Source organism: Miniopterus natalensis, chromosome 19 (assembly GCF_054644295.1).
Source record: "Miniopterus natalensis isolate mMinNat1 chromosome 19, mMinNat1.hap1, whole genome shotgun sequence".
NCBI classification, from domain to species: Eukaryota; Metazoa; Chordata; class Mammalia; order Chiroptera; family Miniopteridae; genus Miniopterus; species Miniopterus natalensis.
This window is the reverse complement of record NC_142099.1, coordinates 16,642,734-16,764,629: the sequence shown is the minus strand read 5'-3', so window position 1 is coordinate 16,764,629 and position 121,896 is coordinate 16,642,734. Positions and strand designations below refer to the sequence as shown.

The 121,896-nt window shown below is 42.8% G+C and overlaps 4 protein-coding genes across 4 annotated transcripts; 2 read left to right on the top strand and 2 right to left on the bottom strand.

The window, feature by feature from the left end:
* The first annotated feature begins 424 nt into the window (after nucleotides 1-424).
* Nucleotides 425-15,738, top strand: ANKRD45 (ankyrin repeat domain 45). The gene is made up of 5 exons (XM_016221546.2): nucleotides 425-2,299; nucleotides 2,701-2,868; nucleotides 11,138-11,232; nucleotides 12,394-12,532; nucleotides 15,618-15,738. The coding sequence occupies exons 1-5, from the start codon at nucleotides 1,906-1,908 to the stop codon at nucleotides 15,647-15,649; spliced, it is 828 nt and encodes a 275-aa protein (XP_016077032.2). The 5' UTR covers nucleotides 425-1,905; the 3' UTR covers nucleotides 15,650-15,738.
* TEX50 (testis expressed 50) lies at nucleotides 5,022-6,731 on the bottom strand. Its single transcript, XM_016221548.2, has 2 exons — nucleotides 6,408-6,731; nucleotides 5,022-5,285 (listed from the first exon to the last, which is right to left on the bottom strand). Exons 1-2 carry the CDS (start codon nucleotides 6,729-6,731, stop codon nucleotides 5,022-5,024), a joined length of 588 nt encoding a protein of 195 aa, XP_016077034.2.
* Nucleotides 15,739-15,805: 67 nt separating the features above from the next.
* On the top strand, nucleotides 15,806-67,539 carry SLC9C2 (solute carrier family 9 member C2 (putative)). The gene is made up of 29 exons (XM_016221547.2): nucleotides 15,806-17,952; nucleotides 20,619-20,766; nucleotides 21,658-21,867; nucleotides 23,491-23,591; nucleotides 25,220-25,348; nucleotides 28,003-28,168; nucleotides 29,975-30,091; nucleotides 30,650-30,811; nucleotides 33,828-33,927; nucleotides 36,519-36,662; nucleotides 38,968-39,136; nucleotides 40,290-40,371; nucleotides 42,504-42,670; nucleotides 43,291-43,401; nucleotides 44,376-44,473; nucleotides 45,447-45,566; nucleotides 47,090-47,288; nucleotides 48,120-48,308; nucleotides 50,722-50,871; nucleotides 51,967-52,018; nucleotides 53,408-53,556; nucleotides 55,597-55,722; nucleotides 56,939-57,037; nucleotides 58,230-58,397; nucleotides 59,757-59,888; nucleotides 61,534-61,719; nucleotides 63,269-63,353; nucleotides 65,269-65,330; nucleotides 66,956-67,539. The coding sequence occupies exons 3-29, from the start codon at nucleotides 21,738-21,740 to the stop codon at nucleotides 66,989-66,991; spliced, it is 3,429 nt and encodes a 1,142-aa protein (XP_016077033.2). The 5' UTR covers nucleotides 15,806-17,952; nucleotides 20,619-20,766; nucleotides 21,658-21,737; the 3' UTR covers nucleotides 66,992-67,539.
* A 2,225-nt stretch (nucleotides 67,540-69,764) lies between these two features.
* Nucleotides 69,765-78,900, bottom strand: PRDX6 (peroxiredoxin 6). Its single transcript, XM_087827637.1, has 5 exons — nucleotides 78,756-78,900; nucleotides 74,716-74,872; nucleotides 72,882-73,028; nucleotides 71,905-72,051; nucleotides 69,765-70,980 (listed from the first exon to the last, which is right to left on the bottom strand). The coding sequence occupies exons 1-5, from the start codon at nucleotides 78,848-78,850 to the stop codon at nucleotides 70,852-70,854; spliced, it is 675 nt and encodes a 224-aa protein (XP_087683763.1). The 5' UTR covers nucleotides 78,851-78,900; the 3' UTR covers nucleotides 69,765-70,851.
* Nucleotides 78,901-121,896: the final 42,996 nt, after the last annotated feature.

The window sequence follows — 121,896 nt, the reverse complement described above, 5'->3', positions numbered from 1 at the left end:
ATTTCTGGAAAATGCCTCCATTTAAAGGCCAAAGACAAGCTACCAATGTGCATACCTTATTTTTAAACTGTAAAATAAATATACACTTTATTACAGAAAACTTACAAAATAAAAAACCCGCACACCACCTTCCGACCCACAGAGACGGTAATCACGAAGATTTTAATCACTCCTCTCCGCCTTCCCGCTCATCCTTGCACCCAGCGATTTGGAGCTGCGCGCGCAAAGCTCAGCGCGGCTCTCGGGGCGGGGCTCGCGCGCTCCGAGTGCGTCGTCGCCATGGTAACGGCGGAAGCGCCGGGTCCCGGGAGCTGTGAGTGCGGGGCCCCGACCCGGGGGCCCCGGCGGGCGGGAGGGGGAAGGGGAACCTCCCAGCCGCGCCGCTCGGGCGGGGGGTTGACTGGGAGGGGGTTCGTCTCTTCCCGGAGTTCCGCGTAGCAAGTCTCGCCTCGGCAGCAGCCTCGGGGAGCCCGGGAGGTCCCTGCGGGGTTCAGGGCGAGAGGCGAACTCTGGTGCCCCCTCCTCGGGACCTTTTGGGTCATGCGGCCGGGCTGCCACACTCTGTGCCCTCTTCTCAGGTCTTCCCTTTAACTCTGGGGACCCAGAGCCGCCCTTGGGGACCTTCTCCCAGAGCTGAGACTTAAGATCCTCCAGGGACTACATTTTTAAAAATGCAATTGGCTTCAAAGGCCGTGAAGATCCGTTCCTCGCCTGCAACCTCGTGCTGCCGCGACTGCCTTCTTGCCCTTTGTTTAGGCTTCTCCCGGCGCCGGGTTGTCCTTTCCGCCTCCTTTTAAGACTCCTCTTCAACACCGAAGTGTCTCCTCTCCTGGAGAGTCTTCCCCAGACCCCCCAACTCGGAGCCTGCTTTAGACGTCCATTCTCCTCCCTCCGAGCGCCCTTTGCGTTTCTCCATCACATCCCGTAGCTCTCCTCTTTGCGGACTTACTGTGTCCTTCCCACTAGCCTCTAAAGGCCAAGGGGCAGGGACCATGACCTATGTGATTTTCTATTGTTAGTGCCTTAGCAGCCTCAAAAGAATTCACACTTTGAAAGTAGGTTTACAGTTGTCCGTATGGAAATACAATACTAAATAATAATACAAGACTAAAAAAAAGAATTCACACTTTATAGTTCAAAGGAAAAGTTGATAGGCTGTTTTCCCACACTAGCTCAGTAAGGCAGAGCAGGTGCTAGTCTCATTTCGCAAGTGAGGAGAGTGAATTCAGCAAAGTCGCCCGATTAATAAATATCAGAATCAGAACTAAAGCATGGGCCCTCTGACTCACGTAGGCCCGGCTGCCTTCATAGCCCAGTCCTCCCGTGCCCCTCACTCATATTCTCTGTGAACTTTTGGTGGTGGCTTTGTAATTCTGATTGATGTTACAGTTATGGACAAAGAAAATGTCATTTATTTTTGTCTATGACAGATCTCATTTCTTCCACGAGCACTTGATTATTGATTGTTAGGAAAAAATAATGGAAATGTTCAATCAGCTTTAAAGTTTATCCAATGCTTAGTTTCTCTTATACACAAATATTTAGGTTCTCAGGTAACTTCTCCTCTGATTCTCTTCTTGAGATGGTGTCCTGTAGCTCTCCAAGTGTGGTCTGAGGGAGTCCCTGGGGATCCCTAACACATTTTCATGGACTCTACCAGTCAAACTTTCTTCATACTCTTAGACGAAGAGTGCCTTTGCCCTAACTGTCTCGCATGTTACAGTGGTTTCCCAGAGGCCACCTGATGTGATATCACAACGTCACGTGTCATCACAGTGAACGCAGAAGCAGATAGGAGAACCCATCTGCCTGCTAATAGGCCAGACCTACTACATAAATAAATACCGATTCGTTTGAGTAGATTCCTATTATTCTCTTTTTTTGTCTCAGGTATTTTTGGAGTTCATGGAGCCAGAAGGACCCCCGGACTCAGAGGGTTCAGAAAAATCAGAACTTTTCTCACATCAAGAAGAAGAAGTTGAAGAGGAGGAGGAGGAGGAGGGAGAGGAAGAGGAGGAGGAGGAAGAGGAGGAGGAGGAAGAGGAGGAAGAGGAGCAGAAGGGGGCAACAGGCCCTCTTAACCCCCTCCTGCAGCCTGCCCTCACGGGGGACGTCGAAGGCTTACAGGCGATGTTCGAGGACCCGGACAACCCTCATTACAACCAGGCCATGCGGCTCCTGTTGGAAGAAGACATCGTGGGGAGAAATTTGCTGTACGCGGCTTGCATGGCTGGGCAGAGTGATGTCATTAGAGCTTTGGCAAAATACGGCGTGAATCTGAACGACAACACTGCCAGAGGTATTTTGTCTTTTCTCTCTCGGTGTTACTTATGACTACCTAAAGGTGCATAAACAGGATGCGCCTGCTTTGTATTTTGCATATATAATGTACGTACACGTGTATAAGAACGTACGTGTGTATATATGTTTATATGGTATAGCATAGTAGTTAAGAAAACAGGCTCCGCTATTTGCTGTCTGGCTTGGGCAAGTTACCTTTTGGGCCTTCATCTGCAAAATGGGGCTAATAATTGTATTTTCCTCATAAGGTGTAACAATCCAGTAAGATAATTAGAAATCTCTCATCGTCCTTGGCACATAGTAAGTTGGTAAACAGTAAATGCTCAATAGTATCATTGCAGTGACGAACCTTGAAGAGTGCAGTCCGGGGGACCTGACCGTCTTCATGCCGTTTGCCAGGTTATACGCTCTTACACTGTGCTGCAGCCTGGGGTCGGCTGGAAACTTTGAAAGTGCTGGTGGAACTGGATGTTGATATAGAAGCTCTGAACTTCCGGCAAGAGAGAGCTCGCGATGTGGCCGCTCGGTATGCCCAGACCGAGTGCATTGAATTCCTGGACTGGGCAGGTAAGGGCGCCCACAATGGGTCAGCAAGCTGACTGACTCACCTGTGGGCTTTTCTGTCTGTATGTTATGCTTCCATCAGAGGTAAAAAACCCCACGTGCTGCTTTGAGTTTTACTAGTATTTTGCATATGTCATTTCCACAGTCTTGGAAAATACTGCTTAGAGATTTGCATGTGTACAAACAGTGGCTGAAAAATTAGTCAATGTGAAGTTCATGGCATTCGTTTTATGTAGTAATTTGCATTCGTGCTTTTAGCAAGCATTTATTAAATGCTCACTGAGCATTGTTGTAGGTACAATTGGTTGTTCCTGCCCTCTGGACATTTATTAGGTGGGGGATGGTAAACTATAGGCATGTCCTACCGTTAAGTAACAATATCAGAAAGACTATGATGAAGGGTTAAAATCAGCAGAGCAGGTCATACATGCTATGAAATGGATGGAGGCCATGAAGTCAGAGCATGTTGGAGTTGAGCTGGGCCTTGAAGAATGGGTGGGATCTGAAAATAAATTGAAGGAAAAGGGTGTGAGCTAACTCTTAGAGCTGGGAGTGAAAGTGGCATGTTGAGGGACAGTGACAAGATTGCCTTACTGGAACGGCAAGTCCTAGTTTGCATAGGTAAGCTGCAGAATAATAAAAGCGTTAAGTACATGGGCTCTTGCCTCAGATTGCTTGAGTATACATACAGGTTTCTCTACTTGAAACCTATGTCACCTTGGACAAAAAACAACAACAACCCAACCCACTTTTGAAGAATGACCCATAGTACTTAAGAAACACAATCCAGGGACAAATTTTCCTGTTACTTTGCTGAAAAGAAACAGTTTGGGGCTTATGGGTATGGAGTTTTATTGTTTTCCTTTCCCTAATAGCTATCTGTTCTAGTTTGGGTCCTTACATTCTTGGGGAAATTATATCCAATATTTCCTAGTGATGAAGATAAAAGAAGATGCTAGTGCTATATACTGGTATTCTATTTCCAAATCAGTGATGGAATTGTAAGGATTGGAGCTTCAAGTGAATGTAGCTCTGGAGTATCAGAAACAAACTACTCAACATAAAATTGCACATTTGTTTAATTCAGACTTCCAAGCGTACAAACCACTTTCCTTCCTTGTTCCAGTGGTTAGAGTAGGAGGCATCTGGCGAGTTTTAAGGGGTTGAGGACTCCCTACCCCAAAGAGTTCTCCATTCTGATGAAAATTCCACTGTTAGAGATAAATTTCTTTGAGTTTTTGAGATTTGGACACTTTTTAAGTGTTCAAGAGTGCTCCATTAAAAGAAAAATATATCAGCATTCTCTGAGCGGGAATTAGTTGACAGTTCAGAACTCCGGAGGGATGGAGCAAACATCTGTAGAAATGTGGGTAGGGTTGTGCTAAGGAAGCATGGAAGGGAGGAGGAGAATCTGGAATATGGAACCGTAAATAAACTTTTAATAATCCACAATAACCTAAGACGGGTGCTATTGTTTTCTATTACTTGTAAACACTGTAGAGCTTTCTATTTTTGTTTCAAGGAGTTTTTTAAAAATTGTTGACGGTATTACAGATGTCTCCTAATTTTTCTTTAGCCTCTCCTCCTCCCAGCCTTAGATCTGGCATGTATTTCTGGGATTTTTCATATTTTTAATCAAACTTTCTTCCTAGTCTCAGATCAGTCTCCTAGTATTTGTTGGAAGATATGGTAGCCATTTAAAAATTGAGGTGGCTGAGCAACAAAACTCAGAAATTAAAAAAAATTGATATTCAATTCATCATTTATTATACTAAAAATGGGAAAAGTTATATTTGAAAAATTAATCTATTCCTTAATACTTCCATACTATTCTAGCAAAGGGCATCTGAGAAGGGAAATTAAGTCTTCTTGATTTGCTCAGGAAAGTAAGAAAAGTCACAAATAAATCAGAGATTTATTAAAACACTAAAAATTCTCCTCTACGGATAGGTTAATGATCAGTAATGTAATACATTAAAAAGAACGAAATACTTACATCTGAAGTAGTGACAGTGAACAGCCTTTCCCCCAGTACTTTAGCAAGTGCAGATGTCTTTTTAGCTGAATAGAAATAACTTTTCAACCTGGACTTCAGTAAAGAATGTGGCAAAGAAATTAGAAAGGCTCACAGAGAACAATTTTGAACCTTATATGAGTTATCTCAATAGACTTCTTGTGTGGTCTCCATATTGGACTGAACTACACTCGTGTTTATGATGTCCTCGGGCTCCTCCTCTGCTCTTGCTCCTTACTTTTCCGTGCTTGTGTTTCTTAGATGTAGGACGGTGGGTCCTCTGGTTCAGGTACTCAGTCATCATTGATGTCGTGGCCAACAGTTTGTAGAGTAGTTGGTCTATGTCATTGATGGACTGGCTTTCTAGTTCATTATCAACTGTATCTAAAGAGGCTTGTTTCTTCAGCTAGAAGGGGAAAAGCAAATGAAATTATAGGTGTTTTTTTCTTACTGTAGTTCAAATTAAATTTTCTGGATAGCTATACTTAAACACCACACATTACTTATTTATACAGAAGAATGCTCTTTTGCATATGCCCCCGTGAAAGATGATAGTAATCATTATCGCCATCAACAAATATTTAAAAAGTGCTTTTTATGGTCGGAGCATTCTGCTGGGAGAAATTATTTGAACATTAGCAAAATAATTCCCTTTACTAAACAGCCTCAAGGAATAATGCAATAAAATCATAGTCATTTTAAAACAATCTGATTACTGTAAAAGTCAATGAGCTTTTAAGATTTCCTCAAAATATGGTGTCATTGGCAAAGTGGGAAATTTTCTCTTTAATTTCCCAGAAAATTATCAAAACATTAGACATTAGTTTACAGTCCATTTAAAAAATACATGTCAACTTCTATATACTTAACCCTCTTAGATAGATCTGGAAGGAATCTACCAGATATCTTGTTCCATATCCTTCATTTTATGGGTGAGACAGCTGGAAAAGATCTAATGACTTACCTCTCGGCCCAGACGGATAACTTCATTTCCTGTACATTCTACTCATTGTAGCTCACTACTTACTTTTTTTTTTTTTTGCAATCCTCACCCGAGGTTATTTTTTCCATTGCTTTTTCAGAGAGAGTGGAAGAGAGAGAAATATCGATGTGAGAGAGACACATCAATTGGTTGCCTCTTGCACGAGCCCCGACCAGGACTGAGGATCGAGCTTGCAGCGGAGGTACATGCCCCCAGCCAGAACTGAACCTGGGACCCTGCAGCCCGAGGGCCAGCGCTCTAACCACTGAGCCAGACCAGCTAGGGCACTCACTACTTTCTTGATGCATTTTGTAACTTGAAAGGGAGGGATTGGACTAGGTTATTTTAAGGACATTTTAATTTAATACTCATTTGTTGAGCACATACTACGTGCCAGAACTGTGCTAGATGTTGAGGGTGAATGGTGCGGACTAGGGGAGTTTGCAAAGGGGAAAAAGACATGGTACTTTCCTGCAAAGAAGCTGGTAATCTTGTGTTTTAAACTCTGATATCCTATAACTATTACTATTTGCATCACTGACTTACTCTTTTCTTGTGTTTCTTCCACTTCACCCACAGGTAATGCACAGATAAAGCAAGCAGAATTAAAAAGACAGCTTGTCCTAAAATATACACGAGAAGTAAAAAACTCGAAAATATATCCATATTAACAAAATGGCAGCATAGTTTGTTCATAGGGTAAGGTAGACATTGAGGTGGAGAAGGCTTGACTTTCAGATAAGGAATTTCTTCAGGAAATATCTCCCATCCAACCTTGGTCCAGGTAGTTCCATCACAAATGCAGGAACTTTCCTTTAATAAGCAGATGAACAACAGAAGAAAAATTGGGGGTAGTGCTTGAGTGGACATCTTTCTCAATCAGGACAAAAACCCCCAAAACAAAACTATAGCCAAAACTCTAGTCAGAGACAGAGCAGGAATGTCCTGAGTACTAGGTGATATGTGTTCCAGTAAACCCACTGAAGATAGTCTTCCCACTAGGCAAAATATACACTGCTGATCATTGTGACATCATCAGTCATAGTGATTCATGGACAGAGTCAGTGACATCACATTGTAGCTGAAAGGTGTCACTGAGCCAGTCACCTTGGGATACTTTTTCTTGCTTTTTTACCAGAATTATTTGAGCTACTTCAATTTTATGAAAAATGAAGGCTTTGCTAATATCTTGCTAGCTAGTAAATTCAAGCTATAATCATCTTAATGGAATTTCATGGAAACAACTTACCTAGGTCCCTTCCAACCCTTCTCAAGTGTGGCTGTTTTACATCCACTTTAAAAATAATCTGTAGCTATGCCATTTCACTCAACCTACAATCTGCTTCTGCTTTTTCAGTCTGAAATATCCTTCCTTTCAAACAGTTAAGCAAAAAAAGTGCCTTCCCCTTTTAACCTATGCCCCTTTGGTGGCCCTGTGGTGCTATTAGGTAGTGGGTAAGTGGTGGGGAATTTGGCACAGCTTGTGAAGAGATGAGGTGGTGAGGGGGCATGTTGTATTGTAAGAAGATGAGACAGAGACCCTGCCTTTAAGGAGCTCACAACCTAGAGTTAGAAGCAGAACACAAGATAATAAAAATTCCAAGGTACCGTGGACTAAAATGTGAGCTAAATCAAATAATAATCCCATAACAGTTGCTAGAGCATGAGTTTCACTTGGGGGATTAGGAGGTGCACTTACATTGGCTTTGAAGAGGAGCTGGGTTTTGGTGGCTGAACAGGGCATCTTAGGTTGAGGGGACATAAAGAACAGAAGCAAAGAACTTCTGTGTAAACACTCACACAACAAATATTTATTATCTCCCATGTGCTAAATGCTGTTCTAGGAACTCAGAAATCATACACAAGTAGGCACACAACAAAATCCTATTTTCACAAAGTTCCCTTTCTAGCGGGGAGACGTAGAAAACGTATTTAAATCTATATATCTTTGGAGTGTTACGGAGAAAAAGAAAGTGGAGTGGCAAAGGGGTTATGGAGTGACCAGCAAGTGAAGGAGTGTGTGTGTGTGTGAGTGTGAGTGTGTGTGTGTGTGTGTGTGTGTGTGTGTATGACTTTATAGAGGGCAATCAGAAAAGGCCTCTCTGATAAGGTGATGCTTGAGCAGGGACCTGAGGAACTGAAGGAGCGAGTCGTGTTGCCATCTGGGGACAGAGGGAACAGGAAGTAAATAATGGATAGACTCTCTGGATGAATATTAGAAGGAATAAAGCTGGAAAGATAGCTTGTGGCTAGATAGACCCTGGAGGGCCCTGTATTTTCTTCAGCAGCCAATAGGGAGTCGTTTATAGAGTTTTGAGGAGAGGCATGGCGTGGTAAACTTACTGAGTGCTTTACTGTGTCCCAGGCACTGTGCCAGGGCATTCGCAGGCAGTATACTGCATTTTGTTTAATCCTTTCGACGACCCCACGGGGACTGAACTATATTTACATCTTATGGTTGAGGAAACCGAGGTTAGAGGGGTTAAGGAATTGCTGTGGTCTGAATGTTTGAGTCCCTGGAATTTTGCATGTTGAAATCCTAATGCCCGAATGGTGGTATCAGGAGGTGGAATCTTTGGGAGGTAATTAGGGCATGTGGGTGGACCCTTCATGAATGGGGTTAGCATTCTTTTAAGAGAGTCCTCACAGAGCTCCCTAGCCCCTTTCACCTTGTGAGGACACAGTAAGAAGGCCCTGGCTCTGATGGAAGAGGGCTCTCACCAGACTGCAACCATTTTGCTGCCTTGATCTTGGGCTATCCACCTGCCAGAACTGTGAACAGTAAAGTTCTGTTGCTTATAAGCTACCAATCTGTGGTGTTTTGCTGTGGCAGCCTGAATGGACTAAGGTGGGCATGGTGGCATCAGAAGGATGCTTGCAATAAGCTGCCTTCTCTACCAATCCACCCGAAATAAATGTGCTCTCGATAAAATCAGCCCGCTTATTATACAAATTCAGGTTCATGATAAGTTTCTTAGTTCCCTCTTTCAACTAATCCCTTCCCTAAACTCCATCCTATATTGAAATTGCGGGAGCACCACTGACTCCAGGTCTCCCAACTAGTGGAGTCAAAACCTAAACCTTGGATTCCAGTTTAGGTAATTAATTCTACTTGCAACATAAATGATGGGGTTGAAGCTATGAAGGGCTGGAAGCAAGAGAGCCAGTTAGCCGGTCCATATACATTAATACTATTCCACAGGTAGGTCTGAATTGACTCTGGAAGGTACTTTTAAGTACATTTACTTTACAGATAGGCATACAAAGCTTAGAGAGATCGTTAGGTGCTATAGATGACCCAATTGAGCTTTAGAGTGACATTAAGTCTCTCAAAAATTCCTACTTGGAATTATACAAGATTGTGTGTACTGATTGTGGTAGGCTGGATAACAGCCCCCAAAGATACCCAGGCCCTAATGTTACAGGTGAAAAGGAATTTTGCAGAAGGAACTTTGCAGATATGATAAGTTAAGGATCTTAACATTGGGAGAGTATCCAGTTGGGCCCTAAATATAATCACAAGTGTCCTTATAAGAGAGAAGAAGAGGGGTATTTGATACAGAAGAGAAGGGGGTGTGGAGCTGCAAGCAGAAATTGGGATGATACACTTTGAAGGTATGGGAGGGGCCACTGCTGAGGAATACAGACAGTCACTGGAAGGTGAAAAGGAACTGATTTTTCCCTTAGAGCCCCTGGAAGGAATCAGCCTTGTCTTCAGTCCAGGGAAACTGATTCTGGCCTCCAGAACTGTGAAAGAATAAATTAGAGTTGTATGAAGCCATCAAGTTGGTGGAAATTTGTTACAGTTGCCATAGGAAACTAATACAGATTTTGGTACCTGGAAGTGAGGTGCAGCTGTAACAGATGCCTAAAAAAGTGGAAGAGTAGTTTTGACATTGGATAGTGGGTAGATGGAAGAATTCTGAAGGGCATGGTGGAAAAAGCCTTGAGTAGACTGTTGGTAGAAATATGCACATTAAAGATGCTACCAGCGAGGGCTCAGAAGGAAATGAGGAGACTGGAGGAAAGGCGATCTTGTTCCGTAGTGGCAGAAAGCTTAGCTGAATTAGGAGTGACGAACTTGGACATTTAGCTGAAGAGATTTCCAAGCCAAATGTTGAAGACATGACTTGACTTCTTTCTGTTGCTTCTAGGAAATTGTGAGAGGAGTAAGATAAATTGTTATGCAAAAGGGGAACAGGAGTTGATGTTTTGGGAACGTCTCAGCCTATCTGGAGGGCAAAACTGCAAAAACAAGATTCCCTGTGAGGAAAATGTGCTGCTGAGAGAACACCAAGGGCATGGCTCTGCAGTGTTGGCTGGTGCTGAAGAGACTGGCATGCTGCTCATGGGTCCCCCAGCCGCCTCTGCAGAAGTCAGGATGGAAATGAGACTGTCCAAGAGCACGCAGGGGGGAGCCTCTTGTCTACTGGAATGAGTCTCAGCGGCAGCTGGGGAGACTCAAGGTCTTTGAGGGTGTTATACTGGGAGAAACGCTGCCGGTTTGGACAAAGGGACGGAGAGAGAACAAAATGAAAAAAGCCTGGCCAGGCTTCCCAAACTCTACAGGCAGGAAATGACCCGTGAAACTGTTCAGCTGCAAAAACTTGGCACGTTTCTTGAAGAGGGAAAGGTGACTCACTGGAGCGGCAGCCCCAGAGGAGGGAGCCTTGCCCCGCAGAGGCTTAGCCCCAGGCCTTGACACCTACTAGTTTGCTGCACACGATTTTGAAATTGCTTGGGATGGGTGACTCCTTTTTTCCTTCCATTTTCGCCCTTCTTGAATGGAGGTGTCTACAACTGTTACTCTGTGCCTGTCCCACCACTGTATTTTGGGAGTGAGAGTTTAGTTTCCAGTTTCACAGGTCTACAGATGGAGAGGAATTCTACCCCAGGGTGGAAGGTTCAGACTGAAGTCTCACCCAGACCTTGTCTCGATGATTTAGATGATGAGATCTGAGACTTCTGAGCTGATGATATCTTCCATGAACATCAGGACGTGACCGGGTGGTGTAATGGGTTGAGACTTTTGGATGCTGAGATGGGGTAAATGTATTTTGCATATGGGATAGCTGTGAATTTTTGGAAGGCCAGAGGGCCCAAGGTGCTGTGCTGGTTGAGCTGTATTTCTTGAAATTCAGTGAAAGCAAACACAGAAAAAATCGCTTCCACACAGTGTCTTTAAAGCTCTGGATATGTAATGGTACCTTACAGACAGTTGAGCATGTTTTTTGGTCTTTGCCTTATTTATTGTACACCTTGCTGTCATCTTTCAGCTGCAAGACTGGCTCTGAAAAAATATATTATGAAGGTCTCGGCAACCGTTACAGACTCAGAAAAGGGACCAGGGAGACTCTCAAAAGAAGATAAGGTACTACATTGTGATCATTGCTTGTTCTGAAGTCTTTTAAAATTTTTTTCTTACACCTTTAATTTCTACACTAATGCTCTAAAGGTAGATGGTGGTCCTTACTGCTTTCTTCTCGCATTTTCCTTCCCTCCTCTCCCTCTTTCCTTTCTTAATAAACTACTGATAAGAGATAGATTAATAAAAATTTATGAAGTAATATTAAGGAGTGACATAGATGTACTAAGTATCTCACCCAGCAACATGAATGAATCTCAGGAATGTAGTGTTGAGTGAAAAAAATTCGCCAAAGACTACATAGATTTTTATAAAGCTCAAAAGCAAGCAAAATCAAACTATATTGTTTAGGTTTGCCTACATATGGGATAAAACTATTTTTAAAAGGGAAGTAAAAGTATAAACACAGAGTGTCATTACTTCTTGGAAGTGGGCAAGGGGATGGAATTGGGGAGGGGCACAGAAGTAGGGTCAGTAGTACTGGAGGCCTTCTGTCTGGGTCTTCTCTTGATTAGAGAGGTCCACTAATCATTATTTTGCTTTAAAACTTAGATACACATCATATATTTTAGTGTGTGTGTGTATATACATTACATATTTTTAATCTATCCTATATCACATAATGGTAAAAAGATGCACAGGTATAAAGATAGCTCATTTAAAGCCAGCTTGCCATATTTACTATATACTGAGTACTGCATGCAGACAGTGTATTGCTTTGGATGTACACACACACAAAAGATATATGCAAGGTATCAGGAATATGTTTTAGTTTTAAATTATTTCCTGCATTTCTCTGCAGGATGTTCTGTGAAGTTTCTTGTGACTTTCTGATGAAAAGAATTAGGTTTTGCTAAAGCCTAGAGGTCACCAAGTCTGGGAACATGAGAAGTTATACATTTCACTTGTGGTTTGTAAAGCACTTTACAAGATCTCTTCTGAGACCAGCAAAACATAGGTAAAATTAAACTCACAGTCTAGAGTTATGAAGCAGTCCACTTTTTTAGTACTCAGTGGCCATATATGTAGTCTAATGGTGGCTGTATCAGGTGATGCAGATACAGATTATTGCAGAAAGTTCTGTTGGACAGTGCTGGCTTAAGGATACTACAGAGTTTTGTTTTTCAGTAAATAAATGGAAGGTAAATTTTCTGTGTCCGTCTCTAGAATAACATCCTCATTGCATGCCGTATGAAAAATGAGTGGTTGGAAACCCATTTGGAAGCTTCTATTAAAGAGCTTTTTGAGCAGAAACAACAATTGGAAGATATGGTGACTCCCATCCTCATAAAAATGGCTACACCACGTAAGTTTTGGATAAAAAGTGGTTCGAATGTCAGAAAAGATGAATATCAGGTTCAATGTTGTTATTTCTGAGATACTCTGGTTTTCAGTCTTCATTAAGTAGTTACAAGGACTGACCTGTGATATAACTCCCTAGTTTTATTAATAGTTTTAATATTAAGAGCTTAAAATAATAACTGAATTATTTCTCTAGAGAATGTCTAATAGTAATCTTAATGTTATTACCTTCATTAATCATTTAACGTTATATAATTTACTATGCCTTTGATTTTGACCACTGATTTTTAACTAGGAACACATGTCCTCCTAGGAGATAGAGTGGCAGGATTTGAAAAAGCACTTTCAGCATTGCAACTCTATATTTTGAAAAACCTATTGTGCTAATATGGTCTTGTGAATGGGGGAGGTACACTGTCAGATCTTGGTGGCAGGTGTGCCTACGATTTTTAAAAATATCAGTTTTATTGAGATATAATTCTCATACCATAAAATTCACCATTTAAAGATGTACAATATAGTGGTTTTCAATACACTTACAGTTGTATAATCACCACTATCTAATTTTAGAACATTTTACCACCCTAAAAAGAACCCATATCCATTAGCAGTCACTTCTCATTCCTCCCTCCAAGCCCCTGGCAACCACTAGTCAGTCTACTTTCTATCTCTGTGGACTTGCCTGTTCTGGACATTTCATAAATAGAATCATCACCCTTGTGCCTGGCTTCTTCTAATTACCATAATGTTTACAAGTTTCATCCACATGTTGTAACATGTGTCAGTATTGTTTTTATGGATGAATAATATTCCATTGTATGGATTCAAATTTATTGATTCATGAGTAGATGGACATTTGAGTTTCCACTCTTTTGACTATTATAAGTAATGCTACTATGAACTTTTGTGAACAAATTTTTGTGTGACCACGTTTTTATTTCTCATGGGTATATACTTGGGAGTGGAATTGCTGAATCATATTGTACTTCCGAGTCTAGCCTTTTGAGGAATTGCCAAACTGTTTCCAATTTTCCATTCCCGCAAGCTGTAAAAATTGAGGGTTCTCCAAATCATTATCAACATTTGTTATTGTCTTTAAAAAGTTTTTTAGCCATCCTACTGGGTGTGAAGTGGTATCTTAATATGGTTTTGATTTGCATTTCCTTATTTACTAATGGTGTTAAGCATCTTTTCATGTGCTTACTGGCCATTTGTATATTTTCTTTGGAGAAATGTCTATTTGAATCCCTTGCCCATTTTTAAATTGGATGTCTTTTTATTGTTGAGCTGTAAGAGTTCTTTATGTATTCTGGATACAAGTCCCTATCAGTTATATAATTTGCAAATATTTTCTCTGATTCTGTGGATTATCTTTTCATTTTCTTAATTGTGTCCTTTAAAGCAGAAAAGGCCCTAAGTTTCGTGAAGTCCTATTTATCTATTTTTCCTTTTGTTGCTGGTGCTTTGAGTGTCATTTCTAAGAAATATTGCCCAGTCCAGGGTAACCAAGATTTACTTTTATGTGTTATTTTTAAGAGTTTTGTATTTTAAGCTCTTACATTTAGTTCTATCATCCACTGTGAGTTATTGTTTATATATGATGTGAGGTAGGGGTTCATCTTTATTCCTTTGAATGTGGATATGCGATGCCTAAGATTTTTAAGATTATGAAAAGGGGTGCTGTGGTTTTTTTTAAGATTAAGACACTTAATCTAGTCTAGGTAGCATGGTAGATTATCCCTTGCCATCCATACCTAACATCTGTTGAGTAAACACATAGCACTCTCCTAGGTCTCCTGAAAGGAGATAGACACTTTATATCATCCTTGGCTTTGAGGAGCCCACCACCAGTTTGTCATTAAGCATGCATTCTTGAAAAGATAGACTAAGGGCTGTGTATGTTCAGAGAAGTTCAAATGTGGAACTGAGGAAGTGTTCAGTATCCATCTGGCTGATTGTAGTCGAGTCTGTGTTAAGGAACAGCAGAAAATAAGGTTAGAAAGTTAACATGATCATTTCATTAAAAGTACTGAGTTTAAGCTTAGAAAGTCTGGGTTTATTTTCAGGGCAGTGGGTTGCCATTAAAGGCCTTGGGGTAGGAGAGAGGAAGGAATAAGTAGGGGAGAATAATCTGGCTTTCTTTGTAACATGGATTGGAGCTAGAGGAGACCAGGGGGAGGGAGATGATTAAGACTTGAATTATTGGTTACACAGCCTGATTCTCACCTTCTCCTCCTGCTCCACCACTACTGTTAGCCTGGCTCAACAACCTTTCCTCCTTCCTTCCTCACAACCGAAGAAGAATTGCCTTTCTCCAAGTCCCCTATATCCCCTCCATGCACCCCAGTATCTTGCACCTTCTTATTGTGGAAGTGTTAGCTCCTGATGGATCCTCTGAAATGTCCCCTTCATTTTTCAATGAGGAAAGTGAAGATAGGAGAGATTAAGCAGTTTATTAAAAAGACACTCTATTCAGAGGCGGAGTTAGGAACAACAGTACTGATTGTATGGGAGGTGTGACCTCTCAGCTTTAAATATTTTTTAAAAGTGTGTGCGGAGGGGAGAAAACATGAATTGACATGCCAACACCAAGGTTTAATTTGTGACTGGTTCTGGCTGGAACATACTGATTTTATTTCGTGCCCATTGTTTTAAAAGCCGGCTTCAATTTACAACGACATGGATGGATCTTGAGAATATCATGCTAAATGAAATAAGTCAGATGGAAAAAGTCAAGAACCATATCATTTCACTCATATGTGGGATAGAAAACTGAAAGCAACCGATGAGCAAACGAGACAGACAAACAAACAAAAACTCAAAGACACAGACAACAGGATGGCGGCTACGGGGGTGGGGTGGGGAGGATGAGGTGAAGGGATTAACTATATGGTGACAGGAGACTAGACTTTGGGTGGTGAACACAATGAATGTACAGATGATGTGTTATAGAATTGTACACTTGAAACATACAATTTATTAACCAGTGTTACTGCCAATAAATTTAATAACATTTTTAACACTGTCTTCATTTTTGTTTTATAGTGCAAGCTAATGAAATGTAATTTTAAAAATCTGCTTCCTTTCAGGTCAAGTGAGAAGTGCCAAATCTGTAGTCTAAGCCATGGCCAGAAAAGAAGTCACGACCATACCTTCACTGAACATAGATTTTATAAACAGCCACATTCCCTTCTAGTATTTGTAAAGGCAAACCTATCTGTGACGATCAAAGCTGAGAAAACAGATGTGGGGTTTTATAAAAATGCTTAAGTATGACATTGAATCACCCGTTTTGCTTTACCCTGATCAGCGTGCTCAGGTCCAGGCTGACCTTGACCCTGCTCCCCCAAGTGCAGTCCCGTGTGAGTTCCACCTGCTCCTTTCAGAAAGCAGTTGGGTGTGAATCACTCACAAAAGCCACATGGAAGCTTTAAGAGCTAGTTAGAGAATCTAATAATTTTCTGTGTAATCGAGGTGGGAAATGTCCACTCAGTCGAATAATTCTATAAAAAAAGACATCGTGGCTGTTTCTAGAGGCAAAATTTGTTCTCCCTCCCTCAAAAGGAAAGCTATGGGGTGGCATTCTGGAGCAAGGAAGTATTAAGAATAGTTTGGATCAGGGTCCTCAGCTCATACAGCTATTACTTTTTATGTCCAAATAAAAATTTACCTGTAAGGTGGGATATAGTTTCTTAGTAAACCTTCTTATTTGTCTTTAACCTCTTTCTGTCTAAATTAATAAACACAGATCTGTTTAGTTTTATATTTAGTTTTCCTTTGTTCTGTAGATTTGGTAATACAGATATGATAACTGGACTCTATGTCGTTTCCCTTCTGTTTTGTTTCATATTTTCTAGGTTTTAAATATCGTTGTTGGTTTCATATTAGTGATTTTTTTCCCCCTCCTAGTTTATCTAAAAGCCTCTGATCTACGACTCTGTGACTGTTTGGAAAAGTTTCACAGAAAGAAAATATTTTTTAAAATCCATATTTATTTGATTTTTTAAATGACTTTCTCTTGTTTGTCCCACCCTGGAAGCTAGTTTTCGTTCTAGAGGGGAAGAAAAAGCAGTGAACAATACAGCAATGCCATCTTGGCCTGGTTTTGAGGTAGCACTGTTTTAAAATTTATCTCACAAATTTTAAAGATTTGAGATCTTTTTTATGTATTAGCAATTCAGTTGCCTTTAAGCAAAAAACAAGGCAGTAACTGTCACTCCTATCTTCAGGAGATCCAGTGGATGTTTTTGGAGTAGCACAGAGAAGGAGCTCTGTGTCTGCTCCATTCTCCTACCTCTAGGCACTGCAATTATTTGGGAAAATAATTGATGCCATGTTTGTTGTTTCTACTCTAATTCTGCATTTTCTGAGCCTTGATCTTGAATATGATATTACTTTCCAGGCATGTGGTCTTCTTGGTTAGGAAGGACTCCTGTATCTCACTTCAGAGAATCCTAGGTAAGACGGAGGCACTTCTGGAGACCCCGGTATAAAATCAACCTCAGACTGGGAATTGAACTGCTGAGCCACACCGGCTGGCAAGTAATTACTGTTTCAAAGTGTGTAGTAGTAAATGAAATTGCATTATTTGAGAGGTGGGCAAGCAAAGGTTAAATTCAGTGTTATAACTTTTAGACAGTGGTTTCTTAGACTTCTGTATTTCATTGATTGGAAAGATGTAAAAAGAAAACAACTACTATCTGTACCACTATATCATTTAATAAAAGAAATTTTAACACCAGAAAAGAAGGGACGACATAGCCCAGTAAGGGTAAGACTCTACCCTTTAAGTTGAATGAATTAAATATTATTATAGACTTTTATATTTTTTCATTTTGCTATGTATGATGGAAATTTTGTCATGAATCACAATTGCCCTATGGTCCAGCCTTAGAGAACTACTGCTCTAGGCTAAGCTACAGCAGACAGACCGCTATTCAAGTTAGCACGATGCCCCAAATTGTAAAGGGCTGACAGTCCACCCAATGTTTGATCTCCTCTGTAACAGATTGTATTTTCCACGATGGGCACATCTCACATCCCACCTGTTCCTTACAGTGTGATCAGGATATTCCTCACACAGAGAGGTGGGTCTCTGTTCTCTCCTCCTGAATCTGGGCAGGCCTGGACTATAGCGGAAGTAATACTATGTGGTTTCCATAGTTTGTAAAAGATCCTAAAAGGCGATGTAGTTTCTGCTTAGCTCTCTTAAGATGCTTGCTCCTGGAAACCAGCCTGTGGGTAGACCATATGGACAGGAACGGAGGCCTCCGCCCACAGCCCTGGCTGAGCTCCAGCCAGCAGCCAGCCCCAACTTGCCAGCGTGTGAATGAGCCCTCTTGGAAGTGGATCCTCCAGCCAAGCCACTGAAGCTGATGCTGTATGGAGCAGAGACAAGCCTTCCCTGCTGAGCCCTGCAAAACTGTAGGTTTCAGCTAAAAATATGATTGTTGTTGTTTTAAGCTACTAAGTTTTGTCTGTGTTTGTTACATGCAAATATGTAACATGCAACGTATAACATGCACATTTGGGAACCTGGAAGTGAGAAATTGACAACAAACCCTAAAGTATGTGGTATTGACTTTTTAAGACTGGGTGATAGGCCTGCAGGGCTGTGAGTAGATTATTAGCAGTATCTTTTTTTTTTTTCCCCCAAAGATTTTAAAAATAGGTTTTTAGAGAGAGAGGAAAGGAGAGGGAGAGAGAAACAACATCGATTGGCTGCCTCCTGCATACTCCCTGTCAAGGATCGAGCCCGAAACCTGGGCATGTACCCTGATCAGGAATCAGACTGACAACCTTTCAGTGCACAGGATGTTGCCCAACCAACTGATTCACACTGGCCAGGCTAGCAGAATCTTTTAAGGGCTTCTAGGAGGCTGTTAGTGGGAATTTATAGGAAAGAAAGGAAAATGTTATTAGAAGCTGGAGAAAATGGGCCCGCGTTATATGATGATGGTAAGTTTGGCCACTCTGTTGTCTAAGTAATGAACTCAGTGATCCTGATAAGGATTTTCCCAGACAGTGTTTAGGTGCCACCTGGCTTCTTCTAAAATGTGAGAAGAGAGAGATGAGCTGCAAAGAATAGTTCCATTTTCATATAAAATTTCAAAGAAATATCAAGCCAGTACTTGGTGCGTTTGGAAATAAAATTGTTTCTCATTCCTAGACTTTCTAGATGGCAAAAATTCTCAAACTAAGAAGTAGCTTCTGAGAAAAGATAAAATCTCAGGTGGAATTGTGAGGTCATTTGTGGAGACCTCAGAGATATCTAAGGTGCGGCCTCGTGGAGCCTTTCAGACTGGAGGTGTGCTTTCTCAGTGCAGCTGGAAGATGGCCTCTAGCTGCTCTAGGCAGCCATAATCACAGCTACACCTAACAGAAAGAGAACAGCTCTCTTCCAATAGTGGTATATACATATCAAGCTAAGGAACTACCTGATTGATCCTGAGGCTCATGCCCATCCCTGAATCAGTCATAGTGTTAGAGGGAGAGAAACTATGATTAACCAACCCGTGTTCTGTACCTGTCTCATAGGATAGTCTATTATCAGGAGATGGGGTTGGGGCCAATACACTGGGCACCTTCTCAGCCCTCAACTCCCAAAGCTACCGAAATCTACTTGGTTCTACCCAAAATGGTGAAATATAAATTGATTATTGCTTTTTTGAAACTCTGTGGAAAATATTATCATGTAGAGAAATTTGATCATCTCTGTGTTATTTATGTGCTATCTGTAGCTCTCAGAACTATATATAATCTAGAGCCAACTCTGAATTTTGTCCAAGTTTTCTTGAGATATGAGAATTTTTCTGCATGCCATGGAGAATCTGGATTTTGAAATGTAAAACTGCATGAGTCTTACCTGTAGGGTCTAGGTGAGTCCAGTGAGCCCAAGGAGATGGTAATAGGAGAGGAATTAGAGCCTAAAAGGATATTATTCAAAATGATCTGAGGCCGTGCAATATAGATAAGGTGAAGGCAAAAATGGGGAAAAGAATAGTGAACTTGATAACTAGGAGGGTTAAGTGATGGCATGTTGGGGAAGAGTAAGGAATGGGTCTCTCAGGAGACAGCCTGTGAATAAGACTCTTTTTAAAATACATGGACCTTGGGATTTGTGGTAAGGATGGGTCGATTGGCTTAAAAGAACCATACTAGACAACAAAATGTAAAGCAAATACTTGGAGGAATGGTGTTGTGGGTACCAATGGTGGTGATTACAATCAGGGGCAGACACAAGTGGGAATCGGAACTTCCATTTGCCAGGGTTTCCTTGATATGTAGTGATGGAGAAGGTTGATGATAGATTTAGTAATCTCACCATTGTGGTGTTACCCTTGGTGTCCCAGGAAAGAGGGTTTGATTAGTGTGGCGTAGGAATGAGAGAGTAGAATTTCATTGTCACAAAGTAACTTCCTTGAAAGTAAACTACACATTGATTAATAATGTTCATTTGCTTAAATTTATACTGTATTTGATTTTCGTGATTAGAGTTGAGGCAAAAATATGTAAGTTAGGCACCACAGAATCTGGTATGCATTTGTTCTTCTATGAGGAGCAGGTGAGATTGTTTCTTCAAACTAAGGGACAAAAGCCAATGAAAAATAGGAGCCAAGGAGGAAAATATGTGTGAGAAACTCCCACTGAAATAGAAGGAGTGGTAGAAAAAGAGAAAATGGAAAAGGGGTGAATGAAAAAGTCAGAGGGGAGACAAGGCAGTGCTGAAGAGGGGTAGGGATGAGTAAAGAAAAACTATATATTTCTAAAAATTTAGAAGGAGGTTCTGTCCACAAGGTCAATGACCATTTCAGCTATCATGTCGGGCAAAAAAATCAGTTAAGACAGTTGTTGGTGTGGACACAGCTTGAATAGTGAGAAGTGAGAGCTTCCGTGGAACTGGATCCCTTAGCTGCTTCTGGATTGGGGGTGGGGGTGATGTTTGCAGCCAATCAGAATGAAAGGGAGTTGGCAAGAAACCAATAGGAACGAGGCGTGGAGATGCCTTTCAGAGGGTATCAGTTGGCAGCACCGCCCCTGGCAAACGGACGCAGGACTGAGCGAGCCTCGTTCTTTGCGATTTCCCACAGCCTTCCCCGGGGTTTCAATTGGGAACCGCTGGGCCTTGGAAGAAGCCACCACCCGTCTTGGTAGTTTGGAGAACTTGACTTGAGAGTGATGCTCTAGTGACACGAGTGACGAGAGCAGGATGCAAAGATGACAAGGACCTGAAGACAGGTGAAGTGATTTGAAGACGTAGCGCTTTGAATCTCATTTCTGGCCCGCCCTCTGCTTCCCGCCAGAATCACTGTGGTTCGTAGACCAAACCAGTGCAAAACAAAGAACCAAGCGTGAGCTCGAAATAAAGCAGGACGAGTCCTCCTCAGGACCACTACAGAGGCCACGCGTCACACCAGGGCACCAGCATGAGGGGCGTGGAGGCTGAAACCCCGCCTGTTGTTCACGTGCCAAGCCTTGTGCCCTGTGGTCAGGAAAGGGGGCTTTTTCTGATTCAAGGATTTTGCATGGTCCAAACTCAATTTTAGTTTTTTCCTTTCTTTTCAGATTATTCACTGACCTTACCACCCCCACCCAGCTGGTGCGGCTCAACTTTGACCTTGTTTCCCATTTGCCATTTTGGTTTTGGGGGGGGTCCTAGAGAGGAAAAGGGGACATGGGATTGCAGTAGTAGAAGGGAATTCCAGAATGATTTGTATCCATGGAGGAAGAGTGCCCCTTCAAAGAGTTCAGTTCATCGCATATTTAGGGAGAGCCTGTTATGTGCCATGTAGTGTGTGCGCAGCCTTAAGAAAAATTAATATTCGGCCCTAGCCATTGAGAAACTCACTGTCCAGGGGGGAGACAGACACATTGCCATATCAAACAGTGGGAAGTGCAGAAATCCAAACAAGCCCTCCCCGATGTACATGTAGGTCTAAGAAGCACTAACTCTGCCCTTTGTTTCCTGAATAATGTTCCTGGAGCACAAGCTGCAACAGGAGGTGTGAACGAGTGCCCTGTGGCAACAAGTGTGCTCAGCTCTGAGTGTGGTACAATCTCCAGTGGAAAGAATGTGTGCACGTGGGTACTTGGCAAGTCTCATTTTCTCCTTTTTGCATATTATTATAGGTTGGTCTGTAGTTGTGAAAGTATCAGTAATAACTCACCTATGAATTCCTCAAGAAAGGACTGAAAAAGCACTCACAAAAATGAACTCTTCCCTCTTGGGGAGAATGCAAGGTAATAGCAAACCTGATTTCCTCTGTGGAAGGTCTGCTGACTACGTTTTAACTCATGGATATTTTCCAATGTTCATATGTTTCATCATTGTGTTTGGAGGTAGGTAGTGGCTTTTAAATCTCATCTTTCCTCTGCCCTCTCAGTCTTTGTCAGTGCAGAAAGTGATCACAACTACATCAGAAGAAGGGTCCCAGGAAATCGTAAGATGTGAGTGGAATGTTCTCAGTCCAGCTTCATTTAAGTATAAGTAGCATCTACACTACGTTCCTTTACTCAGTGACACTGGCCAACAGCCCTTAACTTCAAGGAGTCCTCTCATGGGGACAGTGGGCAAACAGATCATTACAATGCAGTGTGGTTAGTGTAACTAAAATGCATGGTCGACCATCTCTATGGAGGAGGGAGAGCCATACACTGCCTATCTGCCAGCCAGGCCTCACCTGACCAAAATTGTTGGGACGTGGGGAGGGCAACTGGGGCAAATAGAACCTAGACGTACAATTCACAGTTCGCATGGCCGGAGTCATCAGTTTTGTCTGTTCTGTTATGGGAAGATGAACCACTCAGCCCAACCCCTATTGAGGAATTAGGAAAGGCTTCACAAGTCAGGGCCTCTTAAACAGTGGTTAAGAATTCAGCAGGTATGGTGAACAATATTCATGCAGATAAAATAACATTCAGAAACGCAGGTGCTTGGTTCCACAACTCAATGCTAGTGATTAGAGAAGTTTGTAGTCCCCTTTAAACATTTTTATTTGAGAAAAAATGTCAGCTGCTTTAAAATCCTTTCTGGAACTAGGAAGACTATAAACAAACAAACAAGGAAGCAAACATGTATAAAAATCTTCAGTTTTACTTACTGTATCAGGAAGTGAAATTGCTTTCTCAGGGCCCTTTCAAATAGTCGCTAATGATCTTGGTCCCTGTGGGTACTACGAAGTGCTGGTGACCATGAACTTCACTGGTTCTAGGTCTTTGGTGGTTCCATAGAGACAAATGCTCCAGCAGTAAAGGGCATTGCAGACATCGTTTGAGGAACATTTCTTTGTCTGGCCTTACAAATAAAAAGTTTTCAATAAATATTTACTGATTTGGCTTGACTTATAGCTGAATGTCAGTAAATGCAGAATCTGGGATGCCAGTGAGTCTTGCCAGAGGCATACATTAATTTGATTATAGTCTATGTATTACTTCTGGAGGGAATGAATCTTAGAGCAGAGAGTTTCAAGGCAGAATACACATAGAGAGAATTAACAAGTATTTTTTGTTACTTGTCTGGTGAAGGTAGTTTGCACTGTGGTTAGAACTCAGTTAAAAGTATTTCTGGCTTTTAGGAAGACTATAGAATCTATGTTGCTGTAGTTCAGGATGAGTAATTATTAATATAAAATGTACTGTGTAGATATGGAGTTTGGCTTTTTATAATTTCTCATCAGATCCATAGGTAAGTGACTCTGGGTGGGCAAATGGGAGGTTTTTGGCACTTCAGTATTTTCCAAATTCACCTGTAACAGATACCTCATTATGTGTGTCTTATACTTAAGAAGCAGCGTTTGTGATGAAATGATACTCAGAGGACGTTTTTTGCCCTGTTAATTATTTATTCATAATTATATAACACTGAGAGTAACTTTAAAATTAACTAACTAGAGAGAGTGGGGATATGAAACTGTTTTGAAACTACACATGATGTTTAAATAACACATACATTTATTTCTTTAGGAATTCTGAAGTCCTTTATAAAGAATTCTGAAGTCACTATCTTGACAGTTCTTTCTGTAACAGGATTTTTGGTAGGATATCTGGCCTACAATTTTATTCAGGTAATGTTTGTACCATCCGTTAGAGAATGAATGAAAGAACAAAGACCTAAAACAAGGTCCACTCCCACCCATCCCTGAATGGATTTTTATTTTATGTGAACAGTTCCTGAAAAATAGTCATCTGGTAGTAAAGTTTTGAAAGTAAAAAACGATACAGTAAAGGAGACATAAATTAGAGATGCTTAAGGAAAAGCACCAATTTGGAAGTGTGGACAATTTGATTGCATTCTTGGGTTCTTCATTGTCTTCCTTTGAAACCTTGTCCCAGCTTCTTTCCCTGGACATAAACTGGCTTCATCTGTGCTATTGTCTTCAACTCCTATGGAGACTCTGGTTATAAAAAGCAGCACTTAGCCTGGCCAGTGTGGTTCAGTGGTCAAGCGTCCAGTAGGTGACAGTTTGATTCCTGGTCAGGGGACATGCCCGGGTTTCAGCTCATTCCCCAGCATGGGGCATGCAGGAGGCAGCCGATCAATGATTCTCTTATCATTGACATTTCTATCTCTCTTTCCCTCTCCCTTCCTCTCTCTGAAATAAATTTTTAAAAAAGCAGCAGTTATTGTCATGAGGAAGCATGGTTACTCTTTTCCAACTGCCAACTTCATATATAATATAGTATAATAGAAATATATATGATACATACCATATATACTATACATACAAGAAAAATTCCATTAATTTATGAATTTATTAACTCTTGATTTCAGATGCATAGCAGTATGATTAGTAACAGTTTGTCTCCACTCATTCTTTTATGTTTTAAACATGGAGACAATACCTGTACCCGTCTAGGATTGTGGAAGCCTTGAGTTTGTTCTCTGAAACACCACCACTATTGCTAGATGACATCAGCTAGGTGTTTACTATGTGCCAGGCTCCCTTTTAAGTGCTTTGTATTTATTAAATTTATTAACTTGTTATTAATTCTTGAGTTAATTCATTCATCCTCACAGCAACCCAATGGAAGTAGTTACTCTGTTCCCATTTTACAGATGAGACTGAGTCACATGGAGGTTAAGTAGTGAAGATTAACTATTAATTGGGCCAAGAGCCTTTTAGGAGGGAATATTTATGGCACGTTAATCATTACTGTGTTTTCCATTCTTCCATGTACAGCTTTCATGATTTGTTTCCTGTATACACAATTTGTACTGTTATCTATATATTGTTTTCTCTGCCCGATTCGCTGAAAGATTTTAAAATCCTAAGTAAATGTCTATAAAGTCACAAGTACCTGTGCAAGGTTTTTCCCCCTCTTAATGCAAATTAGCATAAATATCTAAGAGTCAAATAAAAATACTTATCTGTGAACCACCTAAAATCATCTCAGATCACCAATGGTAGGGCTTCCACTTTTGAAAACACTGATTGCTTACATAAGCAATGTTCATGAAGCCCAAGGCCCGCACAATCCTCTGCCGAACAGGCGAATGAATACATGTGACTCATCTGGACCTCCCCAAGACCAAGAAACCTCCCCAAGACCCCCAGGACTGTCCTTGTAGATAATCCCTCATAAATTGCAAATGGGATTATTCTAAAATTTATATTGATTGATGTACCAGCAACCGAATTTCCAATACTTCAAAAATGGCAGCAAACGAATTTGTTTACTTTTGTTGTTTTAGATGCACCAGGTTGTCTACCCTCTTCTAAGAACATCAAGTTTCTCACTTTTTTGTTACGTTTCACCTTTAATTGTATTTATGGGTGCCTTGGACGTGGACTTTCATATCCTCAGGAATGTGCTTTGGCAGGTAGGAACACATTTTAAAACAAATTATGGTGACAGAGAATATCACTGTCTATAACGAAGGTTAATAATTCACAAATAGCGCACTTTTAGTTGTTTTACCTGCCTCATTCTGCAGACCAGCAATCAGAGCGGAGGGGAGGGAAAAGGGATGAGTATTTGCTGAGTGACCACTGTGAGTCAGCACTGAGTAAAAATCATCTCTGTTTTATATGTAAACAGACTGCCGTTCAGAGGTTACAAACCAGGCTGACAAATGGCAGGACCTGGATTCTAATTTCATAGCAGACTTCATCTCACCTATAGATATAGCTTTTGTTGCTGAGATTGTTTTATCTGTGCCTTCTCTCTTTTTCTTAACCATGCTTGCCAGACTATTTTATTTTCCTTTCAAAGAACATTTTACTTTCTTTGGTTTTATTTTGTGTTTTTTTCCCCCTAACATCTTGAGTTAGATAGTAGTTGTTTTTTAGCTTACTTAATTTTTGTATTTTGTACATTTAAGGTTTTAAATTTTCCTGTAACTACTCTTCGAGTGTAATTCCACGTGTTTTTATTGTTAGTGCTTTCATTATCATCCCAGTCCTACCTAAGTTTTATTATACTGTTTTCTTTGACCCGTTAATCATTTAGAAATCGTTTAAAAATTTCCAAATATGACTTTTTATTATTTTTCTCATCACAGAGAGAATGTGCTTTGTATATCAACTCTTGTGATTTCTGGGGATTTGGTTTGCGGCCTAGTATGTGACCAATTTTCCAAAATGTCCTGTGTTTGCTTTACAAAAATGTATATTATATAACTGTCGAGTGTAGGGGTCTAAATTTGTTCAGTATATTATTTTGTTAATTATGAAGTTTGGTACGGCAATGGAATATTACTCAGCAATAAAAAAGGAACGGAGTACTGATAGGAACAACATGGAAGACCTTCAAATATATTACACTAAGAGAAAGAAACACAGGCTCAAAGGCTGCATGTTGTAGAATTCCATTCATTTGCCTTCAAGCAAAGGCAAAACTACAGATCATTGGTTGCCAGGGACTGGGGATGAGGGCAGAAATTGACTACAAAGGGGTAGCATGCGGCATTTTTGGGAGTGATTGATCTGCTTTCCCCCCCCCCCAAAAGATTTTTATTTTATTTTTTAAATCCTCACCTGAGGATATTTTTTTCCATTGCTTTTTCAGAGAGAGTGGAAGGGAGGGAGCAAGAGAGAGAGAGAGAGAGAAACATTGGTGTGAGAGACACACATCGATTGGTTGCCTCCTGCTTGTGCATTGACCGGGGCCAGGGACTGAACCTGCAACCGAGGTATGTGCCATTGGCTGGCATTGAACTTGGGACCCTTCAGTCTGCTGGCCAATGATCTAAGCACTGACTCAAATGGCTAGGGTTCAAAGATTTTTTTTAAAAATATATTTTTATTGATTTCAGAGAGAGGAAGGTAGAGGGAGAGAGAGATAGAAGCATCAATGATGAGAGAGAATCATCGATTGGCTGCCTCCTGCACTCAAGCCCCAAACCTGGGGCATGTGCCCTGACTGGGAATCGAACCATGACCTCCTGGTTCATGGGTCGATGCTCAGCCACTGAGCAACACTGGCCAGACACAAAGATTTGTTAAAAATTGATTTTAGAGAGCGGGGGGGGGGGGGGGAGAGAAAGAGAGAGAGAAACATTGATGTGAACCCATCCCATTTTGGTGTATGGGACAATGCTCCAACCAGCTGAGCTATACCAACCGGGGCTCTGCTCTGTTTTTAACAGTGGTCATGGCTAAATGACTGTATGCACTTGTCAAGACTCATATAACTGTACCCCAAAAGAATGAAATTTACTGTTTGTGAATTAAAGATAAACTTTTAAAAATCAAAGGAAATAGATTTGGCTTTATTTCTCCCGTATAGTTTTTGCAGTCTGCATTTACCATGCGTTTCCTTTGCTTTTTTTCATGCTTTCTTCCCTTCTCAATCAATTTGACTCACTTCTCTTTAACCTTTTCATCCCTTCTGCTTGTTTAAAAGTTTTCCATTCTATTTCTGTTTCTGAGGCAGCCACTACTGATTGCCTATCTGCTATGCATTCTCCCCTTCCCCTCACTAACAGAAACGTACTATTTTTTGTTTGGTAGGGTAGTGGGCCCACTGTAATATACCACATAATCCGGCATCCCTGACGTATGTGGTAGCCTTAGAAAAGTTTGGCCAATGAAATGTATGATACAGAAGTTTGCTGTGTAAGGTTTCTTCTAGAATGCCCTTAATCAGAGGGCCCAATCAGCGGGCATGTGCTTTTGGCCCTTTGTTTTCTTTCTGTTTCTACGTGGAGCCCTGCAGATGGCGCCACCAAGGAACCCAGGAAATGTTTTACACAGAAGCCGAAGTTTGCATTTTAAGAACATCGTTTTGATGTTGAGAACTCTTCAGCTGGAAGAACAGCAAGAAATATTGGGGACTTGGCCTTTTAACAATAAGATAGAACCTTCATTTGTTTGGAAGGGGTGGTTTCTCTAAGGCAGGTAAACTAGAATACCTTTTACCTTCCAGAGGGATTGTATAAAATATGTAACCAAGATCCGATCCTTACTTAAGTACATGAAGCCAGGCCATCTTCAGATGTCGAGCCTAATACTGGGTAACGCATTGGCTTCGCAGGTCTCATTAACTGGCTTTATTAGCTTCTCCACGGCGTTCATCATAGTTGGCTACGTGGTCTCCCAGTTCAATAAGGAGTCGTGGGACCTGCAGTGCTGCGTGCTCTTCAGCATGATCCTCAGCATGACGGATCCTATTCATTCTGTGAATTCGCTGAAAACTATCGGTATGTCAGATCTATTGCACTCTCTTTTCTTGAAGACATAAGGATAAATGATCTGCTTTTGATTTTCCTTTTCTTGCTCAAATTGTGCGCCTGGCGGAGTAGATGTTGGTGCTGCTGTCCTTGGAGGTGGAGCCTTGACTGACTTGAAGGACATGATGCAAATGAGGCCACTCAGGATCTGGGTTAAATAACACCAATTATAATCTCAAAGGATTTTTTTTTCCCCCCAAAAAGAAAATGTAACCTTTCTAGAAGGTGATAAAATTTGTCCTTCTTCCATTCCACTGAACTCTACGCTAGAAGGCAGAGGCTGTGCTTTGCACCAATGAAACCTTTTCAGCGCCTCTTCTGCCTTTGTTGGAACTCCGCTTTGGATGAGCTAACCTTGGGCAGGTGGTTGGAGTTGACTTAAAGGAAACAGGGTAAGAGGATATAGCCTGATAAATATGTTATTCAACACGAGCTTATTCCCAAGAGGACTAAGCTGCTCATCTTACTTTACTTGGTAAAAGATCGTTTCACACTGAAATATCTCCCTTTTGTCATGTTTTATTAACTCAGCAATACAAACATGAAGTGGTTAGATGCTGTGGTTTTCAGGTATTGGTTATATTTTGTGGAAATATATTGCCTTATGATTAGAGCGGGAAACCTCTGAGCTTTCCAGCAAGTGATATTCCCATTTTCACACCCAATTATCCCTACAGTTGGGAAAACATAGGAGGTGTTAAGACACTTGTGATGGTAAATATTCTAAATTCTCAGAGTCTGGTCCTGTCCTCTTTTCTTTCTCTCTTTTAACTAAGTGCATTTTTTTTTTTTCTTTCCTTCACCTGTCCTTCTTTTTTAGTCACTTATATTTGCCCCTTGTTTCACTCATCTCCTTCCCTTTCTGCTCCCTTTTCTGCAATCTTTTGACTCTAAGTGGCTATAATAAACTGTATGCTTTGATTATTTATTGCATTTCCCATATTCAAAAATGTTTTCAGTAAAGGAGTAGAATAGAAAGTGTCCTATTTCTTGAAAAGAAAACTAGTGAAGGTATTTGGCTCTTAGTTGATACTTTCTTTGTGTCAAAAATGCTCAGGTGGTTCTGGATCCAATAACCTTTTTTTTCTAGTAAGACAAATTTGCCTGTTCTGGATATTTCATATAAATCAAACCATACAATATGTGAGTTTTGTGTCTGGCTTATTTCACTTAGTGTAATGTTTTTAAGGTTCATGCATAGCTGTAACATGGATCAGTCAGAACTTCATTCCTTTTGGTGGCTGCATGATATTCCGTTGCAGGGGGAGACCACAGATGCTTATCCATTCATCAGCTGATGGACTGTGGGTTGTTTCCACTTTTTGGCTTTATGAGTAATGCCACTAGGAACATTCATGTACAAATTTTTGTGTGGACACATGTTTTCAGTTCTCTTCAGTGTATGCCTAGGAATGGAATTTCTGGGTTGCCTTTTGTACTTATTTCTAAAATGTGATTCATTTGGAGTTTAATGATTCATGTTTACTCAAGACAAATGTGTCCTGAGAAGTGTCTTGTTTCATTCTGAAGCTCAAACATGATTCGAGGCCATGGGTACTTCAAGGAGTGCTGTGGCTGTGTTCCTTTGCCCCTGGAGACATAGTAAGTACAGTGGAGAAATTAAAAACTGGCGATCATGACTGCCTTACAGATTTATCGGCATGGCTGCCTTCTTTTGTTTCTAGCATATTCTTTCTCTCCTGTTTTTGTGTTTCCTGTGCAAGAGCATCATTTACATGTATCATATTAAATTTTATTTTATATTTTCTTTTCCAGGCATTTCCAAAATGTATACTGATATCATTCGAGGAGAAGCCATGATCGTCTGTGGCTTCACATGCATGTTTTTAGGAATTCTTCGGAACAACTTACCTCAGATGTTCATGTTTAGGGGTAGGAACACTTCTTTTTTTGGTCCCTATATTTTCTTAAAATCATGCTTACATGGTGCATTTCAGTTCATACTGAGATTAAAACACATTCAAGATGTCTTAACTTTACTTCTTTCTCTATACTTTACTCTTGGACCAATTAAAATAGCATATCAGGCAACAAGAAAATAACTACATGCTATCTAGGTCTTTTCTTGGACACTAAGGGGGAAAGAATGTTAAATTTTGAAACATTTGAATTTGAATGGACATTCAGGTATCCTTTGGTTGGATACTCACTCTCCAGCTTGTCACAGGCTTTCCACAGAATTCTCCCAGACTGGCCCCTGGGGGCGTTTGAGGCTGCTGTCCCTGAATGAGCAAACGCCAGGCTGCAGACAGTGAGGAATATCCCCAGAGAGCCTCTCATCAGCTTTCATGGGAAACTTCCATCTGCTGAAGGTCAAGGTCTCCACTCAGAACCTATGAGCAAACCAAAGTGCATAGACCCAGATGCCACCCACGAAAGAAACAAAAATTATAATTCCACTTTGCCTTTTCTCATTTTCTTTTCTTTTAGAGTTCCACATATTCATGGATATAATCTTCCAAATTTTGGGAAGCATAACCTTTGGATATTGGAGTGCAAAAATCATTCAGTACATATTGACAGATCTATTTAGCAACACGCTGACTAGCATTATTCTTTGCATTTCCATGGTGTACCTGACTTTCTACATTGGTAAGGCAGAAACAAATGTAAAAAAAGTGCTGTCCTCAGTATGACTTTCATACATCTCCATTTTCCCTTGACCTTGAATCCAGCTGCCTTTTCCCAGCCACTTCCCCCTTGTTGTGGCCCCCCTGTGTTTCTTGTCATCTTATCTTTCTGCCATCTCCGTCTCTTCCCTGGTCTCTCACACCTTGCTGACCGGCTATTTCGATCCACAACTCACCCAGGCAGCTGGCTACTTTTCCACCAGCAAGGTGTTTAAAATTACTTAAATTAATGTAAGTGCAGACATGAGTTATCTCTTGACAGTCAGCAAGATGTTTATTAACATCCCCTTAATTTCAACTCAATGTCCTTTCCCTCTGCATTCTTCCTCTATTCTTTCTGAGCTCCATGGTTGGACCTCACATTTAGTCACTGACAGTCCCTGCACGGGAATCAGCTCTGCCTGATCTCTGCTCTGACTCTCAGCAACCCACCCCTCAAAGGAGAAAGTTGGGGGAGATGCTCAACAGTCTTTGATTCAATGAGCACCAGACCTAAGGGACTATAGAAATGGCAGCCCTCACCTGAGGCGAGGGTGCAGGCTAGGAGAGGGAGGAGTGAGGGACATCTGTGTTTGGAAGGGAAGGAGGACCATGGAGTAATCAGTTGCTCTGGCACACCCCCCACAACCACCTGCTAGTCCAGTGAGAGGGAAAGTTTTTTTTTGTTGTTGTTGTTTTATATCTTTATTGATCTCAGAGAGAGGAAAGGAGAGGGAGAGAGAGAGAGATAGAAACATCAATGATGAGAGAATCATTGATCGGCTGCAGCCCACAACCTGGGCATGTGCCCTGACCGGGAATCGAACCCCTGTTGCCTAGGATCCTAGGTCGACGCTCAACCGCTGAGCCATGCCCGGCCGGGCAAGAGGGAAAGTTTTTACTGGCCTGAGTGGGGTAACCAGTCCCCAAGAGCCACGGCAACTATGGTGAGTCAGGCAAATTCAGCTCCTCTCACCTCACACAGTAAAGCAGACTCCATGTATGAAAGGCCTCAGGCATCAAGAGAATAATTACTATTCCGTTACCTAAATCCTACTACCTCTGCAGAAAAAGTGCCACCTGGGTGTTACTCTCTGTACTGAACCAGTAAACTTACAGAAAACATTCACTAAAGGGATCATTTCCTTCAACTTTCTTCATTCCCCCCCCCCCCCCCGTGAATATGTTGTGGATGCCTTAAATGTCTGAAGAAAGTTTTTTGAATTTAATATTTCCATTGTTTCCACTAGACCATAAGTTCCTTGAGGTGGCAGCTGTCTTTCGTTCCTCTTTTTATTCATTGTCTTTTCTATGTTCCCCCAGCCAAGCCCAGTGATTGCCAAATGCCCATTAGTAATTTAACAAATGCTGGTCGAATAAACAGATGCTAGTCCGTGAAGAGCTCTGGAGCTAGGCAGATCTAAGTTCAAATCGTAGCTTCACAGTTGATTAGCTGGGTGACTTTGGAATATTTCTTAACCTCTCTACACTTGAGTTAATTTCCTCACATATAGGGGTGTTGCGAGCATTAATGAGATAATGTGTGTCCTGTGACTCAGTGCATTGGAGATAGCTCTGACCTGCTTGAGAGCTGATTACACACACCTCAGCCTTTAAAAAATACATATAAATGTACATACATATATTAACGTAGGCATTCATGCCATATATTCCTATAGCATTGGGATTATACTTAATAAGATGACATCAACTTTAAGATAAAGTTGTTCTGTGCTTTCCTCATTGCAGATGTTGTCTCTACATAGTGACTGTTACTGAAAAAGACTATGATGAGTTTCATAATCTAGGAATACTAATGATAGGAAATTGGAAATAAGAATTTGAGAGACATTTCCCCTATCATCACAGTTCTCAGCACTACTGGCTTTACTGCCGTTGTAACTTATATTAAATTCGGTTTTAAAAATTTGTAAAAAGAAATCTAAAGTGGACTTACGGAATGAGATAAACCAAAGGAATAATAAAATCCTGTTCAAATTCCTAAATGGTATTGATTTACTGAGTAGTAAAGGGAACCTGTAGAAGCAGATAGCATAATAATGATGATGATGACCATTTATTCATTCTCTTAAAAGTGCGCTGAGCGCTTTTCATGTTATCTGATTTCACCCTCATGCAGGCCTGTGAGGCACTGCTCTCTTACAGATGCAGGATGGAGAAGAGGGGAGGTCACATTCCTGAAGTAACCAGCTCTGCTCTGCTCCAGAGCGCTTCCATTTCTTCCTTTCTGTCTGACGTTTATAATGTTCCAGCTGGAGGCTCTGCAGCCTAGAACTGTTGGTATTTACGGTGTTCAAACATCCTTCGTAGTATTTTTTTCCTGCCCCAGACTATACTTGCACATTCATTTAGAGCCCAAGGAATTACAGTTTTAAGGGAATCTATATCAGGCAAAAGAACAGCAGGCTTCCGGACCTGCAGTCACTGGGCTTGGACCACAACCCCTAGGACACCCCTGAGGTGTGGGGCAGAGGCCATTAAACTTATTTTTTTTATCAGCTCTCTCCTCAATGACCATCAGCAGCAGGGGTTGGCAAACTACGGCTCATGGACCAAATGCTCCTATTTTTGTGCAGCCCACAAGCCAAGAATGGTTTTTACATTTTATAATGGTTAAAAAAAAAATCAAAAGAAAAATACTTTGTGGCATGCGAAAATTATTTGAAATTCAGATTCCTGTGTCATTATTTATTGGACACTCATTCATTTGCACATTACCTGTGGCAGCTTGTGTAGTACAACAGCTGAGTTAAGTAGTTTTAACAGGGACCGTGTGGCCTGCCAAGACTCAATACTTATTATCTGGTCATTTACAGAAGTTTGCCGACCCCTGAGCTACAGGATTAGGCCAATCCCTTGAAGCAACTTTCTAAGAAATATTACTCTTAAGTTCCCCAGCAATCCTTCTCACTCAAGATAAAGCACCTCAGTGTGCAGATTTGAATGCAACTAATTTTATTCATTTTTTTTCTCCCTAGTGGAATTTTTAAAATTGTCAGGTATAATCGCTTTAATCACTGTAGGACTGAATTTAGATTCCTTGAGCTTTAAACCGAGGATGGAGTTAATAATTACTAAGTAAGTCTCCTATTGTGTGCTTGCCATAGATCTCATAGAAATTTAGTGCTTAAGTGGTCCGCCACTTCCTGGACATGGATAAAACTCCCTCTTTATAACTTTTTTCTACCTTTTCTTTTTTAATTTTACTACCAGTTATATTTGAAAAAAAGGTGCCAACAATATTGACATTAATTAATACTCCCATTCTGAATAATGTGCTAGTGATTCAGAGACTATAGTGTTTTTTTATGCATAACTTTTTGATAAAAATTGACTTTGAATTGTGGGAAGTTGTAGCAGAAAGACACAACTCCAGCAAAACTCTTAGCTACCCTTTATACCTGGTAAGGCAAAATGTCATATGGAATCTCTGGACAGAGAAAAACCATTTGCCTGTCCACTCAGACAAATGAGTTAGCCTTTCTCTGAGAGACTGCAGAATTGTTTCAGAATTATTTCATACCAAATCATAGTCTGATGCAGAAAGTCTCACATTGTATACAAGCAAATGTTAAAATGAGAGAAGTAAGCCATCATCCTGAGTTTTCCCATGAAGATTCATTTCTTTATTTACAAAAAGATGTTTTTATTGATTTCAGAGAGAGGAGAGGGAGAGGGAGATAGAAACATCACTGATGAGTCATTGATTGGCTGCCTCCTGCATGCCCCCTCCTGGGGATCGAGCTGGCAGTCTGGGCATGTGCCCTGACTGGGAATTGAACCCTGACCTCCTAGTTCATGGGTTCCTGCTTAACCACTGAGCCACACTGGCTGCACAAGATTCATTTCTTTAATGTAAAAAACTGTACATTGTTCTGAAATTATGTCCTTCTTACTTTTTTGGTATTTTTATAGCTCTACTTGGCAAAATTTACAAAATTGAAACCTATGACTATACTAGTTTTGGGTATATGTGAAAGACACGTTATTGGTTTTTAAAGTCCAGAAGCTTGGGAATAATTAATTCATAGAACATATACTTTTTGTCTGAATTTGGCAGTTTCCTGAGCTTAATTGTGCTGTCTGTCAGCATTATTATAAATACATTTTTTAATACATATTTTTTATTGATTTCAGAGAGAGGAAGGGAGAGGGAGAGAGAGAGGCAGAAACATCAATGATGAGAGAGAGTCATTGATCGGCTGCCTCCTGCATGCCGCCAACTGGGGATTGAGCCCGCAACCCAGGCATGTGCCCTGCCCGGGAACTGAACAGTGACCTCCTGGTTCATAGGTCAATGCTCAACCGCTCATTCTCTTGATTCAATTGTTTATTCTTTCACCTATCCAACTAATCCTTGCTTAATGTCTACTCTGACCTGAACATTGGATCTGAGGTTTGGACTAGGAAAATAAGTTCCTTTTCCGAAGATACTCATTGTTAAGTGGTGGATGTGTTTATGTAAGAAATTAATAGTAAGTGTAAATAATGATATATTTATTGGGATCCGACTATATGTAAGGCATATTTTTAAGGTCCCATAGAGACATTTGAAAAAGTATTCTACTCAGTCAGTTATTCCATTTCTAAATTTTCAGAAAAATAAGCACTGGGGATTTGAGGTCCCACTCATACCCTTCCCTTCTAGAAGCTCTGAATAAGTTGAACCAAAAGATTGGATTCAGACAGAGGATCAGACTATCTCCTTGATTGGAGTAAGGCTGGGTCAGAGCACATGGTTTATATCTGCAGCTAAAATGAGGCTTCCCAATGCTGTCTTCCAAGTGTGGATATTGAGACCTATATATAGGGAGGCTGGTTTGTGGGACCAGCAGTTCCCTACAGTTGCCATTCAGCTGAGGGTCCCAACAGAGGGTCCAAGGGGAGATGGGACCTGAGATCTGCCTTTGGAGGTCAGATCTGGCCCTGACCCAGGCGTGTGGAACCAGCCCGGCCCCAGGCCCTAACTTCTGTGCTCTGGTCTACTCAGTAAGAGTCTTTGAGAGCGGGCCTGGCACGTAGGTTTTTGCAGAGCAATCTGGGTGATCATGCTCTTCTCTGCTATGAATGGTGTAGATAATGGGAACTGTAGGGATCAGAGGAGGGTCACCTCCAGAGATGGTGCTTAGCATGGTTTTGTGAAAAGCACAGAAATAGAGTTAGCCTTGCAGGATTTTTAGAAATTCAGTAGATGGAAAAGCAGACAGGAGAGACTCTCAAGGTAAGGCACGTCTATGCAGATCACAGAGGGAGAAGCCATGCAGTGGGCACCGAGGTGATCCATGCAGCTCTCACAAAGTCGTAGTGAACCACGCGTAGCTGTGGCAGCCCCACAGTTGATGCCCTGCGAGCTAATCTCAGCAAAACTGCCACGTTCCCAAGCTGGGGGTGGGGTGTGGAGGGTAGGGGTCCTTGTTTTCCTGCCTTGCTCTTATTCTGCCATGAGAGGAAGCCCACAGGTGTTAGGGTGAGGAGGGTGATGGGGAATATGGAACTGGGAGTATTTTAGTTCCCATAAAATATTTTTGAATGCTGATTGTAACAGTGACAGAGGCAAGGACCTCTGCTAAGACAAGGATGGCAGATATGTGATACATGCTTTCATGTGAAAAGGAAGCTATTTTAAAAACACATTGCTTAAAAAGTGATTTCCTTTCCATTCATCCTAGGTTCCTAGTAATGCTTTCAACTGTATTCCAACAATTAATATACACTTTCTTTGGCATTATCCTTGGATGTGGAGAAACCAACTATTTTAAATTTCACACTCTAACTTTCACGTTAGTCTTATTTATAACATTGAATTTTGTAAGGTAAGAATTATATTTTAAAGTTCTCTTACTGGTCTTAGGTTCCCAAGGTCATAATAATGATTGGGAAGCAGTGGGTTCCAGCACAAAAGAGCTCTGGATGTGCAGTGAGGAAACCTGTGGTGTTGTCAAGGTCCTGGCAACAGCTTGCTGTGCCACAAGGCGTGTGTGTGTCTATTTACTTGTCAAGATTTCATCTGTAACATGAGAAGAGGCAGAACAGCAGCACCGCATAACCCAAGAGCTTGATAGAAATGCAAATTTATGGGCTCATCCCAATTTATTGAGTTGAATCTCTGGAGATGAGATTCAGAAAGTTGTTTCAACATGGTAACGTCACAGCATCACTGGACCAGATTAATGGCTCCGAACATTTTTGTTGACTTTCATGATCATTTATTATCATCATAGCTGTGATAAAGCCACTTATTAAGCAGTTACCATGTACATCATGCCATTAATATTAATATAACCATATGAGGTAGGTGTTGTTTTGCCATTTCTCAGATGACACATAGAGAGATTGACTTGCTTAAGGTCACCCAACTTGTAAGGGCAGAGTTGGGATTTAAACTTGACCCCCCAGGCATGCTTTTTCTAGAATGCCATGGTCCTCTCGTGGTAGTTGTGTCTACCATGAGAATTTATGGCAGTGTCTTAGAAACACTGTTATTCCCATTCAGGATAGGCCTGGCCGAGGGTGCTCATTTTATAAGATGGTCTCATGGAACATGGCTTCTGCACACAATGCAGATAGTCACTGTCACACAGAAGGATGTGGGTACAGCTCCCATTTCTCTCCACCATGGGAGCTCATGTGCAAGTTGAGATTGGTCAGAGAGCTGAGGAAAGACACATGGCTTTTTGCACATTGTTCGACTTAGCTTCACATCCACCATCTCATTTCATCTTCCTTACAGCACTAGGAGATAAGAATTATTATCTCTTTTATAGATGAAGACACTGACCAAGAAAGACAGAGTACCCTGCCCAGGGTCAAATGGGCAGTGAGCACCAGAGATATCATGGGAACTTAAGGTTCCACCTCACTAGAAGAAAGGCTTTAATAGAGAGAGTCATCTTATGGGGGGCTCCGTAAGAGACTTGTTGAAAAGAACATCTTGGAGGGGATGAGTCAGACTAAGGCCTGGACATAACGATCGTTGCTAACGTACTGAGTGCTGACCACATTCAAGATATTGTTCTAAGTGCTATGAATGTTGTTTCGTTTAATTGAACCTTCATAATCATGCTTTGAAGCCAGTACAATTATTATCATCATTTCCATTTTGCAGAAGAAGAAACTGAGGCTCAGAGAGGTTAAATAACTTGCTTAAGTTTACATAGTGAAAGAAGCCTACATTTGAACTCAGGTAGATCTACTCCAGAGCCTTTGCTATACTGCCTCTCTGCTTTTGTTATCAGGACACAATGTGTGTTGTTCTATTTTGGCTGGACTCACTGGTATTTTAGAGAAAGATTATTTAGTAAGGCTGAGAAGGTTGGTAAGAATTACTTTGCAAAAGGCTTAAATGCAAAGCAGAGGAGTTTGCCCAAATTAATTCTATACATTCTAGATGGTAATTGTAGATTTTCTGTTTCTCAGTGACAGGAACTCTCTAAATTGTCTTATGAAATTCCCAGCTCAGCAACAGATACACAATATATTTTTCGAGGCTGAGAACATGTCAGTGTTGTTTCTACCGAAACCTTGTTTGAAGGACAGTCCTGATATCCTTTTGGTGCAGATTCCCTAAAGATGGATTCCAAATTTTGGCACAGGGTCCTATAGAAAAATGATCTGTAGAGAAATAAGACACAAACTGAAATGATATAGGTGGCATTTAGTGTATGATTCCTGTGGGAACACAAGAAAAATGTGGTTGAGCTAAGTTTATTAATGTGTCTACAACAATTTTACTTTTTGGCCCCGATCTGCATGTCCTCTAGGCTAATTTCTGAATCCAGATATGGCCTTTCAGGGAATAGATGAGCTTGTTGATGTTATTTGAAGAAGCTTCCCTACAGGAATTTACTACAAAAATCGAAACAGAACACACCAGTGTAAATGAGAATTCCTTACGTTTGTACAGAACGTCTAGAGTTACTTTTCAAGATTTGAGTGTTATGTGCAAGATAGTAGATTTGGTTAGTTCCAGAAAGTTTTTGAACAACTCATCAATAAACTGGATTATCTTCTCTTTCCTGAAAAAGTTTATATGAAATTTAGTATTTAGTACATAGTTTCAAGCATGAATAACATTAATACATAAAGCGTGATTTTAAAAAAAAGTTTTTCTCTCCCCAGACTGTTTACTATTGTGTTAGTGAGCCCTATTCTGATGCGTTCGAGTTATGAATATAACTGGAGATGGGGAGTCGTGATAGCATGGTCTGGAATCAAAGGCGTTTTTAGCTTGCTCATGGCTCCTGAAATTTATAATATGGCTGAAAATAAATCAGTGTCGCCATATACGGTAGGAAAAGTCATGTCTCATGATTATTCACATTTATTCATTTTTATTTATTTTGTAGCACTCGTCATGGTACCCAATAATAAAGTTAACCCTTTTTAAAATTAGGTTTGAAAAATGCATTCTTTTAAGTAGAAAGGGACCTGCAGAGGAAACTTTACTGATGTTGGCAATGTAAAGGGGAGCAGTAGTCAAATAAATATTATGGATGTGGGAGACAGAGGGCCTTGGGATTGAATCCTGGCTCCTCCATTCACATACTGAGTGACCTGGGTCAAGTCCCCTACCCTTGTGGCACCTCCATTTCCAGTTTAGGATTGAGATGATGCTTAGTAAAACACCTGACACTTAGTAAATGCTCAATAAATGTTGTTGAACATATAAAAGCTATTGTTTAATAGCTGTCAGAAAGCATAAAAAATACCGTCTAGAGCATTCCAATCCCTATAGCCATTAGAACAAAACTTGAAACGCTAAATATATACTAGGGGCAGAAAGATTTTTAAAATGTTTGAATCTAGTTTTATTTATGTCTTTAGGGCTAATTTTTATAAATTAATTTCTTGAAAATTTTTGGCTGAAGACATTATCTACATAGAGAAAAAAAAACTTGGCTTCCTTTCCACTCTCTCTCAAAGCCCTTTCCCCATGGGCTAGCTGGTGGGCAACCTGGTGGTGGCAGCATCTGTGGTAGTGATACCCCAGGGAAGACTGAAAGATTCTAGTGCACCTGCTGACAGCATTAGGGCACCTCATCACTTGTGACAGTACTGTGTGAGCTAGCTGGAGAAGTTGCTAGAAGGTTCTAGAAATCCCTGGAGCTGCCTGCTGTTGCTGGGGTCTCTCCCCCACCCAGTCTCTGATGGCTCCCAACGTGTCGGCTTTCATGGCTGCTGTCTCTCAGGGTTCCTGTCTCTCCCCGAAACTACGAAATCTCTTGTCTTCTCACTCAGATTGAAAGCTAATTTCTGCCCTAGTATATTGCACTCAAGCAGTGCTCACAAAACAACGCTTTGGCTCAATTTACTTATCAGAGGCGGGATTAAAAAATGTGGATTAAGATAGAATTTTGTTGGTGGTTAATTGAACAATGATTCCCTTTGGAGAACTTACTAATATTTTGGCTCTAACTATTTGTGTGTCTTGTTTCTTTTAGTTTATATTTTATGTGCAAGTAATATCGTTAATGACCATGGGAATAAACTCGTACATGATGCTTCATTTAGCCAGGAAATTAGGTGACGTATGTCTATCTTTCATTAATTCATCGGGGATAATAATGTAAATAGATTGTTGTTGGGGCTTGTAGGGACAGTTTTAAGGAGCTCAAGGAATGGCTATGAAATCATTTTCTTTCACTTATTATTTATAGATTCTGTATTAATGGAGATATTGGTTCAGCCAGTTTAACAGACACCATATTAAACAGGGGCTTAAACAAGACAAAGCCCCCCCTCCCTGCCACCCCTGCCACTGAAAAGTCCAAAAAAAAAAAAGTGGGCTGGTTCTGCCCCAGGAGGTTGTTCAGAGATCCAGGATGTTTCCCTTTTGTTGCTTCTTTCCTCCCTGGGGTTTTGCTCTTGTCTGCAGGGTGGAAGCTGGTTCACTACCTCTATCTTCAATCCAATCAACTGGACAGGGAAAATGGGGGTGAGGGTGGGGGTGGGGTGGCAGCGGAGGCTAAGCAGCTTCTTTTTAAGGGCACGATCCAGAAGTTACATATATATCATTACCACTCACATTCCACTGGCCAGGACTTAGTCACGTGGGCAGGGGAAGCTGGGACATAGTGTCTACACCTGGCTGGCTGTGTGCTCAGCCAAAGCGCAGAGATTCTGCTGGTGAAGGAAGAAGAGACATTAGCCACACAGGCCAGTAGGGCGGGAGCCATCACAGACGGGTGGGGGAGAGACCCCAGCCACAGCGGGCAGTGGCGATATCTGAACACAACCGATAGGCTCTGTCACAGTTGCCTGTTTCTGGGAGAACTTTGAGGCTGTTGATAATCAAATGCATAAATGTGACAGAATCCAGGATGAGATAATTGGGGCAGTGGGGTCAGGTGGGAGGGAGAGAGCCGGGTAGGATCACACCCAGCCTTAGAGGAGGGCCTCGGCGCCGCCCAGCAGCCCGCGGCCCTGTCCTCGGCCCACTGGTGCAGAGAGCTGATCCGACTGCTGCAGATTCAGTGCGCTGCTCTCCCCGGAGACTAGGGATGAAGCAGATGACCCACTCATCGGCTTATACGGAGATAATTTCCATCATTATTCAGGGTATTCACCTCTAAATACCAATTTCCTTGATAAACCAGGTTAGTAATCAGGAGGTTTCAGGGACAGCGCGGAGCTAAAGAGAGAGATCATCTTCGACGTGGAGTTCATTCAGACTCACTGCTGCCACTCAGTGGTCCGCGGATTCTCCCGCCGCCCAGAGCAGCTTTTCCAGATGGGCTGCTGCGCCATCATGTGGGGAGGATGTAGTTAGGCACATGGATAAACTTGCCTTGCGTGGTCTCAGCCAGGGGGATTTTAAATCTAAAGCTGACACCTTCTAACCATAGTCAGATGCACCTTTGTTCGGCACCGTAGAGAAATGAGAGGGATATGCCTCCAGACCTTTTTGAATCCCCAGAATTTCAAACGCTACTGTTGCCCACAGCGCCCACAGAGAAGGCAATGAAAGTTAAACTGAAACATTGGGAAACCATTTTAATCCTTTACGAGACATTTCAGATGCAATTAGGAAGAAAGAGCGGTTTCATGGAGGCTGAACTTCGAGCCACTAGGCTAAGCTCACTAATTACATTCATCATTTTGGTAAGTGAGCTTCATACCTATAACTTCATGTTCGTACCTAAAGAAAATACAAGCTGCTACAAGTTTTGGACATGTAGGTGTGCTGGCCAGGAAGCAGATATTAAATCTGAGAGATCTCTATTGTAAAGTGGCCATTGAATTTTATTACGGATAAGAATCAGTTGGAGAACTTGTTAAAATGCAAATTCCCAGGCCAGTGGGCTTCTGTAGGTATGGAACGGAGACCAGGAACTTGCGGGGTTTAATAAGCAGCCCTCTACCTGTGGAAGACCCAGGGAGCTCTCCACACTTTGAGAAACACCCACTGGGTGCCCTGAAATAGTCATGTCTCTAGCTATAGGGCATGAAAGGAAACTAATAAAACATTTGTTAGCAGTTGAGTCAGATAAAGTTAAGCCGTACAGCCAAAAGGAAACAGAGAGTTGGGTAACTTTCTGGACAAAATGTTGTCTTTGCCTTAAGTTATGCAGGTGATGCTACATCCTGGGACAGTTTTGCTTCCCCTTGCAGTCTGCGGTGCATTTTATCAAGGCCCTTGCTTTTCTCTGTTACAGGTTTGTGTGCTATTTCTCTTCCAAGACAGATGGCGATGCAAAATGCCATTAACCACATACAGGAGATAATACAGAACACAATAACCTTATTTAAAACAGAGAAACTGTTGACAAATGTTAATTGGACCTTAGTAGAAGAAAAATCAAGGATTAAATACAGAATTCGTGTGAGTTTGATGCCTGGCACACACAAAAAAAGTTTTTTGCTTGGTTTTGTTTTGTTTTTTTCACCCTCCCTGGGTCTGCCTCTCTTGCTCCTGTTTATTATAAGAAACTTGATTCTGCTCATTAAATGTCAGCAAATTTGGCGGGGGTGCGGGGGGGAGGTGGCGGGGGCACGGTTACATTTGCTAGCTTTGCTATCTTGGTGGACTTCTTTGAATTCTGTCTTGGTGACCTAACCCATTTGCCAAATACGGGAGAATTGGTGTTTTCATAAACTGGCTGGTTGAGTAATTATGAATGGACTCCCCAGGCTGATGCTTCCAACTGGTTCAGGGACTGAGAGATCTCTCTTCAGGTAAGTATTATAAAAAGCAGAAGAAACAGGCTGCTTCAGACAGCAGTCAGGCACAGACAGTTTGGGGCCCCGGGTGGGGGGCGGATTTCACTTCTAAAATAAATACTTTGCCACAATTGAAAGCAGTATTTCTTGTATGGGAAAGGTTATCCACTCACACATGGCCCTTCATTTTAGCAATTCTGATTTGAGTACTGAAATCTCTGTTGAGTGCCTAATCATTTTTACTCATTTTTAATTTTATCTCTGTATGCTTTTAAAACTTAGTCAGGTGATGTGCAGTTTCACCACATCAAACCTGGTGACAAAGAGCAGGATTCCCTGACAGATGAAGTTTTAATAGAAGAAGCCAGACTGCATGTAGCTATAATACAAATGGTGGGTACTGTTCACAGAATCTGCTTTTAAGTTTGTTTTTATTCTTGCGATGCTTTTAATTCTTACATATGGTTTACAGGTAACTAGAACCCCCCCCCCCCCCCACCTTTTGATAGTCTGTTGGTTGTTAAATTTATGTTTGATTTATGAAAGTTAAAAATTAAAAATCTCTTTGGCTTTAGAGTTCAAGAAACAAATACTATTCTGTTTCTAAGTCTAGCGGATTTTAATAGTTCACTTTTCGGGGGTCTGAATAATGCTTGGTGCCATTTACATATTTAGTAAAGTAAATATCCTCAACTATTTGAGGCTGCTTTTATAAATTTAACATATTTGTTTTCCTTTTGTACAAAATTCAAGTAATCATTTAACTCTTGTAAATCTAAAAGTTAAAATAAATCTAGTGAATCAAAAATTCTCCTAAAATATTTCAGATTTAAAATTGAGGTGATAACTGTGTTCTAACCTTATTGTGGTAATTATTTGATAATATACATGTGTATCAAATCATTATGTTGTACACCTAAAACTTACACAATGTTATATGTCAATTATATCTCAATAAGCCTGGAAAAAAATGTTTAAAAAAATGACAGTTTACTTTTATCTCTTGGTAGTTCTTTGCAAGGCCGAGATGATTAGTTATCCCTTGAATTAATAATTTGCATCAGTACTATTCTGCCACTAATGCTATTTATATTACAAAAGTAAGCTCTTTGACTAGTACAGATTTTGAGTTTCCTGAACCTTTGTATCTTTTAAAACATCTGGGACAGTACTTTGCCAAAAATGAATATTCAGTAAATATTTAAATTGAATAAAATGTATTTCCTGCTATAGCTTTTTTTTGGGTAAAAGAATATTTTCATGTAATGAGTTCCATAATAATAGTGAAGGCTATATAAAGGTCAAGCAGAGTTCACTGCATTTATGTTTTGTTCTTCAGTAATTTTTATTTAAAATTGTATGTTTAGAGTAGCTTTGAAAAACAGTGTCAAGATGGAATCCTCGATACAGAGGCGGCCCGGATACTAATTGGTGCAACCAAAAGCTATTGCCCCGTGCAAGGAAAGTAAGTATAGTACTTATTTAATTGAATTTCCAAAATTGAATGGGTATGTGATAAGGAATGAATGAACTGAGAGTTAAATGTCCAGATTAATCAATCTGTTTATCTCACCTATCTTCATCTACCTGTCCGTCTGGCCATCCATCCATCCATCCATCCACTTCCTATTTTACTTATTTACATTATTTTCCCTGAAGGTTGGTAACATTAGGAGATTTGGGAGGGAGATCTAATGTAATTAGATTAGAGACTAGGAGAATCATGAAAGAGAACCCAGATAGTTTCAATTACTATTATAATTATTTTGTCTTTATATCATATTCACTAAATTACTAAATAGGAGAGGCAGAGAAGCCTGGAGCCTGCTATTAGACTGCCCCCTGAGGTGGAGCAGCCTCTGGAGGAATTGAACCAGTTGATGATGGTGATAAATGCAATTAAAGCTGGTGGGAAAGGCTCGGTATCTCAGAGATACATTGATATCTGGTCATAGTCCTGGCGAACATTAGCTGATGGATGGTCCAAGACAAAGCTGCGGGGCAACAATGACAGGGGATCCTGTCTGGGTGATAGCTAACATTTCTGCAGCCTGGTAATCTATCTGGGAGATCTAGCATGAGTTCCTAGGAAAATTTTGGGAAGGCCAGGGCCTTCAGGACCTTGGCGAGGCCTGGGCCAGCAATGCATGACAGAAGGAAGCTTGATTCTGAACCCCAAGGAATTGGTCTGGAGAAGTTTTAATTCTGTTGCACTCAGGTCATGAATGGTTCCAGGAACAGAGGCAGCAGGAGTCTGATGCTGAAAATGTTCCTGTACCATGACCGTGAGTGGTAGGTGGATGGATCCAGGAGCTCAGTTCTGAGCATGTTTGATAAACCCACGTTACATTTAGTATCACTTTCCCTTTTATATTACCCCAAAGGATAGCTAGCACTTGCTCTTTATTGTAACATATATGTCTACTTTTCTCTGTTAGATTCATGAGTATTCATGATGTCTCAACTTATATAAAAGCTAGAAGTTGGCTTATAAAGTTTAAACACATTTTAACTGCCTTGGAATATCGTAAAGATAAGACACTTTTTATTCCATATGGGTAAGTATTGTGAACCTTTCATAGCAATATACTTGAAAATATGACCTTTCTATATTGTCAAAATACATTACCTTGGTTTTTCTTATTTAAAAAAACACAAAAATAGTACGATGGGCCGCTACTTTCTGAGCGGCGACCGAGCAGAACGCTTGCTTGCCTTTCACCATTCTTTTCAGTGGCTTCCTTGACTTCTCTAGGAAGACAGAGCGCAGGAAGAAGCAGAGGATGGTCAGGTTTGGATTCTTCAAGTTGTATTTGCCATGTCTAGGGTCATACTTTGTACTGAGTTGCTTACACATTCTTCTGGTATTCTCCTGGGTGTAATGTCGAGCCTGGGGTGAGAAATACCTACGTCATGGACTTAAGTTCTCAACTTAATTTCATCTGTGCCGTAGGGTGGCTCCGTTGATGCCTGTAATTAGGAAAAACACAACATGGCACTAATCATACCTATAATCAACTTTCCAAAATATCATGAGATAGAGATTTTACTTAACTTGGGTAGATTCTTTGCTTTGTAATATAAGCTGGGAACAGGAATACTTGTTAAAACAAGAAGACAAGGTTTTTCTGCTAATAGCCTGTGTCAAAATGAGAAGATGCCAGGAGCATTGACACTACTAATTTTTTTTGTTTTTTGTTACTCTTCACCCAAGGATATTTTTTCCCCCCATTGATTTTTAGAGAAAGTGGAAGGGAGGGAGAGGGAGGGAGAGAGAGAAACATCGATGTGAGAGAGACACATTGATTGGTTGCCTCCTGAATGCACCCTGACCTGGGCCAGGGAACCAAGTCCAGAAACAAACCTGCAACCCAGTTTAGTGCCTTTGTCCAGAAACAAACCTGCAACCCAGTTTAGTGCCTTTGTCCAGAAACAAACCTGCAACCCAGTTTAGTGCCTTTGTCCAGAAACAAACCTGCAACCCTCTGGTGTGCAGGCTGATGCTTTGCCACTGAGCCACACTGGCCAGGGTGACACTACTAAATTTTAAGTGGGATGTTAACATACCTTTCATAACAAATTTTGATAATTTTTTTCATTTATTTAGGTTTAAAGAGAAATATAAAAAATTAAACCCCCAGGGTCTTGACATATACACAGTGAACCTCCTTTTGTTAGGCTCCACTTTAGATGGATTGAAAAAATTTTTAAAAATACGTAATGGTAACTATTGAATAGGATATTTTTTCCTGTTCTTAATTTTAAACAATGCTAATTATTTTTCTCTAAATTTGTTTCTTGCTTTCAATGTAGAAATCTTTGCATTGTTTCCTATGTACTATCGCCTTGATTTTAAAAAATACTTCATATTCCTGATATAGATTAACAAGAGCCAAATTTTTATTTCTCTACCATGATTTTTATATATAGAAAGTGTTTTAGATTTTTGCTTATCAATTGTTTTATATTATGTACACTTTCTTCAAATTACTGTTAGTGATTTGTTTAAACAGATGTTGAACTTGATACCTTGTTGTACTTTTAAAGTGACCTGACATTTTTCTTGATCTCTTTTTTTCAGGAATAATGCATTTCTGATATTTATATATCACATTGTATTTTCAGAAGAATTTGAATATACAGGACATATTATATCAGTAATATACATTTATCCTATGTTAATTCATCTATGGCCAATGGCAAGAAAGTTAAATGAGTTATCTCTACTATTAGTAGACTACTATTTTCTATTTTTATATGTCATGATGTCAGCATTGAAGGTACTGCTTTAAATAAAAATGTATCCTATAAAGAGAACAATTCAGATACTGTAAATTTATTTTTGTCATATTTTTGAAATAACTTGATGCTAGAAGCCACTTGCTCTAACAGTTGATAGAATTCTAGAATTTTTAGTTATCTTTTCTAATTTTCTGGGTTTAACAGTCACAGTTTTGGGAGGCATGCAGAAGGCAGCTGATCAATGATTCTCTCATCCTTGATGTTTCTATCTCTCTTCCTCTCTCTGAAAACAATAAAGATATATTAAAAATAAATAAAACAACAATTTCTTTAAAAAAGTCACAGTTTTGGATATCAGATATGGTAACTATCATAAAAGTGGAGAGACTTTCAAAGATCAAATAACGAGAGTTGAAAATTCAGACAGGATGTTTCCCTCAGTTTCTCTTCGTAATGATGTAAAAAATAAATAAGTGAATACAAACAAACTGTTTTGCTAGGTACTCATTATGATATGAGAGCTACGTTTTATTTCAAAAGATGAGATTTATCAAAATAACTTTTCATACTTCAATTATTATTAATAGTATTGCAAGTAACCTGTTTACGGCTATTTTTCATGGTTCATTTTTAGCATTTCAGATTCATTAGAGAATACTATATTTTGAATTAAATTATGATTTTTGATATTGGAAATTAAAAATAATTTTTTGGAATTCCAAATGAGTACCTTAAAACCCACCTTTTGGGCTGGAACGCATTTGCAGTTGAGGATATCACTGTTAATTTTTAAGACCCACCTTCCCCTCGCCCCGCATCGTTGTAAAGGTGCTACGAGATGACACACGTTCCGTTTGCCTTCTAAACAGATAATCATTTTGAAAAGGAAGTATTTTCATCAACACTGGAATACTCTGGAGTTTATCATCCTGGTCATGGGAATTATTGATGTCTTTTGTATCTACCTGGTGAAACTGAGGTCGGACAACCTCCTTCTTATCCAGATCACAGTCATACTGGGGTATTTAAGGATAATTAGATTTGTTCCTCTCCTCAAGGTAAAACTTCACTTTTTTTTTACACTGTTAAGAAACCTCGCCGTGTTGAAATAAGCGAGGGCAGGAGCTGCCTCTCCCCCGGAACGCGCTCTCTGCGGCTCTCTGCTTGGCCGCTCTTGCGCCTCCTTCGAGCCCCTGCTCAGCTCCCTCTGTCACAGGGAGGCCTTCCCTGGCCAGCTGCGGAAGCCTGTTCCCCCCACGCGACATCCCCTTTTCCTGTGGGCCCAACGTGCTCTTTGTCAGGTAGCAGTCTTGCTTTTGTCCTTGATACAACCCTATAGCTCTAGAACGACGCATATAGCACATAGGAAGTACTGAATCAAGATTTGTTGAGCGAATGAATGAAGATTTGTGTTCCATTTGAAGCAGGGTGGAACCACCAAGTTCTTCAAGTTTTAGTAAAATTTGCTTATAAAGCCTTAACTGTGCAAAGATGTACAAATATTTCTCTACGGCCCACCCTCACATAGCCTGCTCCCCATGGAATTTAATTTTACTGCGGCCTCTAGCTCCCCCACAATGACTCTTCCTTCTTTCTGTGCCTCTGGTTTGGACTCTGAAGGTAGATTTTCAGTTTCCACTCTTAAGCCTCCTTTCTCTCTCTCCAGCGGAGTTGCATTATATAAGCTTTTAACTCAGGAGCTTCAGATGTTTTCACTAGCCCCTCCATTTTTATTTTTATTTTTTTGGAGTTGTTGAATTCTTATTATATCAAATAAAGTTATAGAAGCTAAATAGTTTTTAAAAAGTTGTTGTAAACCCTGATGGCAAAAGGTATACATCAGAATCCCCCATCTGGTCCCCACTGTCCAAGAAATGGAATAGTTATCTTAGAGGCAGAGTTGTTTAAATACCCAGGCTTGAGCTCGTGGACACTCTTTTTTGTTCCTTCCTTGATTCTGCATTAATGTTACCAAACATCAGTGTTCATAAGAAATTTAGAGCTACTGTACAGAGAGAGTTGTGTGCACTAAATCTGCGAAAGAGGTAATTTTGATTATTTATTGTTTTTGCCTTATGAGCTGAGATTGGAGCTGAGTGCTCACATAAGATATAACCCTGCCAAAATGCAAACTATCTAGTAACCAGAAATGTGGCTAGGTTTTGAAATGAAGGTGGAAGCTGTCTTAGGTAAAGAGATCTTATGCAGATGAATAGAAAATAGTTATTTTAGAAGCAATACTTTGTGAAAAGTCTCTCTGAGTGACGTAAAGATTTAAAAATGTATTATTGTGGAAATGAACTCAGTTTAGAGTATGAACCAGTTACCACTTCTGTCCAGCAAACTCTGACAAATCTCAGTGAAGTATATTTAAGGAATTAATATAGTTAATATAATAGCGGTTAGCTTATTTTATGGAGCACTTACTATGTTCCAGGAGCATAGTACATTATGTAATTAAATTATTACAATAGCCCTATGAAGTAGATGTTGCCACTGTATCAAGTTAGTTGGGTGCTTTCCAAAGAAACACATCTGTATTGGAGAGTTTGGAAAAATATTGGAGATTTAAAAAAATTTAGATCCTCTTAGGAACAGCTTGGGGGTGGGGGGTGCTTATCGGGGCATCATGGAATAAAACTTGTAAATATCCTCTTTAAGGTCTCTCCCTCTGTCCAAAGTTTTACAACCAAAATAGCAGCTAAAAACATCTCTCCTTTCTCTGCTCTTGTAATTCCTTTTTAAGTCTATACCTTCCTCCCGTGTTACCTGGTGTATCACCAGCGACCCTGTGCTCTGCCCCACCTCTGCCTCTGTGACTGACCGCACTGCCGTGAGGGGCAGCTCCATTGGAATTCTGGCACTTAGCTGTTATTATCCTCATTTTACAGATGAGGACACTGAGCCCTCAAGGTCACTACATAACTGGCTTAAAGTCACAGAGACAGTGAGTAGGAGAGACTGTATTTGAACCTAGGAAGGTTTGTATTTAAAATCCCACTCTCTTCAGTCACTGCCCTCTCTTGTCTCAGCTTATGATTCAAGAAACTTAGTGCTAAGAAGGCTCTTTGATACCCTAAGTTCCTTATCATATACATAAAAAAACTTTGGTACAGAGATGATTGATTCAGTTGGTAACTGTCACTCAGGTTACGGGACCACCTCTCTTGTCTCCTGAAACCTGGAGGTATGGAGAATGGTGGGAAAGTCCCCCTCACAGCTGCAGAGCTAGTAATTCACTGAGCTTTCATTTCTTTAGAGAGTGGCCTTCAAACTTGAGACCTGAAGAACTTGTTAAAACACCCATTCCCAGGCCCATCCCCGAAGTCCCTGGTTCAGCAGGTCTGGAGTGGGCCCTGAGAATCTGCGTTTCTAACAAGCCTCCGGGTGATACTCGGGTCGGTCTGGAGACGACACTTTGGGAACTCCTTCTCATCACGTTTTCAGGTTTTCCCCTCTCCATCATTGCAGATATTAATCCCAATGCTGATCAACGTTGCGGATGTGCAAATCAAGAGGCGCCTCAGCTTGATGTACAGTATCACCAAAGGCTATGTCAAAAGTCAAGAGGATGCCACATTGTTGATAAAACAGATTTCTGGCCGAGAATCAATATATCAGGTAGGAGACGAGCACTGGTCCTTTGGGAAAAAAAAAGCACATGAAAACACCAAAAACCAAACAACAAAACTCAACCACTTAGGTGTTCAAGAAACCAGGCAGTGGCCACTCACCTTTAGAGAAGTCACATACGTGTCCAGACTCTCAGTTACATTCTCTCTTGGGCAGGGTCTGTCTACAGCATCTTACAGTTTGCTGTGGGGCCCATTCGGTGTGAAGGGGGCTTAGCCGCTCTCTGTGCACTTACACAAGCAGGGCTGGACCGCAGTCTGTGGCTGCCGTGGACAGGCCAGTAGTTTGACACCTTCCCAATATTGATTCAGCGTTATCAAGAGAGGAGAAAAACGTAACAAAAATTGTGTAGCTCGCTCTTGTATTCAAGACGAGGGATTTATTACATGTTTTTCTAAACCCAAAACAACAACAGAAACTTAACTGCTTAAACTTGAGACAACAAACAAGTTGTTGTCTGCAAACAGCACTATGCCACGCATTGCACGGGTGCAGAATTCCAGCCACCTGTACCTGGCAGCCTGAGGAAACTTCAGTCGTTAGGTCGCAGGGGTTTTGGTTGTGGCCAGGTGCAAGCTCCAGGAAAACGCAAAGCCAGAGAGTAGCCCCATGAAGAGGAGTGCTTGGGACATTTGACAGACACCTACTGTATGATTGAACAGAGATCGGTGAGTCCTGGGGTGGAGTCATTTCTTCAGCTATGTCAGGAATTATCAGTAGGAAGCATGAACTATTTATTGCTCCCAATAGACTGGCTCCCCAAACAGCTGCTCATTTGACTCCCCTGAATGGGGCTCTATCTCTGAGAATTCTCCTGGTTGCACACTCAGTGCACACTAGTCTTTTCAGGGAAATATTAGGCACAGTAGTTATGCAGGCTACTGACTGCACAACATTCATTGTAACATAAGTGTGAGCACAGGGAAGGCAGCAGAATCGCACAGAGGGTGGAACTGAGCCAAGTATCTCCCCCAAATCATAAACTAAATGAGATTCCTATTACTGCCCTTTCCCCCTCAGATTTTCAAGTCAGAAATGTACTTGGTATTAGAAAGAATTAATGTTCTTCCTAACTTTTTACAGAAATTATATGAAATTTTGGAAACCAACAAACGAGATGCTGTCAAAGAACTAGGTAGGTTGTTAGAGTATCTGATTTCCTGAAATCACACCTTGTGTATGTTACATGCCATTGAGTTGCCTCTGACTCCTGGTGACCCTGTGCATGAGTGATGTCCACAATGTCCCGTCCTCAACAACCCTTTTCGGCTCCTGTAGACTCATGTCTATGGCTTCTTTTACGGAGTCCTCCCATTGCATATTTGCTCTTATCTTTTCCTGCTGCCTTCTGTTTTCCCCAGCATTACTGTCTTTTCCAAAGAACCCTGCCTTCTCCTAATGTGCCCGAAGTAGGACAGCTTCAGTTTTGTCATTTTTGCCTCCAGCAATGTTTCAGGCTTAATTTGCTCAAGGACCCACCATCCCATAATTTAACCAAAAGAAGACAAGTTCATGTTTTCCTTCAATCCTGCAATCACCCATTTACTCATCCAACGAGGATTTATTGTACACATATGATGGGCCATGTATGCAAACAGTGCAGAGCCTGGATAGGGGCATAGGGCTGCTGAGTGGTGAGCTAGACCTCCGGCCCAGGCGTGTCTGACACTAGAACCTGCTCTTGATCATTGCAGTCTTCATTTTACTGGTCTGCTCATTTCAGTTAAAAGAATGACTCGAGTACCTCCCAGGTGCCAGGCATTGTGCTGTGTGTTAGGGTTACAAAGATGGAACAGATGCAGTTTTAGCCTTGACTCCTCATGCTCATGAAAATCGAAAAAATGTGGGATTTGATCTCAGAAGGACCCACCAGCCAAATTCCACGGGCCCTTTGATCAAGTCATTTATTCAGCTATCCAACAAAAATGATATAATTTATGTAAAATTATACATAGAGAATGAGACAACATAATAAAAATAATACTACTGCAATGAAATGAGTTTCATAACAGAGCCAGGCGGGAGTGCCATGGGAGCAAGGCAGAGAGTGGTTTCCTCCTCGCTGGAGGGGAAGGACCTGTTTCAGTTTTCTCATCCCTAAAATGGAGATGAAAATAATGCTGATCCTGCCCTGGCTGGTTTTGCTCAGTGGTTAGAGCCCCAGCCCGCAAATCGAAGGGTCCCTGGTTCGATTCCGGGCCAAGGGCACGTACCTCGGTCGCAGGCCCGATCCCCAGCCCTGTCGGGCGTGTGCGGGAGGCAACCGGTTGGTGCGTCTCTCTCCCATCGATGCTTCTCTCTCTCTCCCTCCCTTCCACTCTCTCTGAGAAGCAACGGGAAAAAATATCCTCGGGTGACAATTAAACAAAATAATAATAATGCTGGTTCTCCAGGCCTCACCAATTCTGTATGAAACAGGGATGAAAGGCTATTGTGTAACTGCTCTGGAGATCACAGGCTGTTATACAAATATTAGTGACCGTGGTCACTGCGTGGCTTGCTCACTGAGTTTTACTCGCGCCAGGACTCATAGAGCACGAGGGGCGTGACGTCGTCATTGCCTTGAAGACCAGGCAGGCGATCCAGACCGTGATCGCGAAGTCCCTGAAACACCTCTCCTTCCTTTGCTCAAGAGGCATTATTGACAGGCACGAGGGCATCGAGATGAACAAGGTGAGAAAGCCGCCTTCTGTGTCGCTGGCTTCCGCCACCCGCCACCCCCACCCCCACCCCCACCCCCACCCCCACCCCCCCCGTGCTGTCGCTCTAGCCGAGTGCAACGAGCGGCGAACCTGGCGGCAGCTCTCATATGCCCGCAGCCTTTGTCAGCGCCCAGGGCGACTGGCACCGATGCTACGTGGCGCGCTCCGTGTCAGAACTGCCAGGTTGCAAGTCAGAAACTACCCGGGGCTGGGTTTAGCACAGCGACGGGCTTGGAGACACAGAGCACCTTACAGAGCCCGCAGCAGCCAGCCCAGGAAGGGCTTGGACAGGACCCAGAGACTTTGCCAGATTCTCCAGTTCTGTCGGGGTTGCCCTGGGTGGCACCTTCTTCAGGCTCCCCCTGCGAGTTCACCAGGTTTTCCTGCTTCTCTGCCCACTGGTGGAATGTGTGCCGCTCAGTCCCACCGGCTGTGGCAGGGGAGGTGGGAGTCACATGATGTCAAACGTGGTAGGGAGAGGACCAACTTGTGTGTGTGTGTGTTTTGTGTGTGTCTGTCCAGGTGGGAGTCAGGGATGGGGTTCTAAGAGGATAGGAACAGGGAAGACAACCTAACCAGTTGTCTGATAAAAGGACTTCTGGAAAATTATAAATGTATTTGCAAAAAATAATTAGGAATATAAGCCAGAGGGGAAAATGTTTAATTCTGTCACTTCACATTTACCAACTGGACAAATAAGAATGTTCTTTCTCTCTTATATAAGGGTCTATCTGCTCCCTGGCAAAAAGCAGAAAAATGGAAGTCCTGGTCCTACATTCTTTCTGTGTTGCCCGCTGATGAGCTGCTTCTGGGTGTCACGTGCTTTTCCTTGCCACCTACAGCTCCCAGCCATGGGCCGCAATGCGCTGGGCTTCTGGACAGTCCCTGGACAGAGTCCTCCCTCCATGGCCCCAGAAGGGAAGTAGGTGTGGGACAGGCCAGCTTCCTCCTTTATTGTCTCTCTCTCCAGCCTCTATAACATCATGGCAAAGGACCGAATGAGAAACGTGATTTCTTGTGTCTGTGAGAGGGAAGAAAAGGGCTACTTTAGAGTATGCTTCGAACTACATCTCTGTACACATTGTGTTTTGTCTTTTTTTCATTTATCACTTTGAAGGCTATATAAGATTCAACTGAATGCTTGATACCCATAAATAAATAATAACCCTTGAAGAGACTTATTTTTCCCCATTGGTTTGTTTAGAAAGGTAATGGGAAAATAATCACCCCTCAGTTACTAATGGAATGCCTACTAATTGTCCAGTTGTCAGTCAAAGAGATCTAATGATCAATCCCAGGGCATAAGGAGCTAGGTAAGTCTATTCAACTTAATTAAGTTGTTGGATATTTACTCTGTGCTATGGACTCTCCTCAAATCGGGGTAATTAACTGGTACAACACTGACCCCAAAGCACATGGGCTCACCCTCATTCTTTCCCTTAGTCATTTGTTCACCCAGTCCACAGAAGTCACATAGTATGGAGGGTGAAACGCATAAGTAAAAATACTGCTGCTCCGGGGCAGCGAGTCCCACAAGACAGACCTATGGGAGATGCGGTGGGAATAGGGCAGATAAGCAGTCATCCCTTACCTGGGGGGAAGCCAGAGAAGGCTTCTCGGAGTCCGCAAAACTGGAACTGTATCCTGCAAAATTAGAAGGCTTGTTAGAGAAGCAAATCATACACATAAAAAAAAAAAAATTCAGAGAACATGGTATTAAATCATATAATAATCAACTATGAAGTTTAGATAACTTGAGATTAAGACAAGGCAGAATATAAGTGTTAAGTCAGTTATAAAGATGATAAATTGAATGAGATTAGGTCAGTGAGAATAGTAACAAGGGGAGAATAGGTGCAAAAAGGGTTAGGGGATAATTTAAATAGGGTGAGAAATGGAGTCAAACATCCAGGGTAAATTTGCATAATTATTTAGAGTTCCTTGGTTTTAACCTAATACCGCTTTGCTGTTATAGGATCTGATCACCATTATTTTGACTGTTTGTTTTTAGGTACTACTTTCAAAAATAAAAGCACTGAATAGATTTCCAATGGCAATCCCACCCCCTACTCCTGACAAATATCTTCATAATATCATCTGGCTGGAAAATAAAGATGTTCTCATTGAGTTCTTCAAGGTAAAGACTCTGTCTTCTGTTCTGGCTCAGGTTTGATGATAATTATTTTCCACCACCCCCCTCCCACCCACCCCCAATGCAAGATTAACAACAACAACAAAAATCTAAAGAGAATCCTGTAATGGCCAGTAAAGGGAAAGTCAACATGGAGGCCCAGCAAAACCTAGAAAAGTAGGTTTCGTTATGAGCCTAACACAATTTGGAAATAAGTTTCTCACACGTTTTTGTAAAATGCAGATCTGTCACCATAATTCTCCTGTTGCAGACCCTTCAGTGGCTTCCCCCTGATTTTGGAAAAAAACACAAATTCTTGAATGAGTCTCTGAGATCCTCCAAGACCTGGCTCTGGCGGACCTCTCCAGCCCTGCCTCCCCGAGGCTGCGTCATGACTTTTCATAGGCCTTGGGCGCTTTTGCCTTAGTTGGCCTCTTCCTCCATTAAAAAGTTACCAAAAATTATACTTTATGACTATGTCCATGTGAAGATGACTATATTAGTACTAACTAGTACTAACTGTTTTAGTATTAAAACATTCTCCTCTACCTAAAAGTTCTTTTATTCCTTCTGATTTTAAGAAACTAAAATATTTTTGTGAGTCCCTAAAACAATTGTGAACCGTAGTCGCTGTACCTGTTGAGACCGAGTGGATAATTGAGTCCTGGTGTCCACGGCACCCTGCCTGGGACATACTGAGTGCTTACCCCAAGCAGATATTCTGTTTGCTTCTGGTCTTTGCATATACTGAACCCTCTGCCCTGAATGGTCTTCACCTCATCAAGTCTTGGCTGGCTGTACCTCTTCCATCAAGCCTCAGCTTAGCTGTCCCTTCTTCTATAAAGTCTTCCCTGGACACCCAAGACACAGTCCTGTGGCCCTTCTGGATTTTTACCAGAACATGCTGACTCTGTCTCCTTAGTCAGAATGATCACACTTTATTGTAAACATCTATGCAGCCCAGCATTTATTGGGTGTTTCTATCAGTCACGGTCCTGATTACTGATCACAAAGTCTATAGTGTGCTTGCTTGTCCCTTTCTTTCTAAAGGTTAACAAGGTATGTCAGTTATTATAATTCATTAAGAAACCAAAGGATATAGTTTGTGTTTTTATGCTACTTGAAAGTCATTTTTGCTTTAAAATCATATTTCTGTTGTGAAAAGTAGACTATGAAGTTGTCCATAGTTTGTGTTGATGTTTTCTTTTCTTTTTTCTTTCAGGAAAAAGCCAGACTTGCCTATTTTGACTATGGGGATGTCATTTGCAGAGAAGGTGAAATGCCACAGGGAATCTACCTAATTATTTCAGGAATGGCCGTAGTAAGGGACTATTTATTCTTTACTTAAAATGTATTTGAAGTATGTAATTATAATGTAATGAGAAATTTAGGAACCAAGAAAGTGTCAAAATGTTAATATAACCTCTTTTCCAAATGAAACCATTTCCTCTCAGAGTGAGCACTACAGTTGAGAGATACTAATACCCAACATCTGAAAGGTGCTTGCTATTTTACAAAATGTTTTCGTAGTCGTTAACTTAATTCCTCACAACAGTCTTGGGAGGAAACAGTCTCTTCCATGATGTTGGGTTAAGGAACCCAGTACTCGGAGTGGCTGAGTTATTCACCTAAAGAAAATGAGAGTCAGGCATGAGGGAGTGGACCACAGTGTCACATCCCCTCGGAGGTCAAATAGGGTTTGTAAAAAGCAAGGATATTCCTCGTTGCACAAAGGGCCTTTGGACCACATTCTAAATTAAATTTTAAAACTGCCCAAGTCCTTTGGAAGCACAAATGCCTCTAAAAGTCTGAATGGTGGTCACTAGAAGAGGGAAGGGTTGTCACAGCAACTTCTTCAGTGACCCTTGGTTCCCTATTTCCTTTGTCTTTGATGTTTACAGCTAAACTTTCTGGGAAATTCTGTAATCCTCTGGTTGGCTCCTGCAGCTTCCCCCTGAAGTCTGATACCTTTCTTCTTTCCCCACCTATGCCTACCAGTCCTTTTCCTGGGGGGAACTCAACCATCTTGTGTTCACCCTAAAAATGTTTTCTTTTGCTGTTTCCTGGTAACTATTCTTAAGCATCTTAGAGGGAGACAGGCTTTTGCTGAAATCATGGCTTGGTTTAGAGGTGGGTTAATTCAGGTGTCTGATTTATGCATTCATGCAATCAAAAGGTGTTTTGTGTTTTTGTTCACTTGAGGCACTAGCTTGTTACAATAAGAATATCTAACGGACTTGGGGGGAGTGACGTTCGTTGCAGACGGCAATGACTGCTTCGTGTGGGATTTTATATAAGAAAGGTTTATAACTAGAAAGCTGTAAAGCTAAAGATAGGAAACAATCCGTGCCTCAGAGAGTTGAAATGTGAAAGAAACCGTGAATTCTGTGAAGCCCAATTCACACCTGAGAGGATTCATAAAGCACCTTTTCCTTCCGCCGTGATGACTGCAGGAAAGGGCGAGAGCCCTGTGGGCCGGGCAAGGGTTTCTAACGTGGGATTTCCCTCTGCAGCTGCACAGTCCGCCCCCGACCTTCGGAATCGACAGTAGCCTCAGGCGGGACAGTGAATCCCACACCTTGTTCACGGAGTACTGTACTTGTGGGGACATAATCGGAGAGCTGAGTTGTCTGCTTAAGCGCGAAATTGAATATACCGCCACCTGTGAGACCATTTTACAGGTAAGGCCCTGGTTCTGTCTGTCTTGTGAGTAACTGGCTAACTCCCCCTCAAGTAAATGAGAAATGCCAGCGTGTCTGCCTCCTTCGCGCTCTGCTGCATTGGCGAGTCCCCCAACCAGCCTGCCAAACGGGCAGGCACATTTGGCAACTGACATCCTGGCTGTGGCATCTGGAGCAAGGTATTTTTTAACCTCGTTGACTGTCATTAAAAAAGAGAATATCGAACTTTTGATGCTACGAAGTCTAGGAAGGAACACGCCTGCATGAAGTGGCGGCTTGTAGAGGCGCTCAGGAAACGGGCACCGGCCGAGAGCAGTGTTTTTAAAGAACGCTCGTTTTTAATCTCCCTTTCTTTCATTTTCCGTTTGCTACGTAGGAAGTTATCTACTGAACAAATAAGTAGCCCGATATCCCACTAGCTGTGGGGGGTTCCAATAGGAAGGAGCCGAAGTTCTTGCTTACAAAGAATCAAGCATTTTGGCGCTTAGATGCAACAGAGTGGGGCCAGAGCCCCAGGGGTGTGCGGCACCGAGGGCGCGTTGCTGGGTCAGCTTCAGACCATTTCATCTCTGGAAGAGGAGAGGAGGCATGAATTCAGTCACAAGGCAGAACTGAATTCACCCAGTTTCATGTAACGTGAATTCTGAAAGCGTTGTCTTCCTTACTCAGCTAAGTATTTCGCCTCTGAAGGCAAAGATTGCACATGAGCTCACTTTATGTACTGTGGCAATAAAAGTAGGTAAGTTGTGTGGCTTAGTTCCTGAATCCTGGGCTCACGAGCCGTGTCCTTATCATAGCTATTGACGGGTGTGGGTTTTCCTGGCCTATCAGTAGGTCTATAGCTTTAATTGGACTGTAAATTGTATTACCTTATACATAGCGAACAGCCTCTTCAGCAACACAGTGCTTTTATTATTATTATTTATTTTAATTTAATCCTTACCTGAGGATATTTTTGCCATTGCTTTTTAGAGAGGGTGGAAGGGATGGAGGGAGGGAGGGAGAGAGAAATATCGATGTGAGAGACACACCGATTGGCTGTCTCCTCCATGTGCCCCGTGCACCCTGACCAGGGCTGGGGACCAAGCCTGCAGCCTGCAGCCTGCAACCGAGGTACGTGCCCTGGGCCGGAATTGAACCTGGGACCCTTCAGTCCAAGGGGCGACGCTCTAACCACTGAGCCACGCCGCTGGGGCTAACAATACAGTGCTTTTAAATGGCAGAGTATCATAATTATATGAGAGCTGATAGTTTTTCTAAGAGGTCTGATGAAGGTTAAATCGACAGGCATCTTGTTTTCTGATGGTCTTGTAACGTCGCTCCGAATCGAGCTTGCCGCATGACGTGTTGTCATTTCAGGCCTGTTTTATCTCCCTGGAGGACTTGTATGAGGGCTTTGATGTCTTCTGGCCATCCCTGGAATACAAAATATGGCTAAAGCTTGCTCTCAACACTGCCTCTCAGTATTTTGAGTCAGTTCTCATCGATAAGGTAAGTGACTCAATTAAAACGTAAGTGAACTTTCATTTACTGTATTTTTTTACAAAATGCACTTCATATTTTTTGTGACAAAGAAAGGACGGTTGCGCCCAATCTTCTAAATTGAGATTCAAGAATATACTTATTTATTTATTCATTTATTTATTTTTATTAAATTTACTAGGGTGACATTCGTTAAGAAGATTCTATAAGTTTCAAAAGTACGATTCTAGATTCCAGAATTTTAACCACTCACTTTTCCTGACTTCCTGCATGTTGTCAGTCCTCTTGTCACAGCTAATTCTCCCAGGCTATCTGCTCTCATCCCTTAAAAAAAAAAAAAAAAAGATTCAGCAAATATTAAATAGGTAGATGCCCCAGAACCAAGCACAGTGTTAATTAAAATGAGTTAATGAACACTCAGCTGCTTATATTATATTCATATAAATCATTCATATAAATCCTGCCTTTTCAAAATCTTTGCTGAGTTGACTAAGCCTCTTTTGTGAACTTTCTCTCCAAAAAGGTAGTGGTTCAAATTTGTTCTTAGACTAGTACAATTTTCAATCCCATATTTATGTCCCATATAATAATTATTTGAGCCCTTATTATGAGTCAGGAACTGGGGAAGTGAAAGACCCGAAGTTCGACAATATTCACTGAATTGAGAGACCGGATATAAATGTTGGATTTTAAAATGAGTATATCTCAAGAGAATGAGAAAACAAACCACAGACTGGGAGAAAATATTTGCAAGACGCATCTGAGAAAGGACTGTTATCTAAAATATCCAAAGAAATCTTGAAGCCCAGCAATAAGAAAGCAAACAACCCAATTGAAAAATGGGCCTAAGATCTTAAAGGACACCTCATCGATGACGATATACAGATGGCAGATAAGCATATGAAAATATGCTCCGTATCCATCATACATCTTCAGGGAAATGCAAATTAAAACATCACTGAGATACCACTACACACCTATTAGAACAGCCTGACAACCTAGCAGAAAACTGACACCGCCAAATGCTGCAGATAGTGTGGAGCAACAGGAACTCTCATCCATTGCTGGTGGGAATGCAGATTGGTGCAGCCACTTTGGAAGGCAGTTGGCAGTAATTTCAAAACTAAAAACACTCCTACCATTTAATCCAGCAGCCGTGCTCCTTGATATTTACCCAGAGGAGCTGAAAACTTATGTCCACACAAAATACTGTACACGGATGTATATACAATTTTATTCGTAATTGCCAAAACTTGGAAGCAACTACGGTGTACTTCAGTGGCTGATTTTTAGTTTCATGCTTTTGTGATCCAAGAAGATGCTTGATATGATTTCAACCTTCTTGAATTTGTTAAAGACTTATTTTATGTCCTAACATGTGGTCTAGCTTTGAGAATGTTTCATGTGCACTTGAGAAGACTCTATTTTCTGCTGCTTTGGGATGAAATGTTCTGTAAATATGAAATCCATCTCATCTAGTGTGTCATTTAAGGTCGCTGTTTCCTTTTTGATTTTTTTGTCTGGAAGATCTATTTGTTGATGACAGTGGATATTAAAGTCCCCTACTATGATTGTATTGCTGTCAAATTTTCTTTCTTCTTGATACCCTGTGTCATTGTGTGTGATTTAGACATTTTGTGTAATTTCATTGTAGGAATTAACATTTGAGAAGTGTGTGGCAGTCAATGTGGCGTATGTGGAGACTGTATCGAACTGTAACGAGATGACTATTGACAGGTCGACCATGAAGTTGGTGATTGTCGTGTATGGCAGTGTGATGGATACAAAGACAGAGAAGCAGTACCTTGCGCCTTGCATCTTACCTACAACCTGTGAGCAGGTAAGGAGGATCATTTCTAAAGAGTCGTTTGCGTTCCACGGTACCGCATAAGTGACTTTAAAACTCAACTGACCACCTTAAAGAGAAATATTACCTGGAGAGATTCTGCAGGTCTCACCTGCCCTTAACAAAATAGTCAAAAGGTACCTAGGACTTCTCTGTACTGTGTGCCTTGCACAAGGGTGTGATCGAGGGGCAGGTGGGAGCTGGGACCCATCTCCTCTCTGCTCACCATGCTGTTTGCCCTGGCACGGGGCTGTGCCCCTAGAGGAAGGACGCATGGGGTGCATTTTTCCTAGTTCACACCAAGGCAGTGACACTCTCTGCTAGTATGTCTCTGGAAGTATCTACACAGATTGGTTGATAATAAGGGAGCAGAGTCAGGACCAGGTCACTTTGTTGCCACCCAGGGCATGTGGGCACAACTTAATAGCAGGCCCTGGGCCTCAACCCATGCCTTTGTAAGGAAGGGAGCTGTGTGCACACCTAGAGGTAATGGGGGATGAGACCAGCAGAAGCAAGGTCTCTAAAAGGTCACCTCCCATTGGACCACAGGGGGATGGGAGAGTGGAGCCCGGGAGTGGGGACAACCAGGAGCCCCTGAGAAGAGCTGATATGCTTTAATCTGGTCGTAAGTTTCTCCCCTTTTGAAGAGACACTTTCTTCCTGTTGAGGCTGGGAAAGGTCATTCATTTAATGGAAATTTATGTCCCGGAAAAGTTGGTAGACCTCCTAAAAAGTACATTTGCCCCTGTTATAACATTCTTATTTTGTCCCAACAATTCAGAGGATGAAGTAAGTTTAAATGTTTTCTTTTAAATAGAAAATGAAAACCTCTTTAGCATTGAAAGAAGGGTGTGTGTGTGTGTGTGTGTCTGTGTGTGTGTGTCTGTGTGTGTGTGGCAGGGACAACAAGAGTAGTATCCGTGGCTGAGTTTGTTGAGACACCAGGGTTTGGAGTCAGGAGTCCTTGGATTTAAAACCTGACCCCTGTGTCCATGAGGTGTGTGGAGCCCAGCCCAGCTGCCTTCTGACGCTCAGTTTCCTCATTAGGATGATAACAGCAGTAGTCACCTCGTAAGGGTATTGTAAGGGTTAAATGACATAATATGAAGTATCTAGAAATGATAGTTATTGTTACTTGTCTGCTACTTGCATTCCGGGAGGACAGATTTTGTGGGTGAAAACTCTAAAAGAAGAAGACCATTCTGCCATGTGGGAAGGCTGGGTCCTGCCTGAACCCTTGAACATCAATGGAGGTGTAAAAGTAACTTAGTGGCTTCTGTTTTAAACTGGGAATTTCCAGTCCAGTTACAAGTAAGGAACAGAACATTCCTTTCTGATGTCTATAAATATGCAAAAGATAATTTGCTGGTAGAAGACTTTTTGAAGCTATGTTAAAGAGGGTTTGAAGTGGGAAAGACAGTGTAGGCTGCAGGCCCAGTTCTAGGTTTTGGCTTATTTCTAATATTCTTTGGAAAGGTTAGGAAGCAGCCAGCTTAGAGATGAAAGAATGCGCTTTTGACTAATGCAGACTTTTCTTATTTAGGTCCAGGGAACTTCAGATTTAAGTAAGTTACTGATTATCCAAGAATCTGAGTCTGGCGAAAACACCACTAGTTCCAAGGTCATAGGTAAGGGGTATCCCCTTAGTGGTAGGAAAACCATTGGGAAGGAATTTTGATAAATGTAAAATTAAGTTGATTTGAGGGCCTTGTGTGGGTTTATCATCAACCCCCATTCTTGGGCCCACCCTGACTGCCGCATTGTTTCTGGGAGGTCACATATCAGAGACTTCTAGACGCTGAAATCCAGGTGGCTCCTTCTGCTCTCTGACTTTCCCTCCATACCCTTGTTGGGTCGGGGGAGCAGCTTCTGTTTTACCCTGTTCCTGCCCTGGTAGGCTGGAGCCACATAGCACCACTGGGGAAGAGTAGGAATGGGAGGGCCGGATTTGCACAGTGGGCCCAGGTGTGGGGAGCTGGTTTGCTCCCAGCAACCCAAGGGGAATACGGAACCCGACCCATCCTCACTGGGTATTCCAAACCACGGTCATGGCCACAACTCAGATGACGTGCTTTGAGGTGTGCTTCCACAGTCACCAAGTACTTAGAGTCACTGGATGTACATTAGCACCCAGTTGCATGTATCACAGGGCTAAGCAGTATACAAAGGAGACTGGATAGGAAGCCCTTGCTCTAGAGAAAATGCATTCAAGGTCTTCCATTCAATGCTCAGCGTCCCTGCCTTATGGAGCCCCCTTGTCACTATTACTTCATCTGCCCCAGCTTAAAGGAGTCCTCCTGATTTACTTCTCTAATTAGCACCATCCCCAGTGTTTAAAATTTGTGTGACCTGCTAGTTTAGACATAATGCAACTCTTAGTGAATTGCTAATTGGGGGGTGGGCGGTATACATGACTTCAAATTGGGTGCCTAACGCGACACTTTATTCATGGTTTGCATCTCATTGTTTCTCATTTGCATAATTCTTGTAAAATGCAACCCCACTGTGTGTTGCTCACTGTGCGGAGTGAGTGAGCCAAACAAGGCGTCTACCCTTGTGGGGAGGAGAGACAGACATTCAATATGTAATCTCACTTATCCCCTAGAAGCAAGTTCAACTCAGACATTCTTAGGGCTCACTTTCCAAGCTCTGTTCAGGGGTTATATGCAGCATCTGATTTTGGGAAGCTCCCTCTGCTCCTGGGCCTCCTGTCCGAGCTGGCTGACACTGAGATGACCATTACGGCAGCCTTTACGGTCCCTTTGCATCTGCCACTCTGCCTCTCCACAGTACTCATGGGCACAGCAGTGTATGGCAAGCCTTGGGATACCCTGAGGGATACCCTGAGGGCTGTTGAGTCAGAGATCCTGAGTGGAAGTAGGGCACAGGTCCCTACTCTTCCTGGACCTGTAGGCCTCTCTCCTTCCTTGAATGATTCTAGGGACACTGAGGGAAATATATCACTCTGTATTCCCCAATGAGTTGGGGACAGAAGTGACATATGGTAGGCCCATGGACTGGATCCAGCCTGTACACTGGATTTCACCCATATACATGCTTTCTTTTACAATTTAAAAATTAGTTGCCAAGTATAAGCATCCAGAAATTTCACATTAAAAAAAAAAATCCAGATTTTGAGCTTTTCTTGAAGAAGAAAAAAAATCAGAACATCTGCCATCACTCACTCCTCAATCCTGTACGTAGCAACAGTCAGACAGAGCTGAGTACTAGCTGGCTCCTATTGGGGAAGCAGATGCTGTCCAGTTTGCCACAGTCTACACTGCTCCCTCTTGTCTTATATCTAGCTCACTTTAATCATGTGTGTGACCTGCCTGCTGTCATTTGAGTTTCTCAGTCCTGTATTGGACATCGGGAGCCTATTAACAAACCTCCCTGCGGGAAGAAAGTTAAGAGCCCATTTAAAAGGAAGGGAAAGGGAAACCTATGGGGAGAAAGCAAATTGATACTGCAAAATATTCTTCTGCTACTTTTATTCTTAAATTCCTAATTTGGTTTTTGTGTTTGATGCATGTGTTTGAATAGACCCAGCCAGCAGTGGTCCTCAAGTGGCCAGCAGAGAGCACCACTGGAAGCGAAAAGATGAGGTAAGAAACTCGGCGCTTGGGTCAGAGCTTCCTTACTGTGCGTATGAAACCCCGCAGCTGAAATACACTGTGAAGTCAAACAGCCAAATGTGGGTGCTGAAAAAAGAGACTCTTAGCGAAAGCTCATTGATCTGGAAAAATCAGGATCAAGCTCACCTGAGCTACTTAAAAATTAAAATTATAGAATATTTTTGAAAGATGCCATTTTGCTCCCCTTCCCCCACTTTCCACCTTCCTTCTTCCCTTCCTTTGATGTTTAGTTCAAAAGTAGAGATCTCTGGGATTGGGGTAGGGAAGGCCACTAACATCTGAGCATTGATGCTTCCCCCTTTGGGGTCTGCATTTTCCATGGATGTCTGGGTGCTGTGCTGGGGGCACATGGGGCCACAGGCTGGTCATGGGCACCTTCCTAGCGTATCAGTTTCACTTGATATTTTAAAGGAGAAAGTTAACTCATTTCACTATTAGGTTATATGAAAACACATATTCTGGAGTAGGATGACAAATTTGCATGGATTTTTAAGATAAATTAAGAAACCTCAAAACATTTTATTAGGGAGCCACTTAGGTTTGGCCCCAACTTTCCTACTTTCCTCAGCAATCAGGGCTAGTTTAGAAAAGTTTAAGACGTGCTGGAAGCCATGCCTAGAGTTGGGGAGGGAGAGGGCTGATCACATTGGGCCAGGACAGAGGCCCATCTAGTGGCTGGGGGGGGGGGGTAGCCTGCAGATACATTACTCAAGGGGTCTCTGTTGGGCGCTCTAACAGAGCTCAGTTGGGCCCCAGCCCACTGCTGAGTGAAAAAGGCAGCTCTGACAAGAGCAATAGGGCACTTGGAAAATGCAAAGTCGGCCAGATAGCAGTAATGGTGTCAAGAATGGGCTTCCGGGGTCTTCAGCCCTCTCCCTCCCCCAGATGCCAAGTCACCCCAAATAAACATGCCCTCTAAATATGGTGAGCCTGTGTAAGTGCAGCTTCAAGCCCACCATACCCCTGACCAGACAGCCACCCTAAGGCCCTTCTAATAGACATTCTGGTCCTGCCATTGTCATTTCTGACAACCCAGGTGGTTTGTAGTGTGTTTTGTTTGGGGACAGAAAGTTGCATTGACCAAACTTATGGTTAATGAGCCTTTTAAACAAAGCAACATAGTTCTTTTTAGTCACTTTCTCCTCTTTCTTATAGAAGCCCTATTTCACAAATGAGAAACCTAATTAGGAGTCAGGTAATTGGGTTCGTCATTGGTCACTGTTTTGTTCCAGTCCCCATTATTTAAAAACATTCTCATTCTGATTTAAGAAAAAAGTTTCCAGTTACCCTGTAATCAGTCACAAAGTTAATTGGAATTCAATTCTCCTAGCATTTCTCTTTTCCTTGAGAGAGAGACTACTCTAATTGAATTAATGTAGTATCTTTTTATAAGCTGACGTTGGACGGTATAGAGATGCACACGCCTTTACTGACAATGTATCACTCAAAGTCCTTAAAATGTAAGATCTTTTAGAGGGAATGTTCCAGATAATAAAATGGAAACTTTTCATAAGTTTTCTGGCATATTTAAGTTCATTAGGTTTTTTTCTGAAATGCACATAGTGTAATATTTTACTTTTGACTTTCTTTTATAGTTGGACACTGGATCTCATTATAGAAAAGGACATTAATGGCACTAACCCGATATGTGAAGTCAGGTTAAAGACGGAGCCAATATCCTGGCTCAAGTGCGGAAGGATTATCTGACGAGAAGTTGATAAAACAATGTACTGCTGCATTTATTTTATAAGCAATTGATTGGTTGTTGCAAAAGCTCCAGTTTTAAGTAGTTGCATTATACCTGAGCTGTTCAAAAATTCTCCAGGGTAAGATGATCTCAGAACTCATGGCCTACCAATGGAACCCTGCTCCAGGGGAGAGCAAGTCATAGTAAAATACAAGTTGTTAAAAGCATTGTACAATATACTACCATCTAAAGCACAGAATCCATAACTGTGATTTGTGATATTGCTATAATTAGTGCTCCCCTAACATTTTCCAGAGTAAAGTGACTCCCCCCTCCCCAATTTAGTGACTATTGATAACTGGATGTGTGTTCCATAATCTTACTTACTGAAAGCAAAGTTGAGAAGTTAACAATCTTACATTGCATAGTACTGTTTGATACGATTTTCATTTTGTTTTTAAAAGTCAAATAAAGTTGAGTTTGTGGTCTGTTTATTAGATTTCATTGTTCCTTTTCAACAAAACTTTGAAAGAATGCAAGCCTCTGGACTCTAGGGAAAACCATGATAGAAGGAAACACAAGAGAAAGAGTCAAGCCTCACTATTTCTGAAGAGCCTTCTGGACACCTAGCATGTAGGTCAGCCTTTCGAAGAGTGGCTGTGGAGTGCCCCTGTGTCATGTGAGGCCGCCCATTACAGAAACCCCAAGTGGCTTCATTTTTCTGGTGTAATCAGATGCCTGGATATAGGCAGAAGAGGACTGGTGCCATGGCTTGAGGCATCATCACGGACCCAGGCTCCTTGTAGCCTCCCCCTCCTCCATCCTTGGCTGCTTTGCCTCTCAGGATGGCAAACCTTCACCAGTCACTCTGGGCATCCCACCGGCGTTTCAGCTGGACAAGGAGCTTTCTCTTTTACGAGGCTTTGCCTTTAGTCAGGAAGGGGCCCCACCCAGGGAAGCACTGTCACATGCCCACACCTGAAGTGAACTTTAGCTGGCACCTTACCTTGTCAACCCTAATACAATCTGAGTGTTTGTAGTAAAGACCAGGAATGGGTATTGGGTGCAGTGTCTGCTGTACTCGGCATCGATCACCTGGGTTGTTACAAATGAAAAACTTCTGGCCACCTGTAGAACCAGTGTCTGGGGTGGGCCCTGGGCTCTGCATTTTAACACGTTCCTCATGCAATTTAATGCATTTTGAAGCTTGAGATCTGCAGTCCAGGGAATAAATTAGCAGAAAGCTGATGTCTGCCCTCCAGTCTCACTTTGAAAGCACATCACCATGTATTTGAAAGAGCTGTAGGACAAAACTCCACGCCTATCCATTCTGTGCTTATTCTTTGAAGTCACATGGGCTGTCTCAGATTCCTTACGCTTCTCTCATAGCCACCATGGTCACACATTCACTTTCAATTAATAAATCTTTGGATGCATAGTGTAGTTTATTCTGTTCTTCCTATGAAAATTGAGCGCAACAGTTCTCGATAAGGGAACTCTACTCTCCATGCCCAAGCGTGTTAAAAATATGCTAAGGATCACTTCTACGTGGAAATACACACTCATTATGTAGTATTTTATAATTGGAAAGGAATTCGTTCAGTCTCATGGATTCATGGCTGCTTAGTAATTTGATGGCACAGGAACCCCTTTAATTTGAGCTTTTAAAGGATTTTTATATTGACGTCATCTTTCTGGGTAGAGTAGATATAGCCAAACAAAACACTTTAAGGTATGGTGCCTGAGCGAGTGATGAGAGGGACAGTAAGTTTACTGGGGGAAAAGGTGATGAGTGAGATTTCAATTTTGCAAACTCAGTGGTAAATGTTCCATCAGCCAGTAAAGACTCAAGTTTGAATAATTAATGTTGGAGGGTTAGACTTTGAACTGTCACTATAAAAGAAAGTTGAAGTCACTCTCCATGAGACGACTGAAGGTGGCAAACAGCAATGGCAGAGAGCAGTGAGGAACTTAATAGGAAGGTTACAAGAGATGGAGGGGCCAGGTGTTAGTCAGAAGAGATGCTTTCAGAGGACCAGGCAGTATTAGTTCTTTGAGGGTAGAATACATTGTGACTTGGAGAAGAGATGAGAGCAGGATGCCAGCCCTTGTAGGTCTCCTTCCGATTAGCATTCGCCAGGATATTGTGAAAACTTGGACTTTTTTTACCCTCATTCTCAACCTTCTTAGTGTCAACCACCTTTTTAAGGAAACTAAAAGGCCTAACAACTTCTCTGACACATGGCACCAGGGACTGTATTTTACTAAAAAATATAGAGGGCTACACACGAGACTGTACCAGGTGTGCGACAGACACTTCTTTCCAAACCTAGGGCTTTTTAGCACAGCGCAAGTCCACGACACCATGAGTTGGGAGTAATTAGTACTCTTTCCAGAAAAGAACACCTACGTGCACCATGATCCTCAAGATTCGTATTCTTAAGCTCAGCAATCCCATTAAGGCATTAGGAGAGCTTGTTACATCAGGGGTCACAAACTCAAGGGACTATAGGACCCAGGCAAGTACCACGAAGGAGCAAAGCTGGCCAGGTGCTGTGATGAAGTCATAGGTCAGCTGCACCTCCATGTTCATTATTAAAAATTTTATGTATCTGTCTTTGGACAGAAGTACCAATGCCAGTTCCAGCGAGGAAACCTCTGCCCACAGGACACGGGTCTCACCAAGTATTTCAAAACGTGACAACAGAATTCTCTGATCCAGTTTTAACAAAGGATTTATTTGCTAGATCCCCAAAAAGCAAAATTCAGAAAGTACTGCCCCACCCCCAGCAAGAATCGTTCTATAAATAAACATTTTCAGTCATCCTCTCCTCACTTCCAAAGGCAAGCCAAGCCCCTCTGTGTCCCCAGGTCAGAGAGGCTGACACAGAAATACCTGCTGTGAAAGGCAGGTGGCACTGTCGTTCTCACCTCAGCTACCCCTCAGGCAGGTAAGTGGAGCCTTTTCTGTAGCTTCCCTTTTTTGATAGAAATTTATTGAAAAAAAAAATTTAAAAATATATCTTTATTGATTTCAGAGAGGAAAGGAGAGGGACAGAGATAGAAACATCAATGATGAGAGAGTCACTGATCGCCTGCCTTCTGCACGCCCCTGACTGGGGGTCAGGCCCGCAACCCAGGCATGTGCCCCGACCGGGAATCGAACCCCGATCACCTGGATTCTAGGTTGACACACTACTGCTGAACCACGCCCGGCCAGGCTTGAAAAAATTTCTTAGCAAAATATTTAAAGATCCCACCCCCTGCTCATCCCACTTCAGTTATTTACTAGAAAAGTACAGAATTGAAAAGTTTTTTCCCTTAGCTGTGATCAAAACCCTGAGGATTGAAGAATATTCTGTTACTTTAACTTCTAGGGTTACATACTTAGAGATCAACAGAGGAAATCGAACCTCAAGTTCTACTGCTCCCCAAAATGTGTAATGGAAGAGAGGATTTGATGAGAACAGCTAAAAAAACTGGTGGTCATTCCAGGATGGAGCAAAACAGTTTTTCAACCATCAGTGGGTCGCACCTTGCTCATCACAGACCCTGCAGAGATCCAATACAACGTGAGTCTCAAAGACAGACTATATTTCAGAGCCAGGTGAGTGCTGAGACATATGGACAGAACAGAAGGCCAGTGAAGGCATGAAGCAAAGAATCCCATGGAGGTTTTAGTGCCATTCTCATTTAATAAGCCACTAGTACAGCAACCTAGAGACTGTGGCTGTGATCACAGCACAACGTTCTATGGAATTGCCTCTGGCTCACTGCGGGTGAGCATCTCCCGCACCAGCAGACCTACGGCTGGGGAGTGTAGCGCAGGTATTTCTTGCCAGACGGGAGCTCTTTGGTAAAGACTCCCTTAGGGAAAAGTTTCTTGGCTTCCTCTTCAGGAATGGTTGGAAGGACCATCACGCTATCTCCAACCTGTTGAAAGACATCGAGAATGGTGAAATTCAATGTGCAAGCCTGAAGGCAAGAATGAGGCCCAGGCTCGCTGGCTCCCTCTGCTCCTGGAACATGCCAAGCTCACTCTCACGTAAAGCTTCCTGCAGGAGGCCTCCCTTGACAGCTGTACAGAAAGCCAACCTTCCCACCTCTGGGCTCTGCTCTCGATTATTCCATTGCGCTTAGCACCACCTAATACACTGTAAAACTGGTTTACTGTCCGTCTCTACCCACTGGAATGTGAGTCCAAGAGGTCTGGAACGTTTCTGTTCACGGCTATATCTGGGCTCAATAAGTGTATAGTCAGTGAATGGACTCAGCACTTTAACTGATTTGCTTATCAGAAACCAAACCAAACCTGGTATTCAGGTTAGTGTATTTTAAAAATGTAGCGACAGTAAGATACTCTCAAGATATTACCTATGTCTTAAATATCGCAGAAATCCTAGAGATAAAAAGCTTAACAACAGGTGTCAGGGAATTCTGCATGGGGTTTAATGAAGCTTAAGAGAAGAAAAAATGTCACGACAGTAAGACACCAAAAAGTTTTGCAGCCAGGACTTAAGTGGCTAATCGAAGTCTTGTAAATATTTTGCCATCAAGGAAGGTTTAAAGGTTTTAAAAAATCCTTTTACCAGGAAAGGGAATCATTTTGACCAGTTTGTCTAAATAAGCTAAAATCTAGAAAGCAATATAGGGAGTTTGTGTTTTATATAAAAATGTTAAAGACCTTGAACACGGCCTCTCAGCAAATTTTAAACTCAGCCACGAGGAAAAACCCTCCCAATGGACTTGCGTGCTGGAACCAGAACCCCAGGTAAGACAGAGTCCGAGGGTGGCCATTTGGACACTCCCCATGGGCCTTCCAGGCACGCTGGGGACCTGCCCTTTTAGCGTCTTTACCTTCCAGTCAACCGGGGTGGCAACCCTCTTTTCCGCTGTCAGCTGGAGGGAGATAACTACTCTGAGAATCTCATCGAAGTTCCTGCCGGTGGTCGCTGGGTAGAGGATGGACAGCTTCAGTTTCTTATCAGGGCCAAAAACAAACACCTGCAAGGCCCAGAAACACAAACAGGACGAGTTCTTTCAGTGTTTTTGATATTCAGTCCTCTTGGAATGAATGCTCGCCTATCATTAAAAATGTTCAAGGGTATAAAACCCAAACAAAAAAATCCCCAGACATCAAGCTTCCTTCGGGGGGCTGGGATCTAGACACTTTTCTCTCTGTGTCATTTTTCTTTAAAAATTTTTTTGAAAACTTTTTAGTTACAATGACATACAGTATTATATTAGTTTCAGGTATACATCAGTGTTCATGATATTTTTCTACACTTAGAAGGGAATTCTATTTGGTTCTGGCTGCCCCAGTAAGACAAACTGAATCTAGGAAAGGGCTCAGGAAGGTACTATGTTAAGTAGGGGTGATTATAAAAAAATAATACCAATGGGAGTGGATACTGGTCCTCGCATAGTTGTACTTTTTGCAGATGAGGGGCTAAGTTTGTTCTCCAGTGGGTCTGGACAGAACAAGAATTTAAAACCAGACCCGTCTTAGGAAGAAGGACATGGCCCATCACTTTAAAGAGAAGGCTATCAGGAGAGCTATAGAAAAGATTACTCAATTCTAGGTACTTTATTACTCAATCCTACTTACTTTATGTAGGTATCCCAAAAGCTGTGAATTAACCAGTTTAAAAATGTAGCTGAAAATTTAGCATGAACGTTACACATAATCAGTGAGATTGCCACCCATACAGTTATTTCCTAGAGAAATATATAGCTATTAATATATATTCTCCTATTGCCTCTAGCTGCTCCAAGCATTTACTGGGATAGCCCGGCCAGTCATGATGACTACAGAAGGGACTTCGACAACCCACCACGCGCGCCGTCACAGGCATGCCCTTCTCGTCCTTCTCGGCCGGGTCCAGCATGCCCAGCAGCACGGCGAGGTCCCGATGCCTGTCATCGATGATGGGAAAAGGTAACTTTTCTGTGGGCTCCTCACAGTTGTAAGCATTGATATCCTAAAACGCAGGCGAAAGAGGAAAGAGAAATCTAAGCCAGGCACGTCCTCGGAATTCAATCTGCTAACAGCCAGAATCACAGTAGGTTCTCTAAGCAATTTTAATAAGTACGCGAATGAATGAACACTGCCCATCCCAATTATTCCCTGACAGGAACAGCAGGAGGTACTGTACTTAAGTCATAAGGTTGCCTCTATTATGTGCCCCGACCGAGGATCAAACCTGAAACCTAGGTATGTGCCCTGACCAGGAATCAAACCCGAAACCTTTTGGTGTACGGGAAGGCACTCCAACCAAATGAGCCGCTTGGCCAGGGCTAAGCAAAGACCCTTTTCATGCCCATGTCTCTTAAAATACATCTTGCTTTTACTGCTTTGAGAAAGCAGCAGTAACCTCTTTAAAAGCCAAACAGTGCAGCGTCAAATCCCAATCCAAGGTACCTTTGAGTTTCCAAATATTGTAAAAACCATCAGAAATAAAGGGTCCCTTTTCTCTTCTATGCAATTCTTGAAATCTCAAGACACGCAGATTAACTGGTGTGAAATTGCCAAGTCAGTACTACATCTTTTCTTCAGGTGCATGTGAAATGCCTGACTTAGGGCCTAGCACACAGCAAAAATCTCTCCAAAGTTACCCATCATTGGCTAGTAGCACATGTAACAAAGCCATTCAAATACTTTCGGGTTAAGTTTACACCACCATATTAATTGATCGTAAATCCTTTTGTTGAAAGTAGACAATTCCTTCAGTTCATTCATTCAACAAATCTAGACTGACTGCCTAGGAGGCACTGAGTAGAGTGCAGAACAGGAGGGGAGAAACAAACAAAATTAGTGACGTGCAGAGTACTTTAGATGGTGACAAGTGCTAAGGGGAAAAAATCAGAGGGGGGAAGGGAGTATGGAAGCCAAAGACAGCCTTAGAGGTGTCATTTGAGTTGGGACCTAAGAGAGATGACAGCAGGTCACAAAGATACCTGGGGAAAGAGGCTTCCAAATAGGAAGTTGGGATATATTCTGAACGCACAGCAGACAAGTTTGTTGATGTGAAAAAACCAGAGGAGTTAAAGATAATTCTTGGATTTGGGGCCTTGGCAACTATAAAAATGCAGTTACCATTAGCTGAGATGAGTAAGACCCCAGGATTGAGAACAGAATCTCAGTTTCAGACATTAGGTTTGAGATGATGGGACATCTGGGGAGATGCTGAGTAGGCAGTGGCTGTGTCTGGAAGCCAGGAGAGTCAGGCCTAGAGATGAAAATATGGGAATCAGCATGTAGACGTGAGTGGACGAACTCACCAAGGGAAAGGGTGTAGATAGAAGAGGTCCAAGAAACAAGCCCAGGGCAACTCCAGCATAAATCAGGAGTTGGGAGATGATGAAGCTCAGTCTGAGCCTGAGAAGGGCCAGCTAGAGATGTGGTGTCCTGGAGGCCAACAGAGGAAAATATTTGGTATGGACAGTGATCCACTGGGCTGTATGCTGCTGATAGGCTAAGAAAGATGAGGGCTGAGAACTGGCCCTCGGATTGAGCAAGGTGCAGGTGCTTGTGCAATCCAAGGCAGATTTTCAAATGATCAGTCGAGTCTGAACCTGAGGTTTACTTACAGCTTCATCTCTAAAAGACCAAGCTATAATTTATAGCTTGATTTATAACCTCAAAGCACACACCCATGGATACGTTACCTTGCTCCAGGCAAGATGGTCTTCAACACTGTCTATTGAAAGGGCAATCAGCTTAACATTCCTCTTGGCAAATTCTGGTGCCAGCTTTGCAGCTCTGCCAAGCTCCGTGGTACACACGGGGGTAAAGTCCCGAGGGTGGGAGAACAGAATGCCCCATCTGCAGTGAATAAAGGTCACAACCGAATGACGAGGTTATCACCAACAGCATGTAGAATGAGAAGTCACAAATTGGAGGTAAAAAATGACATTCTTTTTTTAAATGAACGCTTATAGAGATAATTACTTTTAAACTTTACTGTTGAGAAATGCTTTTTAATCTCCTTACCTCCAGAAAAGCCAACGTTTAAAGCCCAGTTCAATCAAAGATATGACATTCAAGATGACAAATATCTTAGAAGACTAATTTAAGAGTGCTGCTTCTTTTAATAACTATGGAGCCACCCTGACTCCTTTCCAGCTAATAAAATCTGTGCTATTCAAACCAAGTAGTTTAGTGAAATAACTTTTTTTCTTCTTACCCTCTTCTATATTTTTTTCCTAAGCACACAGACCCTGACATTCAGCTCCAAAAATGGGTGTCCCCATAGGCCCTGAATCCAAACAAATGCCTGATTGCAATAATAAACAGATTATGTAATCTAAAATAAATAGGCTTGTATCCTCTATTTATATGTAAAATTAAAGTTGACACGTGCTTCTTTGAAGTGAATGGATATGAAATCTTTCATGAAACTGCTTTACCGATCTAACCTGTCAAACAGGACACCCAATATTTGCACCTTGACAAAACAGCACTTTCAGAGTTTTACTGTATTTTCATTTGTGGTTTCTTTTTCTTCTTGCTTCAAAGCAAGTAGGTAGAAAACTGATAAGCTACAATGGAGATTTCTAGAACTACAGATTTTTAGGTAAATATTATTAGCTAAATCATCATTGCTGGAAGTTAAACTTGCAGAGATTTTAAGCACATTTCAAGCTGAGCCACCAAGAACCTTTGGAGTACCAGTTCCTTCTCCTTGGAGACAGAAACTACTCTCTCTACAGGAAAGGGAAATTTAACCTTCAGTTTCCCACACTCCCAGGGCCTTACAACATTAAAGCAGGACCCTAACCTAGATTGAATCTAGCGTGGGTGCCAAGCTGGCCTCTCCAAGTCGGCCCAGTTTCCTGAAGCACAAAGAACAAAGAGGAGACAAGGGGTACCCCCTTCCAACTTACATCTGTCACTCAACTCCAAGGCTTCAGGAAAGGAAAAGACCTTCTTACAAAAAGGATGGAGGGCCCTATGGAAAGACTGGGAAGAAAGAGGTAAGATTTTTAACGCTGTGGAGGTGTGTGGTATGTTTACTTTTTTATAAAGGGCTGTAAGAGGGACATTTTTGTAATAAATAATCTAGCTCTGAGTAAAATCTAGGCCTTAGACTCTATGTGAAAGGATGTTTAGGGATCAGAAGAGACTTCTGAGAAGAAATGGAACTGGCATCTCTTCTTGTTAAAGGGGTGGTCAATTGGGAAAGTCGGGCGTTTTCCTTCCATTTCCAGTAAAGAGACTGTTTCGCTGAATCACGCTAAGGAACTTGTTTTAAGCAACTTCACACCCTCTCCTTCCTGAGAAGCCAAACTCCAGTTTACCGCTCAGCTGAGAATAAGAATAAACTCTGAGATGTCTAACTGTGGACTGCTTTCCCCTCTCTCTGAGTCTCCCTACAGCTGCTCTTGAGAGTAAGTCAATTACATGATCCCATTTCCTTCCTTCCTCATTTTCAAAAGACAATAGGTTTCCCTGTTTAAGGGAACAGTCCCTACTCACTAAGACCCAGAAAACCCCAGGAAAAAACATTGTGTTTTGTTTGTTGAAAATGTACTGTGAAGAAGCTGCTTCTACCAGATAGGTAAAGAAACAGTGATTAAGGCTCAATAAACTCATGAAATGCAGCCCCCAACCCCCTTAGTTGTGTCCAATTGCCAGGGGTGGGGTAGATGCCAGTGAAATTTAAAGTTAAATTTTTTTTTTCTCCCTCCCCTAAAAAAAATCTGAATCAAAAATTAAGTCTGAATTCAGATCGCATACAGAATGAAGTTTGGAAAATATTCTATTAGGCAAAAATCCATGTATTAGAACGGCATATAGGGCTCAAATGTCTTTTGGGGGTGGGACAAATTTGTATAGCCATTAAAAAAAAAATTATTGATTTTAGAGAGAGAGGAAGGGAGATGGAGAGCAAGAGAGAGGCATCAATGTGAGAAACATCGATCAGTTGCCTCCCATATGCACCCTGACCGGCGATTGAACCTGGCCATGTGCCCTGACTGGCAATCAAACCGGTGATGCTCAACCAATTGAGCCACACCTTCCAGGGCTTGTATAACCTTTTATAGGTGTGGGGTTTTTTTCATCTTCCCACTGGTGGTTCCCTGAGATGGTACCACTTTTAATCAAATCAAGAGCGATCCAGAGGCCAATACACTATGAAAACAACAACAACAACAACAAAAACTAAGAAAGTAGAGTTAGCTGAAATAGTGACAGCATTTACCATTATTGCTATAGTAATTATGCTTTATGTTAATATTTCTCTTTAACCCATACAGCCTAAGAGTTCTGGTAAGATTCTTATGTTTTATGGGGGTGAGGATCTGGTAGGATTCTTATGTTTTATGAGGACTGTGAGTGGAAATGGGAAGGAACATACTCTGAAAAATCCCATGGAGGTTTGGAGAAATACTAACACCTACATTGCAAGTATGAGACTGGCCTTGGTCTGTATTTCTGAAGCCTTTTCCTGCCTTCAGGGTCTGAACGGTCCATTTCTCGTTCTTTTTCCAGCCGAGTCCTCTCTTCCACATCGTTAGCTTTCCCCTTAACGAGGGGCTGGAGATGGACTGAAGGGGTTAGGTAGGCCTTGGGTACAGAATCTCTCCCAGGGTCTCTGGACAGGCCTGTCCAATCGTTGATTAATCTCATAAACTCCCTTCTCTCTGTCTATACATACAGATACCTGGACACCACATAGAAAAGAACTGAAACCTGGGAGGCACTGTTGAGCCTTAGACGACCACAGCGGAGTGGGGCCGCTGAACTCCAGAACAATCATGTAACTAGGCTCAGCTGGGAGGTTTCCGATTGAAACTAAGCAACTTCAAGTTTGCAGACTCAGGAGCTCTAAAAGCAGGGTGGGCAATTTGCTCCTAGTCATAATGGTATGAGTGCCAGGCCAGATATCGGGTCAGTAATTTGTATCTCACCAGCTCGGCGGCGGGGGAGGGGCGCACCGCCGGGAAACAAAGGGTCTCCGAGAGCAGAGGGACACGTGTCGCGGCAAGAACAGGTCACTGCCACTGGGCAGCCCAGAAAGCCCTTCCCTCCAAGTGCGGCGAGTTCTGGAATGAAGGACACACCTACATACAGAGCGTTCTCGGTTCCTCCCAAAGCCCTTTTCAAATCTTATCTTGGTCACTAAAGGAGGCTCCGGCCAAAGAGCCTTCCGGCCCCTTATCTGGCAGCCGGTGGTTTTAAATTTTACATTTTGTGCCGAGAAGCCCGCAAATAACCAGGCAGCAAGCAGAACCCTTCAGCCAGCAGCAGTGTCCCCGGACTCTGGCCTTAGACACCCACCTTCCCCAGGCAGCAAGTTCCAGAACGGAGGGGGGCAGGGGGGCAGGGGGCACGACCCCGGGCGCGAGTCCCGGGAGGTGACCGCCGAGGCCTCCGGCTCTGCTCCCCCCGGGCCTCGGCTGGACCGCGCCACTTGCGCAGTTCACCAAATCGAGTTGCACGGACAGCCAGCCCCGCTCCGCGCGGACCCCCGGCTCCCGGGGCCCCCAATTCCTCCCCCCTCCCCCCCCCGGCCGGCCGCGCCGAGCCCCGCGCGCGAGGAGATCCAGCGGCCGCCGCGGGGCAGCGCGCACAGGCGGAGGCACGTGCAGGAACCGCCGCGGGCGGCGGGCGGCGGGAGGACGAAGGGAGAAGAAACCGGGAAGGCACCTTCGGGTCCGAGCGTAACCCGAGGCCGGAGCAGGGCGACGAGGTGGCCACTTACGAGTCTCCCAGGTAGTCGTGGAAACGGATGCGGCCGACGGTAGTATTGGCCTCGAAATTGGGAGCCTCGTCCCCGAGAAGGAGCCCTCCGGGCATGGCGGCGGCGGTGACGCGGGAGGATGAGAAGGCGCAGCGGCGACACGCACCAGCCGGCGGGTGCACGAGAAGGAGGTGCTAGTGCGGCATCGGCGGGCCCGGGGGGCGGAGGGGGCGGGGCCTGGAGGGCGGAGGGGCGGGGCCGGGCTTCGGCGGGGTGGGCGGGGCCGCAGCGGGCGCGGGCGGCAGCGAGGGGCGGGGCCAGGACGGGACGCCCGGGCGCACGGGAGCCCCGCGCGTCTCTGCCCGCCCCGGCGCCCGTGGGCGCTAGTGTGCGCGTCCCCTTCGGTGAGGTGGCCCCGTGCAGGCTCGGGAGCGCGCAGGGTTTCACCCAGCAGTGCGTGCGCGCTTTGGCGGTGAGAAAAAGCGCAACGCAGTTGGAAAGGGCCCCCGCGCGGGGAACCCCGGGGCCGTGGAATCCGCGCGCCGCCTCCTGCACGCCCGCCGCGCGCGACCCTCCACGGCCCAGCTGACAGTGCGAGCGCCGGGAATCCGGCCGCCGCAGCGCCAGCCACCGAGGACTGTGTCCCGTCGGAGGGTGTGGCAAGATGCGGACCCGTGGGGGACCTTATGTCAGAGGAAGTGGCTTTCTTATTGCGGCAAAAATTCTCGCACCCGCGTTAGTCAGTGCTTGGGGGAATGTGAAACTTTTTTAATTCCACTCCCCATTCCCAGAGCTCATTATGAACTATGAAATAATCAACACAGTTATTCTGAAGTCTCCGTGTAAATTTTAAAACATACTTGTCGTGATCTTCTGTGTGCAAGTCAGCTCTGCCTCCCAAGGAGATGGGAAGTTTAGATTCATGAATTTGTTTTCTATGTGCCAAGTGCGACTTAGACAAGATGACTGTTTTCTTAGAGCTGTCATTCTACTGGAGGAGACATAATTAAATGAAAATATATTAGATGGCAATGCGGCCTATTCAGAGGAATAAAATTACTGTGCTTGAGGTGACAGGGTGCTGCTTTGGATTGAATGGTCTGGTCTGGGAATGTCTCCAGGATAATGCAGGTGAACTATTCAGCACATAGTAGGTGCTCTGGAAATGGTAGCTATTATTTGAATGATAATTTATACAATAACTCTTGCTTTGCCAACTACCTGGCGATGCAATGGAGAGATACAGTCCCTGCTCTTACAGGGAAGGCGGCATACATACAGTTATGGTAAACGTGCAGAGCAAATGCTGACAGGGGCCTGGTGCCAAATGGTTGGAGTTCAGACGTGGGGAAAATTCTCAGGCTTAAGGAAGGTACATGGGAGTGTTAGAAGAAGTGACTCACTGTGATTTCAGTTTTCATCACAGTGATGTTTTCATGTGTGTGGGTGCATGCTGATCCTATTTAGTCAGTTCTCCTCTGAACAATGACTTGCAGTAAGATTCTTGCTAAAATTTCTAGCCACTCAAGGAAACTGTAAAGCTACTATAATTTGATTTCTAAACTAATTTGACTCCAAATTTTGGTTCTAAAAGTGCAATGTCTTAGCTCCTTTGTAGGGGAGAAAGAGAAGGAAAGGAGAGTAATTTGACCTTAAGGAACTATTATTAGTATTGTGCAGCTAGACTAGAAAACATAGCTATACCACAAATATGGATAATGAATACAGGAACAGATTGCTGATCTCTGTAAAGGGCATAATTATAGAACTGTCTGTTGCAAATTAAGCAAGTACAATAAACTAAGAAAGAGCCTGTTAGAATTTACAGTGCCAGGGACTGCACCCCGGCAATCCTCTTGCTTTTTGCAAATTTGTCTACTTTAATCTTTGCAGCATTTTCAGTTCTTTTGAATTAGCTGTCAACATTTAAAATCATGATTTTTCACAAAAACATCTGGATATCGAAACATCTGGATATCCATCTAAAATGTCAGAGGATCTAGCCACGCTGGGCCTATGTTCCACTTGGCAAACACTGGCTGGAGAGTAGCCACCTTGGAAATGGTACATTCCCTGTTTGTTCAGAAAGTTCTCAAACATTTGCTGACATTGCCTATCGTCATTTTAGCTCCTCTCTTGCGCTGCTGTTTTTATTAGAGGAGAATTAGGAGGAAAATGAATGCTATCCTAATATATCCCCGTCTCTGTCAAAACTGTGAAAATGAAAGGTTGACTGAGGGCCATGTGTTTTCAGGAGGAACAAGACAGAACGTATTTCTCTGTAAAAGTAAAGCATGTTCCCCTGTACTTACTATGCAAACAGTTGGAAGAAACCATCTGTACTGCTTGGCGCGGGTAGGTAGTTGGGTTTAATCTCTGCACTCCACGGGAGGTAGGTGCTCTGTGCACAGAACCCCATTTCTAGAGGGAAGAAGTTAAGCTATTTTCCAAGCGCTTGTAAGAAGTGCCATGGGAGAGTAGGAAAGGAGGGGGGCCGAGGGAGGCATTCCAGGGAGGGAGAGGCCAGATTGTGGAAAAGGGAAAGCTAGGCTAAGAGAAATATTTACTTTGCAGAGGGGTGGAGGCTCTGAGATCAGAAAAAATGTTTCCGTACAGCTGTCCGGGTTGGGGAGAGGCTCGTGGTCCTCAGAACCATCCCCAGAGTGACAGGATGGAAGGAGCGCAAGGACTGTCAGAGGGCCATGGCTCCTGGCCGATTGAGTCTCTTCTGTCCTTACAGCTTTGGATAGATTGAAGGAAAAGGTGAAAGGATAGGCGGTGGCCGTTTGGCAGAACGACAGTGCATTTCAATCTCTGATCTCTTTCTCACTAGGTCTGGAACTCCTGAGGTTTGACCCTATTTTAATGATAAGCATTTGTGACCGGTTAGACAGAGTGGGCGTGCAGCTAGATTGCACAAAAGATCAGAGAAGCATTTGCCTACCTTCCTGCAGCCACGATAGCAGTTTACTGTCTGCCTGCAGCTGGGAATAAAAGAGTAATGTGTCCCTAGTTTGAATTGTAGCGAGGTCAAAATTCTTATGCATGTGAGAGGAGATAAATGAAACTTGGAATTAACCTTATGAAGGTGGGGTTATGTTTTTTAAAACCAATTCTTATAAGCTTTCTTGTTAAATTTGATGGTCTTTTCAGAAAAAAAAATAGAAAGAGGGCTAGAACACATACTGATCAAGGCAGTGCCATCAACCTGCTATTTGAGTGGGGCTGACAGTCTCCCCACTGCTCTTTTTTGTGTTTAATGTGATCACTCCTCCCTCCAGTATCTGCTCCAGGGTGTCCTGGAGAGAAATCAGAGCAGGAAATGGGGGAGGGGGGAATGAAAGGCAACAACTTAAAAATGTTAGAATGATGAATAACTCACAGAGGGGCTTGGAGGAGTAAATTCTGACATGTCTTTCCCCATAGTCATGAGAGTTTACTGTGTACTCTGAAAGAGACTGTTTAGTAAGTTTCACAAATAATGACTTTGGGGGGAGGGGTATAATTTGTTTGTAAATGGTCACAGAATTAGATTTAAAAACATGATATAATAATTGGATAGCTAAAGACCAAAAGCCAACTTGACATTGCTTGAAGGATAGTGAGTTAAGTTAACCAATTCTCCCATCTGCTTTTAGTTAAGCATAAGAGGCCCCATTTATCAAGAAAAGAATTTATTATGTTTACAGAGTGGGTGGTCAATATAAATTTCTGAAGCTTCATATCTGTATTTATACAGAGATTGTCATAAGGAATAAAAGGGGGAAAGGGAAAGAGGGAGAGAAAAGAAAGAAAGCAAAAAAGTCCCAGGAGCTGGGGAAGGGAGGAAGAAAGACAAAAAAAAAATAGGAAAAAGGGCAGTGTTTCAGAGAAGAACCAATTTGAATGCCCACCTGGCCCAGGCTCCCCACTGCCCCTGAATAGCCAAAATAATCTTGAAAAAAAGAAAAACAAAGTTGGAGGCCTTACATTTTTCTGATTTCAAAACATATTACAAAGCGTCAGCTATCAAAATGGTGTGATACTGGCCTAAAGATACACATATAGACCAATGGAACAAAATAGACAGCCCAGAAATAAACTCTTATGTATATGGTCAAATAATCTTTGACAAGGGTGCCAAGGCCACTCAAGAAGAAGAAAAGTATTGTGTGCCACTGAATCAATAGGAATTGAATGTTGTAGATAAAAAAAAAAAAAAATGCCAGAGCAGTAGATAGAAACAAGAGGATACCAGACTAATCCTGGAATAATTGGAGCGAGAAGAGCCCTGCTGGTTTTAACAGTGTCAGATATTTGCATGTACAGCATGTTGTTGATTAGAAAAGAAGCTCTTTGTTCTGAAATGTCTTTATCAGCGAAAGTCAAGGATATAAGCTCAGAGGGGACGCAGTGAACTCAAGTCTCCTCCTCCACATTGAGAGGGTTTCAGGACTGGTCTGCAGAAATCAAATTCACCTTCTGTACCAGCTTCTCCTGGCTGTCCACCTACTCCTCTCCAAGTTCCTACAGTCTGTCAGCTCAGCACGTACTGATGGTGGGAACTGTCCCAAACTGTTTTATAGGTGCAAATGTTTAACTCTATTAGGTCATGGATTGTGTTTTATATTTTCTTTGTACCCCCGTTTATTTGTTATATAATAGGTACACAAAAATACATGCTAAGTGGAAACAGTGAAAAGAGCTGTGAACTTGGTAGATGACCTGAACTTGAATTTGGCTTTATAGTTGTCAGCCCCATGAACTTGGGAAGATGATGACCTTTCAGCTTGCTCACTTTTGCAGAGAAGAGTGATCTCTGCTCTGCCCACTTCACTGGGTTTTAATGTAAGAATTCATAAAAAAATGTGATCTCCTTTTGTGAGTTGAAACTACTGTAGAAATGTAATACTCCCATCCTTTAGGTCTTTATTCAGCTGGGATAAGAACATTCTGGGCTGAGGGAACTGATATGCAAGAAGACCTGGAAGCTAAGTGAGTCTTTTAAACAAAGACCTGGAAGGTGGCCGATAAGGCTGGAATGTGGCAGATGAGGCTGGAGACTAGGGCAGAGGGGAAGGGAATGGCCCAGGATGAGTGGGGAGGGTGGGCTGGGGCAGGGCCACAAGTGGCTGTGTTTTAAATTCACCTCACTGTCTGAGTCCAGGACATTCTCTGTCTCAAAGTCAAACTGAAAATATTGCCTTTAACGCTCACACTTACATACCCATCAAAGTGCCAGAGGTATTCTTATCTCTCCCTCTACCTGACCACCTCACCCCCCTCCACACCCAGACCTGGTCCTGGGTTCTTGTCAAGAATTTTGGACCAAAACATGAATCCACAACCAAATCTTTGTCCTGAGCCTTGGACTGAGTGACTGCAGCACCCTGGAAATGGGAAGACAGCTCCTTGAGTTTGATGAAGGACCTTTCAACCCTGGGAAGGTGCACACGTAAGTATAATGATGGCGAAGTAAATCACACCCATGGTACCATACTTTTGTACAAAATTAGGAAGAAGTTGGTAAGCTCTGTGGTCATGTTTGTTTCATTGATTATTTAAGATGCTTGAAAAGTTTCTCATGATCAGACATATTTCATACTGATTTGGGATTTTAAATGTTTCTAATATTTTATATTAGACTTATTAACTTGAAATACATAAAAAAATTTTCCCTGTTGTCCAGGCCTAACACTGCCCATGGGTGGAAGTGTGGTCCATGCTGGCGAATACCCTCTGGCCTGTGGTGTATGTAAGACCATTATGGACTTCATGAGCCTGGTACAGTTGAAGGTTAAAACAAAATAGTGGCAGGGACTGTCCTTACCCATCTCTATTGCTCACCTTTCTTTCAGTCCTTAACACGTGGTAGGTGCTCAGTACATGCTATTTTTTTCCCCCTCCCCAGATGCAGGGGTGAATTTCTTGGAGGCTAATGTATCCGTCTGCCCGGGGGAGCATTGCAGCTAGGAGGCGTGTGTGGTTCAGGAGCTGGCATGAGTCCAGGGAGGGCAGTAATTCCAGAGAGTGCTCCTCCAGGATGGGCCGACCAGACCAAACACAGCCAGTACCACCTTTTCCTCTGTAGCAAGAAAAGTAGACAATTATAAGTTAAATCATAAACTAATTAATAACTACCAGTATTTGACCAGTGCTTTACAGTTTGCACAGGACATTTAGATGGATTTTCTCATTTTAGTTCTCTCAACAGTCCTATGAGGTCACCCATTTTAGAAGAGAAAACAAACTCATTAAGTGATTTACCTAAGGCCGAACCATTGGTGGTGGAGGAAAGGCTCCAACCGCGTTTTCCAATGTTCAATTTGATGTTCTTGATACGGTTCCATACTTGATGGGGGAGGGGTTGTTCCTGCTCCTTGGCTTTGCTGTGTAGACAGTACTTTGCTGGAAATCTTGGATCAGGTCCTTCCAAACACATCTGACTTCACAGAGGGTCATGCTTTCCTTTGGTTGAGCAGCTTTCCTGTACGAATGCCAAGCTCGTGACTGTTCCTTCTGTGCACCCTTGGGGAATTGACCTTTCAAGGGAGTAGTAGCAAACACTTTTACAGATGCTGCTGGTAAAATAACCTGTTTAACTCTTTGTAGCTGTTCCGAGGCCTCACAGAAGCCCCCGGGGACAGCAGCTGGCTGCTAGCTGAATCATAGTTAACATTCTTCACTCTGAAATATACCTGGTCAGAGACACTAGTAAGAAGGTTTTGGCTGTAATTGCTTGAATTCCTTTCATAATGAGAACATTTTATTACTCCACTGAAGAGGGTGTGCCAAGAAATTCTGTACTTAAAAATTACTAAGTGAACCAAATCGCTTTGACACAGAATAACTTCCAAAACGAAGATGGCCGTGGTCCAATATACAGACTCAAACAAAACCAACCCTTAAAACTCAAAGCGCAGCCCAATCTTGACTTCATTGGGACCATAACCTGATATAAATACAGTGTGACTTAGGGGCTTAAAATTTAACCATGAGATATAAAACAAATATAATAAATAAATTACTAGAAAAAATATACACAATTACTGTATGATCTTTGAATTGGAAGACTTCCCAAGCATAAATGAAGAAGCCACAGGAAACAATTTGCACAGATGGAATAATTTTAAATTCCATATATCAGAATATGTAATAAGCAAAATTAAGAAGCAAATGACATGCTGGGAAAAAACGCTTCCACCTGGTAAGTCAAAGTGTTATTATTCTTAATATAGGAAATAGGCAAAAGATACAGTTGACAAAGAAAGCAATAGAACTCGCCAGTAGATATATGTGGAATCATTCAAATGCATGGAAAGTCAAAGAAGTACACATTCAATTCATAAATACTTTTTTTTAACCTGCTCAGAATGGCAAGGCAACATTTTCAGTGTTACATGATTCTGACAGAAGTGAAAATTTTCTGGAGATAATATAGCCTTGTGCATGAAGAGCCATAAAAACTCTCATTTCCTTGAGGCCAACGAGAAACTTGCTGGACCTGGATAAAGAACAGACTTTAAAAATCCTGTATAGCCATACACATACCCATCTCCTCTAAAAGTTTCCTCCCACTCAGTTTATTAGATTTTGTGATAGGGACACTCAACATAAGATCTGTGCTGTACATGTGATCTGTTGACTGCAAGGTGGGGAGGGTTGAGCAGACTTGGGTTTGACTCAACAGCTGCGGGCTCAGCCGGCCACACTCCTAACTGGAGGGCTATGGAAGGTTAAAAATAACTGGCAGCACTTGAGTGGGCTTGTGAGGAGCGGCTATTCAAGTATAGGATTTCTTTGGCAAAGCGGCAGCCGACAGCTTCATACCAGCATCTCCCTGAAAGTTCTTGCTAATTCAGGGAGCCCCTTCCTCTGCTGTGGTGACGTGATGATGCCAGTTTCTGGTTGTGGCAGATCTGCAACAAAGGTGTTTGAGGAGGGTTGAAATACATCGCTAAAGCTCTGTAAGACATTTCATTCATGCTCTTTAAAAGCCTAAACCCACAACATCAGCCTCCTCCCGGTCTTCAAAAACATTGGTAGAGTGAGTACCCACCCTGTGCCGGGCACAGTGCCAGGTGCTGGGGAGTCAAAGGTCAGCGAGCCTCGTGGTGCCTTTCTGACAGGTGGCAGAGGTGGTGGCTCCCCCTGTGCTTGGTGCTGGGTCACCACCCTCACTGCCCCAGGAAGCAGCAGCTTTCTGACCCCTCATGTGGCTCGGGCCGCCCTCGTCTGTGCTCCCGCTCCGCACTGGCCGTCACCCTCTGGTTGTCCAGTTACCACGCCGCTCTACGAAGGCCTCCCTTTCTCGCCGGACTCCCCACCTGAACCTCAAGACTGGCCCATAGCACTGCTTTAAAAAGTGGTTGTTGAATGAAGGAGAGGACTTCATCCACCCTCTCAGTCCCTTTTCCCTCTAGGCACCACCATTCTCTCTCTCTGCTCCGTTTATGGCTTCTTAGTTACAAAACCCCTTCCAGATCTTACAGTCCCCAGCTATTAAAAATAGTGGTAACTCTAGCTCGCACCTGCTGAGCGCTCCAATTCAAGCACTTTACATGTGTAAACTCCTTTAAATGTTCCTTTGTTTTTTTTCTTTTTTTTTTTCTAGAGATTAACTTTGACCTTGTGGAGGAGCACTGTCCTGCTGCGGTCCCACCACAGCACGTTAACCCCGCAGTGAAACACCAGCTGCTTAAATCTATTATTCAAATATTGGGAGACATGACTAGAAAAACAATAACAAAAAGAAATGCTAAACGTGATATCCTTATAGCATAGATACTGCGGGGTTTTTTGTGTTTTGTTTTCTTTCTCTTTAGGTTTAGGTTCAAATTACCATATTACATTTCAGGTAATTCAAGCCAGAAGAACAATATGGGATAGGCTGTTGTATTTACATTTTGGTTACTCGAGGCAACCGTGAAAGAGTTACAGAAACTTGAATACCGGTGTGAAAAAAACAATGAGGGAGGTTTTTTGTTTGTTTTTCCAAAAGAGGTAAACTAGCAAGGAAGATAGAGTTGGGAAAATCAGTTGTGGGATTTCACCTTTCAGGGAATCCTTCGGCGGGCAGGAAAGATTTTCTCCTAGTTAGCCAGGAAGGGTGTCTCGGGTTATTTCACCAGAAAATGGGAGCAGCTGGCAGATGAGGGTTTCCTGGGCAGCCAAGGAGGGGCAGCGTAATAGAGGGAACGGGGTTCCGTGGGCCTGGGGTTCAGAGCTCAGCAGCGCTGCTTACCAGGTGTCGGCTTTGGTCAAGTTACTCACCTTCCTGGAGGCTCACTTTCCTTATCTATGAAAATAGGGGTCGGGTTGCCAGTTTTACCAAATAAAAAGAACCAAATAAAAATGCCTAGTTAAATTTGAATTTCAGATGCACAACATGTTTTTAAAATATAAAAGCGCCCCATGAAATATTTGTGTCCCATGCATTGAGGGTGCCTCTGATATTGTGTGGACAAACTTACACTAAATGTCTGAAATTCATATTTAATGGGGCAACCTATATTTTATCTGGCAACCCTAAGCGGGGGTGAGGGGTGACACAAATGATCTTGTAGGGATGTTGTGAAGATAAAATAATACCACATTTAAGTCTTTTTACTCACATATGTATCTTTTCTCTTCCCTTTCTGTGAGAACATTTAAGTCCCACTCGGGAAACTTCTATTTTACAGCACTGTGCTATCAACTACAGTCACCAGGTTTTACATCAGATCCTCGGGTCTCATTCGTCTGAGAGCTGGAAGTTTGTACACATTTGCCAACCTCTCCTCCCTCTCCCCCTTCCTCCCGCACCCTCCCCGCAATCTTCTCACCACTGGCAACCACTTTTCTACTCTCTGTTCCTGAGTTAGACAAAAAAACAAAACAAAATGCAAAACCCCAAAAGAAAACCCCAACATCCCCCAAACTCCATATCTAAGTGGCACCGGGTTGTATTTGTCTGGCTGTTTCTGGCTCACTTCACTCAGCATAGTGCCCTCAAGATCCACCCGTGCAGTTGCAAGTGGCAGGATTTCTTCTTTCTCTTGGCCAAATAAAACCCTGTTGTTTACCGGTTCTTATTTACCTCTTATTTACCGGTTCACCCACTGGTGGACACTTAGGCTGTTTTCATACCGTGGCTATTGTGAACAATGCTGCAACGAACACAGAGGTGCAGATATCTTGTTGATATCCTGTTTCCATTTCCTTTGGATAAACACACAAAAACTTATGGCCTGGGAGTAAATTCAGCATAAAATAAATGCTAATAAAAGTAAAAACAGAAAAAAAAAAAAAAAAAAAAAAGAAAGAAAAATTACTAAGAGGAAACATCAAGGTTCCGGTGGGCTCTGGTGAACCGAACCTAACAGGATTCTTGCTGAAGGTGAGCCAGCGTGACAGGACATCCCCTGGGAGATGCTGGAGCCTGAGGAACCTGAGCAGGTATCAAAGGCGGTTAGATATTGAGGGGTGGGGGGGTGGGGGTTCTGGCTAAAATGGCTTAGCAGGGTTCTTGCTAAAAGCAGATTTTATAAGGAAGTGCACAGATGGCCTAGGAGAAGGTTCAGGGGCCTGACCAAAGTTTGGTCAAGCAAAGAATCTTTGTTAGTATCACTATAAAATTATATTTAGTTTATGCTAGCCAAGTTAATGTGTCTGTAGTTTTAGGTGTTCGTTTTCTTTATTTTGTTTTTAAACGGAGGGAAAGCCTGTGTAGCTCTGCCTTAAGGGAACTGCACGGCCGGCCGCGTTAAACCTGAGAGGCGGCGCTTCTGGGCAAGGGAAAGGCCTTACTGCCTCCTGCTGGCGGTGCCCTCTTGCTGCAGCGTGCCCAAGAGCAGTCCTAAAGCCAGCGTGTGACCTTCGCCAGATCCTGACGACACTAAGGCTGCGTCGTGACATTCAGAGCCACAAACAACGTTGCCCCTTTCCCCGGTCCCAAGGCTTGAGGTTGAGAATTAGCAGCTGGCTAAGGGAGGCGGAGCGGGGAAAATGGTGAAGACCATGACCTTCGCCTGGGCACCGCGGGTTTTCAAGCCCGAAGTGAAAAGCCACAGAGGGAAGCGCTGCCCTGAGTGGAGAACTGATCACTACCCGGGGCCCGTCTTTTAAAGGCCAAGACCGAGCGCCTCTTTGTTTCACGCCTGAGTGGCTAGAAAGTTCATGGTACTGCTCAGCTTTCAAACAAAGGGCAGGGAAAGAGCAAGCGCAGATTAGGGGCGTTGAAGGGACAGAAAAAAGAAGAAAAACATGCATTTTATTTGCATCCTGTTGCATGCAGCTCATTCAATAAACATGTGTCAAATGCAGAAATGTAGCATGAGGAGAAAATCAGGGGAAGGAGCACAGACCTGGCCTCTCATCTTACGCACGAACAAACCAAACGAACCAAGGTCAAAATCAGATCAGGATAGGCATCCATCCAGGGTAAAGTGATCAGTAGAGTCAGCTCCAGGATTCATGGTAAATCTTTTTTTTTTTTTTAAATCTTTAACAGTCCCTAAGTCCACTATAGCAGGGACATGAGTGGAATTACTCCTGGCCTCTGCCCCTGCCCCAACCGTGGCAAGAAGAGCTGTTTCCTTTTGTTCCCTCCCCTTCTCCCCAGGGCTCTTTTGCAGGCGCTGCAGGGAGGGCTGGCAGCTGGTGTCATCAGCGCCCCTTCCCCAGCCTTCGCCTTCCTTTCCTTTCTATGAACCCCCTGTCTTCCACCTGTGTACCCCCCAGTAATGCCTAACCTTTGAATTCTGCCTGGCTGTCAGCCCAGGCTTTCCCACCCACCAGCTCAGTGAATCTTGCCCGCCTTCCAGGGAGGCATTAATATCTCTATTTGCATGTAAGGGTCCTGAGAGCAGGGCAGGACTTGCCCAAGGCCATCACACATCCACAAGTGGCAGGGTCCCAGTGGCAACCTGGCTCTTTGACACAAGTCCAGGCTTCTCTCCATTGTATCTGCTGCGTTAGCGTCCCTGCCTTCCATTTCTGGCTTCCCATTTTGGACTCTCTCTTTTTTTGTGTGTGTGAAAGTTTTCAACACGCCCACGAGTGGAAAATGCGCTCCCCCCAGCCAAATCGAGCGGCTCCGGATTCCTTACAGCTGTGTGCGTCGAAATGACTAATGAAAGAGCCCTCGGCTGCCGGTGGAACTTTCACACAAGGCACTGTTGCTACTGCTCACCGGGACCTGGCCTGTGTATTTACATACTGGATGTCACCCCAAAAGCCCCCCAACCAGGGGATTTCCGGGAGGTAATAATGCCGCTCGGAGCCTTGGAGAGGGCACTATCTGAGCGCCCATCCTGCAGGCCAGGGGGTTGCATGTTAGGCCCACTCTCCTTTGCCAAGGGCTCTTCTCCTGGGAAGATGTCCAGATTCAGTCATATATCCATTGGTGCCAGGGGACTTCCTGCCAGCTATGGACTGAGGTGCCGGGAATACCTGGATGAAGAAGTCAGAGCCCCTGCACGCCTAGAGCTTCATGCCTGGTTGAGGCAAGGGACACAAACACCTGGATCATTTCAGCGCATTGTGGTGTGTCCTGTAGCATAGGTGGGAAGAGGACCCCAGAAAAGGGGTGTCTAACGTTGGGATGGTCAAGGAAGACTTTCTGGAGGCCAGAATGACTGAGATGAGTCTTCAACATTTTTTTTAAAAAGTGCTTTAAAAACATGGTTATAAAGGTAATACACCTCATTGCAAATAATTGAAACTTTATGAAAATAGTTTCATTTAGGAGAAGTTTAGGGAGCGAAGAGGAAGAAAGAACACTTGATTAGTAGGGTTGAGCTGGGGACTTTCTTCCTGAAAGGGAGTCTTGTATGAGCGTGTGCATGTGTGGGTGTGTAAGGGGGTAGAATAGTGCCCCAAAGAGGGAGGTGAAGACTTGAGGGAGACCTTGTCCTCTGGCCAGAGCCTCTTTGTGGTAACGCCAGCCTGGGTGAAGAATCAGTCAGCCACTTACTGGGTACCCAGACCTACGGGACTCTGGTTTCTTCAACTTGATTTTCCAGGTTTTGATCTTGGCTCTTGCTGTCTTATAGCTTCAGAGTCTCATCTCTGCCTATTCCTCTAACTGGTCTATCAAGGTGTTTTCCTAAAGGAAACTTATCTCTTCGTAAAAAGAATGATAAGATCAGGTTTAAGATAATAACAATATCTAGCCTGCTACGATGCTGATAGCAGCTCACATTTACTGACAACTTTCTCTGCACCAAGGATGTGCTGAGAGCTTTCTTACTCATAATGTGAATCCTCACAGCAACCTGATGAAGTAGGTGTTTCATCATTTCCATTTTACAGATTATACAACTAAGGTTATTACTTGCTCAAACCACATAGCTAATAGTTGGCAAAGCCTGGCCTCAAACCCAGGTCTCCGACTCCTGTTTGGGCTCAGGGACGTGATCCTCTGCTGCAATATTTCTCAAATATATCTGGGTACAGGTTTTTTTTTGTGTTTTTTTTTAAACTGTGGGACTCTCATGTCTCAGCACTACTCCTACTATTCCATGGAACACAATTTGGGAAATGATGCCCCAGGAAAACACTTTGCCCTGTCTGTAAAATAGAGACTAACACAGTCTTGGCATTGTGATACTTAAAGCACGTTTTACAAACTGTGGGATGAAATTAAATAGCTTCTACCAGGAACCTGTGTGTTTTAAAAATAGCACTTGTAATGTCCTTGATAAAATGAAGTAGTGTTTTGGATGAGATGACAATAAAGATGATGGTTTCTAGGCCCAGAGAGCCACCTTTGGTATTCTTGGTCCCCTTGGCTCACCCTGCCCTCTGGTTCTGTCCCCAATTGCTTGTTTTTGTTCCAGGAACAATGACTCGGTTACTTGCCACTGGGGCTCAGGCCTTCCTCTGAAGCATGCTGTCACCTATTCAAGTCAGCCCAGAAACCTTCCTCTGCAAATTGGACTGTCTCCTGAGCCTCACCTGTAGGCCAGGCCCCTGTTACTAACCGGTCAGACCACCCACAGCCTTGCTGCTTCCACAGCCCATTGGCCAGACCTACATCTGCCCTGGGAACTATGATGACACTTCCCCACCACCCACTATGTCTCCGCAACAAACCCCTTTTGGAGATAAAGGCCAACCCAGAAGATGCCTGAGATAGCTTCACCTCCCTTGATGTTGATTTGGTTGGCTCACCAACACCTAAAGGGGCCAATCTTCTAGCCTGGTTAGTTCCCTACCTGCTCCCAGGATCTCCTGCCCATCAGATGGCTCCAAGGTTGTGCAGCCAAATCATGACATTCCTTTTCTACTTTCCACCAGTTTTACATGGCTGTCAGTTTTCTAATTCCAGCAATCTGGTGGATGTGTGCACTAGGATAAAACATACTAAAAACGAAACAAAGACAGACACTCAGCCCAGCTCCTTGATTCTCCTTGGAAACAGCATTTGCATTCTTTTCAATAAATATCAAGCATTACTTTAAAAGGAGGAAAAATCACATAGTTCCTTGCTCCTGAGAGGGAGGCTTGTTACTCTCATTTCACACGTGGAGAGACAGCAAAAGTTCAGCCTCATACAACTAAGAGCAGCAGAGCCAGGGCCAGAACAATCAATCGTCCATGGCTTGTCCCTCTGCCAAATGCTGCCTCTTGGACCTCAGGGGACACTCAGGGGACATTGGGACCATCAAGGTTGGGGCCCTTGGCTTCTGGAATGGCCCAAAGTGACAGTGTGTTTCTAATTGACTTTGACAAGTGTACAAGGCTCCCCCTGTTTTCTTCCCCTTGCCCTTCTCCATCCTTCTGTTCCAAGGTTGATCCCCCCCCACTATTCTTCATAAGCATCAGGTGCCTTTGGCTTTCCCTGTAGGTAGTCCTTGGGGTTCTCTGCTGTCACTCAACCGTCCACCTACTCACTCGCCTCTTGACAAAGTACCAGTTGAACCACATGCTAAGAAAGAGAAATGTTAGATGTGGGTCTTGCCCCTAATAAGCTGAAAAGTTATTCTGACACTTGTTAAAAATGGCAAGGAAGACTTTGTTCAAAATTACTGTAGTAGGTGAGAAAATAGCACTCGACTCTTAATACAACAGTGGGGATTTATAGCCAACAGGCAGGGTGAGGGAGTGGATGGAAAATTACCAAGAGGAACTTGGTTCAATATCAGGGTGGGGTGCAGAGAGAGGAGCTTGATTGGCCATCGGGGGGGGGGGGGGGGAGGGATTCTCAATTGGCTGGCTTGTAGGATTCTTTGTTAAAAATGGGCTCAGCAGGCCAAGGGAGGCCTGGTGGAGAAGAGGGGTTCAAGGAGAGCGATTAAAGTTTGGCCGAGGAAGGGGTTTTGTCAGCACTCACAAAGTAGCATAGAGTCAGGACCCGAATGTGAGACCCCAAATGCTGAGAGTCAGGGATGGGCAGTGTGTCAGCCACGGACGCAGCTGGAGCTCAGACAGGTGCCCGTGGGTGTATCTGGGCTATTCCAGCCACTGGTTCAGGGCCGACAGTCACGCCGGCTTCATTCCACGTTCGTTCATTTCCTGTGGCTTTGTGACAGCCACCTGCTTCTTGTCTGGTGCTCTGTAAGCTTGTGTTTCTAGGATTTGAGCTAGATTCCACAAGCAGGACGCGAAAGTACAAAGCTTTAGGTAGACCGTGGACACAGGTCTTCACCTCTTGCTCCCCTTCTGCAGTACTGGGAGGATACCTGTTAGGGGCTGAACTCTCTCCTCCAAAATTCATATATTGATGCCCTAACCCCCAGTGTGACTCTGTTTGGAGACAGGGCCTCTAAGGAGGTAATTAAGGTTAAATGAAGTCATAGGGATGGGGCCCTAATCTGACAGGCCTGGTGCCCTATAAGAAGAGGAAGTGACACCAGGGATTTCTTTCTGTCGCAGACACAGACGAAAGGCCATGTGAGGACACAGTGGGAAGGTGACTGGCTATAAGCCAGGAGGAGAGACTTCACCAGAAACCACATTTTACAGCACCTTGATCTTGGACTTGGCTCCAGACCTGTGAGAAATTGTTTCCATTGTTTAAGCCACCCCGTGTCTGGTGTTTTGTTATGGCAGCCCTAGAAAACTAAGACAGTCTCATCTCATGGTAACTAACATGTTAGTGAGCGTATTCCCTTTTCCTCCTGCCATGTGATTTGTGGGACGGTAAAGGGCTTGTTTACTACTGAACACCTTCCATGTGACCGAATGACCGCATAGGAAATTCGACCAGTAGAATCACTGCCTTAGCTTCAGGCTTGGTTTCTCTATATTGGAAGCAAATTGGTATAAACCATAGAAGGCGAATTTTCTGGAAGTGTGCTGTTATCAGTTAGGGATCCTTGTTTCAAGCAGCATAAACAAACTGTGGTTAGTTTAGGCCCAAAAGGAACTATTGAAAGGATATTGAATCAGGCACAAAGTTGTCAGGAAGGCTGGAGACCCAGGTGTGGGGCCCCACTAGGCAAAGGGCCCAGCATCACATATAGACCAGTGTGCGAGGGCCACAGAGCCACACTGCTGGGCACCTGCCATTGCGCTGGCTCCTCTGACACCTGAAGCCCTGGACTGCACCTGCTCAGATGGACCACCCGCCAGAATGTATGTGCTTTGTGGTCCTTGCACTTAGGAAATGGTGCAGTCTCCTCGGCAGAGCCTATACCACCCGTCTGCGTTCTAGCTGCAAGGGAGGCCAGGAAAGTAAGCATTTGGCCTTTTCAGCAAGGACAGTGGGTGGTCTCTGCCTCCTCCGAGATTCATACGGTGGGGAACTTCCCCAAACAATAGAAGGAGCTTTAAAATGCCAGATGGCCAAAAAGAATGAAAAGTTCCCCCACAGTTCCCCAAATTAGGAAGTGTAGTGTCACTCATAGGACCCAGGAATTGGGAAGCCAGGACCCAGGTCACTCTGTGTGTATCTCTCAGTCCTCTTTCTTTCTCTCTCTTCCTGGAGACTGGGTTTTCCTGATCCACTTGCTCATGGTGACAGCCATCTCTATTTGACTGCTGGAAATTAGTTGTCAGGACGTCTGGTTCATCATCTTCCAGAAACACCTCCCAATTCCCTTCTTTTTTTTCTTTTTTAATATATCTTTATTGATTTCAGAGAGAGGAAAGGAGAGGGGGAGAGAGAGAGAGAAACATCAATGATGAGAGAGTCATTGATTGAGCCCACAACCCAGGCATGTGCCCTGACTGGGAATCGAACCCCGATTGCCTGGATCCTAGGTCGACGCTCAACCGCTGGGCCACGCCCGGCCAAGCCCAATTCCCTTTTGAGGGCCCTCCTCTGTCCATTCCTGGTCTGGGTGGCTCCATCCCCAGCCCTAGGAATGAACTGTATGACCCATAAGCTGAAGCCAATCATTGTATCCCCTGGGCACAGTTATTGATCTAGGGGTGGGCATGTGACGTTAGGCAGACTTCAAAAAAAAAAGAAGCTATAACTTCCATATTGCAAAATGCACAGATCTTAAGTGTACAGCTCAATGAATTTTACATAGTTATACAGGGAATTTTATATTTATATAAATATAAATACATAAAGATATTTATATAAACATTTATACCGTGGAACCACCACTGAGATGGAACTATGGGACATTGCCAGCAGCAACTTTACCCTCACTGTCTGTCAATACTCCATTCAAAGGTATCACTATTCTGTCTTCGATCACAATAGATAGAAAGTTTACCCTTTTTAAAAAAAACTCTATTTAAATGGAATCATGCAGTACATAATCTTTGGTGCCTGACTTTTTTACTCAACATTATGTCTGTGAGATTCATCCATGTTATTTTATATAATATTGGCTCGTTCTTTTTTACAGCTGTATGATATTCCATTATATGAATTATACCACAATTCATTTATTCATTCTACCAATAATGGACCTTTGGGTTGTTTCTGAGTTGGAGCTGTGAAGTAATGTTGTTAGGTACATTATTGTATGTATCTTGATAGATATAAATGTTCATTTCTTTGGGTATTTATCAGGACTGGAATTTCTGGATCATAGAAAAAAAATTACATAATGTTAGTATTACCAAATAGTTTTCCCAAGTGACTGTAACAAAAGACACATTTACCAACAGTATATGAGATTTATAGTTGCTCCACATCCTTGCCTATACTTATTATTGTCAGCCTTTTAAATTGTAGCCATTTTCATTGTCACGGTATCACATTGTAGTTTTAATTTGTGTTTCTATGATGACTAATGGTACTGAACACTTTCATATGCTTATTGGCCATTTGGATCTCCTGTTTTGTCAAGTGGCTGTTCAAGAGTTTGCCCATTTCTAATAACATTAATTTGTTGGTCATTTTTCAATTATTAATTTCTAGCAATTCTTTATATACTGTGGCTATGAGTCCAGGTACAGCTATTGGCATGATACATATATTGCCAATATATTTGCCTAGCCCATGGTTTGTATTTTCACTTCCTGAATGATGGTTTTTTTTGGGGGAACATAAGTTCAGTGAATTATTCTTTTCTATGGTTAAAGCTTTTTAACTTGTTCTGTGTGGGAAATGTTTGCTACCCTGAGATCCTGAATCAGTGACTTTTGAGGGAGATAGAGGTAAATGGATCCTTTGTTGTTGTTGTTGAGTTTGAGGTTGTGACAGGGCGAGGCTGAGCCAGAAAGCAGAAGCAGAAAGACTTGCAGGCTGGCCTTGAGGCTGGGCACGGTCAGAACAAGGCCATTCTGAGCGTCCCAGGACCTGTCCACTCTGGTTGTAGCTGAAATCAAGAGGCCGGCTGAAGAGGATGTGGCGGGGCAATGGATCTCTGAAAATTATTCTATTAACTATGCCTCGATAAAGTATCGACTGAGTGCTTATTCTGTAATGTGACATTCTCATGGTGCTTATACATGAGAAGATTTTGGAAATGATTTAAAAACACTTTCTTATATTCCAGATTAGGAAACCAAGGTGAGGTCATGATAATTTTCTTGCTATCATAGTTGGGCATAACCACAACTAAGACCCAGGTGTCCGGGACTGGACACCCTCTCCTTCCCTCCCCTGACACCAGTCGAGCAAAGGAGGGCCTGAGAGATGACCATGAATGACATCCCTCTGCCTCAGGCTTAGGGTAGACTAAGCCCATCTCGGGGGAGTGGAGGTTTTGGTCCCCATGGTCTGCAGTGGCAGAGCCTTCAGGAAGCCCACATCATTCAAAGGGCTAACACAGACCAGTATCAGCAGGGGGAAGTCAGAGGGACTTCCCCCAGGTCCTTCCTGTCAAAGAAACAAGCGTTAACGGCCTTCATGAAGGAAAAAACACCACCTCAAGGACTAGTCCAGGCTGAGACTGCTGCTCCTTGGGTTCTACCCCAGGACACCTGGCTCCATTCTGCTGTGGTCAGTCCCAGGAATCTGGGGTTCAATGCTGGACTCACTTAGCTCCAAGCAAGTCCTAGGCCAAGACTCAGCTCCCTGGAGCACCAGGGTCTTCTCCCCGGCCACAGGTGGGAAGTGATGAGCATTTAGATGTCTTGGTGTCCACCGATGACCTGAGGCCAGTGACATGGGGAGACGGAGACTCTGGGGGGCCTTTCTGACCTCCTCTTCCCGCTTCTAACTTTTATCCCACCACGTGACTCACTTAGACATGCTCATTACTCTTCATCAGGGTCTTTATACTGGTCATATCTGTTTACAATAAACATCTCCAGAATGTTCACTCACATGATCAGCGGAAGGTGGCACATGGGGGCAGTGATTCCTAAATTCAGACAGTGCTCCGGTGCGGGCCGGGTAGGAATCACTCCGGTGGGCCTTGGCTCTGGCCTGGGAACCTCTGATTTTAACAAGCCCTCTGGGTGATTATAATAAACGGATTGTTCTGAAACTCAGAAACTACTGTTGCTACTTAGAGCTCAGGCTGCGACAGACCTGGGTTTCAATTCTGGCTCTGCTTTACCAGCTTAGCAACGGTATTTTCTTGCACACAAAGGGCCTCTTGAGTCATCAGTTTTCTTGTCTGTAAAATGGGGGATAATAGTAATACTTGTCTCACAGTGCTCTTATGCAGAATGAGTGAGGTAGTGTGAAGTATCATCATGCAAAGACGAAGGACAGGGCTTGTCGCCCAGTAAGTCATAGTAATGTTCACTGCTATTATGATGATGATGCTTCCTGTATATCTCTTTGCTCCCCCTCTCCATTGTTGTGACTTGTTTTTGTGCCCTAACTGCCATTAACGTTGCTTAGTTATATAGAACCGCCCAGACTAAATTTTACTTAATACAGACAGAACAAAGTATATTGAATTTATAGTTGAGGAGATAGGCGCAAAGAAGTTAAGTGATTGGCCCCAAATCACAGAACTTGTAAGAGCCAGAGCCGAGGTCTAGACATGGGCTGTGGGATTCTGCCGCCAAGAAAGACAAAGTTGAGGGAACCATTCACCCACAGCAGTGGGAGAGACACTACTCACTCCCTGCTCTAGGCTTCATGCCTTAAGTTTTGAGAGTCTTGCATCATTTAAAGAAGCTCAGTGACTTCATTGGACCACTTAAAGTTTTGCCAGCTCACCCTTGCCCCACCCAGGGAAGCAGATGGATGAAATGAGGGCTGGTCTGTAAGCCTGGCTGACTGGCTCAACTAGTGTGGAAGCCCCAAAACCCCAGTCTGAACCCACGCTTTTAACAAAGTCACCAGGTTTAAAGTCTGAGAAGCCTTAAGAGGCAGAACCATGCACGTTGTTGCACATGGTAAAAATGAATTCTTTTTTTTATGGCTGAGTAATGTTCCACTGTATAAATGTACCACTTCTTCTTTATCCAGTCATCGGTCGATGGGCACTTAGGCTGCTTGCGTATCTTCACTATTGTAAGTAATGCTGCAATGAACATAGGGGTGCATGTATCTTTTTGAATTAGGGTTTTCAATTTTTTGGGAAAAGTATCCAGAAGTGGACAACATGGATGGCCCTAGAGGGTATTATGGTAAGTGAAATAAGTCAGGCAAAGACAAATACCATATGTTTTCACTTATTTGTGGAGTCTCAAGAGCAAAATAAACGTACAAACAAAACAGACACTGATTCATAGACACAGAGAGCAAACTGATGGTTGCCACAGGGGAAGGGGGTTGGGAGACTGGGTGAAAGTGGTGCAGGGATTAAGAAGTGCAAATTAGTAGTCACAGGGATGTAAAATACAGCAGAGGGAATATAGTCAATAATATTGTAATAACCATGGCGTTAGTGGGTACTAGGCTTATTGGGCCAATCAATTTGTAAGTTATATAAACACCCAACCACTATGCTGTACACTTGAAACTAAAATACTATTGAATGTCAATTGTAAATGAAAAAAAGGGGGTGGGCAGAACCACGGTGTGGAGTAAGAGCCCAACCTGAGGAGCAGGGTCCAAGCGCTGGCACAGTCACAGTGTTTTCTGATTGTGGTACTTGAAATTTGTAGTTGGAAATGACTCGCCTATGGAGAGGAGGAAAAGGGCTGGTATGCTTAGACAGGTGTTGACAAAGAAGATACATCCCTGCCGCATCCAGCACCCAGGAGGAAGGGCTCCTTATTCCTACCCGCACCCTTTGGGTGCACTGTGGGCTCACTGAGATGCTCATAACTGTTAAAGCACCAAACTGACCAAGTCCCTTTACAGTCAACATCTGTGAGTGTTTCCTCACCTTATTAGAGGAAGGCAGTAACAGCCTGGTAGTAAAGTCAGGTCTTGGCATCCCTCTACCACTTTTGCATAAGGTGACCCGGAGAGCTGGTGAGTGAGCCTGATTTACGACTCTTCTGCCTTGAATTCCTGTTGAAGCACAAATGCAGAGCTTCCCTGTGGGCGAGTTTTATGGTGATTTGTGAGCGTTGGACATGCGGTTCTGACAAAGCTGCCATCATCTAGTGTTTTTGGTGGTAAATCTTTTAAGATTAGGGTCTATGCGGTTTTAAATTTTATTGAAGTATGACATGCATTCAGAAAAAAGCACAAATCTGACGTGAACAGCTGGAGGGAGTGAGTGCAGAAGGGCACACACCCGCGCGCCCGCCCCGAGGTCAGGAAGCAGGCCGCGCTGCAATCCAGAAGCTCCTCGCCGCTGTCTCCTCGCTGCTTCCCCTTCCCCTTCTCCAGGGTACCCAGGGGCCTCGCTTCGCATTTTATAGACGAGTCGTGCAGGGGGGAGCCAAATTTTTATGTCAGAAAAAAAAATACCTGATTTTCAAAATATTGTAAATCACCAAAAGCAAATGTAGTTCAGGGAATAGTTCTACTTACCTCTTCTGTAGTCCCTGGCTTTACCTGTAAGAGTTGGAAGATTTTCAATTTAATTTTGTCTTCTTATTTTAAAATAATTTCAAACTTAAAAAAAAAACTAGTAAGAATAGAGTTGTAAGAAAACTAGTAAGAATTGAAGAGGAAGTTACCGGTATGGATGCCCTGTTACCAACTACACCCCCCGTCCCCCACCGGCCCCCGGAAATATTTTAGTGAGTGATTTCCCTCACAGGCATATCCTTTTACATAACAGTAATACGACCATCAAAAAAATAAAAAAATAGCATTGCTACATTATTACCCAGTGATTTGTAGACACCATTCAAGTTTCACCAAGTCCAGAATCACATATTACATTTAGTTGTCCGGTCTCTTTGGTCTTCACAGTAGGAGAGTCTCTCAGTCCTTCCTTGACGTTCAGGACTCTGGCACCTTATGAAATTACAGGGCATAGGTGTTTTGTGGACTGTATCTCCACTTGATGTGTCTGATGTTTCCTCATTATTAGATTTAGGTAATGCTTTTAAAATTTTATTTTTGGCAGGAGAATCACAGAAGTGATGGTCTTCTCATTGCCTCCAGTAGGTGGTGCACAATTTCAATTTGTTTTATTAATGGTGGTGTTCGCTTTGATTGCTTGATGGGGAGTGTTGGCCAGGCTTCCTTACTGTAAAGTCTTCTTTTTCCCTTTAAAATGTCTAGTTTGTGGGAGGTACTTTGAGACTATTTAAATAACCCATTCTGCATCAAATGTTCACGCATTAGTTTTAGCATCCATTAATTAGTCTTGTCTGAATCGATAGTATTATGATGGTGGCCAGGTAGTGATTTTCTAATTTAATTCAACCATTCATTCTTCACTTATTAGTTGGCATCCTGCCATAAGGAAAAACTTTCTCTAATCCCTATTAATCAACCAATTAACTAATCCATTCATTTATACCAGTATGGACTCATGGATTCCTATTTGATGCATTGGGTTCTAATCTGTTATCATCAGTATTTATAAATCTGTCTTCAAATTGCCCCCAGTTTGCCAATGTCCCTATCCTTCCTTGAGTACTTTCTTACTTTCTGGAATACTTAGATATTCCAAGCTCATCTTGTAATTTCCCTGCCATTCCTTTTGAGAGCCCTGGTTCCTTTGTGTGGAGAATGGTGTTTCGGAATGAAAATGTGGACAGTAGGTGTTGATTGGCATTGGGGTGTCCCTGCTCCCAGGTCCTCTTAGTGGCTAGAGCTACGGAATACACACACATACACACGCCTTTATGTCTGTATTTATTTTTGTATCTGTCTATATGTTGGAAAAACACGAGTCCGTCCCTATACTGATAATTTTAGTAGTACAGAGTCATTCTAGATTTCTCTCTTTCCATATTTGTAACTCCTTTTTGTTACTGTGAGGAACTGCTTCCCTTAATCCACATGGCTCAGGCTCTGACACCCCACAGGGGACTGCTTGGGCTCTACCACCTCATATCAGGCTGTCTCTTCTGCTCCCCGAGGTCCTCCTCAACCCACAGTGGCTTTAAGATGGGCCATCGCCACCACCTTTGCTCCCTTACCCCACTCAGCCTTCGACAGCCCGCCCTGAGCTGTGCAGTGACCCTCCTCTCCTGCTCCATCTGCTACCCTGCCTTGCCTTTGTCACCATCTCCCAAACCTGCAGCTAGATCCTGTCCTCACCCTGCTCAGAACCTAATACCCCCTGCTGTCACTGTTCCTCCACACAGACACCATCCTTATCCCATTGTCACAGCAACCCCTCCCACTCCCCCGATTTGAAAGCCCCTCAGGACTCCCACACCCTGGAGTTGCACTTGTCGTCTCTATCGATCTAGCTCAGCCCCTTTGAGGAACTTTGGACTGAATTACTGAAGACAGAAGCGGAAAGGCAGAGACCGTCCCGGACTGTTACAGGGCTGATTTCTTTGTTAGTCTCTGTAGACATGGTGCCAGGGCCTGCGATACTTTTAGGGGCCCACAACCATGGCTTGTTTGTTGTTTTTTTCTTTTAATTTATCTTTATTGTTGAAAGTATTACAGATATCTCCCCCTTTTTTCCCCATTGATCCCCTCCACCCCACATCCTCGCCTCCCAGGCCTTCACCACACTATTGTCTGTGTCCATGGGTTATGCCTATATGCATATAAGTTCTTTAATTAATCTTTCCCCACCCACTCCCCCACCCCAGCCTTCCCTCTGAGATTCATCAGTCTGTTCCATGCTTCTCTGTCTCTGGATCTATTTTGTTCTTCAGTCTATTTTTTTTTTTAAATATATCTTTATTGATTTCAGAGAGAGGAAAGACGAGGGAGAGAGAGAGATAGAAACATCAATGATGAGAGAGTCACTGATCGAGCCCGAAACCCGGGCATGTGCCCTGACCGGGAATCAAACCCTGATCGCCTGGATCCTAGGTCGACGCTCACCTGCTGAGCCACGCCGGGCCGGGCTTCAGTCTATTTTTTTTTTAAATTAGATTCCACATATGAGTTAGATCATGTAAAAACTTTATCATGAAGAATCAGAAAACCTGAATAGGCTAATAACAACTGATGAAATTGAAGCAGTAATAACAAAAAAACTCCCAGCAAACAAAAGCCCTGGTCTGGACATTTTCACAGGGGAGCTTTCTAATTTGTTAAGTTTTAGGGTTTGATAGTTTACTAAAAATTTTTCTTGCTTTTTGAGGTAAGCCTTGTAGTGCTGTGAACTTTCCTCTTAGGACTAGTTTTGCTGTGTCCCATAGATTTTGAGTTGTTGTGTGTTCATTTTCATTTGTTTCCAGGAAGTTTTTGATTTCCTTCTTGATCTTATTGGTAACTCATTCATTGTTTAATAACATGCTATTTAGCCTCCATGTGTTTGACTGTTTTTGAATGTTTTTACTGTTGATTTCTAATTTCATGCCATTGTGATCTGAGATGCTTGGTATGATTTCAATCTTCTTGAACTTGTAGAGACTTGTTTTATAATTAAGGTTATTATTGATAGATGCTTATCTATTGCCATTTTAATTCTTTATGCCTATGTTTCTCTCTCTCTATTTCTACTTCTAATTACAGCAGTTCCTTTAACATTTCCTGCAATGCTGGTTTGATGGTGATAAACTCCTCTAGCCTTTTTTTGTCTGGGAAGCTCTTTACTTCACCATCTATCTTGAATGATAGTCTTGCTGGATAGAGTAGTCTTGGTTTCAGATCCTTGTTTTGCATTACCTTGAATACTTCATGCCATTCCCTTCTGGCTTGTAGACTTTCTGATGAGAAGTCAGATGACAGCTTTATGGGGGCTTCTTTGTAGGTAACAGATTACTTTTCTCTCGCTGCTTTTAAGATTCTCCCTTTGTCTTGAATTTTTGGCATTTTAATTATGATGTGTCTGGGCATGGGCCTCTTCAGGTTCTTCTTGTTCGAGACTCTCTGTGCCTCCCGAACTTGTATGACTTTTTCCTTGACCAGGTTAGAGAAGTTTTCTGCCATTATTTCTTCAAATGGGTTCTCTAACCCTTGCTTACTTTCAACATCTTCTGGCATTCCTATGATGCAAATATTGTTACATTTCATGTTGTCCCACAGCCCCCTTAGAGTATCCTCCTGTTTTTTAATAGTTTTTTCTTTTTGGTTCTCTGATTGAGTGATCTTTTCTATGCTGTCCTCTAATTCACTGATCCAGTCCTCAGCTTCCTCTAATCTTCTGTTTATTCCTTCCAATGTATTCTTTATTTCTGCTATGTCATTCTTAATTTCCTTCATAGTTTCCATATCTTTTTTCATGCTGTTGAGCATCCTTACAATCAGTATTCTGAACTCTATATCTGAGAGATTGCTTATCTCCATTTCATTTAGCTCTTTTTCTGGAGACTTCTCTTGTTCTTTCATTCAGGGCCTTTTTTTTTTTTTTCTTTGCCTCCCCATTTTAGCTGCCTGTTTGGGTTTGTTTCTATGTATTAGATAGATCTGCTAGGACTTGCAGTCTTTTTGGAAGGCCTTTGGTGCAGGCCGATGCAGTTTGTGACTGGCCCTAAGTACTCTGTTTGGGGCTATGAATAACCCTTGGCTTGAGGTCTCCTCTGCTGGGGCTGGGTGTGTGCTTGGAGAGGATCAAGATGCACATCAAAGTCTGCTTTTCCAAGGCCTGGGTCCAGAAGCAGATCAGGCAAAGACTCAGAACACTCTGAGGCCTGCCTCTGCCTGCAGGAATCTGATTCTCTTAACGAGCCTCAGGCTACAGAAACTACTTAGTGTAGGGCGAGAGGTTTTCCAGCAGTGTGGAGCAATTTCTCTCACCCCCCCCCCCCCAGGCAAAAGCAGGAAAATGTCTGCCTGAGAGAGATGTCCTCTGCAGTATAGGGGGTTGACTCAGCACACAAATCCAGAGGGAGCTCTGTCTCCAAACCTCACAATCCTAGTTTCTCCTCAGACAGCTGCAGTCCACTCTGCCCTCCCTCTGCTGGAGCCCAAGGTGCGTGGCTGCACAGGAAAATTTGTGCTTTGGCTCTTTAAGAGGGTGCCTGCATTTCCAGCCGTCTCTCCCTGGCCAACAGAAACCCTGCTTCTTTTCACAGCCAGATGTTATGTGGGCACCTTTCTCGGTTCTGGTGCTCTGGGCTGGAAGTTAGGCCCCAGAGTCCTCAGTGGGAACCCCTACAGCTGAGATATCCCTCTGGACCTTCAGCTGCTGCCTGTGGGAGCCCAGCCAGCCCTCTCACTTCTGCACTTCCTACCAGCTTCTATGCAGTCTCACCTTTCCTCCTTGGTTATGAGGGTTCTCTCCAGCTCCTCTTCAGTTGCAGTTGGTTATTCAGGGTGATTTTTCTATATTTTAGATGTGATTTCATTTTGGTCCCAGGAGAGTGTCAGTGTAGCTTCCACTCAGTCTGCCACCAACTTTAATCTCTCTTACTTAGAAGAAATAATGAATATAGAATGAATCTAGCTTGAATTATATTTATTTTTATGACAATGCAAAATGCAAATTTTAATATTTTTTAATGGAGAAAAGGCCCCCAAAGGCAAAAGTGTGATGAGTGTTGTGACGCAGCCCTGCTGTATCTGAATTAGCTCTGTAGGTGTAAACTTTCCCTATACTCTAAGGGCCCCCACAAGACTTGCATCAGTGAACCAGCTGGCAGTAGCAGCTCATCTGGGGCTAACCCACTGAACCTGTCTCCAAGGCTCCCCTTTTTTCTGACTTTTCAGTGAGCTAAAAGCAGCCCTCTCTTGGCTTACTTCTGTCACGGTGACTTTTACTTTTCAGTAAGCCCACACAGCTCCGCATGGCTCGCTTCTTTCTTGTAACATTTCTAGAGAACCAAAGCAGAGCACCACCCAGGTTCTCTCCTGTTGCTTCTTCTACCCTAAGCCCTTTGTTTCACTGTTCCCAGATTTAATAAACATACTCTCAAAATCACTTAGACTGGTGTTGTGAAATCTTTCCTGCATGAAGTCAAGAACCCACAACTACCAGCCGGCCTGGGGCAGACCTGCTCTAGGCCCAGTCCCCGTCCAGTAACAAGGGTTGGGGAATGTTTGTAGCCAACATTTCCCAAAGATTTGGGGAGAACTATATATAATTTTTCAGATAAATGGCTACTGACCCATTTGGGCAAAGTTATGAAATTGACAGGTCCTGATGCTTGAGTGTTCTGCCTTACATAAAGTGTCCTCAAAGTCCTGCTTTTAATTTGTATTTTTGTAATAAAAGTCACTCAAGACTCTCAACTTTGTCCTTGGAGGCTTTATGGTCTATGCCAAAGTTAGAGATCTCTGAGCATCACTACACGTATTCCATGGTCATTGCTAGTCATCCTCACTCCATTTCGGGGTTTGTTTATTGCCAGGCCCGTTAGCAGGCAAGAACTCTCTCAAAGATAATTGGCAACCAACATGACCAGACATGTGAGACATCTCACTGAGAGTAAGTGCACAACATTATAGACATGGGACTTCGACCATGAAAAAAGCTGAGACAGGATGTGAACTCACTTCTACATGAAGGAGTGAAATATAACAAATGAAAACCACAGCTAGACTTAAGTTGCTCAGGAGGAGCAAAGTCAAGTACTAGACAAACCTCAGAATAGTCAAATGATCAAACTGTCTATGCTTTGTGGTTTCTGGTTGCATTATGAAAAATGAAAGGACCATTTTTATATTAAGATAATTGCCCCTTATCAGGTTCTGCCCAGACTTGCTGAAAACGGACTCTTTCAACTCTATTTTTGGTTTGTAAGATTTTCCAAAGAAGGGACAATCTTTCTGCTTATTCTGATAGCCCTTCTCGTTGAAGTGGGACTTTGGGTTGCTTTCTTTCAGAGCCACAGGTCAGAGCGGATGCCTCTTCTGATGTCTGAGTTCCTTATTGGGAATTCTTGGTACAGAGAGGTGTGGTGGTCTTCCCTGAAGAGCTAAAGCATCCTTCCCCTACACTAGCTATTTGCCATTGAATAAGCCTATTTTAGTTTCTCCGAAAAACTTACTGATATCTGAAATTATTTTTATCTATTTGTTTACCTTTGGGGTGGCTGGCAATTCTGTGGATACGGAGTGAGGGGTGCTGATCTAAGTGGCAGGCTTGTTTTTTGGGGGGCAGCATAGTGATATATATCAATTTGGAACCTGAATGTCTTCAGGCACCATCTCCAGCTGAACTTAATCATCACCACTCCCTACAGTCTCACACTTGGCCTCTTCACACATCTGGGTTCTCTGCCTAGTGCAGTGAGGCATTTGAGTGTGGGAACTATGGCTTCCACATAGACGGTCTCCAGGAGACCTATCACTCCATGGATAGGGACCTCATCTGGGCCCCAGCGTGTGTAATGATGAACACTCACCAAGTGCAAGTTCACCGGGGTATAGCGTGAGAGATTTTATTTCTGGCTCCTTCTAATTTATTGTAGGTCAAAGATGGGGTGTTTTTTTCTTTTTCATACTTTCACTTTCTCACCCGTGGAAGGATTGAGCTGTGCAACGTCCATGGAATTGAGAAAGAAATGGGTGGACTTCCTGTTAGGAGAACCCCCAGTCAATACGAGAAATCTCCCCTAGGCAGGTTTTTGCCGACTCCTTAGAGAACAAAGGTGAACAAACCTCAGTGCTGTAAGGCTCTTCTCATAGGAGAGATAAGGTATGAAGAGTCGGTCAGCACAGGAGGCAGAAAAATCCTCTCCCACCTCCAAAGGTGGCCACGTCCTAATGCCCTACACCCGTGAATATGTGACTTCACATGGCAAAGGGGACTTTGCAGATGTGATTCATTTAGATGATTGAGTTGGGGAGCGTATCTTGAATTATCCACCCAGGTGGGCCCAGTGTAATCACAAGGACCCTTATAAGGGAGGCGGGAGAGTCAGAGTCAGAGAAGGTAAAGTGATGTTGTCAGTAGAGGTCAGAGGGATGCCATTGCTGGAAGGGGGCCATGAGCCAAGGAATGCAGGCAGCCCCTGGAATGTGGAAAAGGCAAGCAGCAGAGCCTAGAGCCTCCCGTGGGAATGCAACCTGGCCTGCGCCTGGATTTTAGCCCAGTGAGCCCCATGTAAGACATCCGACCTTCAGAACCATAAGGTAATAATACTTGTGCTATTCTGAGAAACTAAGTTTGTGCTAATTGGTTGCAGCAGCAATAGGAAATCATACAGTAAGTCAATATTTATTGAGTATCTGTTGTGAGCCAGGAACTGTGCTATGTTCTCAGAATAAAAGATAGATATGGTCCCTAAATATACTTTAGTAGGGAATGAAAACATTAAACCAGTGTTTATAAAAATAGTTGAACAATTAGAAGTGTGAGAAATGCTGCAACAGAGAAATTCAAAGTGCTGTGGGCCCATAAAACAAAGAGAAAGATAACCTAGTTGGGATGACTCGAAAGGTATACCTGAGATCCAAATGGTGGGTCATTATTAGCTATGAGAAGAGCCCAGGAAGAGTCCAGGCAGGGGGACCACAATGGGTGGTGGCCCAGAGTGAACACAGTGTGCAAGGGAAGGACATCAAGTGTGACCAGCATGCTCAGGATGTGGGAAAGACAGGTAGGAGGTGAAGCTGAGAGGTAGGTAGGTTCAGATAGCATAGGGCTTTGGCAAGCACATTAAACTCATGTGAAGATTTTGGACTTTGTTTTTCAAAACCATAGGAAGTGCCCAGAACATGCATTTTTCTAATGAGCTGCTAGGTAACAGAACTGGATTTCATGTCTAGTGTTTAGGTAGATGGAGAGTCATTTTGGTGGAAGCTTTTAGAACTTTTCCATACCCTCTTCTGCTCCTCTCCTCTCCTTCCAAGAACAGGAGGATGTTTTTCCCTTCCCTGTCTCTTTGCAGGTAGATGGGGCCGGGTGACTACTTCTGGCCAATGGGTTGTGAGAAAAACTAACATGTTATTTCTAGGTTAACACCTCTAATTGCCAGTGTGAGAACCCCCAGCATGGTTTATCTCTGTTGTGTCAACCAGTGAAGGTGCCAGTTTTGGATGTTGCAGCTGGAGGATGGCAGAGGCACTGAGATTCTGGATTGCTTAGCGGCTATGTGGGGGAGTTGCCCCAAAGTCCCTTGGGCAGCAGCAAACTGTGAGTTAGAAATAAGACTTTGTTGTGTTTTGCTCTTGAGGTTTTGGTGGTGTTGCTGCGTAGCCTTCGCTTTCCTGATTAATTCGGTAATTAAATACAGTTGCTCATCAGAGTGAACCTGGGGAGCAGGTGAAGCAGAGAATTTGGGATACCCACCCATCCTGTTCTCAGGCCTCAGGTAGAGCCAGGGAGTTTATCAGTGTGTTTCATAGTGAGAACCACTGATTCTGCTAGTCTGTCTTTAGCCAGGATTACCAGAACTGGGCATGTGAGCTGCCCTGCCCTGCCCTGCCCTGGGTGCAGTATATGTTATTCAAAAAAAAGAAAAACATTTTAATGCCAACTGTTGTCTTGGAGATTTGGTGACATCTTTTGAGATAACAGTATATTTGGGGGCTGTCAGAGAAACCAGGTGCCAAAAGAAAGTACCGCAGACTGGGTGGCCTACGCAGTAGAAATTTATTTTCTTACAGTTATGGAGGCTAGAAGTCTGAGTTCATAGCGGTAGTTTCCTCTGTGGCCTCTCTTCTTGGCTTGTGGATGGTGTTATTTTCCTCTGTTTTCACGTGGTCTTCCCTCTTGGTGTATCTGTGTCTCATCTCTTCTTTGCAAGGCGCCAGTCACATTGGACTAGGGCCCATTCTAATAACCTCATTTTACCTCTTTAAAGACCCTATACAGTCACATTCTGAGATACTGGGGGTTAGAACTTCAACGTGAATTTTGGGGAGACATAATCCAGCCCATAACACCAGGCCTTGAGGAAGCACCTTTATTTTATGCGGCCTGTAAATACAGGAACTTGACCCAGGAATGGCGATATTTCTAATTAAGAGAGGAGCTACGTGATCTATGTGGCAGTGAGTCTGATTCACACCGTTCAATTACAACTTAGGTAAACATGTGCATTTTCTACAACAAATGTATTTTGTGGAGTAATACAGTGTCTTACATGCTTCTAGGCTGAAGATTACATTCCAGGGGAAGTTTACACAGGAACTTCGTATTCAATCTTCAGTGGATACCCCAGGAATGAGTGGGAGCTCTTAAAAGTTTTGGTAAGTGTCTTGCTTTTTCTTAGCAAACAGCAATAGGTAGAGTTAGTTTACATTTAAATACTTAATTGCATACATATATTTTGTATGTTTAACTTAAAAAAGTTTTTAAAAGCTTTTGCCCATGTGTCTATCCTCACAATTTTTTTTATGCGTCCGAGGATCTGTAATGAGTATTTCTCCCCAAACTCTCTCTTATCTTACCGAGGAGGAAATAACCAGTGCAATACTGAAACCATTTTAAGCACCTGTGGATTCTTCATTACCAGGGCTTATAATTGCGACCTATAACATCTTTCAAATTTAACCAGGGCATCTTCCCACTATAGTGAGAAAAGTAAGATTGGGGAAAGTAGGTGACTGGTAAGGATGCTTTGTTAGCTAGAGACAGAGGCAACATTACAGCCTGTATACGGTAAGTCTTACCCTAGAGCTATGCTCCACCTGCATCACAGCAGGAAGATTTATGGTACATTTAAAGTATATTTATGTTATATTTATAATATAGTTCAAAAAAGTCTGTTGGGCCCAGCCGGGTGGCTCAGCTGGTTGGAGCAGCATACAGTACACCAAAAAGGTTGTGGGTTCTATTCCTGGTCAGGGCACATGCCTAAGTTGGGAGTTTGATCCCTGGTCAGGGCATCTAGCTTCTTTTGAATTTCCCCCCATATATAATTTGTGATAATAGCAGTTTAAAAAGTACCTTTTATTTCTTTTTATTGTTTTATCGCCTTGACTAGTACTTCCAGCACAATGCTGAATTGAAATCCTGAACAGGTATCTTTGCGTTATTTCCAATCTCAAGGGCAAAGATTTCAGTGTTTCCCCATCAAGTGTTATGCTTGCTGTAGGATTTTTGTAAATATTCCTAATGAGGCTGAGAAAGTTCTCTCATTTTGTTTAATTTTTAAAGACCATTGGTAAGTGTTGTATTTTATCATGTGCTTTTTATGGATTTATTTATATTATCATGCTATTTTTGAATATTAAAACATTGTATTCCTGGAATAAATCCAACTTGTCAATAATGCATTCTTTTTTGTATGCCTCTTGATTCAGTTTGGTAATATTTTCTTTAGAATTTTTGAATTGATATTCATGAAAAGATTGTAATTTCTCCCTCCCACCCCTATGATGTCCTTATCATGCTTTTGATAACAAGATTATGCTGGCTTTATAAATCCTATTGAGAAGTGTTTTTATTTTCCCCTATTCTCTGAAAGAGTTTGAGAATATTAGTATTATTTTTTCCTTAAATGCTTGAAAGAATTCCTTGGTATAGGTATGTAGGCCTGAAGATTTTCTTTGTGGGGATGTTTTAAATTATAGACTCAATTTATTTAGATATATATAACTATTCAGATTTTCTATTTCATTTTGTTTTAGTTTTGATATTTTGCATTTTTCTAACATCCAATCATTTCATCCAAATTTTCAAATTCATTGGAAAAGGTTGTTCCTAACATTTTCTTATGATGATAATGTTTGTAGGATTTGTAGTGTTGTCCCTTTTTATATGCTTGATACTAATAATTGGTGTCTTTTTTTGGATTATTCTTGCTAGGGGTATCTAAATTTTATTAATTTTTTCAAAGAATGGGTTTTGGCTTTGCTGATTTTTGTCTATTATATGCTTATTTATATTTTGCTGATCTTCGCCTTTATTTTTACTACTTTTTTCTTGTATTTGACTTGGGTTGGATATGCTTTGTTTTTCTAGCTTTTTGAGATAGGTACTTAGATTATTGATTTTCTGTCTTTTTTCTTTTCCGTGCATTTAAAGCCATATGTGTTTTTTAAAAATCCTCACCAGAGGATATATTTTCCATTGCTGTTTGGAATGAGTGGAAGAGAGAGAAGGAAACATCATGTGAAAGAGACACATTGATTGGTTGCCTCCCACACGTGCCCCAACCAGGGCCAGGGCTGGAGCCGCCAACCAAGGCAAGTGCCCTTGACTGGAATTGAACCCGAGGCCCTTTCAGTCCGTGGGGCGACGCTCCAGCCACTGAGAAAACTGACCAGGGCTGAAACGATGCTTTCTTCTAAGCGCTGCTTTAGCTGTGTCCCAGAAATTTGCGAATCACTGCCTTAGGCCAGTGGTTTTTGACTAAGGGTAATTTTGACCCCACCCACCCACCTTGCCCCCCAGGAACACTCAGCCATGTCTGAAGACATTTTGGGGAAGGGAGCTATTGGCATTTAGTTAGTAGATGCTAGGGGTGCTGGTAAGTGTTCTACAGCACACAGGACAACGCCTCACAGCAAAGAATTACCTGGCTCAAAATGTCAGTAGTGCTGAGGTTGGGAAACCCTGTGGGCCTACACCTGTTTATTACCGATAAATGTCCCCGCCACCCCCACCTGCCCTCCACATGGCTTGTTTAAAGGTGAGAGCCAGTGGCCTGAGCTCGTTGCTTGGAGCAGAGTGAGGGAAAGTGGCCGCTTTGTAATCCACCACAACTTCTAGCCTCTGCTGTGGTGATGGCCGTGAAGGCCCACAGGAAACTGTGCTGGGTTGTTTTGATGGGGCTCCACGCAGGAGGACTGAACCCAATAGAGAGGTGGGTCACCAGAAACCAGCAGCTGAAAGGGAAGTGATAAGTGACCAGCTGGAGGAGGCACAGATACGTCAAAGGACCTGTAGGCGAGAGAGCCTCAGTGATGGAAGCTGTGCCTAAAAAAGCCACAAGACCACACCAAGAAAGAACATATTGACATTTATAACATCCCTCCCAGAGAGAATGCCTACATCAGAATATGACCGTACTGTGAAGTAGTACTTTTATTTACCGTATTTCTTTCTTTGCCCTATTTCTTTTCACTCACCTCACTCCAGTCCCTGAAAGGTCCCAAAGAATCATCTGGGCAGCGAGGGAAAGGGAGGGGTAAGAGCCAGAGGTGAATCTCATCACCCTGTTTTCTTTCCTATAGGCCTCCAGGCCTGAAGTCGGCCAGAGCTCAGAGAAGAGAGAAGTTTTAAATTTTGATTACTGTATGTGATTAGGTTTTTAAATACCTGAAGAAAGAGGTTACTAAGTGTCATTGACTCTAAGATGCCATTGATTGTAAGATGCTCCATTATTTTATATACCAGTAAGAAAGGAAAGAAAGAAACGCCTCCCAATTTTGATTTTAAGGTGACACTGAGATTCAGAGGTGAGATGTTAAGATGAAAAGATTGGTTCATCTTCGAGTAGGTGGAATAGAGTAATATTTTATTATCTGAGAGTGATTTGAAAAGCTGTGAGAGCGGCTTGAGATTTCATCAAGGAAGGGGAGGGTATGTGAATTATAGAGAATTTAAAGGGAGGCAGTGGTGATAAAAAGTAAAATTAATTCCTGCCTGTACCCTATAGTGTCCAACTGGTTCAAGAAACTGGTCAAATAATGTCACTTCTCAGTCTAACACCAAGCACACACACACACACACACGAGCAAAACCTGCCTTTCACAGAAGCCTGAACAGGAAAGCGGATCCAGGTGCTCAAAGGGTCATTTTAAGGTTCACCTTCTCCAACTGAAACATGTCTAATACTGCCCAGAGAGCACAGAACATACTCCCTGAATGCTAATATAGGTGCATTTTGGCCGGGATTAAAAATTACATGGAAATAATGAAACACTTGGGATGTTCCCATAATGTATGAGAACTATCAGGAAAGGATTAGGTCTCATTAACACATTGGATACACTGGATAACAGGTAGAGGCTAACAATATAACTAAACTATCGTCTGGCCTCCCTGCCTCCCAGATGTCTAGATAAGCTAAATGGAACCCTCCCAGCTCTATGGCCTGTGAAGGTCTGAAGATCTCCCTTTGGCTTTTGTGAATCCCTGGAGAACACTGTCTCCCAGCACCACCCCCCCAACACACACACCTGCCCCCACTCCTGGCTCTCACGTGCATCAATCTGGATTTTGACACTAGGCTCCAGTGGTGTTTTTAAAATATGTCCAAAAATTCTTTGACGTTCCTCTCTTCAAGAAATGGAACTTCATTCTTTTCCCTGTGAATGTGGGATGGACTAAGTGACTCACTCCCAGTGAAATGCATACGGTGGACATGACATTGTGTGACCCCTGAGACCAGGTCTTCAGGCCTGTGGCCTTCCCCTTGCCCTCTCTTGAATTGCTTGCTGTGGGGTAGCTAGCCTCCATGCCACAGGACACTCACGGAGCCCTCTAGAGAGGCTCACATGGTGAGGAGCTGAGGCCGTATAAGGACCCCCCTTGGAAGCGGAGGTCAGTTTCTTTGTCGATTTATTGAGGAGAAGAGACATTTAGAAGAAAAGGCCAGAGTCTGTATTTGTACTTTTGCCTGCAGTGATTATATCAAGGCCCAGAGTCAGTGTGCCTCTCAAATATGTAATACCTTAATAAAGTAATACCTGTAAAAAATAAGGTAAAGGTAGAATATTAATATAGTATAATACTCAATACCTTACTAAGGACTTTTCATTTATGAGCAACTGGATCCTCTTGCCCCTGGATTTTCCCCATTCTAAACCATTGTCTTCAGCCACTGAGATTTTCCTATCATGTTTATCTGATCACAGTATCAAATGCCCCAACTATCAAATGCACCAACTCCCACTGCCTTCAGGAAAAAAATTCAAACTCCTTTACTTGGTTTATAAGAACTCTAAGTGTTGCCATGATGTCAGATTGTGGTCACTTCTCTGGCCATGGGATACTGATTTTGAATGTCATACAATAAAACTTTTATTTTTCACAAGTTCTGGGTGAACCATAACCTTTACCTTGTCACCTTTTTAATCTAGAAATGAATACTTATTTCATATCAATATTTCTCACATACACAGAATTAGTGGACACAGGGACCAAAACTTCTAGGGAAGAAATGACTGTTTTCCCACCGGGGTGGGAACACTAAAACTCCATGGGCAGTTGAAGCTGGACAAGGGAATGAAAAGAAATTGGTGGAGCAATATGTCTTTCTTCTGAAAAGATTACTGTATTAAATTCTTTAACAAAGAAAAGGAAAATTATAATTATAGTATATCCACTATTGAAAAGAAAAGGTAGCTTTATCTTACTGACCTGGAACATTGTCTATCACCGTGATTTTCAACCGGTGTGCAGCAAGAATTTTTGAAACATGCAGTGCCTGACTATTTAGTCAGGGGCGCTGACCTCTTTACCCTTAGATTGTCAGGTAAAAAAAATAACAGCCAACACAACAATAGCTATCTGGTGTGAGTGAGTCAAAATGAATACCTAATTTTTTGGTCAGATCGGCAAAAATATATATTTTTGGCGTGCTGCAGAATTTTAGTAATTAGCTTATGTGTGCCATGGGATGAAAACATGAAAATCGCTGGTTTACCCTATGGAGTGGAAAAAATGATTAGAGACCAGTGTAAGCTATAATACTGAATACCTTACTAAGGACTTTGATCACATGTAGGTAAATGTAGAGATATGCATAAAGAAATACAGTACAGAAGGCACTGTGTCAAATTGTTCACAATGGTTGTCTCTGGGGACGGGGCTATGAGGGGAGTTTGTAGGGTTACTTGCTACATTATTTACTTATGAATTTTTAAAAAATGTGCAAAAACATACCCTTTTACAATTTAAAAACATTTTATAAAGATTAAGGATCACAACTAGGAACTCTAAGTTAACATCTACTCCTTTGTCTTCACACAGACTCTCATTCAAACTCCCCGGGATGATGGGAGCTTTGCTGTCAGGGCTTAATCACAGCTGAGACCATATTCCGAAGGTATCCTTCAAACCTCTTAAGTGTCAAAAACATTGCATATGCTACTAAATTCCTCCTCGGAGCTAATCCTAATCCTGATGTTACCCTACAGTACATTTCCCCCCAGAGTTCAGTTAAATCTGGGAGAAAAGAGTTTTGCTGAAAAACGACTGATTTGAATGTTCCTTTTGTAGGATGTTTCTCTTTTAAATTTCTTGCTCTCCATCGCTTCTTGGAAGCAACATGGTGAAAATGAAAGAGTGTGGGGTTTGAGGCCTGTTGTCTTCATTTACCAGTAGGCTACCCCGGGGTAAGCCACTACCGTAAATCCTCTGAACTTCAGTTTCCTCATCTGTAAAATGGGATGACAGTGGCTGAGAGGGTCACAGGAGGAAACGAAAATGAGTGTGGTGAACAATAGTGTCTTGAGAATATGCCGCTTGACTCTCCTCTTCCTTCTGTCTCTTTCCTTGCTTTTTTTTCTTACCAGAGTTGGAAGAACTCGGCCCAGCAGCACCCTCTTTTATAAAACAGAATGGAAATAACCGCAGCCCTTCTGTCCTTCAAAGCGTCACTTTTGTAAGACTCGGCTGGGCAATCCATGTCTAAGCACGTTGCAAAGCCTAGGGCACTGGTGCTGGCCGCGCTTGTGTGTTGCCACAGGACAGCCCTGTCGCGAGTGGGTGTGGACAGTGGTGGGACTTCATCCATCCCGTTGTACAGACAAGGACGTGGCTGGGGAAGCTGTGACTTGAACATGGTCTCCCAGCACCAGGGCCCAAGCTTCTAGGTGATTAAAGACCATTTTGAAATGTTATTTCTCTTCTGTAAACTCACTAACCTCACCTCTTTTAGCGTGTCTTCACAAATTCCACGCCTCAACATAACCAACAAAGAAAAGCAAATTAATTGTTCCAATTGACAGGGAGAAGGGCAGGTAATAGGAATGGAACCACAGTTGTTTAATGATTGTTCACCTTACTAACTATAGATAAGAGGTTTTCTTACAGACCCTGGGAAACTGGAGGATGTGTTGCAAGAAGAAAATCAGGGCTGTAAGGATAAGACGGCCCTGAAGCCCGGAGGGGCCCATAACTCAGAAAATACATTTTGAAAGCAGATCGAGGACAGGACACGCTTTGACTTGGTTGCTGTGCCTGGACCCTGACCCCTTCTGGGAGTTTGCTTCAGGGATGCTGACGCTTCTCTGGTCCCAGGAACGGGCTGAGCTGTTCTGAACATCATAGAAGATTAGCCAGCTTGTCGGATGTGGAGCCCCTGGAGGCAGGCACACAGCCTGCAGGCCCTAAAACCCCCCGTACCCCGCTACACTGCATGTAGTTATCTTTCCTTACCCCTGTATAACCATCCAGCTGGCAGAAGAAGAGGGGGAAATGTTCCTCAATGATTCAAACTTGTCTCCACTTATTGACTTAGTAGTGACAGGCAGTAACGGACTTGACTTTTTGGGGGGTCCGATTTCACAATGACTTTCTTCTCTAGAATGTTGCTATTCAAGTTGGGTTGAATCAGTGAGCACTGTGCGGAAAACATGTGGCCAATGAGAAGACATGATCCTGCCTTTACGGAATGTATGTTCTGGGGGTGGAGTGAGTGGATGGTAAGCAGAAAATGAGTGAACAAGATAGTTTTGGGTAGTGATATGCATTTTTGAATCAAATAAAGCATAGTAACCTCAAGGGATGACAGTGTATTGGATGAGGTGATGTGACCTAGACTGAGTGGTCGGAAAAGGGTTCTAGAAGGAGATGAGACTTCAAGGAGAGCAGGGACTTGTCTTCATCATTGTGTTCCCATTCCCAGTGCCTAGATCAGTGCCTGGTAAACAACATATGTTCAATAGATATTGATTGAATGAATTAATCAATGAGTGGAGGAGCCATTCATGTAATGGTCAGGGAGTGCTTGGCAATATTTTTGCCATAATAGCTAATACAGCTGCTCTTGACTTTGCTCTTGTTATGTGCCAGGAACTTATACTTATGACTGACATGTATTTAAAAGTTAAATCCTTGCAACCCAAAGAATTAATTACATTATCACCCCCATTATTTCCCAGACAAGTTCTATAATGACATTTGTGGTAAAGGGAATGGAATTTTATATTTTAAAATCTTTCATTTTCTTGTTACTCCTTTAAATCTCAGACATTTTAAGAACAACACTTGGTCACATTTTAATTCATCAGAATGCTGGGAAATGCAGTGTTCTGATTCACCTAATTTTCTATCAAAACATATTAAAGTTCTATATTAAATAATAGTTTATCTGCTTTGTTCATCTGCTAGTTATAATTGAATCATAGAAAATCTGAGTTGAAAACAATGGTACAATTCAACTAGTCCAACAATGCTGTTTTATATATAACAAGACTTAGACATCAAGAAATTAAATGAGCCTCCTCCCCACCTTTAAAGACTGGATTTTGGAGTATTTGGAGTGAGTAAAACTATAATAACAATGGCTGTCATTTGTTAAGCCCACGGATCATGTGTTTTGCAAACAGTTTATTTGTTCTTTATAAGAACTGCAATAACACAGACATTAGAACCTCTGCTTTATTGATAAAGCACCTGAAACTCAGGGACCTAAGTAACTTGCTCAAGGTCAGACTGAAAGTAAATGGCAGACCTGGGATTCAAGGTCAGACATATTCCTCCAATACACTATGCTGCTACTCTAAAAATACGATCAACTCTGAGTAAAAATATTTTGGAGATTGATCACAGGAATTATAGCAGTTTAGACTGAGTGCTACTCACTCTAGGACACTGGAAATTATGTTGATTTTGTTTATTGAGGAGAGGGCAGGCAAACTTCTCTCCACCTGAAAGTAAAGGGTAGAGAAAAATTCTTGTTTCTTATAACTGAGTTCACTCACGTAGCACCACACATCCAATGACCCACACGGTCCAGTTCATTTGGACAGCGAGACAGTTGGCTCTCGACAAATACACAGAGAGAAACTTGACAGAGACTCTTGGGGAAACCCCTACACTAAGAAAATTCCTCCATGACAACAGTGCCCCAGGGACCTTTCAGATTCTCTAAGGGCTGATAAAGTGCAATCTTCACACCAGTGGCAGGTACTGTCTTTCTTGTCTTCGCTGAGTGACTGAGGTTTTGTGCCTTTCTTCTCTCCTCCTCTTTCTCATAGGAAATTCCTGGTTGAAGAAACCCTTAATATGGTGGACTCTGGGTCAGCTTAGTCTTCCCCAAGGGCTTTAAAGATCAACTTTAGCTTTTATTTTATCTATCATCTATCTATCATCTATCATCAATCATCTATCATCTTTGTCATCTATTTTGGAAAAGGTTGTGGATTATAATGAGCAGCCACCAACAACCTACTGAGCCTAGGAATTTATTGACCTCATAAAACAGATCAGTAAAAGACACCTTCCAGAGAAACCAGCCTAAAGGTAATTTTAATCATTTGAGGATGGGTTTAAAGATCACTTAGTCCTTGTAGTTGAGGAAACCCTCCTACCCATCCCCCCCCACCTCCACCCACTTTGGGGACATGCTGCAATTCTAATTAACCTAGTCATCACAAGTCTGAGGACACAGACAAACACTGCACTCATGATTACAAAGTTAGATTATTTCTGCAAAATCATTGTTATGCATTGTCCCAGAAAAAGCCTTAATTCCAGGTTTATAAATCAGTCAATACAAAAAGCCCTTATGTGTTACCTGTTATGAATCTTCTGATAAAGCATGGTGAAACTAAACCAGTAGAAAAATATTTTAAGGAAATAGGCAGAAAAAAATCCTTAGTTCCCTAAAATCATGTGAATGCCTGTCAAGCCTTGATCCTGTCCAGTTAGTCCTTTGGCATTTTCTCGTCAATATTTGCATATGGATTACCAAATGGATTACCATAGCATTCTTAGTCATCCAAATCAGTGTAATGAGACCAGAACAAAGATATCTACATTTTATAACTAAAAATATCAGAATTTACTCCCCCCCCCCAGCTCTTCCCCAGGATATATAGCTCCGTTGTGGATTTACCATCCTGTTGTGTAACCACTCCTTTGCTTCTTTGCCTCCCTCACTAGGCCAACTCCTTTAAAGCAGCTAACAGTGCCTGTCTCACTGTGCTCGTCTTAAATAGGATTTGACTGGAAAACTTTGACAGGAGATGGATTATTCTCATGAGCAACACCTGGTGGGGAATGGAGGCGGTAGGATCAGGTAGGATCGGGCAAAGGGAAGAACTGAAATGCGAAACAGTCACAACAAAGACCACATAAGAGCCAGTAGATGCTCTGGGTAACTCTAAAGCTGGAATGACTCCTTCAGAATCCTTCCACCTTGAGGCAAGGAAAGTGGGCTTTTATTGCTCATCCCTAGTCCTTAGATACAGGTTGGCCCTGCAGTGAGGTGAGACCTCGGGCAAGACAGCTTTCACTGGTCAGGACAGTTCCCAGAGAGTGACTCAATCCAGAGCTGTCGCTGCTGGTTTTGCCTGAACAGTCCTGGTGAGCAGGAAGAGCCCGGCAGGAAGAGCCCGACTCTGAGAGCAGTGCGGACACAAGTGCTGATGGTCCACACGGAAAGGGGGAGAGACTGCAAAGGAATGAATGAGGAAGGACGGTGGACTTTTCCGGAGATGCATCTCTTTCCACTTCACCCAGGCCAACTCGACCAGAGGGATTTTATTTTATTTTTTAAATATATCTTTATTGATTTCAGAGAGAGTAAGGGAGAGGGAGAGGGAGAGAGAGAAACATCAATGATGAGAGTCATTGATCAGCTGCCTCCTGCACGCCCCCAACTGGGAATCGAGCCCGCAACCCGGGCATGTGCCCTGACCCAGAATCGAACTGTGATCTCCTGGATCCTAGGTCGATGTTCGACTGCTGAGCCACGCCCGGCCGAGCCAAAGTGAATTCTTAAATACGACAGAACCAAACACAAAAGAGACATATCAGTCGGCTGATTGAATTATGGGCATTAAGTAAATCTTTCTGTATCTAGAACTTGTTTCTCTCTCCCATCCTCACCAGGTAGAGGTGCAGCATTCATATTATTGGAAGGAGAAACCACTGTACCTGTTTAGTTCTGGGGATTCTTGGCTACACTATAGGATCTATCACCTCAACACCGCTTTGACTCAACTTGTTCATCCGAAAGCAAGTGGGTGTTCATTTCTTGGTCTGTCTTTGCCTCTCTCTCTTTTTGTTGTGGTCGTGGTTGCTTTGGTCTCATTTTTAATCTTTCTCTCTGAGTCCCTGTCCTGAAAGTGAGTGATCTTCCTTCAGGTCAGGGTAGAGTTAGCGTGGACTTCCCCAGACCCTGTCCACAGCAGCAGAAATGTTTCCTTTGAGTTTTAAGCTTTTTCAACCCTGATTGGCACGACCTTGGCTTTGGTTGAAAACTGGAGAAAAATTTCATGTAGTCCTCCAGGGAGGTGTGGGTGACTTAGTTCTAATCAGAGGCATTTCCCAACTGGTTGGGCACATGCGGCTAGTTTTGCCGTCTACCCCAGATGTTTTCTGTGTGTATTCTACACTTTTCTCTCTCTATTTTTCTTTCTGCCAATCCACCCATTCACCCACCTCCCTCC

Excerpts from the sequence above, each read along its gene's own strand:
- PRDX6 (XM_087827637.1), bottom strand. The coding sequence starts at position 78,850 with ATGCCCGGAGGGCTCCTTCTCGGGGACGAGGCTCCCAATTTCGAGGCC. Across the intron at positions 74,873-78,755 it reads CACGACTACCTGGGAGACTC|ATGGGGCATTCTGTTCTCCC; the intron begins GTAAGTGGCCAC and ends TATTCACTGCAG. Across the intron at positions 73,029-74,715 it reads ACCATCTTGCCTGGAGCAAG|GATATCAATGCTTACAACTG; the intron begins GTAACGTATCCA and ends CCTGCGTTTTAG.
- TEX50 (XM_016221548.2), bottom strand. The coding sequence starts at position 6,731 with ATGTCCACTCAAGCACTACCCCCAATTTTTCTTCTGTTGTTCATCTGC. Across the intron at positions 5,286-6,407 it reads GGAAGAAACACAAGAAAAGA|CTGAAGAAACAAGCCTCTTT; the intron begins GTAAGTCAGTGA and ends TTCCCCTTCTAG.
- SLC9C2 (XM_016221547.2), top strand. The coding sequence starts at position 21,738 with ATGAACTCTTCCCTCTTGGGGAGAATGCAAGGTAATAGCAAACCTGAT. Across the intron at positions 21,868-23,490 it reads TTTCATCATTGTGTTTGGAG|GAATTCTGAAGTCCTTTATA; the intron begins GTAGGTAGTGGC and ends TTATTTCTTTAG. Across the intron at positions 45,567-47,089 it reads ACACTTTTTATTCCATATGG|GAATAATGCATTTCTGATAT; the intron begins GTAAGTATTGTG and ends TCTTTTTTTCAG.
- ANKRD45 (XM_016221546.2), top strand. The coding sequence starts at position 1,906 with ATGGAGCCAGAAGGACCCCCGGACTCAGAGGGTTCAGAAAAATCAGAA. Across the intron at positions 2,300-2,700 it reads GAACGACAACACTGCCAGAG|GTTATACGCTCTTACACTGT; the intron begins GTATTTTGTCTT and ends GCCGTTTGCCAG. Across the intron at positions 2,869-11,137 it reads TGAATTCCTGGACTGGGCAG|CTGCAAGACTGGCTCTGAAA; the intron begins GTAAGGGCGCCC and ends GTCATCTTTCAG.